The sequence below is a fragment of the Cyrtonyx montezumae genome, unplaced genomic scaffold (assembly GCF_038088225.1).
Source record: "Cyrtonyx montezumae isolate F1298 unplaced genomic scaffold, pur_monq_1.0 scaffold_23, whole genome shotgun sequence".
NCBI classification, from domain to species: domain Eukaryota; kingdom Metazoa; phylum Chordata; class Aves; order Galliformes; family Odontophoridae; genus Cyrtonyx; species Cyrtonyx montezumae.
The window spans coordinates 8363384-8507562 of record NW_027071970.1 but is presented as its reverse complement, the minus strand read 5'-3'; the positions used below and the strand labels follow the sequence as shown (position 1 = coordinate 8507562).

Sequence of the window (144179 nt, the reverse complement as noted above, 5' to 3'; positions counted from 1 at the left end):
TCGTACCTTGTGACTGTCAGATCTGACAGAATGGAAACCACTGAACAGCTCTGTCTTAGCTGAGGTAATGATTCTTGTTGACTGTTTTCCTTTTGCTGCAAAGATAGGAAGAGTCACACTGTGCCTGACATCTAAGGAGATTCCACAAGCAATTCGCCTGAGTCAGCAGGGCCTTTGCTGCTGCCTGCAGATAGATGGCACAAGCCAGAGCTCGGCTATCTGCAGCACACCTCTTGGGGGACGTGATGGAGGGAGCCTGGAAAAGGGACCAGATTTCATTACACAGTTTAAATACCTTATAAATATATATAATATATTGTAGTTGTTTCCAGTCCTGATCAGCTTTCAGAATCCCACTCTTTCCTAACTGCAGCCTGTCACTTCCCTGACTAATCCTCTCTCTAGCTGCCTTAAGTTAACACCTCTTTATTTCAGAAATTGGCTTTTTTAGATTTATACTCCACTAATTGGCTTTTTCACCCTCTGAACCTTTTCTGCTTCCTCCTGCATGCAATCCAGCTCCTTTCACCACCTAATCCCCTCTTTTCACACTTCGATTCCACCATTCTCTTTTTCCTTCTTTTTATTTCCTCCCGAAATGAGCCTGTACTCTTTTGCTACAACCCCTGAGGGTCTGGTGTTAAAAATCTCTGACTTATGTTGTGGTGTTAAAAATTTCTGACTTTCCCTGACTTTCATTATCTGACACTTGCAAAATAGACTCTGTTCCTACAACATGTGTGGACATGCCAAGCTTAAATTTGAGTGCAATCAGCCTTGTGCCTGTATTGCCAGCTTTTATAGTTTTCTCATGAGGCATGGGATCTGTTTCTGAAAGCTCAAATATAAGGAGACCATGTTAAAAAGGTTCTGCTTCACAGAGGAGAAAAAAAAAAAGGAAGAGAAGAAATAACTTCTAGCTCCCCTAGTTGTAGAAGCAGGTGGAAAATACAAATTATACAAACAGAGTCAGAGGGAACATAAAAGTAACTCGATTATTTCTCTCTCTATATATAAAAAATCTCTTCATTGCAATCTCTTAATCTTACTGAACGTGATAGAGTTTCTGAATATCTGCAACACAGAGTATATATAATGAAAGATATTTAGGATTACTTGCATTCACTTATTAAGTTATCACTGGCTTTTTCTAAGCAGAAACTGAGGAAGTCAGAAAGATGGATTGCCTATATGGTATCAGAACAATGCTCTGCCCAGTTTGTACAAAAGATTTAAAGAAAGGAAAACAGAGTACCAAAGCAGTGCTGCTCTAAAGGGATATTTTAGAACATCTGGTCTCTACTGGAAGAAGCATTTCTCCAAAAATGGAAGAAAAAAAATATCAAACAAAAAAGTAAAATCTTTACATTTATTCAAAAGCAAAACTTTAACGAACAGGCTTTGATCTGCAAATGTAATTAGCATTAGAATTAGAGATGGAATGGAGATTTGTCTAAAAGCATTAATTCAAATCCCACGCCTGATTTTTTCTTATCACTGCTGTAATTCTAACAGTGCCTGTGGCAGATTCAGAAATCAGAAGAAAGGGACAAGGGCAGTAGGTCTCCCACTAGCAAAAAAAAGAAAGGGGGGGGAGTGAGAGAGAGAAAAAAAAAGTGTGAGATGGAATTAATCTATAATATCCCCAACCCAGCCCTATTTTCAATGTATGAATTATTTATCTTCCAATCTCAAAACACCAATATATCTGTATGTGCCATTGCTTTGATCTCACGCCGCTCCTCAGCACTGCAATGTCTACAAGAAGATGGCTGTGGTAACCTACAGGCTTCAGGTCTATTTCCTTTTAATAACAGACCCAAACATCAACTACGGCTTGGTTTTGACAAGTCCAGAATAACCTTTTTTGTGTCCCAAAGTGGTTGCTCCTTCCATCCCACTGTGATGTGTGTGCACTGGGCATGGTGTGCCTGTGGTCACACCTGGCTGAGCCTCCTCCACTTACCTTGGCTCCAGTGCCAGTAACAGCGAACGGTTTGGCCTGTTTGTTTGGTAAAACACAAACGAGGTAGAAAGGTTAAAATGGACTCCTTTGTGATGTGTGGTCCTTTGTATTAAGACAGCTAATCAGTGTTTGAAGGGATGTTTGAGTTTAGGATTAACCTCTTTCCCTAGTCCCGTGAGCATCAGAGCATATATACGCGCAGACAAAGCGTTTTGTTTAGTCAACTGTAGTACCCCAATACCTCTTTCAATGGAGAAGTGAAGGCAGCTCTGTGCTTTGATTCCTAAATCACAGGGCCTCCCGATTTATTCACATATGGTTTTAAACACGCTCGATTCTCCGCACTCAACAAAAGCTGTAAACATCAGAAACCTGTGACGTTGTTAAACCTCACCCATTGCATTCGGAGCAAACGGTGCCCAGCTCAGTGCTCCCCAACAGAAGCCAAAGTTCATATTCAGACATCTCCAAATGCACTCCAGCTAATTGTTTTTCTAAATTGTGCTCTCTGTAAAACAGAAATAATCACATGATGATTGCCCACTTAATGGAAAGATTTGGCATTTATGGTTTTCAAGCCTACATTTTTATTGTTATTACTTTTATTAAAACTACAGTTTTGCTTGATCATTTTTACAGTTCTTACCTCTTTTTTTTCCCCCCCCTAAGAAAGAAAATAACTTTAGCAGGAACAAAGGCTGAGAGGCTGAGCAAAAGGCAGCCATAAGAGCCTTATCAAAGCCCCAACAGAGTGGGAATAATTATTCACACTCTGTTGGGGGTTCTAGAAAGACCATCTGAGGAAAGGATCACTCAGTCTTTTCAACATGTGAAATTAAAGGAAACGACTAGAAATTCAGTACGGGGTGGGGAGGGGGGAGCAAAGCAGGGGCAGCTGAGAGGAAGACGTGGTTTCTCCCTTTGCACTTTGCTCACCCATTAGCTGACCATGGCCCAGCTGAGTGCCTGCACAGTGCCTACCAGGGCTGCGAGCAGTTTCAGCCACAGGATAACAGCAGAGCTGAGAGCACGGCTGTGTTATCAGCCACGTTTAATGGAGCTGTTCTGTTCACTGCCTCCCACTGTTGTGCTCGTTGTTTATTCTGCACATGGAGACAAAAATCTAAGCTTTAGCTGATCAACCTAATTGTTCACTGTAAAACAAACACCTTTGTGCTATCTCCCAAGCTGTCCCTTGTTCTGGAGGAAAGCATCTCTTAAATATTCATGGGGCAGCCTCGCATTACCCAACTGAAACTTTCATTTTTAACCATTTGGCTGCTTGGTTTTTGAAGTTCACAACCTGTCACAATGATCAATACTGTTTAATTATTTCACAGGACGGTCCCATATGTCTTTACCCATTCGTTACTTCAAACTGAAGCTCTCTGAGACAAAGTCCTTCACATTCTTATTTTTAGTGTCAGGTGTCCACCACTGGAGCCCAGGTGACATGGCCTCAGCACTACAGAAACACAGAAGACAGTAAGCCCAAGAGATGGAGAAGTGTCAGACCATTGCTGTGCTGATGATTTCCCTAGGAGTTAGGCAAATAATTTACACAAATGGGAAACTGAGGCGGGCAGGTGTGTAGTGATTTACCCAGGGTCACACATGAGGTCTGGGCAGAGCAGGAGCTTGGATAAAGCTTTTGCAACTACAAGGCTTGTATAATGACTACTGTTTTTTTTTTTTTTTTTTTTTTTAACAAAATACAAGTTAAAACCTGTAATTAAAATTGAGTGAACTCTGTCCATTTGTAAAATAAGACCTACCTACGAGACTGGAGATAGCCTTTGGCATACTGGAGCCCTGCTCAGAGTTCGGGAGTGTTTCTCTTCATAAATTTTCCCTCTGACTTCATCTCAGTGTAAAGCAACAGTATGCTGCACTGGGCAAAGCCTGTGATTTTGGCAAGCATTGTGGCACTCTGATGGGCCCCCAGTGCCTGTAGCGAACGCTCACTTATCAGTGTTCCTGAAAGGAGCCATGTGTTTGCAGCAACATATCAAAAGGATTATTGAAATGATTAGTTTTATAATATTCTGAAAAATACTGCTTTTAACTAAGCAGGCTGAATGCTCTGCACTGGTCATTCAAACAGCTCACTGTTTGCTGGCTCAGCATGTTTGTTATGATTAGGTATTATTGATAAGCATTGTAAGTTTTGTTTTATTTTAACGTACATTGGAAGTCAACACCGGCAGGATTAAAATCTTCATTTGGAATGAAAACCTATTATTGCCTCTTGTTTGCTCAGGAGTAGGTTTTTGTAGTAACTTTGCAGTCAGCATTGTAGTTGGCTTTGTGTAAGGCTGGTGACTGGCCCAATGCCACCTCACCTGCAATTTCAACAACACAGAATGTTGGTTTTACTCAAATGCCTTTCCTTCCAACAAAATCAGCCTTTGAATAAGCATGTCTAAAACTAAAGGTGATCTCTCAGCTCATTGGGTCTTCTGCTTTTTGAATTTGTCAGATTCTACACAGTTCTCTGGTCTGGGGTTTTGCTGAGAAGTGAGATAATCTCTTTGGAGATGACCATGTTAATAAAGTGCAGCTTGACACAATAAAAAAAGTACTGACCAGGTGTCTGAGCCACAGTTTCATCTCTGATCATCTTCCAGATAAAGAATACTTCTGCCACTGAGTAACGAACAGCCCAAGCAGCCCGCTCTTCTTAGCTTGTGTCTTCTGTGATCAGGAAGCTATGGAGATGTTTTTAGGTAAGAATAAGGAATACTAAGCTCAAGAATTCTCTTATATGGGGGAAAAAAAAAGTTTCCAATCTGAATAAATAAAAAAGAGCTGTGCCAGTGCCAGCAAACTGCCTGACATTAGGCAAAAAATTAACTAGGTGATATAATCAAATTGTCTACATGTCTAAAATTTACATTCCTAAAGACAAACTGAATCTCAGCTGCTCACTGATTTGTGCCTCATGCTACGTAACATTGTACTATTTTATTTTGCGAATTATGCTATTAGCTACCAAGGTAGTGACAAATGCCCAGAAACAAAGCAAAGCCAGGGATGTGGGAAGTGATTGATAGAGGATGGAGGCAGAACCACAACTATAGCCCGGCATGCTCTGCTTCTAGATATCTACTGGCCTCTTCCACTGAGTGAGCTAAATCTTGTTGAGTTTGTGTTAGTGAATCTGCAGATCCCCAGCACAAAATTTTACCCAGAGGCCTAGCTGAGCTGTGTTATAAATGTGCTGTATACCAAGGGAAAAGTATTCTCTGGTGTCAAAAAATTGTTGGTGTTGCTTTGATTATTTTTTATAAAAAAAAAATACTTTCAAAGTGAAAAAGAGGATTTTTTTTTTAATCTTAAAAGGGAAAAAACAGCAGGGTGTTGCTTTCCTTAGTCTATATGCCCTTTAAAATCCGGCAGAGAATACCCTATTAATTTATTTTCTCTTTCCCAGCATCTTTCAAGTTTTGAAAAATGCCCATCAGATTGCAGATCTGTAGCTGACTTATTATTAGACCTGATGCAATGATGGAGGAATCATGAACATTTTTTCCCCATTCTCCCAGTAGCAGCAACTGGTGACCACATGGCAAAAGCCCTGCTGATTTTTCCTCCCAAGCAAACTAAAGCAGATAAGGTCTGTCTCTCTCCACTGATACACAATGTAGGGATGTGCCTCTGTTATAACCCCCGTGCCACAGTTATTGTTAGCAGGTCAAAGCACTGAATATCAATAGACTAATTCCTTCACCCCTCCAACCCGTTCTCTGACTGGAATGTAAACTTCTATTGCACAGCTTTCACCTTTGGCCCTCACCGTCTTCATGGCTCCATACTTCAAAGAATTCTGCTCATGTAGAAAATGCCTTATTGAAGGAATGGTCATAGCTGCACAATTATTTCAAAAAAACTCGACATTGTATTTCAGCTGAGGACAGGAGAACTGGCGAAAGTCTGAATCACTTTCAAGATTCAGATCTAAATCCCGAGGTTTAGAAATATGAAAGTCAAAACTACAATAGTCCAAACACACAGAGCCTATTCTTTGCACCTTGAAATGTGGGAAATTAAAGAGCTGCTCTCAGTTTGACTACTCACCTTTCCATTTTTTGAGGCACCCAACAAAGTTCCCTGTGCTAATGAATACAGGTTTTGATTGTTGGATTACACAGATTATTTTCTGTCATCTTCCAGTCCTTTAAACAATTGCTTCCTTTGAAATCCCTTATGCAAGAAGCATGTGACCTTACAACACTCTTATTTCTCTTTTGTATTTAACATCACAGTCCTCTCTGTGGCTATATACAATATGGGGAATGCTATAGGTCAGGTGAGGTGGTAGCTAAAAACGTAGGGTGCTCAACTATTGAAGCTAACACAAAATACACAGAAGAAAAGAGGGCTACAAGGAAAAATGGTTTAAAGGTAAACATTATTTTTCGTATCAAATTTTGTTCAAAAAACAAAGAACACATGACTGTATGCAAGTCAGGACATAAATATAGGGGAAACAGAAAATTAAGTAGGATGTGAACACAGCTGCTTAAACAGTCTGAAATTAAAACTGGTTTTATGTTCATGCTCATGAGTAGCCATACTGGTTGTAATTTATACTGTTCTCTTTTTTTTCCCTGTTTCCTCTGTTTGTCCCCAAGTTCTCCTGCTAGTGCCCCAATACCAACTTCTCTTGAATTTTCAGTACGGACCTTCCCTTATCCAGCTTTTTTTCCCCAGGATGTTTCTCTTATCCTCAAAGGTAGCCAGCTGTCCCTCCCAAATCCTACTGAACGGATACTGCATGACTGCTAAACCAACATGGTAAGTGCTGGTCAAGAGCTGATGAGTGTTTTTGATTTTATGTTAAGCTGCAAGCTTGATTTAAGCATGGGGTAATTTTCTTGTACCATACTTTCTAAAGGTGAGGTTTTCAGTGAATGATTTTTTGATATTTGTTGTGCAGTACAGTTCTTGATTTGGATTTAAATGAAGGAAAACACTTTGGGCACAACAGGCTTGAAACAATGAACTGAACGTAACCTTGTCTAACTCAGCATCCAGAATTTTTATTGGCAGAGATTTGTAGAAAGGAACCAGAAATCGTAATTCAGCAAATTCCTTCTATCACTGCTCAACTTTCTGTCCTCTTAGTAAATTATTAACCTCAGCAACGACTCTGTAAGCAAAAGATTAAAGGCTGGATTCTGGCACCCTTCCTGTTATTGGTTAGCATTGTGAAGAATCCTGTTGAATGCTACAGAAACATTATTCAAGGTACTACAACTCTATACGAAGAAAAGCATCAGCATTTGTGTTCACAGTTACAGCATAAAAAATTTTTTTTGAAGATTCATTTGAAAGGGAACTCTTTGCCCACTTCACAGAGCAGCCCTCAGCTGGATTCCAGGTATAGGAAAAGCAGACCTGGCCCTTCAGTTTCTCAACCCAGTACCTTAGGAAAGGTCCTACATACAACAATCTCAACTATCTCCTTCACTTTCTTACCCATTTCAGTTTCTGTTCAGGTAAGTATAAATATCTGACATTTTACAGCAATATTAATGTATTCCAAACCATTGCTTAGATCTTCTGAGGTGATTCAGGTTGTAATGACTTTTACAGTGCTTGTGCATCCTGTCATGACTGTAGGTTTTAGAAGAAGTTAGAAGTATTCCCAGAGCCCAGTGCAGAATACAGTACCCACATTGGGAGTATTTTCGGTTGTCCGTAGTCCTTAAGAAACACAATATTTCTGTTTCTTTACTGAATGCTGAAATGATAAATTTCCCACAGAACATTTTGAAATTCAGAACTGTTTGGCAACCCACATAAAACAAGCCTATGTAGGCACTGAGGCTTCATCTCTTGCTTCTCTCAGCTATCATGAACGGGGAGTTATCATTTCAGCTTTCTGGAAAGCACTTGATACAGTCAGCTCCTTTTAAAACATATTTTGTTGGAAACTGTTAGAAAATTCAATAAAGTGACTTTGATCATGATCCATTCATTGACTTTTTTGGACTAACTTTTATATGGGATTTAAAGTGGATTTGAAGCTTCTGTTTCAAAAGCAAAGCATCTTTTCCAAATTCCTGCAGTGCCTCATGGCAACAGCTTTGCTTTTGAAATAGAGAATGAGGATGCAAAGATATTAAAGCTAAGCTCAGAGAAACATGATTTTTCACCCCCTCTAGAAAAACAGAAACATCTTTGCTCTTTCTTTGAATACATAATTAGTGTTAATTGAAGAACCATGTCAAGAAATTTATACAGAGGGACAGGATAGGGAATGCCCCGGGATTTTCCTATCAGTGCCAGAACCAAGAAAATGAAGAACTGCAGTCATACACTTCATGGATACTCATGTCACATGCAAGACCTAAATCATTGGTTTGCTTCTCATATGCAGTCCTCACAAACAGCTTCCCAGTACAATTGTACCAGTTCAAAATCCTACAGAGTAAAAGCTGAATCCTACCATTATGCTGGCTGTGCTTTGTGGGGCAGCTCACCCTACAGGCAGATAACCATACTCCCCTAGTTAATCTGCATTAACTCTCTTGACTGAATGGAGAAGGGCTTTCTTTTTTTCCTGGTAGAGTCATTTGCTGCCAGTACTTTGCCAAAATGGCTGATCTCACAGTGGTCCTACTGACTACAAGAGATTAGTATCAAAAAAATCACCAAAGTAGCAGAGAAGAAATGATGTAAGTATTCATAAACTCTGTGCAGATTTTAATTTCCAAATCAAACATTTCACATAAACGGTTTTCAGATAGCTAGCACTCAGCAGAATTTCACTGAAATATCAGATTTCTATTCTGATTTCAAAAAAATGTATTTTTATAATAAAACCTGAAGTACTATGAAGTACTAGGAAAAAAAATTAAGCAAAAAACTATTTTTTTCTTAAATGCATTCTTATGAAAGACTGAAACTTCTCTCAGTGCTAACTCAAGTCACATGTCCAACTCCCTCATTCATCAAGATGAGAAAATTACATAACACAGAATTCCCATTCAGCTTTAAAAATTTTCCAGCTGTTAAGCAGTACCCTGGATCCAAATCAAAGTCTGTAGATCCTCTGGGGGTAAAATCTCTACTGAACTAATAGCACAGTCTGGATGGAATTGCATTATTAAGAACATTCACGGTGGCTCCATGAATCTGCCTGGATGTGGATCAGCTGCTCCTAATTGAATCATATGCTACATCATTATGTCCTTATGTCCTTGGTAATAGTGCTCTTTTTTTTTTTCTTTATGCCTTATATTCTTGCTTTCTTTCTCCAAAATCCTGTCTCTGTCAATTTGAAACTAAAAATAACTCTCTGAAGACATATTTCTGAAGTAATGGGGCATTGAAATTGAGCAAAATGCCATCCTCATCTTTGGTAATGTATATCTATCTGTTTAAATTGACAAGCAAAATAATTTTATTTTTCTTTTTAAATCACCAGTTCTCTGGTCTTCGTTTATAGATGTTTGCTGTAGATCCAATGCCCATGTCCTTCACTCTGAAACTAGAAGAAAAATGCAGTGAAAAATTGTTCTTTTCTACATGTCCTGTATTCTGGTTCAAGTAGACCCCCTGTTGATCCATGAAAAAAGTGTGGACTTTTTTAGTGCTCATTCTGTACATAGCAACATGCAAAACCAGTTTGTGCAACAAGACAAAACCTTGAAGCTGTGTTCAACCAAGTGCCAATTGCAGGAGCTCCTTTAGAGGAGGACTTCCTTGAACATGTGGGTCTTCCTGAGTGATTTCTTTGGAACCCTTTACTCAATTCACTAAGAAGACATTGCACATGGAAATAAACGATAGAAACATCCAGGGAATTTTTTTTAAAAAAGATGTTGCTCTGATACTGGAAGTGGCTTCAGCAGCACAGGACTCCCTGTGGAGTGCTTTGTCCAGTCGAATAGCAGCAAAATTCAGCCATTTGCTCTCACTTTTATTATTCTACTTTGCTAATTCACATCTGTTACTACCTTTAAAACGTATAACTGAAATGGAAACTTGTGAATCTTAGGATAATTGTGATGAACTTTATATAAAAGGTTTTGCTTCAGGTTTGTGTGCATGTAAATTCTGTAATGTTTAAGCAGATCTTCTACATCAGACTAACCATTTGAAATAGTTGGTCTGAGTTGGAATGAGTTTATTTTACTGTTCAAAATGCGTTCAGTATAAAGATTTGTGTTTCAGTGTCAGATAAAGAAAATCCAATAAACAAGCAAAGTAAAATCTTCAGTATCAAGTCATATGCTAAGGCAGACTTTAAGAGAAACTGTTTGGCTGTTCAAGAGTAATCAGTAATCCCATTACATAGTGACTGCAGTTTCCTGCAAACACTCCTGAAAAGTTGAAGAAATTGAATGTTTTGGACAGAGACTGTAAATGGAAGCAAGGTTGGCAGCTTCATTCTCCATCAGAATGTTCCTTTTTCAGAGATGTATCATTTCAAAGCATGAAAGTGGACATAAACAGAACAAGCTTACAAGCTTTTATTTATTTTTTTTTTGAGCATGAGGACTTAAATGCTATTTTTCGTTTCTTAAAGTATGCAAATTTGATTTATTTAGTGAGTGAAAGAAGGGAAGGAAAACACTTCACTGTATCACAGGAAGAATTATTCCTTATGATGGATCAAAAAGTTTGAGGGGATAATTAAGGGGAAATTTTGTATGTGAACAAAAAAAATCTTCAACATTCTGTTAAATAAATTGAAGTCAAAACCTTGAAAAAGGTTTTTCTTGATGATATGTGCAGGAAGTTGTGAATCTTCTATCAGCAGATGATACCAGTTCTGTTCAGCATGTGATTTCTTGTAGCTTGCTAGGAAACGTCTGACATTGGCCTCACCCAGAGGCAGGAGGCAGTGCAGATATTTGTCTGATGAGAGCCACCAAATTCAGCTTGTTCTACGAACAGTTCTGGAGCTTTATTGGAACCACTGCACACAACCTTCTGGGTCCTTCCAAAAGCCTCACAGGGGAGCATGGAATGTAAATTCAATCTGAAAATACGTTTTGCCCCAGATCTACCTTCATACTAACAGTGATTTATTTGTTCCCTCTTGCCATTTAAAAGACCTGCCATCAAAATAACTATCAGAAAATAAGCTAGGAATAAGCCACAGGTTAAAAAGAATCCCATTTGACATTGCTAGGGCAATTTAGGAATTACCTTAGAACCCTCAGGACCCACAGTGGTCATAGAGCTCTTGAAGCAGAACCTGGCTCTCTCAGAGTTCTTGCAATCCAGATGGGTGTGCAGTATTCATAATGATCGAAGTTACGTCCCATTTTGCAATACCCATGAGCCTTTCAGTTTTTCAACGTGTTTTATAACTGTTTGTGCTATTCAATTAAAAAAATAAACAAAACAAAACAAAACAAAAAGCTTGTAAAAGAGACAATTAAGTGTCTTAGGTTGAGATGCTACATAATTTATTGCAGATGTATGAGAGAACATTTGTAGAACGCGTTTAATTCATTTAATAGTAATGCAAACATTGATATAAATTAAAACTCCAGAATGCTCTCTCACATCTTTTCTCTCCCCATGAGAGGTGAATGAAAATGATTTATTACTCATAGATTATAATTGCTTAAAATAGGTTATGATGTAAGGAAAAAAAAACCTAATCCCTTCTACCAGGAAGGAGCAAAATTCTACAGACAGAGAAATTACATCTAACGCCAGTATGCTAAGGAAGAAACATCCTTCTTCTCCCTTTGGGGAAACTCTAAGAACATCTTTTTAGAACTGTCAAAATTCACAAGCTGTAATAAATTATTCTTTTTCATTACCCATTTATTAAGTAGGCTGTTTGGTATAATAGCAGAAAAATTCTGTTTAATTTTTACAGTATTACACTACTGTGATTTCTCATTTGAAACAGACTAGTTATCAAGAGCAGTGATGTGTTTTATTTTGTATGTTGGGACCATCCTTCCTCTGCATTCTGATGAAGACCACTTTTAGAGCACGTAATGCTCTGCCTGTCAGAATGAGTATGTGTCAGGGAGGTAGCCTGGCTCAGTGGAGTTGCCGCCCTTTGGTTTAGTTCGTGTATGCACTTGGACTGCAAGTGCAGTTAAGCTGTGCACATGATATCCACCACTGCTGTTCTACAATCTCTTCGTTAACATACATCACAGTGCTTAGTACTTTTTCCTCTTTGAAATTCTGGATCCCATCCTTCTTCTCTCTCAGATCTTGAGGAATAATTTATGATGAAAGGAGTTCAGTCACTGATTGCAGCATTTGTATTAACATATTTGATTCAGTTACTTGAAGAATTAAAGTGGACATTGGATGGAAAATTTAGTACGAAGTCAAACAGGAAATGTGAGGAAAAAAAATCAGAAAACAAAGACAAAAAAAATAGCACTGTTGTAAATAATGGCTGTAAGAGGTTATAGGGAACCCATTAACTGGTGTGAAATTGTGATTGAAATGTAATACTTTTTGGTAGATAAATGGCTAAAACTTGAGCTTAGGAGATGAGAAATCTGGTATCAGGACCTAGCTGCGCGACAGATCTTTGTATGAGTCATTTATTTACATGAGAATCCAAAGTTCTAATCAAGGCAAATCTGCCTTGCCCTTGGTGGTGTAAGTGAAATACTGAAGACACAGAATGAAAGCAAAAATACATCTTCAGGACTGCATTAGTTGGAGCAAATGCACATGCTCTACCCAGTGCTTATCATGCATAAAGAGCTTTGGAATACAAGATTCAATAACGAGCACACTGTAAGTAGGTTTATTGAGAGTGCTGTCAGGTCTCGCTCAGCTGTCATGGGCCACATCCTTCCCATGCCCAAACCCAAATGTCTGAGGTGCAGTAATAAAAATGCAACTATACTTCCATACACAGATTCTGTGCAACTCAGGAGGTGTCAGGTCATATCATTTGCTGGTAATATGATACTCCTGTGGCTCACCTGGCATTACACCATGCTTCTCCTGTGGTCTGCTATAGTTTTCAGACAGGGTTGCTCATGTGGTAACTCATAAACTACACAATGTAGCCCAAAACTTAACAATACAAAATCAGAGAGAATAGGTGACTGAAATATTTGGGGTGAAATTTACTACCCTCTTGCTCCCCAAAAAGAAAACAGTAAGACAAAATAAAAGCTACCTATTCCCTATGCCCTGAGAGGCAACAAGCCAGGAATGCTGGCTTGCTGGCTTTGGCTGAAAAGATATAAATAAGTGGTGGTTATAAAACCCACATTGTATCTTCACAGCCAGCGGCGACACAAAGCTGCTTTCTTCAGCTAGGAAGTGGATTACATTTTTATAACTAATCCACAGCTCTTTGGCTGAAAAGATTTGCTAAACCCCCCCTCACTACTTTTCCTTTTAGGTCTGTGCACTCTTAAAGCACGCTTCCACCTTCTTCCACCCACTTCCCAAAAGTATATGCATTGCTATTTTGAGGGATTTGCAGTACGTAACTTTCTTTGTGCATAGCATTGTTAAATGGGATTCACAGACGGGGCAAAAAAAACCCAAACCCACCAACAAACAATTCAGTGCTTCGCTGATCCATAAAATCATTATAGGCAGCATTTCAGCTTCAACAAGTGCCAAAAATTCTCCTTTTTTTTTTTTCTTTTTTTTTTCCCCCCCAAATATAAAAAATAAAGCAGAAACAAAAATAACAAGGCTATTAATCTTTCATTAAGTTAAAGGGATGAAAAGGAATCGCTTAAAGTATCATTCTTTACTTGCACCACAAGATTGGATGCCCCCTGCTAACTTCAAAGGCTCCAAAAGAAGCTGGTTAATATTGTTGGCACAGAACCAGACTGTGGTTTACTTTAGTTTTTGTGATTTTTTTATTATTTTTTTTTTTAAACAAAGCATTAAGGATTGGACACTGATTGCTGAGTAACAGCCATTGAGAGGAGGTGCCTTTTGTGCTGCTACCACCAATATGTCAATTTTCAGACGTGTAATAGCTGTTCAAAAAATGGTGTCAGTCACTGCATGAGAGCAGAAGTCTCTAGCGTTGCTCCTGTTTGCTCTGCGGTTTCAGATGAGATACAAACCATTACCGTTCGCTGTGTGCCAAAGTGTTTGCACTTGCAGTGGCTTTGGTCAGTCCCGAGAGCTGGACAGAGAGAGACAGACCCAACAGGAGCCACTGACACCCACCTGCTGCCCTGCACAATTGCCCTTACATTTTAATTCCTCCTCAGCCCCAGAGTTTGTGTCTGCTGAAAACAAAGCTAATTGCTACCGAGTGACATAACTTTGTGGTTACATTTCTTTGTGCAGGGGTTTCTTTTCAGTGTAGTGCAAGCTGTTAAGCTAGAGATTGTGGTTGCTGCTGCCTGGCAAAGGGTAAATAACAAGACGGAGGGAAAAGGAAGGCAGGAAGTGCTTGTGATGGTTTGATGATGTGCTGATAGCTTAATGTTTTTGGCTGAGTTGTGTGGTAGAGGCTCATGTAAATCCGTATTGCTTAGTGTGCGTGTGTGGCAGAGAGACAACATTTTCAGTATGTTTTACCTTCTTTTTAAAAGATTGAATAGTTCAGTCTCCCTGCACAGCCAGCCTTCAGCCTTTTTCCTTATGCTGATAGTGAGACTTGAACATGTACAGTGAAGCCTGCTGGGAACCAAGCACCTCAGTTCCCTGGGTGTCCATGCAACTCATCCTGGGGAAAGTAATTAGAAGGCACAGGGAACCTTCCTGCAAATACACAAAGCTGGCACTCCGGATGCTGTGTGTGTAAGGGGTGATGTGAGGTTGGTGAACTGCAAGCAGTGCACAAGACTGCAGAAGCTCAGCTCCATGCAGGAGCCAGGGATAGTAGCCATGCGTGCTCAGAAGACCAAAAATAAATAGAAATGTCCTTCTACACGGTCCAAACAGAAAGCCAATCCTAGACTTCAACATTTGCTCAGTCCTAAGGTAGCTGAACATGTCCTGTTCCTGAAAAGCAAAGCACTGTTAGTGTTGGGTCCTTCTAATAACAGCCATGATGCAAACTTCAAACACTAGTCCAGACTTCTGCTTACTTGCCATGACTGATTTGGGTATAACATGGGATGCAAAAGCACCAGCTGAGAATTTCAGCACAGTTTATGGGAATGTTCTGTAAAGAAAGACAGTAGGCATTTTTAAAATACAATCTATAGAAATGGGATAATGTAATTTGAAGAATCTACTGTATTTGATCTGTCGTTGTTCATCCCCCTAAAACTGGATCTGCACTTCTGAATCTATATTACAGAATAAATTGGATATACCCCATTCGTTCCTATGAAGTTCCTTTCTACTCATACAAAGCCAATTAGAATCCATTACAACTGCAAACAAATTTGGCTACTTTCCCCCAAGTGTCATTCACCCAACATTGCCCCATCATACTTGCATCCATGATCTCTTCTGTCTGTTCCCTCTTGGCCAGATTAAACACTCATCCAGCACTGTTTGTGTAAGGCATATATACATTCTTGCATACGCCAAATATGACAGACATCTTAAATTCTTTCTTTCAAACCCCTTTTCAAGGAAAGTTTGTAATAGTGCCGCTTTAACAAATAATGTCCCCCATCTTCTAATAAAGCATTTTATTTGTCTGAGTTAGCCCATAAATTCTTTGGGGCAGGGGAAAAGGGCATGACCATTAGCCCTTTTTTTATTTTTTATTTTTTTTGCAAGAGGAAGCATACATTTCCTGCACAAAATTGCAAATGGAGCCATTTTCACTGTTTGTGAAGCAGGTTGCCCAGGGCTTCCTATTATGAGACACCTCTCAGTTGCTCATAGCTCTGCCAAACTGCGTGTTTGTCCTGACATGTGTGATCTCAGCCAAGTGCCACAGTCATTTCTGAGATTACGATGAAGGGTAAGTTTGTTGTGTTTTGGTGCTGAAAAATTCTGGCAGACAAAGAGACAATAAAGCTGTCATTTGTCTTCACAGAGCCTGAAAGCACAAGTTACGTTTTTAATGCTGATACTGTAGTGATAAGGGCTACAGAAATCTCCATTAGGAAACTACAACTGTGTCTCAAGGCCAATTAGTGTGGTAGGTACCTGAGGTACATGAGGCAGGGAGATATACACTGAACACTGGAGGTAAAGGGAAGCATTGAACAGCACAGATCCATCTCTGTATGCTGAATGGGGCATGGGTTCTCTGCGAAAAAGAATGTAATTATGTAATTAAGGATTCTGCCATAATGTATAAACAGCAGGAGGCTAATGCTGCCTCACAAGCAACTCAACTGCTGGCATTTTCTTATTTTTAAATGCTTGTGTTTGACCTGAATAATTTTCTTTTAACTTTTTCTTACATCTGTGTAATAAATAATAGTCTAATGCAAACAACCCAAAATACAATGATTTCATTTGAGCATCTATGTGAGTGGCATCCGTTTGGGATAGAGTGGCTTCTGCATGACAAAAAAGGGATTTCTTATCTCAAAAATGAAATTTTTCCTTCTCTCAAATTTATCTAATGGGGCTTCCAGTTAGGCAGGACAAGGACTATGTTCTCCAGAACCATCTTAGTCAAACCTCAGGAAGGAATGCATAAACAAGTACATCACTTGGGTATCCTTCCCTGTTATGGGACTTACAGAGTCCCTTCAGCAGGGTTGCTACCCTGGTTTTCATCTGCATCCTTTCCTCTTGCAGAAGTGCAGTGGGTGCACTCAGATGTCTTCAGTGTGCTTTGGATCAGGCCTTGGGTGTAAGAAGTAAGTGTACGGAAAAATCGTACTCCAACATCCTATTCAGGCTGGTTGTGTGATGCATTGAGACTTTGCTGAATTCATATTTCACTTTGTGTAATGTTAATCGCCAAAAGGTTTCCTAAGATTAGCTAAGCAAAAAGAAGAGGAGAAATGGTTCGTTCACGCTTGAGATGGCTGCCTGTTACATGTTACATTAATGATAAGGTCCTAAAAGAGCTGGTCTGAGGACAGCAGTCTTTCCTTTTCCACGCTATCTTTGCTGAAGTTTTATTTTTCTCTTACAGTGGAGGGGAACGCTTTTTCTTCTTTTTTTTTTTTCTTCTTTTTTTTTTTTTTAATCACCAACTTAAACCACAGGGTCAGCTTTAATTTAGGTGAGTCAGAAATGTCCATCTTTGAAGTTCTCCCATGCCTGGGAATGAAGTGTTTCTCCTCATCTCAGAAGACAGACAGTAAAAAAAAAAAAAAAAAAAAAGGCAATAATAGCTATTTGTTTAACCTTCCTTACAGCAGGCCTGATTTATATGTTTGCTGGTACATGTAAGATTTTAAGAGACTTCTTTAGTTCCTCTATGACAATGTTTAAAGTTTGTTTATAGAAAGAGATCTGTGCTCCAGATTTTGTTCTAAACTCTGCTCAGCTCAGACAGTTGTTGCAGCAGATAGACTTGACCTAGTCCTCACCCTGTTTAAGATGTGTTTTATTTTTGCAGGCATTCCATAGTTGCAGGAAGCACTCAAGCCTTAATCTGGACCACTTGTCGGGTAGTGAAAGGGAAAAAGCAATACAGGGAGCAATCCTCTTGAAAAACCATACATGGGTTTAGAGAGAGCTCAGCAGGCCTGCAAATGCTGTAGGCAGCTTTGAAATCCCCAGTTTGAAATGGGCCAATGAGTCTTTGTTGTTGATGCCCCAAGGGAAAAGCTAAATGTAGTGCTCATCACAGTGTGAATGCATACCAAGAATAAACATAGATTTTGCATGGTTTGATCTGTACATCCTTTTCCTGCCTCCTTCTGCAGTTTTGGTGGAAACAAAACAGCTTAAAAGACAGAAAACCCTGGAAATATCTTGGTTCTCAGAATGTAAGCTATGCCCAAGTTCGTCAAGACTGAAATCTTTTGTCCTCTCATGGTTAGTGCCCGTGGGCAGGACAGCATGCCATCAGTGCAGCTGCCTAACTGTTCAGAGGGCCGTGCATACTGGAGGCAAGCATATGCTATTCTTGGCTTTATTTCTTTGAGAATATTAGACATCTTGACACAAGTCTTTGTAATATTCTTAGCTTCTGTGGTCTTCTGCTGCTGTACCCATAGTAGCTGGACTGCAAGTATGCCTGGTATTGCCCGTGCCTGGCTCTCCTCTCTCAGATCTTGCATGGTGAACATGATGGCCTACGGTAAGAAACGCACAACATTCTAAATCTCAGAGCAAGCAGTCTTTGCTTCCTCTTTCTTTAGTATTTGAACTACTCATTTCTTCTGAGACTAAAGGGTGACTAAACGAGAAATAACTAACCTCAAGTATACTTGAGAAACACTGCAGTGAACTTTAATTTAGCTATTTTAGTTCCTTTCCTGCTTCCACACCAAGTCTCACCTAACTAAACAATTAGTATTACTAATTCGATGGAAACTCCTTGCAAGATTTCCCACATGAACTAACCTCAGTTTCAAGACAAAAAAAAAAATGCAGTGGAGATCAGTGTGGGCTCAGAGAGTGTTACCTGGGCTGAAGTCAGCGTGACCACAGCAGCTGCTACTTGCAAAATTCCTAACTCTCCTTGAATGAGAAATTTGGGCAAAGAAACAGAAAATTCCCCAGAACTGATAAAATAATAAATTAATTTTAAAGTGCATGAGGTGTGCAACTATTGCTTCACCCTACAAGAACATTGCTTTTCACTGCCTCTGCTGAGAGTGGTTATGTCTCTTGACCTCTCAGGTGTTGAAAGGAATGCTGGCCCAATTGCTACTCTGGTCTCTTGTAAACTATGCAGCGATTTTGTATTTCTTGAAGCTTTGTGGGAGCCAGGCACCCACTATACAATATCAAGACTGTTTTCTCACAGATTCTGTAGCTCCATGACTGCAGATCTATTTCCTGACTCTGGGAGCACTGCTTTTCAAGCTGTATTCATGTCAGCAGATTACGGGAGGAAACAGGGTCCATTCAGTGGAAGGAGTAGCCCAACTAAATAACCTTTGTATCACATGAGTTCTTGTGATATTAATGTAGAGAAAAGTACTAATGGTTTGAAAATTATTTCTTCTATCCTTTTGTCTTGGGCTTTGGAGTGCTCTCAGATAAGATCTGGGCTATTTACCCGATGTCTCTTTTTTGTGTTCTTTCATTCTACCATACTGCGTGTTCAACCACATATCCCTGAACACAGAACATTTGGTTATAAAATAAGATTTCTTTATCAATGTCTTTGGATAACATTTGATGGATTATGGGGTTATGAAAAGGATGGGAGAAGTGGAAGTAGTCCATCCTTTCATATTTTGTTAAGAAACTCCTAACATATGTAAACATCCTAAACTTACCAACCCTGTAAAACAAATTAAAAGTTACTGAAGGAAACCTCTCAGTCTAATATGAAAACAACTAGCCACCTGAAAAAATGACACATTGATAAACAGGTTTCATACTCCTTCTTTGGACCTGAGAACAAACCCAGTGCACGAATCATTCATGCTGCCACTGAGCATTATGTAAGGCTAAATGTAGAATTGAATGGCAAACTTCTCAGACCATTTTCTTTCCTAAGTTGCAGCATACATACCATGATGCATTCCTCGACTGTTGTTAATTTAAAGGGTTTGAGGCCAAAAAGAGGAGATTCTGGAAATATCGTGCTGGTCCATGTGGGTTAACTTAAGCTGGGGTGTCTGTGTTTTCAGTTTGAGGATTCAAAGTGACTTGGTGGAAGACTCACTTACGTTTTTTCTATCTACTGTTTCTCGTTAATTTGGAAATCAAGATGACCAAGAATTAATATTTGTATTCTGTGCAGCATACTGTTAGTGGTATTATTTGTGAGGTTGGAAAACATGATCACTAGAGGCCCCTTCCAACCCCGTCAATTCTGTGATTATGAAAAATAATTCATATATTAGAAAATAAAAAAAAATACGGAGTTTTCAGTCTTGTGTAGATATAAAATGAAATACATCTGTATTCAGATAAGATTTTAGAAAGATTGATTTGGTATTTTCTATTGTAATGGAAACCTCAGATGTATTATTATCTATCCACTTATCTACCTAAGCTCATTGTCTTCAAGCTTTTAGCATATGTTCTTAACTATGTTTTCAGGAATCACAGTAAATATCTTCTTTTGCTTGTTGGTTCCTCTTATTCCTTTGTCCTTTGGGGAGCTGCACAATTCCAGCAAACATCACTGTACAGAAAGAATATCCCACTGCTCACTTTTTTTCTTGCTTTGCTGAGTTCTGTTTTCATTTAGACACAGTCAAAATTCCATACTTGATCAGACTAGTGCTATAGTATCCCATCTTTAAGAAAGCTAGTAACAGATGCTGCATAAGAAGGGGAAAGGAATGCTTTGCTGAGTAACCCAAGGGTAACCTGCCTATGGGGAATGATTTCCCCACAAGCCCTAGCAGTTGGAGACCCAGTTATGCCCTAAAGTATAAAGCTTTATATCCTCTCAAAAAACTGCAACTCTCTCTCTCTTTTTTTTTCTTTAGATAGCTATGATAATTTCTCAAATGTTTTTGTGAAGTATTGAATTCTTCATGGAGTCCCATTAAGTTTTTGCTTCCACGGTTCATAGGGTAACAATGAGTTTAGTAACCCAATTATGTTCAGTTATGAAATATATTTCTTTTTGGTCACTTTTCTTTTTGATCTATAAATTCCTCATTGTAGTTTCATCACAGCATAGAACCTACCTAGTTCTTTGTTTTTCACTTTGAATAATTCTAACTTTTTACACTGATGAGAGATTGTTTAAGCAACCATCTCTGCTGTAGAAACAATATTTTAAACATGCAATTTTCTGTGAAAGAAGCTAGTTCAACAAGTAATTCTCGTTTGTCTTTGATGGATCATTTGCTCAGACATAATGAATTCTGCAGCATCTGATAACTTTATTTCTCATACAGTAATCACAGTAAAATAATGAGTTACTCTATCATTACTTTTGCTTTGTTTCTCATTGCTTGCCTTATTCACTTGAAAACAGTCCTTGAGTTCTTGATTAGTCTTCCTGGCTTAAAGGACTTGTCTTTTGACAGGTTGAAAGAGAAAATTATTCTGATTTTTTACTTTTCACTTGCCATTGCTCTGAAATAATGAATCGTATCCTTTCCTATAATGACATAAAACATCAAGGGTGGCTTCCTACTAGCTATGAAAAGACATAGGTCCATCTTTATCACTGGGATAAAAAGCTTGTTAATATAATCAGCACAATGGTTCAGGTATGTTAGCCTGCTAGACCTCTGATGAGATAAGCCACAGATCTTAAGAAGTAAGGGATGGAGAAACAGAGATTCATGGGAGAAAAAAGAAAGGGGAGAGAAAAGTGTCTTTAGATGGTATCAAACAAATGAAAAGTAAAGTATTTTACTGTCAGTTCTCTCCCTCCAAATTTGCCTCTGCCCAGTTCAATCCTGGTACCACCACTTAGGTGAGAGATTTATTAAAATACAATGAAGAAACAAAATTTCTGGAAACCTGGAACCATCTTCAAGAATTCTTCCTAAAGCATTAGGTTAGCACCAGGTAACATTTCCTGATCCAAAACCACAGAAGTAAATGCTTCTGACTGATTGCAAGATGCTTTCGATTTTACCATTATCCTGCATCACTGAAATGGATGCTATACTGGTTGTTGCCAAGGTGTTCACGAAGTCACTACTGCTTTTAGTAAGATAATTAATCATTAATAGAAACAAAATACCACAGTGTATTTGCTGGAATAGCAACAAATAACTCTCAGTCTGATAACTGTGCACAATTAAAATCAGCACAAATTCAAGACTGAAAGGTTTGAAGAGTTAAGATTCATCAAAAATTTGAAAGCTGTAGTCTTAGCACTAACAGAAAGGGCATGCATTTACTTCTCAAACAATCTTTATTTTAAAAGTATGTGTGCTTTTTCAAATGTTATTTCATGTCCTGTTCCTAGCAATGACCTCTACTATATGTGCTGGACTTGGATATTATTTTTTTTACAGAAAAGAGATCTCTTTAATCAGCTTAGAAAACATTGTGAACTGAAACAGCTCTTATTTAAAAGTTTAACTTTACTTTCATCAATTTATAATCAGAGTTCCTCTGGTATGTTTGATTCCTGACAAACAAGGATAAAAGTCTTGTGCCCCCATTGCTAATGAGATGATAAAACAGCAGGGATCAAGTTTTTAATTACTACAGGCTATGCACTGGAGAGGTACCAATGATATTTTCTATTGCATGTCTAAGTTGTAACTTCAGGCTTATGACAGTCATGCTGTGTTCCTCTGCCTTTGATGATCACTCATCTTTGTCTCCTGAGAACATACAAAAATTTCTGAGCTTGGATCCTGGGGGGTTTGCAATTATTGCTGTAACCTGGCACAGGTTCCAGTGTAGTACCATTGCTGCTCAGTAAGGATCTGATGTTTGAATGGAGGATAGGACATGCAAAACATTATGAAGTTTTCTTCTCAAACAATCTGGATTCTCAATTTACTCATATGCAAGTCCCTTTAATAATTATGATTTTAATTAAGGTCAAGAATAATTTAATATTGTTTCACTTTTTACTATCAGAAGCACAATCTATTACCTTCTCATACATAAATTACAGCCACAGGCACACAGCAGTACACGTTTTTGGCACTAGGGTACTTGGGTCGTGGAACACACAAGCCTATTTTTGAAATGGTCATCATTTCTACCCACATTTACAAGCTTGCTGAGCAAGTTTTCTTTCTGTGTATAAAATTAATTGTGATGCAAGATATTTAAATGCATTTTCTAGTAATAGATAGTTCCATTATTATGAAGAGAGAGCTGAAGCAGGTAATTTTGCCAATCTACCCTTCCCTTCCCCAGCTTCACAAATCTCAGCTACACCAATCAAACTGCATTTGTCCAATATTTTATTTACTCAAATGTTTATTTTCCCTTTTCCTCCACAGTGCTGACTTAGATAAGAGTGAATATTTCATTTGGCTCCAGTGCAAGGCAAACACAAGGAGAGCCACCCATTCTGCTAACACAGACAAAGCAGAGATGAGAAAAGAATGAGGGCATCTTTAGGCTACAACGAAACCCATCCCTCTCAGTTGCTTCGGGATTGAATCTCTGCTTAGAACTCTGGGTATCTGAGCAGAGGAAAAAATCAGAGGAAAACACAGTGTCTTCTCACCCAGCTTCTAAGAGATTTTATCCCTTTAACACAAGGTTTGTTTTCTCATGAAGAATTTGTGAAGGCTGGCCATAAACACACCTCTTCAAATCAAGAAGAGGCTGTACCAGTGCAGGCCGTGTACCTATGAAAGTTTGCTCTGAGTCTGCTGCATCTTTTTCCTGCCACATTTGTAATGTTCTGCCTTGTTCCACAAAATACAACAGACATCTTTTCCACTAAATTCCCTTCTTAAATTCCCTTACAACAAGGACTCCGTGGGGTAAGTATTTCCTCTCAATTTTATGTTGCCTTTTCTGTTTCACTACCACTTGATGTGAGAGAGATGAATGTGCATTCAAACTGGAGCTTTAGTTTATACATCCTCTGTGCAGACAAATCTTAACCCAGGGAGGTTTCCTTCTGAGGAAGGAGTTAAGACCACAGAAATGTTCAAATGGTCACTCCAGCATGAAATTCAGTCAGTAAGGGGAAAAGAGGAGACTGGAATCAGGAGCAGGAGGTCCTTCATGAATGTTGATCTAGAAAAAATAAGGAAGTACTATTTCTTTTTCTAAACTTGAACATTTTATAGTAGCATCATTTGAGTATGGAAAAATTAGATCAGGAGATGCCTATATGCAGAGATGTTGCAGAATACTGCATGAAAGCAAACTAAGATTAATTTCAGCAAGAATTGTATATTCTGATCTGAATTGAATCCTCCAGAGATTGCATGTCAGACAAACACTACAAAAACCAAGAGACCTGATGACCCACTTCTCTCTGGCTTGAGGATATAACCCAACAGCTTCAGTAGCCATATCCAAATTGGCTGTGAATAATCATCCTTAAGAAAGAGTGGTAATTCTAACTTCAAAAAGTACCTCACAAATTTGAAAACTTCTGTTAAATAACCATCCACGATTAATGCACTTGGCTGTACAATTCAATTACATTTTAAAAGCAAATCATGAAGGAGACTTCATACTTGTTTTCTTTTACTACTGATAGGACAGATCAAAAATGTTCACGTTGAAGCTACTGCCTAGAAACCAAGCATAGCTTAAATGCACTGATTTATTTTACAAATGTAGGACATCCAAGGAATAGACTATAGTTCCGTAGGGGCTATCATCAATGACACTAAAAGAATTATACAGCCCATATCAACTCTAACCGATGCGTAAACAGAATCAAGAGACATTTAATATGCTATGTAGTAGAACATGAAATGATATTGACCATAAAATGTGTATAATATAAACTGCAGAAATTACTCAATTTTAATGATCTGTTCCTTGAAAAGAAAATGTAAAGTATTTAAAAGATTTAGCAAAACGTGTGCATAGATTGTATAAATCATCATGGGTATCAATTATATCTCGAAACTATGTACAGCTCTTATAACATCAATGACTGCTTTTAATTACAGAGGCAGTGTAATTTTCTTAATTTTTATGAGTCTTCTTCTATTATAGGATTAACTTGTACTGAAGCTGAAGAGGCCGAAAGAATTTTAAATTGAAAGTATTCCAAAGACATTTGAGAGGTACACAGAACAGCAGATTGTTTTGGAATACATTGATTTTGGCTCAAACGCACTTCAACATACTTTCTCATTCAGTAAGACATCTCATGGGAACATGTTTTTTTATCCAGAACTGTAGAAGGTAAATATTGCAATGAGCTACAAGTGCAAAGCTATTGCAAATTCCTGTCTCTATAAAAGAAATCTGCATAACTAAAATTAGGACATTACATCATTGTAAGCCCTAATGTAGAGGTACATCAATAACACTAACTCTTTTAAGTTCCTGTGTGTAGTTGTAAGTCCTGTTTGATTGCCATACTGTATCTATAATAAGTGCATACTACTGAAGTAGCAGCAATGTACCAGCCAAATTTCATCAGGTAGGCAAAGTAACAAGTGACACATTACATAAAGGTCAAGGAACCGCTTGGAATAATCCTGAATCAAAACCAAAAACAAAACCCAGAGGGTTTTCATTCATCGTCGCCATCACAAAGCACCCTAAAATACTGAAATTGTTTTATTAAAGAACGACAGAATGCAGTTCACTACAGGCCAGAGTGGAGAACCAGTGGTTTGAGAGGTTGTATCACTCTGTATTGTGGGCACTCTAGTTTTTGTCCCCTTCTTTACCTTGCTTACCCAAAGGTTGATCGTGGTCAACAACTTGCTATCTACATTCAGAATTTATTTTATCTTAGCACACTCTTAGGCTACAGGTCACCAATGAAGTCTAATGTGAGACATAAAGATGAATCACTTTACGATCGCAAACAATTTATGGGGAGCAGCTGCTTTTGTGCGAACATGTGAAGTGTCAGTGCAGACGTCTGAAGGCATTACTCAGTCTGGAACACAGAAAGAAAGGAGCATAAGAAACATTATACATCCATTATGATAAAACTGTGCCAACCCAAAGAGTTCTTGTTTACAAAGAAGGGAACACAGTCCTTGAGGCTACAGCTGCATCTCACGAGTGATTTCAGCATGCTGAGGACAGAAACATCAGCACTTGGAATCTCATTTTCTTCAACAGATTTCTTCCCTGTGACTTTTCCATGAACAGAACTATAGTGTATATCAATATCATTATTTTGCTTATACAAAAGGAAAACTAGCTAATAGGTGCTTTTTATGTCAAGAGGTTCATATTGCTTTTCTCCTACTGCTGGGTGGACATAATATTTAAGTCATAAAAGGGGAAATGTCAAAGCAGATCTCCTACTGTGCCTGACTCCCTCTAATAATTAGGTGCTGTTTTATTGTTCTGTGGCTTACTTGTGAGTACAGCTGTCAGCTGACATAACTGGTAATGGAAGGACCACATTCCTTATAGCTAGACAACTCCCTTCAAAATTCAGGACATATTTACAGCCATCAGATTTGCAGTATCAGGTTCCAGACTATACCTGTGCACAGCAAATTTACATCTGAATCTATGTTACTGCACTCTTAAAACATACATATTTAACCCCAGTTACCCCCCAGAAAAAGAAAAAGAAAAAAAAAGGAAAATAAAGAGGATCAGAGTTTCCATCCTACCACAAGCATGTTTTGTGCAGCTTTGGAAGAACCAAACACCTTAATGGCCCCACTGGGAACTCTCCCTTCCCTAGAATTGTACAGCATAACCCTGATCTACTGGTTTCAGCTCTCTTCCCTCTCACACAGGTCACGGAGAGTACAGGACAAGGACAAAGAAGCAGTGAGCACTGCCTGGGTCCCCAGACACTGCAGTGGACCTCTGAAGAAAGTAATAATTAATACAGTTTAGCAGCTTGCTAAAAAAGCAGATTAAAAAAAAAAAAAAAAGACAGCTGCAAAGGTTGTTGGGAGCATGTGTGTAGGCAGAGGGCTCACATTCATATTCGCCCAAGGGGAAGTACTACAGCAGTATGCTTTGCTTGTCTCGGTGCTGTCTGAAAGGTGTTTTACCATCCTACCATCCTTTTTCAGACACACTCCATAGACTCCTGTGATACTTGAAAGGGCAAGAAATTTCTGTTGGGTCTGATAGCTAATGAGGGATGATCTCCCCATCCTGACATACTAGTTCTTCAAAGGTTCCAGGTGGCAATGCCAGTTCAGTGTCTGCCAGAAAAGCTTGCTGTACTGGGTGAAGGGCCCAAGGGAAGCAAGGGTTTGTTGACACAGAGCAGTAGCATCACTGGGCTGTGCCAGCACCTGCCCTGCTCAAGGTGCTTCTGTACAAGCTGTGCTGCGAGGACACAGGTACATGTCCTCCACCACCACCCTTGAGCAGGCAGTGGAGACACACAGTGATGCTCATACTGGACATCCCTCCCACAGCCTGAGCCAGTATAGACAGCAACGAGAACAAAGCATGGATCTATGAGCTGCTGTTCCCTCCGACACAGGGTGATGTGCTCCAGGCTGTAGTGAGATGTGGTGAAGCAGCCTTCTTCAGGAAGTATTCCCGAAAAGGAAGGTGCTGCTTCTTGCTGCTGCTGTAGTCAGAAGGTGCCCACGGGTCTAACGTTGAAGGATTTTTAGCTCTTTGTGTACTTAACACAAACGCATCAGTGGTGTTCTGCACAAAACCTTTCCCGGGGCAGCTGTCAGGCTTGTTATAAGCTGCAGTGGAGCAACCAGTCAGGACTTGTGGCTTTCTTGGGGAAAAGATTGTTATGAGCATTGCTGTGCCTCTTTATTCCAGCAAAACAAATTAACTCCTCTCTATTCCATGTTGTAACAATAACTTCCAGCAGCAAATGGATCATCCTTCCTGCATGGAAAATAAGGCAAAGCCAACTCATTTAAAACCAGTTGCATTTGGGAAGAGCATTTAGAATATGTTGAATCTGTGATACCTCTGTCCCTAACCTTGCTTCAACAAAACCTTCTTTTGTACCAGTGGCACCTTTTCAATAGAGAATGTATCAGCCACAGCCTGTTACTGGAGGCAGAAATTATTGGAGAAAGTTAACAAAGAAAAACAAACAATAATCCACCAGTAAACATTAGAGGTTTATTAGCAGTCTCATACTGACCCCGATGAAGATGTTAATTCTCATTAATGGTTATTTGAATAAGAAAAAGTGGGGGGAAAAAAAGTGAAAATAAGGCAAATAAGATATTTTATCAGCTCTCAAAACGCTGCTAATCATTCACCCCACTTCTTGTCAGATAAGAAAGTTCCAGCAGTGGCTATTTGTGAGATACTTAATGCAGTGAGACTTTTGAAAAATTATTTTTGCCCAGGAGACAAATGTGTAACCATATGATTTTTTCCCCCTGCTATGTTAAAAATGCATTTATATTTTTTCAAGCACACCCCGATTAAAGAGGGCACATCTGTTTTAAGTCCTTCTTTATGAAAATTACTGAGCTTCCTCTGAAAGCTTATCTTTTAATTTCAAAATTCTTTGTAGCAATAACTTAGATAATAACCAACCATATTTCTGTCTTCTTTAGGAAAAAAAAAAAAAGAGAGAGAGAGAGAGGGAGAGAGAAAGAAAGAACCATTTTGAGCTTTGAACTCCCCCTCCCTCCCCTCTCTGGGTCTCCTTTGAAAAGGCCCCCCTCATTTGCGTTTAAAATGGATGTTTCATACTGGTTGATTAGTGTTAGTATGGGATACCAGCCGCTCTGAGCCCAAGGCTCAGCTTGAGATCTGCGGATTATTCATCAACTTCCCCGGCAGGGGGGACCGTTTCTCACTTTCACTGCACAGCAGCAAAGTGTTCAGCTTTGCTTTTTAAGATTTTTTTCCCTTTTCACAAACTTTTTTTTTTTTCCTCCCCCCATGAAGGGGTTACTTGAGTGTACATAACACCAGATCACTCTTAATACCGAACCTCCCCCGCCCCGACTGGCTTTCTTGCTCTGAATAGCAGATAATGGATCGGGATGTATTTACCATATGTCTGTCTCCTTACAACCATTGTTTAAGGCAAAGATCATTTAAATACGTAAACTGAGACTTGGAGAGGACTTGATCTTATCATCACATTAGGGCTCTATTGTAGCATCTCACTTTTTTCTTTTTTTTTCCTTACATCTCAATGATGCTTTTTTATCATATATATTAGGTTAGAAAAAGTGTAGAGGACGTTATGTTAGGATATGTTTGCAATAACAATACTTCAACAACGCTTATTATCATGGCATTCAGCATTTAGAGTGCCAAGTCTGAACAGAATTGTTATTTGGTGTTGGCTATCTGTTTGTTCACAATATCTTATTGTTGTTAATAACCGTACCTACAGAGATAATGCTTCAGAACCAATGTAAAGGGAGTTTTGCCTGTACAGAACAAAAGTAAATAGCACACCATTTTGTGTGCCTAAAATCTAGTCCACTTTTGTGTCATCTGATCTCACAAAAGACAAGATGCTTACAAATGTGAGGTCTCTAAGCTTTCTAAGACATTATGGATATGGGAATACAATGGCAACATGAAGTTTTTTTAGGTATTTACTTGTGTGCATACACATATTCCCTTGCTCCTTTGTCTCCAGCTGCCTTTAGGCATTCATTCTTACTTGCACACAGTGAATAGATATGGAGTTATAATGGCTATAAAGGACCCAATTACTTTCTTTTTGCTTTGGCTACCTAAAACAGGGATGAATCTTGATAATAATTTAGAACACTCTATTGCTGACTGAAATAAAGCAGCACCTGCAGAATATTACCATCCTAACTGTATTGTCTGGAATATTCTTGAGATATAGTGCTCACTACATGAACTGGTGGAGTCCAGACAAGATGACCAAATCAAAATCCCAACATTTAGATGAGATAGTCTGACATACTAAGACACAGGATGATTTGGTGCAATGCTTAATCCTTAATTCATCCTCAAATTAACAGCTATCATGAGCTAAGTTTTTTTCTTTTTGTCCCCTGCTCTCATCCCCCAGGAAAAAAAAACAACAAAGACATATTTCATTTGGTACTTTTAGTGAACTATGTTTCTCCTCCGGGACGTTTTCCATCTACCTACAAGGAGCTTAGTAGGAGTAAGAGATACAACACAGCAAAATGTTGACTTAGGAAATTAGAACCTCTTTGCACCCATCTGGGCACCCAGTAGTCCCCTCCTAGTGAATATGAAGTAATGATGCATTTACTCCTGGTTATCTTCTTTTTGGTTTTTAACATATGCCTCATAACCGAATTGTCTCTCCAAGAAACCATGGCATGTGAGAGTCAGTCGTGCTGAAATTAATATTATTTCTATATTAAGGACCAAAATAATGGAAAGCACTTCAGCATATTTATCAAACAGTATCTTTCTCATCATTTTACAGTTTTTATTTAACTGAATAAAGAAAATGTGCATGATGTATCATAAAAATAATTCTTCAACATTATCGATGATCTTCCTTCGCAGGGGTGTTCACTTGAACCTGATCAACAACTTATCCCTGTCAGAAATAGGTGAATGCAGCATTGAATGTGAAGGATACTGCACTCATAAAATACCCACTACAGTGATGCTTATATGATGTATTTTAGAATCCATGTGCAACTGATAGTGCTCAACTACCCAGTGCCTTCAGCCAGCTCATGAAAACCACAACAGTGCCTCAAATAGATGCTTTCTACTCTTAATTAATACAGTAGTTTAACACAAATGGGTTTCTATCTCCTCTGTTAGGTCAGCTTTACAAGCTCTTTTCTTTGTAGGAGCCCTGCAATAGGTAGCATCATGGATTAGATCCCAGTCCAGAACAGATTTTAAATACAAGGAAATTGCTACGTCTTCAAATTCATGTATCAGAGATCAGGATCCTTACTACTGAATTCATCACCATGCTTTCCCGCTGAAGTCTGTTGGGAATCCATGCAGCAGGAGCATTTATAATGTGGTCCATCCAGCTACAATCCAACATTTTAAAAGGTAGCCAAAATAAAATTTTATAAGATCATGGCCTGCAAATGTTCATAGGAAATGATCCAAGGAAAGTGAGTGAAACGGCGACAGATGTTTTGCATGTAGGTAAATACAAATTTTGTTTAGGACAAAATGTGTCAGTATAATTTTAATAGGATCATAAAATTAATTATTGGGATTTTTAAATCTTAAAGCGCCATTTGGTCCTTAATGTATCTTCAGAATAAAGAAAATAACTCTGGTATTTATTGTTTTGCTTCAATTTACATTGGTGCTAGAAGAAGCTGACAAGAAATGATGACAAATAAGCTATTGTAACCCTTTGGGAGTTTATTAGGTCATTTGTGCGACCATTGAATAGAGTCATTTGTTACCCTCAGGTGTTTGAGAGTCTCTTTACCCTTGGGAAAGGAATTTAACAAAGGAGTGTATTTCAAAGAAGGGACTCTGTGTTTTCCACCCTTTTTCTGAAGTGTTTTCAAACACACTCCAAGCTAAAAATTCTCAGAAGTGAGAAAAAGAGGTATATATCAGACGACCCCTGAAGCAGCTGACAATCCCAGGGAGCAGAAGATAGGGTCAGATTCTAGATGCTTGAATCCCAAATACATTTTCACCATAGGAAGCCCTGATTTATTTTTGCCCTACCCACTGGTTGCAAACTTTGAAATGCACAATACAAAAGCATTGGACTAATGCCCTACTTGCATTTTTCTATTTGGCTGAAATGTGACATGCCTTTTTTTTTTTTTTTTGTCTGGTTCCAAAAGACATTGGTCAGGTCTTTTGTTGCAAAAAGACACTGCATCTGCCTTAATCTATATATCTTCTTAATTAAATAAAGGCCTAGCATTTGTTTAGGCTCTAATAAAGCCAGTTGCCAGGCAGTATCAATATAGCCATTGTAAGGAATCTGCTCAACACAAAATTAATAAAAAATTAACTTCAGTTCTAATTATCACCTAGGTAGTTATCAGTCCTGAAAGCAATGGTCCAGACAATCTCTCCAGTCCAAAGAAGAGTGAGAAGGAAGACAAAGGAAAAGGAAAACTGGGAGTGAATCTGTGTATGTACTTTTTTTTTTTTACTTCTTTGAATAGCAGCAATGAAATTTAACTTGCGATTCCTACCTAAAATGTACAGAGTAAGCAGTTTTAGCATCTGCCAACTTGTACTTTGTTCAGATGGTGCTATCCAGTGAGTTCACTAGCTCATTATTTGTGCTTAATTAAGATGATTAACATTGTAAATTAACAGTGATCAGTCTTTTAGCACCACAGCCCTATCCTTCACTGTGCCACAAACAGTGCAGAGAGGCTACCAATGATTCCAAGAATTTTATGTATTGATACAATGACTGATTTGTATTTCTCTGCCTTGTATTTCAAGTCCTTGTCTCTGTAAAGCCATAAACCTGGGTTTAGTGGGAACCATTTTAAAAACTCTTTGAGAGTTCAGAATAATTTTGTATCCTTCTTAAAAAATCACTTTTAAATGTAGTTAAGACTTCAAAGGGTTGGAAGGTGGTGCTTTTGAGTCATGCTGGGAGGCTGGGAGGTGTCACTGTGGTTTTATAGTGCCCACCAGTCTCCTTTCCACAGCACAGTGTCAGACAGGAGTTAACTGCATGTTTGAGAATAACACAACAAAGCAGTGTGAAAAAGAACCTGTTCTCACATCTTTCAGAGTTCTGGATGGGGTTTTGTTTTCCTTGACAGAAGCCTGAAAGTAGCGGGGCATTTTTGGTCTATGTTTTTTGGGAGTTGATTATTGCCTGTCTGTGTGTACACAGCACATAAGAAATAGCATAACACTGTCTGTTCTCACTGGGTGCAGGCAGGAAGGGATTTGTGCATTCCCAACACCCTTCACAGTCAGTTATAGAGGTTCCCACACTATCTCAGGGATACTCTTGCAGATTCAATCACTCCAATTCCTCTGTCTCTGAAAAAACCTACCTCGAGCAGCTTATAGCTCCAATGGAAACTACAGAAGGATTTCAAACTTTGCACCTGAGTACAGCAAATAGAAACTCAGCGTAATACGAATGCCTAGCTATGGTCCAGAGTTCCCTTTCAAAGCAAACTGGACTCAGGAGACCTAAATAGCCAGTGTGATGAGCCAGCATGAAGTCTGCATACTGGACTTCAATCCACCTGTCCCTTTCTTTGCATTTATAAAGATGATGTAAAGGAAAGCTTTGCAGAGTAACAGTAATTCCCTCACAATGTTGCCTGCAGTGCATGCACTAGTACATGCCATGGAGAATGCTACAGTCATTTTTTGTACTGTTTTTTCATGGTCTTATTCAGGGCTTCAATGATGCCGTCATCCACTTAGGCTCCACCTTGAACTCACTCTCAAGCCAAGCATCCTCCAGCTCTTATCTGTCTTCAGACAGCACTGTCTATCTTCTTGACCATACAAGTCTAGTGGATCTCTGATGAGGAGAGCAGATGCTTATGGCTCCTCTTTTCTCTTGCTGTTGTTTCAGAGTTAATTCATGCAAATAAGCCACTGCGTGCTTGTGAGTAACTTCTGATGAAGAATGGTTGAGGTTAGGTTTCCCTAGGGGAATTCATGCAGCTCACATGTCTCTTTGCTTAGGCTGAATTTGAGAGCGCAGAGAAATACAGTTATTAGGAGGTAAATGTTCTAACAGTGGCAGCTGCTTATTCCTGCCTGCTGCTTATACTTGGCTTCTATCTTTCTCACTGGTCTTTCGGTGTCTTTTCCATGTCATCATGGATGTAATCCACAGAGAGAGTGCTTCTAACCTGGAGTCTTGTTTGCTCCTGAACTGCCACCAATGCAAAGAATCTGACGAGTTCTGTCAAGGCACTTTTGTGCTGGGAAAGTACAAAACAGTAACTCGGAGTGCCTGGGGTAATTTATAAACAAAAAATTCAATGCACATTCAAGAAAAGGCAGCATCTAAGCAAGGTATTCCAGTATGGCAGTTTTGCATTCGAGTTGTATGTCGTACACTGTAAGTACATACACAGAGACCACCTGCTCTCCCTTCATCCCAACAGAACACAAGATGACAAAAGTGACACCAGATCTTGACAATCAATTTAGGAGGAAAAGATACAAAACTCTTACTAAGGTTTTTTTTTATTTTATTATTATTTTTTGTGTGTGTGAAAACTTGTGATGCCTCAAAGAATGTCTGTAACTATTGGCCAGGATAACTAAAGCATTCATCTACGTGGAAGCCCACAGAATTGAAGGAAGGTCAAGTGGAGGCATAAATGTCCACCCATGTTTTGATAGCACTGCAGCACCTAATTAAAACCTATTGCCTTCTAGGCAGCCTATGACAGATTCACAGGAACTATGAAGGCAGACATACGTTTTTGCTCATGTAGAGAATAACAGATAATAACACTTTAATCTGTGATTCCCACTTGTGCATATGCTATATGAAATATGCCTTTCCGATTTACAAAATGTACACATGAAAGCCAAATTTTCAGAAGCTGCAATCAGTCATGCATTATATTTTCTCTGGATCACTTACAATAATGAAGCAATAGAATGTGATTAAATGTTTCCACTTGTGAAATATTTAAATGTACATGGACAAATGCAATATCCTTTGCAAAAGGTCATGGAATACTAAACGATCACATATTATTTTCTACATAAACACAATAAGGAGAGTTGCTTTCATGTAATAAAACATTCAGATTAAACTACTGTGGAAACAGAATACAGGGTAGGTGGCTTGGCTGATGCACCTACCCAAGTGTAGAAGCCATGAGAAACCAGTTTGGTACTCAGTTGTGCTCTTCCATCCTTTTCAGCCATGCAGATCAGACTCTGTTTGCAGGGAGTGAGGAGCAAGGTGATTTTCCTCATGTCGTAGTACTGTTGAGAGATTTGATCTGCACTTCTGAAACTAAGATATCACTTGTGGATTTGTGTTCCTTGTTCTGATGAGAACATATCTGCCAGATAACAAACAATTTAACCAATCTTCCAGAAAAGTTGTTGGAATGGTGTACTGAAATTGTTACCTCACTTGCTTGGATAGTCCTAAAGATTGTGGCTGTGGAACTGATAATTTCAGCAACAATGCTGTGCACAAAGGAGTAGCAAGGCAGTCCTCTGACACTGGATCAGTGACACCAGTACATAAATCCAGCCCTGTGATTCTGTGAAAACACTGCTGCAAGTCCACTCATTCTCATGCATGCATAGCATTGATAAATGTTTCAGTCAAAACATTTCAAAAATGATTTTGCGACTTAAGAAAACATACTTTAGCAATTACCATTTCCTTTACCATGAAACCAAATTCACTGTACATTACAGCTTTAAAGCCAAGATCTAAGGTTCAGATCAACTCTTTAATCCTAACTGTGGCTTCAGGTACTTCCTGATATTTATGAGAAATGCTCCAGGCCTGCAGCTGGGCTTTGAACAAAAAAATAATGAACTTCGTTGACTGTGAACAAAGTTCCACACTATTTTAAAGAAAGTTAAGCTATGATATTTTTTAATCTAATGCTAAATCACATAACCCAAATTCTCTGCATAATTCAGGGATGTTCAGAGCAATAAGAAGACAATTAGATCAAACCTGTCTGCTAAATGAGCTGAAATCAATCTATCTGAACTTGAGAACTTTCACTAGTCTTCCTCCTGAAATACACCTCATTATTCTTTGTATAAATACAATACTTCTGCTATGTAATGCCTTATTGAAAGGACTTGTTCAGTTCCATTCCAGTATACTCCATACACTAACACTCTCCACATATAACTTAAAAATGTAGATAAAAAAAGAGTAACATGACATCTTACAGAATTTCAAACTTACTCATGCAGCAAGTTTTACTAATGATTTATTATATGTCCTGTTTCTGTCTTTTTAATGTGACCTCTCCTTCTTGCTCACTTTGCTCTGGATTTGGATGCACATTAGATATCAGCTAGGACTGATGTGAATTTGTAATGGGCAGAAATTAACAGAAAATAACATTGAGTTGATACAGCATGGGAAATTTTGGCCGGGATATACAGTGGCTCATAAATAGTGAGAGCATTTTCTTTTCAGGAAAAGAGGGCTCAGGGCACTGTCTGACAAAACAGAGCAGCAATGATAACTATAGTGATCAGATACCCTGGTAAACAGAGAGCACACAGAAAAACAGTTTTCTTCTATGGAAGCCAAACAAGTTGTTCTCAAGAGGAGCAAGAGAGAGTCCTGTGCAATAGCAGAGAGGTGATGAAGTTTTAGGAGAAGAATTCCTGAGAGTAGAAGTTTAGACAAAAGAAGTAAGAATCTTACGGAAAAACAGAATCTGGGGATTAAAAATAGACTACAGAACAGCAGAGAAAATACAAAGTTGAAAAATTGTTTTCCCCACTCCTAAGAGAAAATGCATGCACTGAATTTGTTGAGTAGGGATGGATATTATTTCCTTAGTAGCAGTTTTTTTTCAGTAACATGCCCTTTGCTTTCTGTTTTGGTATGTAAATAATAGCTTCCCAGTCCCCCATGTCATTCAAGGCAGCCCAAGCACCAGGCTCCACTGTGCAGGCTGAGCAGATCCTCTACCATGAACATAATTACAGTAAATTAAATGTGACATTACGAATTTGCATTGGGATGAAGCAAGACTGTTAACTCATGAGAAATTTCAGATAGTAAGTCAGCTTTTAAAACCTTGCCTCTATCCTTTCATTAAAAAAAAAAAAAAGTAAAAATACTGTGATATACTGTGATTGAGATTTGTGAAGTCTTAATAGCTATCACAGGAACATGAATTTTGAAGTTTTTTTTTTTTTTTTTGAGCAATTCCTATTTGATTTCTTTTAGAAAATATTTAAAAGAATTCAGGCCCAACATGTTGGTCTTTGAGAATCTAGTTACAATAAGTCACTTATTGTGCTCTTCTGTGAGATGTTCCTTTTTTATTTCCTTTATCACAGCAGACAATACTTTTAAATCTGATATCTTGAAGTATTGCCTTCTCTGGGGATAGAGCCAAAAGTATTATGGATACCTTAAGCTGGTGTTACAAAAGGAGTATGAAGGTAAGACATTTAACTTATATGGCCTGGAATGTACGATATGGTTAAATATTATGCTAAGGGTACTGAAGTAAGCATATTCTTCACTGTACACATTCAAATCCTTTATTTATTTACCATTCAGGATCCTAAAGTGCTGCTAACTACACAAGTTAACAGCTGTCTGCTCATACAGTTCCTGGCTCCTACCTCCTCAGGCATCTTTTTCCTGTTTATACTTGTACATCAGATGGGCCTTTGGAAAAATCCCTGATTTTCTTTTGTTCTGTTTTCTTTGTTCTGTTTCCATGCCGTCTTTTCCCCTTTGGAGATGACATGTATGGGAAATGGCTTATTGTAGCAACAGGAGACAGAAGGCAAAAACAACTGCATCATGGGTAAAGCAAACATCAAAGCAAAGTGCAAGCCAAGTAGCTGTGAAAAAATTATTTCGTATGTGACATTGCAGTGTGTTGAAGTCCAGCATTAGTAGATTTTTTGGCAACACAGAAAAAAATAAAAAACAAGCAGCTACCACTTCCAAAATATCGTTTTTCTCTGCATTTTTATTAAAGCCAGACAAGACTATGAACGTGATGCACCTGTTGCAGTTGGTGCACTGCCATTTCTACCTTTTCTAAGATGTGAAAATACATTAAGCCTACCTGTAGAGATGGTCTTAACTGGGCTTGAATTGGATCAAAGCAAAAAAAAGCAAGTCTAAACGGCTATGAAAAGCAAATTGGAACCATCTTTCATTAAGCACTAACTGTCTGACAATCCATGCACAAAAATTAGAGTGCTTACTGTAGATGTATTGTTATTGTGGATGTATGTGTACTGCTCTAGGTAGCCAACACAATTAAATACTTTTAGCAATTCAGATCCAAGGATAATTAAGTTCTGTAGTGCAGTGGAAGGAATCTGGCATAAAAAAAATAAATATTAAGTATGGCAGATATTTTAAGTGAATAAACAAATATAACTATTTCCAACACACACATTCTGCTTTCTCACAATTTACATAATGTAAACGACTTTGACAACATCTTCATATTCTGTTTATCTTTACACAGAGCTGAGCTCAGAAAATCTGCATATTGTGTTTCTGGAGCTCCAACCTTCTGACCCGCTGGAGAGTTCTGCAGGCTACTGAGCATCGAAAGTTCCCTCTGTGGGTAAAGAGCCCACGGCAAGCAGTAATCAGTGCTCACAAAGGCAGCAAACATGCCTCGTCTAAGTAAGTGTATGTGTTGAGTTTGTTAAATATTTATCCAGATTTATATTTCAGTAATAAAAATTACATGTTGGAAGTACTTCAACTATCTTTAAGCAGCAATATCCACACTTCTGCAGTTTGAAAGCTTTTATTTTTAGTTTGTAAAAGAGAATCTGGTTTCCTAAGAGGGTTGCTATGCTGTAATTAATTAGAAGCACAACAGAAGTGGCTTTGGAAGCAAACTGACGATCCAAATCAAACAAAAGAAGGCATTTTTATTATTTATGTTAATACTGCCACTCCTTTTCCACCTGGAATAACAGAGAGCAGAGCAAAGCAACTTTGTCCTCTGTTCATCGCAGGTAGCCGAAAAATTCGAAGTGACCTCATGAGATCCAACCGGTCTTTAACAAAGGTATGGCTTTAATTAGACAACATTATGTCTTGTCCCTTGAAGTCAGTATCTCCAAATGCATCACAGCCACCAAAGCCTTAAGTAAAGGCACACTTAACACAACACGGCACTGCCTGGGTGGGCTGTGCTCCCACAGAAGTGGGGAAAACTTGCACAGCGCATTCCCCCTTAAGGCAGCTTACTTTCCAGCCATAAAATTTGCTGGTTCTGTTGCAGAGTATCTGAAATACAGGCAATGATTCTCTGCAAAAAATCACAGCAATCGAACCAGCCTTGGTAATGAGTTTTTTTAAGGCTTTTAAAAGGCTTTTTATTTTATTTTTTTTCAGTGCGATGTTTGCCTGCTACAGAAGGTCTCTCAGTGGAAGGACAACGGCTCCTTTGACAGCGACAGGCGCTGACAGGAGGATGGTTGGCCTAGACGACCTTGGAGGTCTCTTCCAACCCTGGCGATTCTGTGATTCTACGAACAGAAACAACTTCAGAGTTTTATTTCTTGTTTTATTGCTCCACCTTCTGGTTGAGTTCACATTCATTTTTCAAGCAAGATCTGGAGCGGGAATGGAATCGTATTTAGCAGGAAAACTCTCACAAAAGCAACAAAAGCTTTCAAAGCCCGCTCCTTCCCGAGGGCGCGCCACGAACCACAACACCCTGGCCAGGCCCGCGGCGCTCGGCTCGGCTCGGCTCGGCTCGGCTCGGCTCGGCTCGGCTCGGCTCGGCTCGGCTCGGCTCGGCTCGGCTCGGCTCGGCTCGGCTCGGCTCGGCTCGGCTCGGCTCGGCTCGGCTCGGCTCGGCTCGGCTCGGCTCGGCTCGGCTCGGCTCGGCTCGGCTCGGCTCGGCTCGGCTCCCTTCGACACTCTTCGGTTCCCTTCGACATTCTTCGGCTCCCTTCGGCATTCTTCGGCACTCGGGAGCCAATCAGAGGACGCCGTGCGTTCTCGCTTTAGCGCGTGCAGGCTGAGGAGAGCTCCGCGGGCTGGGCCTGAGGTAGGCCGCGACGACTGCGGCTTTTTGCGCTCTGCAGAGCCCGGCGGGGAGATAGGCGTGTGGCATTGCGGAGACGGCGGTATCCTGTGTGTCGCTGCAGTTGGAGCGGGGTCGCTTCGTGGCTGAGGTAATGCTGAGTGCCTGGGCGGGATGGTGGGGGAGGGGAAGCGGGTGCGTGAGGAGCTGGCGGGCTGTAGCACAAGTAACGTGCTACGGCTTGGAAATGGCCAGGTTGTGTTGTTAGGTTTCAGCTTGGCTAAAAGGCGCTGTTAATTACCCACACTGGGTGGATAAATGAGACGGTGTTGCTGGTAACACGCATTCCAGTAAAGGTGGGGAAGTGGAGGATCCGAGTGCTAATGTTGTGAATGCTTTGTCTTCAAAGGGAAAATGACAGGAAGAGCTAGAACCAGAGCGAGAGGGAGACCTCCAGGACAGGAGGCTGCTATTCCTCCTGTAGGAGCTGCATCTGTAAGTTGGTTTTCTTTAATTAGCGCAGCTGTACTTTGAAATGTTATTGCTAATTACTGCTGTATGTGCTTGATGAAACTCCTGTACAGGTTGGCACTCTTCTTCTGTGTAGACTGAGTGTGTCCTCCTCCGCAAAGCTACGTTTCACAAGCATTTTAAAAGTCATTTCATAGGAGACTGCTGAATGAAGAAGGGAGTTGAATTCTAGATGAATCATGTTGTCCCTTGATTGTGGTACTATAATCCCACAAAGTCGGTATTGCTCATGGTTCTTAGCCAAAAGAGTTAGTGAGGTTGAAGGAGGTCAGAGGTCTTAAGTAACTTTCTGACAAACCTGTGATTGTTTCCACTGCTGGAAAGAAGATGGGGGTTTAGTTCTTAGGAAGCCTTTCTGAATAGGGAAAGTATGGCCTTCAAGGAGATTGTTGAGAAGATGGAGCTAGGCTCTTTGTGTTGGTGCACAGTAGGAATATGGGGGACAGGGAGCACAAATTGAAATGAGTTGTTCTGTCTGGACTTAAGGACTAAGGTGAAGAGCTTAAGAAGCTGGAGGCCTGCCTAGTTACAGGTGATGTGGAGTGTTGTGTGCAGTGTTGGAACACACACGTGGATATCACAAGGTGTTGCACTGAGAATGGAAAGGTGGAGGAATTCCAGGAGAACATGCTGGTTGTGTGACAATGCAAGAGGTCCTGCTGTGTTGTAGGACAGAACCATTCAGATCTCTGGCTCAGGTTTTGCGTTCATCCTTGGTTGAACTGTTGCTTGCTTGTATTGAAAACAGTAAACCAGATTTTTCAACTTGGGGAAGAACTAACTGTGCTTGTGGGGTGGACTCCAATTACCTGAATGCATTCAGCTTTAAACTGTGAATTGTGGCATTGTTTGTGGCTGTGGTCATGTTTTGTAGTTGCTAAATTGAATAAATCTCTATTTCTTCCCTGAGCACTTGAGTTGTTCTGGGGGAAGAAGAACTTGAGCTAGTACAGCTTATTCTGAAGTATTTGTCCAGCCGTGATGCTTTTTAGTAATATTTGAACACTAAAGTTAGGAGAGCTGTTTTTATAAGGTAGTCATCTGCTTGGTGTATCACTGGTGGCACTGAAAATGAGAGTAGTCCAGAGATTTTGTATGGGGCCTGGAGAGACAAGGTTTACGTTTTCTGCTCTTAAATGAGCATCATCCCAAATTCAATTGTTTTAGTATTAAAAGTAGAGCAGTAACTCTTGGTACTTAATATAGGGGGTGGGGGGAAATTGTGTATATAACTGCTGCTTGGGTGTTCGGATGTTCTGGACTTGGTAAGTGGCTTTGCTTTGTTGTATACCCAAAGTGCTGTTTCTTCAGTTGCACTGGAAGAAGTTGTTCTCAACTATTGCAGGCTCAAAGGACATGGCAAAGTCGTCCACCCAGCCAGCAGCAGCCTCTGCAGCCATGTCATCCTCCACCGCTGGCAGAAGAACTGCATGGCCGTGGGCAACAGAGAGTCCCTCAGGGTGCTCCAAAGTCACTAGGTCAGAAGGAGGAGGAAAAGGTTATGGGGGGAATTGTGGGAAATTAACAAGTGTTTTGAAGCGAATGCAGTTAATATGTTCTTTATATAGCATTCTAATTCTTCTTTTCAGAATAACATCCATTACTGCGTTTTTGAGAAGCTTAGTGTGATGGTAGTGTTGTTATTCTAATGTACAGCATAACTGAACCAGGGCTTTTGAGAGCTAACTTTATAGAGCACAAACATAATACAATCTTCCTTATCAAAACAGTGAATAAATAAGATCAGAAACTTGTTGGTACTGTCAACTGCATGTAAACCAATAGTAAACTTTTTTTTTTTTCTGGTAAACCATTCTTCAGCATTAATAATGAAATGAAGCTCTTACATCATGGCGTGCTCTGTCACATTCCAGCCTCACTTAGACCTGAAATGAGACCTTTGTCCTCTGTATTTGCAGAAGACTCCCTACTTCTGTGGTTTGTTATTAGCCAGATGAAAAAAGATGGATTGAGTTGTTCTGTTTGTTTTCTAGCTAACTGTAAATCTTAGGATAACATGTATTACTTGAGTACTATTTTAAGATGAATACATTTTATTAGGAAAATGTGATAGCATTTTGTAATTCCTTTAAATTTATATATAGATCTTTCTTTCTGGATTCTTCAAAAAACCCTGACTTATTTATCAGACTCAGCTGTAACTTTTTCCCTGTCTCAAAACAGCAGTGTTACAGATTTCGGCTGGTTTTCAGGAGCTTTCATTAGCAGACAGGGGTGGACGTCGTCGTGATTTCCACGACCTCGGGGTCAATACTCGACAAGCCATAGAACATGTTCGAGAATCAAAAACTGGTATGTTCAGGTCATGGAACAGGTTGAATGAATAACAGTGATGGTCACTGAAGTAATGCTGTGCATATGCAATACCTTCTGTAAATCTGACTGTTGTGATGAACCACAGCTATATGTATAACTTATTCAGAATCTGAGATTTAAATTATTACTGTAGAATGGTAAAGCTCCTGTGTCTACTGATGTGTTTGCTTCTTGTTTTAGGCTCTTCAGGTGCTATGATAAAATTATTTGCAAATTTTTTTCGTCTTACATCTCGGCCTCAATGGGCTTTGTATCAGTACCACATAGACTATAATCCTGAGATGGAAGCACGCCGCCTTCGATCAGCTTTGCTCTTTCAACACGAAGACCTAATTGGAAAAACACGTGCATTTGATGGATCAATATTATTCTTGCCAAAAAAACTGGCTAATAAGGTATGAGAATGCTGCAGTGCTTTTGTTGTGACTTGTGTTTCACAATGCTTCTTGTTTATTAGTCTGGTTGAGCTTAAAGAGTAGATGTCTCATGAACAACATTTAGTGGAATTAAACATGGTAGTAGAAGATAATTTGTTTCAATAGAGGAATTTGATAATAAACTTTTGATTCTAATGCTCAGACGCTGCAGGCCAGCATGCTCGTATGCACAGAAGCAGGTAGCACAGACTGCATTTTTCCATCCATTGTCTTTTCTGTTTGGGTCTCTTTATAGTTTGCGTGTTCTAACATTCACTATAATGGGAAGGGTGGGTGAACTGGATATGCGTAGTAAAATTTTAGTAGCTGGAGGTACTCTGGAGTTGCCCCGTGGGAAGATTTCAAGTCTGCCCTGTATGTACAGATGTTTCCAGCCACTGCAGACTGATGTTCAGCCTGTCAGTGGACTGGTGACACCACAGTGAAAACACAGGAAAGAAAGGGCGAAAAAATGCCCAAGCAGCAAAGTGTGAGAAGAAAGGAGCAACAGAGGGAAACTGCTGACTGTAACAGCTGTCTCTGCCTCTGCCCTTACTGAAGGGGCAGAGTGTGACCAGCGGCATTAATAAAGGCAGGGGAAAAGAGTCTGGAGTGAAGGAAGGAAGTTGTTAGCTCCTGTGTGCTATAGTGTTTGTCTCTTCACCCCCAGTGTCTTGGTCGAGGTGCCTTGGGATTAGCCTGCATTCTGTATTTCACCCAAGCAGAGCAAGCATTTTATGCTGCAGTTTGCAGTCATAGTGGGAAATTCAGTTCCTGATTCAGTAAGGTCCTGAGATTATTACTTATAATTTTAATATGCTAGTACAATCTGATAATAATGAAGCAAAGTCCAGGTATAGCCTGTTTGCCTTTAGTTTTATTAATTTAAATCCACTTTTTTCAGATTACTGAAGTATTCAGTAAGACCCGAAATGGAGAAGATGTGAGGATCACAATCACACTGACTAACGAATTGCCACCTACTTCACCTACATGTCTACAGTTTTACAACATCATTTTCAGAAGGTTTGCTTGCCCAGTTATGTCTTTGTAAGAAGTGATTTGAAAAACATCTGGCCTGATGTTTCATTTCCGAAGAATGGAATACATATCAATATGATAAATGTAAACTTTCAAGTCTTGGTAGCTAGTGTTGCTGTGTGGCCAACCACACCCTGTAGTGTTTTACTGTGTGGTTGCATGCACGCTGTGCTGTGTGTTGGTGCTGAGGCTCTGAAACAGGATGCTTGGAGAAGCTGTGGGTGTCCCATCCCTGGAGGTGCTCCAGGTTGGGCTGGGTGGGGTCCTGGACAGCCTGAGCAGGTGGTTGGCAGCCCTGCCTACGCAGAGGGTTTGAACTGGATGATCTTCAAGGTGTCTTCCAACCCAAGCCATTTCTTGATTCTGGTGTTTCTGGTACATGTCAATGTAAAATTTATGCCTTTTCCATGTGCAAGTAGATTCACATTGCTGTGCTCACTCATCTAGGCAGTTAGTTAACCCCTTCCCTGCGCTTTTCTTTTGTTCTTGATTTTCCTGTTAAAACAAAAAGTAATTCTGGACCATGAAGTGAGGCATTTGTACAAGAGGTGGGACTATTGGTAGTTTGTTGAACTGAATATTAATGGTGAATGACACCTTTATTTTAACTTCCAGGCTTCTGAAGATGATGAGTTTTCAGCAAATTGGACGTAACTATTACAACCCTAAGGACCCAATCAGTGTCCCCAACCACAGGTTTGGCAAAACGAGCACCCAAGGGATACAGAGAGAGAATGATTTTTTTTCAATGTTGCTTCAGTTACTTATTTTATTATAAGGACATAAATTTAAAAAAAATGTTATTCCTGAGGAGCATGGCACCTTGCAGAACAATCTTCTGTGTGTAATATCTCATCGCTCTTTACCAGTGTGTTGTGTAACTATGTTTAACTCACATGGCAGAAACCCTGCATAAATGGCTGTAATAGTTCAACTGCAGCTCTTTTAATGCATCCCTTGAGTGCTCATACTTCATATTTAAGGTCTTTAAGTTGAATTTTGAAACTCTTTTGGTAGGGCTCAGCTATATCACCAATTGCTTAAATCTTAAATACAAGTATCTTCAGACACCTTAAAGTACTTTTTAAAATTAATTTTGATATTATTTGTATTTGGATAATGATTTCTTTGTGTCTCTATGGGTTCAATTGTCTGAGAAAGTGGCAGAAATAGTCTGAATAGGAATACTTTAAATCACTGTGAGCATTTTAAGTTCCTGTTTGTTCCCTTTTAATAGGCTGATTGTTTGGCCAGGCTTCACAAGTTCTATTCTCCAGTATGAGGAAAGCATTATGTTATGTGCAGATGTGAGCCATAAGATTCTTCGTAGTGAAACAGCTTTGGATTTTATGTACAGTCTGTATCAACAGGTTGAAGAGAGAAGATTTAGAGATGCCTGTGGAAAAGAGCTGATAGGTTTAATTGTTCTTACAAAGTAAGTCTCTTTGGAATCTTCTAAGAGATTTGTTTAGGGTTTTTTGTTGTTGTTGTTGTATGGTCTGTGTCCTGCAGGATACAATGAGGTATTAGAAAGCCAAAAATATTTTATCTTTGTCCAATTAACAAGTTAACTGAGGTGAGAGCATTTCCAAAAGAGGAAATGCATACTGGATTAGTTCTGTTTCCATTTAGCATAAGCACAGTGTGGCTTCTAGTAGAATTGATTCCTATTATAAAAGGGAAGTTGAAGTTACTGCTGCTCATGTGAGCAAAACCTCCAACTTATGTGAGTATTGCTATTAACTTCATAGTTCTGTTTCATTTGTAGCTGAGTTAATGATATAAAAAATAACAAACTGATGAAATGGTTTATTCAGGTACAATAACAGAACATACAGAGTTGATGACATTGACTGGGATGCCAATCCACAGTGTACTTTCAGACGAGCAGATGGCTCTGAAATCAGCTATATAGACTACTACAAAAGGGTATGGAAACTTACTGTCAGTTTGTGTGGTGTGCTTGAGCTTGGAATTTTAGACACGCTTCACACATGCGAAGTGTGTTTTGCTGTCAGCTTTTCTTTTCTGTCTAAATTAAATTAGTGACTGCTAAACAGACCAACTGTTACCACGTGCAAAGAAAAGTTGCAGGAGGGTTGAATTTCAGACTTGTGAGGAATCTTGTTTGATTCCTGTGATGTGTTGAATTAAATTGCTCTATAGGAACTGTCTATCAGTGAACTGAAATGAGCATCCTCATCTTGAATTGGGTACTTTGGGTGGTATTGCCTCAAGCTAGGCAGGACTGTTTCTGTTCTCTCTTGCAAGTCAGTATCTTAGAAATTAATAACTTGATCTCAATAATAGGACAATGTTTCCTGTTTGACTTTTTATGGTGAAAACAGTTTCCCTGAGTTAATGTGTAAGTTGGAGGAAAAAGAAAAGTTGATGTTTGCTTTTTCCTTCTTAAAATAAATCTTTTGAAATATGCTAGTTTTCTGTTTTCTTAATGCTTACAATATTCATTTCTAATACAGCAATATAATCAGGAAATCACTGACTTGAACCAGCCTGTCTTGATCAGTCAGTCTCGAAGGAAGAGGGGAAATACAATGGTAGGACCTGTGGTTCTAATCCCGGAGCTGTGCTATCTAACAGGTACTGTAACAATGGTTTCTTCGTATCAAAGTACCTGCCAAGCCCTGCCTCTCACTGAACTGGTATTTTAACAGCATCCATTACAGATATGTTGCTGTGATGGTGGTGGTTCTTTCTTTTGCGGAGACTTTTTGGACCCCAATAAAGTCCTCACTGCAGAGACAGTGAGAGCTCTACTAAACCCACATCACATGGGAGGAAACACTAGAAATGTATTGTTAGTAAAGAGCAAAATTTCTGTACCGTATGATCATCTACTAAGGCGTTAGTAGGTACATTGGTATGGGATGTATGGTTACAACTTGATGTTAAAATGTGCTCTGTAGCATTAACTGCTGCATCCACATAATCCTCTGTCTCACAGCTGCGTACTGGGTTACTCTCCCTCAGCCAGTGCAGCTTGTAAGTGAACTGACAAGGGAAAACTCTGGTTGTTGGTATATACAGATTCAGTTTACTTTTCTTAGTCATTAGTCTGATCTGTACTCAGGAAAAGATTTTGGCCATTGACAGGATTAACTGAGAAGATGAGGAATGATTTTAACATGATGAAAGACTTGGCTGTTCATACGCGGCTGCCACCTGAGCAAAGGCAACACGAAATTGGAAAGCTCGTTGACTACATGCAGAAGTACGTTACCTGGCAATCTCCTGCACCTACTGTCATACACGTTTTGCATGACAAACTTACTTCTCACAAAACTTGTACATCTTACTTTAAAAAAATAAGTCTCAGCAAGAACAAACTTGTTTTAATTGAAATGTTGTTTTTGAGCAGAGATGAATGTGTTCAGAAGGAACTCCGGGACTGGGGCTTAAGCTTTGATTCTAGTTTGCTGTCCTTTACAGGAAGAGTTGTTCAAGCAGAAAAGATCCTTCAAGGAGGAAATGTGGTAAATAAATCAACTTGTAAAATTTTCTGGATCTGTCACCAGTGAAGCAGGTTCTTAAAGGATGTAGGAGAGAACATTACACGCAAGTTGCTGTCCACTCAGAATGCTTTAAGGCTTATCAGCTTGTCCACAAGTTCTGTATAAAAAGTTTGGCTTGCATTACAGTTATCTTCCTTCCAGAACACCCCCTTCTGTCTGTACAGAGTGCTTTCAGATACAGACGTAGGAGAATACAGCTGTTTGTCATTAGTTTCCATTCATTAAAATCCCAAGGCTTTCCAAGTGAAAAGCCACTAAGTTGTTCTGAGGACAGAATGTGCACAGAATCTGTTCACTCAAAGCTGGGTGAGTCTTTAATGGGAATAAAAGAGACTGCAATAAATTGTGATTTACCATAAAACATAATATGTTTGCTTTGTAATAGGCTGTGCCCTAATGGATTTGATGGTTTTCAATGGATGCTAGATAGAAAATATCTTTTAACAGTACTTACATATTTAACTAAGCATGATTTTCATCTTGAAAATATCTTATACCTTCTTTATAATAATACTTTTTCTCAAGCAGTTACCTTAATTAAAAAAAAACAATAGGATTGGGGGAAAATACACTTTAACACATAACTAGCTTTGTAGCTGTATCCAGCCAAAGCCTGCGCAGCAAGTAGTGACTTACACAGGCTAAATGAGGGGAACATTCAGAGAGCGTAGGATGCCTTGAAAGAGTTGTGTTAAGCTTTGCTAATGTCTGAGTGACTTCAGTAAGGAAAAAAAATCACAACAAAACAACTCAGTATGTTCTAGGCAAACACGTTGCAGTCTGTCCTTGAAGTGTTTGATAGTGGTGTTTCTCTCCCACTTGTTATTTACAGTTTGATTACAATCCTAACCTTGCTGACTGGTCAAGGGAAACCAGGGCAGCTCCCTTAATGCTCGCAAAGCCTTTGGACAACTGGTTACTAATATACACACGGCGCAACTGTGATGTTGCCAAGACCTTACTTCAGAGTCTGTATAAAGTCACACCATCCATGGGAATCAAAATGAGCAGGGCAACCATGTAAGTACATTAGAAATCTTATGGAAAATCATTGTTTTTAGTGAGGTTTAATTGTGAGCGTGATTAGTCTGGTAAATAAGATGGCCATGATTCTCAGGTTACCTACTTCTGCTGTAAGATTTTAATTTAAAAAAGAAGTTCTTTCAATTTGCAAGTTCTGCAGATTACTTGGGTAACTGATGTTTCTTACTCCTGTTTATGGAAGCTTTCTCTGTGAGGCTGAAGCATGCCAAAATCAAACAGCATTAGTCGTCCGATCGTTGGGCAAAGCGTTCTTTGATGGGCTTGTGTAATACAAGAAGGAATAATGTTCTCATGCCAGCCCTGACCAGATTTTGATTATTGTCTTTACAGATAGCATTGAATGTTTGTCCTTGTTTTCAGCTTTGCCTTTAATCGCTGTTGGAAGCCCAAGGGAGGGATTCCTTAGCGATCAGAAAGTAGAAATACGATGTGTTTATTAACAGTTGTAATTATGACATATAATACTGTGCTAATGGGTATTTGTTTTTGCTCGAGGTTTCTGTGCCTGTTAAAACTATTAATACTTGCAGGAATTAAAACAAAACCTTCCCCTTCCTTTACAGGATTGAAGTGGATGATAGAACAGAAGCTTATTTAAAGGTTTTGCAACAAAGTATTACTCCTGACACAAACATAGTACGTATAACTTCAAAGCATGTTAATCTAATTAGCATTTTTAGGCTAGTGAATTAATTCTTAGCAATAAAACCCTTGGCTTGTGGTTCTCTACCATCTCCTGTGTGCCTGCTCGTACTCCTATTCAAACTCCAGTGCATACACTGGCTGCCTTCTGTGTGAAAAGCCTTTGTACTTGAATTCCAAGTATTGCCTCTGAAACTTTCACTGTCAATATTTGACTGTTTCTCAAGTGTGAGAAGCTTTTTCGAAACTACAGCTGCTCTGTGAATCTGAGGATTCAGATTCATAATAACTTCTTTTCTGTTTCAAAGGTAGTTTGCATTTTGTCTAGTACCCGAAAGGATAAGTATGATGCTATCAAGAAATACCTCTGTACAGAATGTCCAGTTCCAAGTCAGTGTGTGATTGCTCGTACTTTAAGCAAGCCTCAGACTACTCTGGCCATAGTGACAAAAATTGCCTTGCAAATGAACTGTAAAATGGGAGGAGAGCTTTGGAGTGTTGAGATCCCAGTAAGTGTTTTTTATTAATTGCTATTTATTTCATTCAGTCCTATCAAAAACCATCCTTTTTGCAAAAGTAAATGAGGTGCTGTTGGTCTGGTTTGTTCTGTGTGTGTGGCATTAGGCATGAAGCTTAATTTTATGTAAGAGAAATGTAATTCTAAGAACCGACGTGAACTGAAACCATAAAGAGAAACCATAAAGATTGTCTTGATCTTGATAATGTTAGGATGGAGGTGATACATGCTCTGGAATGTCTGCATGTACTAACATGTTTTGTTTTGATTCCTTTTAAGCTGAAACAGTTAATGATCGTGGGCATTGATTGTTACCATGATTCTTTATCTGGGAAGCAGTCAATTGCTGGATTTGTCGCCAGCCTGAATGAAGTGATGACACGGTAAGATTTGAATGCTGAAGGAAAGGAATTCTTTATCTTTCCTTAACTGAAAAGAGGCTGGAATGTGGTAGGCCATTGTGAAAGTGCATGAGTTGATTTAACTGTATTTCTAACAGCTTCCTACAAATAGCAATAGTTGTTTCACTAGAGTTCTTCCTTCTGCATCTGCTAAAGAATAGCCTTGTCCTTTTCCCAGATTGCTTGGCAGTGAGAGCTGATGGTGGGATGCGTGGGGGGTGTCAGGGTGACAGGCTCTTCTCCTTTTGAGTTCACTTGAGTGACAGTTTGTTTGGACTGAAAGGAATTCGATGTGGTGCTGAGGTACTTGACTACCACAAGAGTTTTGCAGGGAGAATATTCTTTGAGTGCACTGATTCCTTCTTGACTGCCTTGACCCACATTGACCATGAAGACCAACTAGTCACAGCCGTTGTGTTTTTACTGAAGACAGCCCCACAAATGCTTCAGAGCAGTTTGTCTTTCTGTTGTTCACAGGTGGTTCTCACGCTGTGTTTTTCAAAGTCGTGGGCAGGAACTTGTGGATGGACTCAAAACCTGCTTGCAAGGTAAGGGAAAGCTTTCTGCTCTTGCAGAGGAGTTAAGGAATGACAAATTCCTTTCCTCAAAAGGCGCCACTTTATGTGCCTTGAAAGGAAGCATTGCCAACTTGTACTTAGATAACATTGTTTTCTTTTTTTTATAAAAATTGCTGAAGTTCAGTATTATTTTTTGTATGTTCCCTTGTTGATTCCTGTATCTTCTAACAGTAGTTAATAGCATCTATCTTCTACCAGTGTGCATCAGAGATTTAGAGGAGAAGGATTTAAAGAAGATCAGAATCAATTCTACTCTAAATAAACAAGACTTTTTTTTTTTCTTCTTGGTATCTCTACTAAGGAAGCTAACAAGTGGGAGCAACAGTTCTAAAATAGATGCGACTTCTCTTCTTTCTTCTGGGGTGGGGATTTGCCTTGAATTGGCAGTCCTGAAACCTTAGTGGGTGAATGAATGGTTCTTCTAGTGGGGTAATGGTTTGCTGTTGTTGTATGCTCACATTGGGTCACCATGAGGTGGCTGCATATATTTTTTTTTTTCAGTGGTTATTAGCAACATGATTTCTTAACAACGCAGATTCAGAAATGCCTTTTTTTTTTTTTTAAAGCTTCTCTCCGAGAATGGTTCAAGTGGAATAATTATTTGCCCTCTCGTATTATTGTGTATCGTGATGGTGTCGGAGATGGGCAGCTCAATACTTTGGTGAATTATGAAGTGCCTCAGTTTTTGGATTGCCTCAGGTCTGTTGGTAAAGACTACAAGTAAGTTCACTTCTACTTACACCATTTCTCATATCACAGCAAAAGCAGTTTAGGATACAGAAAATGGTTCCTGATCATGAAGAGAGGAACAAATCTTCTTTGTTTTTACCTGAGCTGAGGTAGCTGCTCATGGCTGATCACATGATTTGTGATACCCAACTTGTAACGGGAAATCTTCAAAGTCCATGTACCTTGAGTATTCAGTGCACAACAAATGCATGTGTGTACATCTTCTTTTAGTCATTCTTGATGCTTGTGGTAATCAACAACCTTTTCTTAGTGGTGCTTAAAGTGACTGTGCAGTAAGACAGTCCTTCAGCTCTGCAGTTCTGAACATTCTGCTTTAAAACTGTTAGTGACTGCAGTGTTTCTTTCACTTGATTGATCCTTGTCTTGATCTGCCCTGAATGATGAAATTATTTCTTGAAACAGCAGGCAAGCAGAACACAGAACAGTTACAAACAGGCAAAGCTGAAGGGCTTTCTTCCTTTGTTCAGTTTCTGTAACTGTATTTTAATAGTATTTTTTATAAAGAACAGTGTCCTATCTTTAAAAGATGAGAGAGAGTAGAATCAGATTTGTATTTAGGAGAATGTTTTTGGTCTATTTTGTCTCCCTGTGAGATTAAATGTGATACTGTTTCCCACCAAATTTAAAGTTGCCCTGGAAGCTGAAGAGCTAAAGTTACGAACAAGATCCAGCTTAAATTAGTGAAGACTTATCTGTGAAGTCGATGTCTTGCAGAGCTCTAGTTATTTTTAATTGGAAGCTCTAGAGAATCTGCTCCTGAAATGTTCTCAGTGGTTTGTGGTTTTTTTCCAGGACTGAGTGAGTTATTTTCTTCTTAATTCTACCTGTTTGTTTTAGTCCGAGACTCTCTGTGATTGTTGTGAAGAAACGAGTGAACACCAGATTCTTTGCACAGACTGCAGGAGGACTGAAAAACCCACCCCCTGGTACTGTTGTTGATGTTCAGGTGACCAGACCAGAATGGTGAGTTCTGGTATTGTTGTCCTTGCTAGCAACCTGGTAATGAAATAAATATATTTGATATTAAATGGAGTGTAGGATCAGGAAGAATACCTTCCATGTGTGCCCTTTTGAAATTATGCTCTGGTGTGAAATGGGTACATTTAGGCTTTATTAATTCATTATGTAGTATTTTATTATGTACTTGTCACATATAATAGTATTATACATGCTCTAAGTGTGTATGGTTTTTATTTTGGCACTTTTCTTCTTGATGATTGTTACTATTTTGAAGGTGAAGTACTGAGTGACTGTTGGTAGGATTGTTTAACTGCTGTAGGTTTTGACATTATTGTGGATGTTGTCATCAGTTTTTTCCTGGAGATCTCGTAGCCTTTCAGAAGTAGAGGAAATGAACTGTTTTGTGGCCAAAGTAAACGTACAGTTCAGGGCTTAATGAATGTTTGTGAACTGATTCTAGAGAAATAAGCAGGAGAAATCTGTGGGTGTTTCCATTCTTTTTAATAAAACCAGATTTCTGGGTTCTGTTTCTCCTGTTACAGGTATGATTTCTTTATTGTGAGTCAGGCAGTGAGAAGTGGTTGTGTTGCACCCACTCATTATAATGTAATATACGACACCAGCAAGCTGAAACCAGATCATATACAACGTCTGACCTACAAACTTTGCCACATCTACTATAACTGGTCGGTAAGTATTTCCTTGCAGAAAGGATAATATTTCTTACACTGAGCATCTGTATCTCATAACAGAGCGCAGGAAAATCAGAAGGCATCTGTAAAACACCAGTGCAAACCCAAAGGTTTGCAGTTGTGTACCTTGGCCTAGGGTGGCTATCAGGGAACTGGTCTCTTGCAGTTGCCAGATCTCCCTGAAGTTCCAACATTAAGGAGATCTTTATTATCACTAGAAAATACTTGTTGTTTTGAGTGTTGTGCCAGGTATCAAAAGCAAAATTTGAGTGATTGTTACCTGCAGAAGTAGTTTGTGTAAAGGTGGAAGCGTGTTCATCCGTTTCCCTTTGAGCCTCTCCTGTTGCATGTAAGGTCAGCACAGAGTTGGCTCATGCTTGAAATGTGTGATTTGGATTTGTCATCTTGGCTGTGATAAACAGTTAATGTCATTCACACCTTTGGTGAGGTAAAGCATAGAATGCAAACAGATATGAGAAGGGAGGAGGGGAGTGGAGGTGAGAATCTGTTTGTACAAAGTCCTCTTTAATGCATTCAGGGTAAGTAATGTTCCACAGATCTGCATGAGTGGCAGGGAATGCATGCATCACCCACCTTGTAGTTCCAGAACTCTTTTTGTTTAATTGAAAGTAATTTAATTTCTCCTGTTTCTTTCCCCCTTTCTGCAGGGTGTTATCAGAGTACCTGCTCCTTGCCAGTATGCCCATAAACTGGCTTTCCTTGTAGGTCAGAGCATTCACAGAGAACCAGACCTGTTGCTTTCAGACAGACTTTACTATCTCTGAAGTTAGCAGTTTAGAAAAAACTTCCTCTCCAGGGAAGGTACAGCTTGTGGTTCGGGTGGGCAGGTTGGTTTTCCTGAGGCACAGTGCATGAGTACGTGCGGTTGTAGAAGTTTATTTTCACTGCAGTAAGAAGTTTGAAGATAGCAGATCTGTGTTGTGGATAAGACTTTCTCTGCATAGGGGAAAGCATTGTTAGAGACAGCTACAGATTCACAGGTGGGGTGAACTCAGTTTTGTGGTTGGCATTGTTCCTTACTTTCCTCATGTAACAGGCGTTCCCTGGCTTCCTGTGGGAGCATCTCTGACTTGTGAAAAAGGGAAAAAAAAGAAAAAAAAAAGTTCTGCTATTTACAGGCTTTTGGTTTTTCAGTTCCAAATAATTGAAAGGTACAGCTGTCAGTTCAGATTGCAGTTCTGAGGTTCTTACTGGTAACTGTTGAGCAGGATTGGCTTAATGTGTAAGGCAAAACACCGAGTACTTCAGCTGCTGTGCTACAGCTGTCCCATTAAACTAAACTGCATTGGACAGAAGTGTTTGCATTAGTGCTGTTTTTTGAAACTCACTTGTGAACTTTGTTAATTTTCTTCGCAAGATTTAAATAAAGTTGTAATCCTGCTTCCTGATCATGTTAAATGTATTTGTTCTGCATGCTAGTGTAACTTCTCTGAGCAGTTTTTAGCTTTGTTCATTTATGGCAGTCTTGCATCTAGATTTATTTTTCAGTAAACCTGAGCAGCTTCCTCCAGCTCTGAAAACAAGGAGGTGGTGCAGCCTGTACTCAGGATTTTTCTTTCAGCTGAAAGAACACTATCAGCCTCTTTCTTGCCCTTGTAATTTCTAAGGGAGAGGCATGTGTTCTTATTGGTAAGATACTGATGCTGTACAGTGCTGCTGTAGTACTTAGTAGCTCTTACTTTTTCATAGTAATTTCTTCCTTGTGCCTGTCCAGGCTGTTCCTTTTCACGTGGCTTCTTTTGGTTGAGGTCTGTAAATACAGTGCTTTGCAGGCAGCTGGTGTCAGGGCAGAGGTTGCTGCTGCGTGCTGCTTCTCCTCCACATGGGTGCAGTATTTGAATGCACGGTGTAAGCGTAACGAACTGCTGCCTGGGCACGTATGCATCTTACCTTCCTCCTTTTGTGAGAGAGGGAGAGCTAGTGCAGAATCCAAATGCAGGTACAGAAGAGGTATAAAAATACTGCACTCTACAAAATATCAAATGATTTATTTATATAAAATATATTACACAACAGTTGTACACATGCACACACCCACACAGTACTTTACCACAAATTGAGGCCATTTATTTTCTTTAATTGTTATAATCTAGCACACAGTATCTTACAGTAATTTACAGTATTATCTGAAGACACAATGGGGAAGCTTTGATCATTCATTTACAAACCTTCCATAAATTACAAAAAGAAAGGCAGTCTGAAAAGTATGTATAAACAGTAAAAACAATTTACAAATGGACAAGAGTTACAAAATAGTAACAGCCAATGACTGCCATCAGTGTAAGATTCTTTTTACTGAGATGCCAATATTGCAGTTAACATTTTATCACCTGTTGCAGCCTTTTGGTGGCTGTGGCTTGTGTGTGCAGCACGCCTTTGACTTCTGATGCAAGACATGCATTTTTACCTTGAATCTGACATCAACATGAAAAATGCCGTTTGATTTAGGACTGTACCTCCACCAGTGAAACTGGGGAGTGAAGGTATTGTTTGTGGGTTTTTTGGTGGCTGTTCAGAGCACTGAACCAGGAACTCCAGAACTGGAGTTGGTAGCATTTGTATGCTTGAAACTGAAGATGGCTCTGAATAACTTAGATTGTATCAGATTTCAGTTTAACGATTATCTTGACAAAATAAATCCGTAGAAGAGTTTTGGTTTGGAAGAAGGGGGGGAAAAAATATGAAAAAGAAAAAAGCATTTTGCGTGACACTTTCAAACTCCCAGGAGTTACATCAGACACTGAATGGAGTCAGCAACGTCGTATTTGATCTTGAATTACCATGATTTAGGGAAGATGAAGACAGTTGCATACACAGTACGTACAAAGTATATGTTGTATATTTATTAGACAGTACAAATCATTGTGCATTAATAAGGCAAAACATCAAGGCTGATTAAACTAGGAGTTTCAAGACCATTTTTTTTTTAATGAGTAAGATTAGACACAGTGGGGATGATCTCTGAACTGGGAATCAGTGAATTAATGGTTTGGGTTTTTTTTATTCCCTGATGTCTGCTTAAAGGAGACTAAAGGCTGAGATTCATCCAATAGTTGCAGGTGTCGAAAAGACTTCAAACAAAACCATGTTCTTCTGGTCTTAATTCCACAGTCTTTTTTTTTTTTTCTTTGTAATTTAAAGAAAAACTTTTTTTTTCTTTTGCTGTTCTAAGCAATTCAGATGGTTCTGTTGATGGCAGAGTTAAAAATGCAAAGGTTTGGTAAAGTTGTACTGCATAGTCATGAAAGCCCTAGTTTTGATATTAAAAAAAAAATAAAATACACAGACTGGAAGCTTTACAAGTTGTCCAGGAGCACATGAATCATTTCACTGCACCAAGCTTTTTCAGCAGTTTCTTGCCTTTGGAAAGGAGCCCCTTTTTCTTTTTCGAGGACATATCCCTGCCTCTCCCGGGACTACCAGAACCCATAGGTGACGTAGGTGACCCAGAATGGAGATGAACTGTGGGGGATGGTGCTCTCCTTGATGTACCTGTATTCTCAGGAGGAACCTATTAGGTACATTGTTATAATTTATTGAATGTTTGAAAGCTTAAAAGCTGTTAGCATCAAGAAAGTTGGCAACATCACTTGTCCCATTACCCACTTAAACAAAAGGGGTGGTTTGTTTCTCGTTTGTGGCTTAAAATATGATATGGGCTTATGGAAAATAGGTAAATTTTGAGAAAAGTATGTATACAACAGAAGACATGCCAATAGAGCCCTGTTTTAGTTAGACTTCAAAGAGGGTTGGCTGTGCTTCCTCGGCCTTAGTTCTGGCCACAGAAGCTGCAAAACTGGCTCTGTGTTTCACTATGCTGCTAGTACAAAAATGAAGGGGGACACATTCAAATACAGGTCTAAAAAAAATAAATATCAGTTACTGGAGATTAACACTCTGTGGAAACCAAACTGTTTCCAGGAGAAATTACTTAAACAGTAAATGATCACATGTTTCTTAATGTCCTTAAATGCCTTTTCTTTAAAATGAACTAGCATACTTTATTATATACATATTAGAGAGGATGGCACACTGGCTTAAAAAAAAAAAAGAAGAAAAAGAAAAGAAAAACAAAAAAGCTAAAATGAACCTTAATTGCAATCAAAGAAAGCTTAAAGACCCTGACTGCTTGATGTGTATGCTGCAGCTATGAGGTTGCTGAATGAAGGTGAATACTTGTACGATATTTAATGACGGCATTCCTAAATATTTTAAACGGAGCTATTTGTTTTAATCATCAAAAGCACTTGAATGGAAATGCTAAAACTACTTATACTCATCCTATCCTAACTACAGTGCCCTGCTGACAAATGTGGCAGTGTCTATTAAGATGATGTCATAGTAGAGTCCATGCTTTAGGAACCTCTCCTAGCTTGCAGATCAAGGTAAAATATTAGCAGCTTACTGGCGTGTGCAACAGTGAGTTAAGCAACGGGACTTCAAGCCTACTTTGATTTTAAATCAAGGTCAAATTCTAATGACAAAAGAAAACAAAACCAACTTGGTAAAGCACCCCAAAGTACACCTGAAGATACCATTTATTTAGTCTAATGCATTCGTTGAGTGAGCTGCATGTTTCATACCGAGACTTGTATTGCATTGGTAAACCAAACAAACAGTTACTAGTAGTTTAAACGTGCACTTCGTAGAGACATCTGAGCAAACTGGACTGTATGGAGGGATTTTTTTTTTCTTCTAGAATTTTGAAATCAGTCTTAGGCAAACTGGGGTACGATTGGTATAATGTTTTCCATTAAGGCAGGCAATATCGGCGTGTAAGGAGTTTCAGAGCCAACTACAGCAGTGTACACTGCAGCACGCACCAGCTCAGATTTCACTGGTACACTCATTTAAGGGTTGGGGTGTTTGTTGTGCTTTCCTGGTGATATAGGGACTTGGAATTCTTACCTCTCAGGTTGGCTAACAATGCAATATGCAGCTGTTGTTTGCAGGGTAATTAGACATCAAACTCTCCTTTCTATGTAAACATAAACATTTCGCTCATGAAGAAATATGTTCCAAATGCTGACCTCCATAAAGTGAGGCCTGATTGATGCATTTCTCCTTTTTAAAGGGTTTGTCTCCTAAAAAACCTGAATGGGCTTCACTAGATGCAGCAAAAGCACACAGCCTTTTCTTCTGTGGCCAGTCATTTTGGAGACATATTTCTTTTCTCTTTTCCCCACAATTAAGTTTCAAGACTTGCATTAGATAGCCAGGTAGCTTTAACTGAAATCTCTATTGGTATCTTCAGTTGCTCACTTACGTGAAGGCTACATTGCCTTATTAAGGTGTGAAATGAACACTCTTCTTCTGTTTCCAAGCAGATGAGCAAAGAAATAAAAATATATATAAAATATATAATATATAAAAATATTGCAGTGATGAAACAAAACAAAAAGACACTAAACATGATTAGTTTTTCATAAAAGTCTCTGGGCAATTAATGCCCATTGGAATAGAAAATCATAAGGAGTAAAAGCTGACCACTGTCACTGGGCTGCATTTACAGTTGTACTTAAGGAATGGTTCTACTGCTCCACTCTTTACAAAACCTGTTCCCTTTGTCTAAATAGTGCATGTAGAAAAGATTTGTTCAGAAGCGTTTGGCAGTAGCTACTTCCACCAGGGACAAGCTGTTTAAGCTTAACTTATAGCTGAGATTCTCTGATGACTGCAATCAAATGCTAAATATGGATTCTTCAGTTTGAAATGTAACAAGCTAGGGAAAAGCTAAGTAATTTTTATTTTATAGATTTGAAAATTAATTTAAAATGAGCAAGTGGATTTAAAATGTTAAAACTCAGGTCTAAATTATATATGAGACAGAATGGAATGAAAAATAAAGGTTTAAGTTGTCAGTACGTGGTTGCTTACCCTTTTTGCTTTTGTACGTGTCGGTGTATCGTGAAGGTACCGTGAGGGTGCATCAGACAGATAGACTTCAACATCATCAGGCACTTCTTCAAGAAAGTTGGAAGGAACCAGCCCCTTCTGTCCGTTCAGCTCACCCTATAACACCATGGAGGTTTCAGTGAGTGCTTGAATTCACTCAAACTCAGGTTACCAAGGTGGTTTAAGAAAGCTCTACAATCCAAAAGCAGTTCTGTGGCAATCAAATTATTTTTTTGGTTGTTAGCAGCAGTCTCCTGTAAAAGGGAATGAGATGGCAGGGCTGTTTGCTGCAGCTAACGTGTGTGGACAGGGAGAAAGACAAGCTCAGGCTGCAGACTGACTGCTACTGCCCGAGCAGTGTTTCTCAGGAGTAAATCCTTTAAGGGAATGGCAGAGCAGTGTGGATCAGTTCCCTGGTGCTGAAAACGCTACTCAATTAAATAGCCATCAATCATCAGACCAGAGCGTAGCTGGGTTTTAATGGCTAAGACATCATCAAGGAAGAAAAGTCATTTATATGATCACACATAGGTGCCTGAGTGATCAAAATACACATTTTCCTGCAAACTGTAGAAGGTAAAATGTTACCTACACAACGCCAGCGGTACTCCAAGGTGCATCGACCCTATAAAGCTGTTACGAATGGGGAAGAGTGAGCATGTTCAGTAGTGACAGTGAAGGCTTTGGGGTTCTGACACAGCTGTGTGCCCAGCTCTGAGCAAGCTTACAGCAGTGGGAAGGGACCAAGCAGAACCCAACGTACTTACATAGTAAAACCCATCTTCATCAATTTCACCGAAGACAGTAATGATGTCCCCTGTACAGAATGTAAGTTCAGCCTGCAAAAAAAAAAAAGGAACAGAACAGTTTGTATTTTGTTAGACAAATCTCTAAAAACAAAACAGAACCAACTAACAAAAAACTTCGATAACTGGGGCCACCCCTCAGCATGCAGTACGTTATTCGGAGCTTTCAGCGTACCCTGACGATCAGTGCATACAGAAATGAAAGCTGCACCAAATCTTGATGGAGGCACTTGCCACGTAACGTCAAAGACAATGTAAAAATGGATTGTGTTGCTGCTGATGACGTGGGGAGATGGGACACTGCACGTAAGACAATGGAAGGTGAGCTCATAACAAAGATGCAGCTACTGCTCAACTGTTTAAATGAAGAGTAGCTAATGTTAAGATATTTTTACTTTGTTATTAAACTATTAAAGACACAATGTGGTCACAAAAGATATGTTAATTAAGAGAAAGCATATACTATGAATGCTGTTCCACTGTGCTGTACAGGTTGGGTTTGAGATGCAAAAGAGGGCTGAGTTTTGAAGGCATGCTGAGGTGGGTTGCAGACATTTGAAAGCATGCTTGTCAGAGTGAGGTACAACAGTTCTCTAAAGTAATCATCTTAAATGGAAACACAAAGGAAATGTGAAGACAATACATGGAAAATAAGCATTGTCTATCATTAGTAACACCTTTTTTCTTTGTCCTTAGACAAATTTATTTTAGATATGTATACACACATTGTACACAGTGCACAGTCACATAGCCACAACTGACTGTCTGTGCTGAGCCATATTAAATCCATCCTACAAAATACATTGAACAACAAATAGAATTTTACCTGTGCAGAATTTGAAAGGCTTTGCTCTAAGTACACATGGATCCGAAAATATTTGCCCTATGTAATTCTGATATTTTTTTTCTGCACATCAACTGCAATGCGAAACAGTGCTTACTAATACCAACTATATTTCAATTAAATTATGGCTCCATAAATGGTAAACACAGTAAACAATTCTGTAAATACCTCTACATCAACGTTAGGAGAACTTTCTCTTGGGTCATAATCGTACAGTGCTACCATCCTCCTTGTAGGCACTGAATGCTGCCTGCCACTCCGCCTGTTTCTTTCTGTTCCAGTCACAAGGAGAGGAAGGGAAGGAAAGCTATCAAAGTTAATTTGAACACAAGCCGCAAGATGCATTTTTTCCCCCACATCATTCACAACAGTGCAGTATCAATGTTGGTATTTCTCTAGCACAGTGATAAGATGCCACGGATTCCCACAAACCTAGTAACACAGATCAAGGTTTCAGAGCAGCATATGCACGTGATAAAGAACAGTTTGCTTGCCCCCTTCACTCTAAGCCACTGAAATGTCTGAGCAGTATTTGTGTGCAAAACAAGCCTTCTGAAATCTGCCATTCTTGGTTAGAAGAATCAGGAGTTTATGAGGTTGTACAAAGCTAAACATTTCTGAATACCATCTGTCCCCTGCCTCTCCTTGTCATGGCATTGTCAGTCAGATCTCTGCTGGGAGACTGCAGTGAGAACTGGGCACTCAGCTGTCCCAAAACAAAAGAGGTTGCAATCTTTTTCAAGGCTCCCTGACAACAAAAACTCACTCTCAAGTCCTGTGTAATTTTACAAGTTTCATTTACAGGGAGCAGAAGGAACAGAGCACCACAGCAGCTTAAAGGAATCACATGCTAAGATTACTGATTGCTATTAACATTTACCAGGAAGTCCAAAATGGGCCACGTTTTAAATCTGAATGATATTAGCATGATTCTTGCAAATGATTGCTGCAGCAAGAGAAACATGCTCGTTAGTGCTACTTCCAGGCAGACATTGAGGGCAGGCCTGATGAGCATTATGGGGTGTGGCAAAGGAAACCGGGGTTGGGAGGCACCCTATACCTCCTGTCAAAGGTAATGCAGAAGCAGATACTGAGTGTAGCATGCACTCACAGATTTCACATCACCCACCAGCTGACACTGAAGCATTCAGTCAGAGGAGTGCACTTATTTCTGCACTGGGTGGATTTGAGTGATTTTCCCAGCTACCAATGCAAGGCATTCATACAGAACACAAGGAGAGATCCGAAATGGAGGCATGGACTGTAACAGATGCAGGACCTGGCTCCCTGGTTTCCCCAAGCTTTGGGTCAACCCCCACTTAAATGACTGCCTCAAGAGTAGCACTTCTCAGTGTGAAATACTTCCCTGAGGCAAGATGCTGCCTATGGTCCGGGCTCAAGGACTATGAGCAAGAAAAGAATCCAAAAATGATCATCTATGTATTTGCTATGTGACAGTATTTTCCAGCTTCTGGTTTTCAAGAGATCAAAGGCACAAAGAATATAAATCTAGACAGCTCAAATCATTTCAGCTAATTCACAGCTTGAATCAAGTTATTGTTTCTTAGCACAGACCTCTTTTAGACTTTCTGGATCTGCGGTGTACAGAGCGTGTGCTCTCTTTGAAACGGTCACAGTTGACTTCAGGAAAGGAGTGCATACAAATAAAAGAAGAGAAGATATGAAGCTGTTCAAAGATCTGTTTTTAAGGGTTTAATGTGGGCAAAGGATTAAGAAAAATAAAGCCATATGAACACAGCATGTCAAGTGTCTGATTCGACATGAAAAATACGAACAGGATGAAGCAGACGAACTGCTTCCACTAAGTGATCCACGTGGGCAGCTTCTGTGACACCAAGGATCTGAGCACATGGATCTCTCTGCTATTCAGAATTTATAGTTAGTTTTAAATTAGCCAAACGTAACTGCTCACTCCAATCCATTAATAAGAGCATTTCTAGTTCGTTTTGGCTTGTGTTTTTGTTTGTTTTAGTGTGGCTAATGACATAAATCCACGTTAAAGTGAAAATAACCTGATGCTTTCGCATTGCTAAAATATTTAAAGGTGAACTGCTGGGGGTAGGTTGCTAACAGCTCTCAGAAACATCTCAGAATAAACCTCAGTACTTAAAAAATGTAAAGCACCACAAAATTTCCATCTCAAATTTGCCTTCATCCAAGATCATTTCCCAGCTATTTCAGAAGACACTGCTGTTTGAGTGCAATGAAAAAAGGCAGTGATATTTGTAGAATACGACCCTTAAACAGCCAAAATATTAAAACTATAGGGTGTTAAATATATTAGTGGCTTCATTTTCACTGGTGTTCTGTATCAACAGTGTACTGACTTTGTTAAGAACTGAGAGCACTGAGCAGGACTTAAAGCAGTAAGTTTCAAACACAGCTGCTTAGGATTATATTTTCTGTATTTAAGCATGTCCTCATCAGAGAAGCAGAAGCACAATTAGACACTTCTTAATCCCAACAGACCTTCCGTTGTGTTTACAGATGTAACCACTGCAGGTTAGCTGCCCAGTTCCAACAGACTTCAAACGATGTAGGCTCATGTTAACAACTACATTTGCAAAATAATGCTGTGGACAGCCAACCAATTCAGGCACATCTTAAGACCCACTGTCTGCCAGTCCCAAGCTTCTGAAACCGATGTGCAGGTGGTATGTGCTGTGCCTAAGGAGCAGATGGGCACCGGGGGTTGCAAGTGCACGAATGGGAATATTGGTTGTATGTCTGCGGCTTAAATCAATAAATAAAAGGTTTTAAAATGACAGCAATTAAGAACTTAAGTCATCCTTCCCTTTCTTGGACAACAAGAGACTTTAAAAATATCTCAATCTCTTGAAAAGCAACAAAAATAATTTGTCTCATATTCACTAATGTTTTGGGATCCAGTCAGGTTTTATTTAATCTAAGAAAACGATTGTGAAGGACTTGTTTTTAGCAACCACTTTTACAGTTCACTTTTAAACAGGACTGAACCAGTTCCAGCCCTTTATACTTTTTTGAATTATGGTGAAAGTTTTGCAACATATTGAGGTTCTGGTGTAAAATTTAGAGTTAGAAGAAAATCTCAGTTAAGGTACTTGCATTCTGTACCTCTATACAACACTATTATGATGTAATGCAAGTGGTTCATGACACAGAATCATTTGGCTGAACTCTGCTTTTTAAGGGGTTTCTTACTGCAAAATCCATAATATGTAGTGCCATCCCACATTATGCAATACATAACCCTTTGCCACCATCCCTTTAAATTATTGGTAAAGTAGGAAAACGTAGAAGAGTAAGAATAACAACAAATAAGTGATTCACTTTATGCTTTGCAGCAGAGAGCATATCACAAGGCACCTCAGCACAGCACACTCCAAAGCATGGGGATCTTGTTCTGTGTCTTTCAGGTAAGAAGAGAACAGTTAAAAAAAATAGTAGAGTAGTGAAGATATAAAACCTTCTTTGCAGCCAAAGGTGTGGCCAAGATTAAATATTTGTCGAATAAAGTCATCCAGTTACTGACACAGAATTTATCCCATACTGTAGTAAATTGCTGTAAAGTTCAGATGCAACTGCATATAATAACAACAAAAGGCAAAGCGGATTCAGCCAAGTTAATAAGCACCCAAAAAGGAGGTGAATTGGTGCACGTACGTTGTCCCTTACCTATTTTCTCAACTGGTGTGTTCAAAGGAAGAAAGCCTTGTTTTAGAAGCTGATCCATCATCTCCTCATCGTCCGCTTGGATCTCAGAGACCATGTTACATGGGATAAGGCCGATCCTTGTGCACGTTTCCCCACGATAGAATCCATCAGCATCTTTGTCCCCGTAAACCTGTTATTTAAACCACAATAATGTTGGTCAATAAAAGTTGTAGCATTTAGGTTTTTTCATGAAGGCGAAAAGTTTTCCAAGGCACAGATGATTGCAGTTCAGATGTGAAATTAAACTAGTTTTTACTAATGTGATTTAAATTAGAAACCTGAACTCATTGGGTTAATTTGAATTTTGATTTTGGTTTCTTAACAAGAAATTGAACTTCTTTGTTAGCATAAAAATCAACAAAAATAAGTGACAATACTGAAAGTCAGCAGTTTTCCTAGAAAACAAATTAAGCTGAAAAAATAGAATGAGCCTTCATCAGTGAGAACAAATATATCCAAAGTCTCTGTCTTCTAAAAATCCATAATGTTTGCCAGTGACATGCAGGCCTAGATCTAAGGTTGTACTACACAAAAATGATGGCCTTAAGCAAAACTGATGATTAATTTTAGATTATTTTTTGTTTTGGCAAAATCAGTTTCCTTATTTCTTTTTATTAAAAACAAAGAAATACCAACCTAATCACTTCAGTTCAAATCAGAGTTTGAAAACGTGACCTTCCACCAGCAGTAACATCCCAGAGCAGGAATGTTTTTCAGCTTTAACCACTTACCTGGCACGATTACTACTTCACACAGTACAGCATCTGTTACTGTAATGCCTGTACAGGACAGACTTCACACAGCTCATGGTGGAACTGACCCACCAATACCCCAGTGCTCAGGTAATCTATGAGAAGCAATTTGGAAATGCAAACTAATCCACATTCACATCAATGAGATGAGAAATAAAAAGCAGATCACAAAATAATTACCACAGACCCAAACAGAAACTAAACATCAGTCAGCAAAAATAACTTCCATAGGATCTCTCCAGACATTTCATTGGCAAACATGCAGACATTAGTGAAGAAATAATTCAAATAAAAATGTTGATAATTAAAATTATCAAAGAAATATCTCAGCATAGAAAATTAAGTTCTTAATTTCTGTATCTTAGGCATAAATTTACATCAGTAAAGAGGTAAGCAAAATATCTACTGAAGTATTTAACATTAAACGTTTGTTATTTTGTACACAGGATGCAATCCAACACAGCAGAAAGCAGCAAATACTTTAATAGTTTAAGTTATAATTAATTATATTTTTAAAGCAGGTACTGTAACAACTGAGCCTATATTTTTTCGGGTTCAATTTCAGGTAATACTTAAATCCCAGTTAAACCTCAGAGTACCAGGAGCCCTGCCTTTTCCCTCCTTTATTTCCACTCATTTTGCACCAGATTAGATATAAGGCTGTAGGAGGAAATGCTTACATCTGCTGATTCAACTGAAAAATCAGCTAGCTTTTTAAAGTCAGAACAGCAAACTGAGCAAATTTGCCTTGCAGCTGCACAATCAGAATGAGGCACGCTGTGATAGAGGGCATGAGGAAAGACAGGATGGAGCATAACACAATCTCTGCCACCCGAAACAGAGCTGATCCTTCTTCTGCTCCCTCTTCAAGGGGTCAGCTTGTGCACCTTACACTGATTAGTCAAGAAAAAGTGTGGAACAGAAATACCTAATTTTGAAGGTTAATTAATTTTAAGCACATACTAGGTAGCGTTCAGTGTTAAAAATAAATACAGCAGCTGTGGGCACTCATGGAGGTAAAACACTAAGCACTTCTGAAGTACCTCTGCAGTGAAGAGGACATCATTTCTGAAGCAGTTTCCTCCATAGGGTTTGAAGCAATGGACATACGGGGCTTTGGTCACAGTTTTGATTTAGCATGCAACTCTGTCCACCACTACCAAGGCAACTTTGAGATTTTTCCCATTACCTAATCATTCTGAAGCCCCTAGCAGGAGGTATTAGGTTCCAAATCCAACAAGGTTTACAGCCTGAACCTCTGGGGAAAAAAGAATAGTCTCGGACTCGAGTCACACAAGTTGCTCTCTCCCACAGGAACGAAGGTCATCCTGTTTGTAACACTGGGCTCTTTGTCTTTAGATCTCACCTTAATGATCTGCCCTTCTTTAAATGGCAGCTCTTCCTCTGCAGCATCAGGATTTGGGGACATTGTCAGCGGATCGTAGTCAAAGAGTGCAACAAATATCCGAGTAGAAATGTCTTCTGTTCCAGGATCTGTTTCTGATTCTTCATAAATATCTGGAGAAAGATGGTCATGGCCACCATAGCCATCTATGAAAGTAAATCCAGAAAACAACAGTTCAGTGATACAAGTTGGCCTCGTTCTTCAACTATTCCAGTTAATATCTGAAAAGCATTGGGCATTTCAGTGAAAACTCAATGTGTGTTTTACTGTGTTCAACTTTTTTTTTTTTAATTAGCAACATGCAATTTTGTTTTAAAGTATATTTAATATATGCACTGAATGGGGTGCTGATCTGCTGCACCATGTTAACTTTTACACAAGTGAATACAGCTCAAGTTTCTTACTGATAGCTTCTTACAATATAGTAAGAAGAAAAATAGTTTTGGGTTTTTTTTTGTTTACTATAGTTTGCTGAAAACTAGTGAAGAATGTTAAGAGTGACATAATGATAGGTTTCACCACTGCTGCATAAATAACCATGCTTTTGATCCACCTGTTTCCCAGCACAGCTGCTTCTGTTCTTCAAAACATAAGAAAGCACATCCTAGCTGTGTTGACATACCATGTTTTAGGTACAAGGCTTAAAACATGGTTATAACCTCTTCTCTCCAGACTGGTAAGAAGATGCATACTGCAGTACTGTTAAGTTATGCCAAGGTTGGAACTACACTACTATTCAGTAGTTAACATGGCCAGCAGTGCCTCAAACCAACTCAAACACTATAAAATATTAATAAAATCCAGGAAGATTGGTTAGCTACAACTGCATTTCATTATAGACTTGGTAGGAAAGATCATCCATGAGTATCACAGTACTTGGCACTGTACTGCAGTCAGTCCACTGCAAGGTATCCAATCAATTAGGATATAGAAGGTGAAAACTAGCTTCTTGTTTCTCATAGCTTTCACACTTTTCAGGTTACCTGGAGAATTCATTTAGTCCATGATTCAACAGCACACTTGAGGAAGGACTTGAGTAAAACTGAACTAGAAAACTAGGCCAAAATAGCTAACAAGGAGTGCTTTGACTGACAGGTTTCAAACATCTTTAATTTTGCTTTGAAAGAGCACGTGGCAGCACTTTCACAAAAACAAAAACAACAGAAACAAACATGCTCTTTCAAGAAACATGAAGCCAAAGACCCAAAAATAAAACACTTAAAATCACAGGCCACTTCTGCAAAACTATCGTGCAAGTCCCACTAACGAAACTGAGAGCCAGGTACTTTTACTCTCCACTAAACCAATACTTATCATCTTGTTTACAAAATCTTTCATGAGAAAAGAGAATGCAATATTATGAACAACTGTGAAAATGTAGTAGCGATATCAATGCTTTCCCAAATATTTTTCATATTAATACAATTTTTACTGTACTCATCTCTTGCAAAGGATATTTTTAAGTTTGAATATTCAATATATAATATTGCAAATAAAAATTCTCTTTTTGCCACAACTCCAGATTTCATTCAATATTTGAGATGTTTTAAGCTACTGCAAAATATTGTCAGAGGGTCACAGCTTTAAGGGAGCAGCTACTGACTCTTGGGTCCAGATTGCAAGAAATAATGTGAGCAAGGAAAAATGCAAAACAACAAAAGGGCAGGGAAAAATTCCAGCCAAGCAGCTTTAGGCAGACACAAAGCACAGAAAGGAAGTCAGGGAGGAATGCACATGTGGGAGATAAAGCAATGGGACGCCAAGGGTGGATCCCTCTGCTCTACTCTTCTCTAATATTCAGGTTGCAGTCTTTATGTGGTTTGTACTCAGGCTCTCACAAAATTGGTGGGTTAAGGACTTTTTGTTTGTCCATTTTAAATCAAAAATGCAGACCGTTGCATCTTACTCTCACTGCAATTAATGGGAATTAGGTGCAAACACAAATTATAGTCAAGTGTATCTCAGTTAAAAGCACTGACCTGTAATAATCTGAATCAAAATAGACAAGTTTGCTTCAGTGAATGAGAATGCATTAGCTCATTAGCTACAAATCTTATTTTTCTGAAGAGATATGTACTACACATACACACATATAATTGTGTATGTAAAATCTGTCTTTGGATGCAGCCAGCCAGATTCCCAGCTTGAGCAATTTATCACAGTTGCACTGAGTTCATTAGCTGTACACTGATATACACAAGTTGGTGACTGCAAGTCAGACATGTTTCCTTTGAAACTCAACGTTACATTACTATTTGCTTAAATTTTCAGGGCCCATTTTCTTCATTCCAGAAATAATAAAGGAAAGAAAAAAGTGTTTCCTACCTCCACATATGACCTAGGCTACTTTTATAGGTTAAATGCTAATTCACTGTGTTATGAACTATGAAAATTGAGTTGTTGATCATGTAATGATTTCTATGTTGATGAAGCAACAAATACTATCAGTACACCTACGGCTGAACATGTTTGACATAACAGCTGTTTGACCCTCTCCAGTCTATATGGCAATGTGCTCACTCTGATGGACAGTTGTTCAGGTATATTCTGACTGGCATTAGCAGCAGCGTAGCTTCACAAAGGTTCATGCAACGCAGTGTGCTTGGACTCAGTCAAGTATGGAGAGATGGCTGCACAGCAGTTTCAGGATAGAGAACTAAGGGTTGTTTGTCCCTTACATCTGAGCTGGAGAAACTTACCTGACAGCAGACAGGATTTAAGAGCTAGTTCCCCTGGCATTCTGCATTGCATGCAATGTTGTCATACAGAAACCGCACTTGTTAACACGCAGCTCTAAAATGTGTCTGTCACAAAGGATGAATAATGTTCGGCATACCGTATCTATATTCAGAGGCCATGGTACGCTGCTGAGGCCATTTCTTGTGTCCACCAATGCTGCGATAATAAGCTTCTTCTTTTACAGGTGAAATATTTCCCTCACTACCTGACCGAGACCGACCGCCTTCACTGTTACTGTCCATTGTAATTTCTATGGAGAAAAAGGGAATGATCTATTAAACATATTGTATCGTTGCCTTTGTGGAGGCTCCTGTGGGCAGGCTTTGCCTTCCTTCTTTTCTGACTTGCATATAGTAGGAAGGCTAAAGACTGTGGAAGCTTTGCCAGATGTCTCAGCCTCTGGAAATCCTCCCTCAGCAGGGGAATCACAGAAAAGTGTACTTCCTTTTAAAAAGCATCTAAATTTTGTGCTTCTTAAAATTCAAGCAGGGTAAATATTATCGGTACGATCTTTGGATAGGAATCATCTTTTATTATGAGGTTTAAATAATCCTACCTGACAGATCTGCAAGGTCAAGAGCACTGTAAACTGTGTTTCACCTTCTAAAGTATCAACCTAAAAACAAAAATTAATTAATTTACTTAAATCCTACCTTCAACAATAACTAATCCCAAGTATTTATAGCTCAATGGAGAAAATACCTCAATTTATATTTTGGTAGTAGTTGATACTTTGGCATTTCGTATTCACAGAATTATAATAGTTTTACTCTTCCAAGTTCCTTTTTGCAGCCCTTATTCAGGGGAAATTTCTCTGTCAGTGGAAGTTCTGAATAATTGGTTCAAGTTTATGCAATGCTCTACTGTATGATTTTGGACACCATAATTTTAGCTCACTTTATTGATAAATGAGTTAAATACATTTAATAGGTAAATTTTTTATCTTCTAGAATTTCATCCAGCAAGTTTCTAGGAAGCAAGCTTTGTGCAGAGTTTTATCTAGTATTTATATTTCCTTTGTAAATTCTGAAGTACGATGCTAGAAGTGAGAAATACCTTCCAGCTATTTTAGTTACTATTTTTTTAGTCAGAAAAGAGAACTATTGATATCTAAGCCAAATCAGGCCTTTCATTCAATAAGTTGCACTGAAGGAGAAGAAAAACTAGCACTTCAGTTTCTTTTTAATAATGGTTGATTGGTTATAAGGAATTAATTTCTTTATCTGACTCCTGTGGGCTACTGTGAACCACTAAAGAGCAGTCATTACTTGCTGCAATTTGTGCCCTCACTTTGTTCATAGAAAGTGAACTCTGACAAGTTACTTCCCTGTCTTTTAATTAAAATCAAAATTAAAAGGAAACCAGAAGTACTAATTCATACAAACCTTCCTATTCTCTTGCTATTCATATAAAAAAATATATGTTTTAGAAGATAATATAAAATAATTAATTTAGAAACAAAACTTGGCTTAAGTAGTCCAAATGTAAACAGAATCTTAATTCTTGAGATAAAAAAAGAAGGCTGCTTTCAGAAAAGAAAGAAAAAACGACATGAAAATCTAACAGCTTTAACACCACCATCTGAATGCTGTTTGGTTCAGCTAACAACAGCCTGTCAATAGAAGCACAGGAGCCTCCCTGGAGATGATTCTTGCCCATACCATTTTTATATCAGTGTAAATCCATTAATATCTGTATTATCCTGGTTTACAGCATGATGTGGGAAGAGAATTTGGCCTCTGAAAAACCATGCTACATTGGAGATATTAAGACAGTTTCATGCATTACAGCTCTCTGTGTTGTGATCTACAGCTTTGTTAACAATAATTCCTGCTTATCAAGTATAAAATAATTGTGCCCACTAAAGGGAATTTGCCTTTTTTTCATTTTTTATTTCTGACAGTACTGGCATTTTAGTGTAAGCTCATAAAAAGGGAAAACTATTTAATATCATTTTACAAAAGCACACCCTTATGATCAGTCTCTTTCCTTCCGATAATCCCCATTTGTGATATCTCTCATCCACACAAATGTCAGATGAGAATTGCCTATCACTGCCTTCTGCTCCTGCTGCTGCTGTGAACAGTATTCAAATATCAGAGCACAGGTTAGGGACAAGGACGAGACTGATTTTACATCTTCATGGAGTCATGTTCTGCTCAAAGCCCACAGAACACTTGCTGCATTTGTTCTGCACGTGTTTCCTAATTCTTCAGTCTGAATGTTCCTTATTTGTCGGCATAGAGTGCAAGTTTTACAAATATGAATTGGTCCATAATATCTTGATTCCATTATCTTTTCTGCACTACTTTTTGGATTTCCTGGTATACACCAGAATAAATTTTAAGTCATAAATAAGCCAGAATAGAGATAAAATATAGTGAACATATGCAAGCCCTACTAACTTATTACATTTAAGAGCTTCAATTTTATCCTACTGAATTCCAAAAAGTAGTCAAGAAAATGGAAAGTAAATGCAAAATGATGGTTGATGAATGGGAAGATGGATGGCTGAATGGATCACCGAATGAGTACGTTTATTTTATTGATGGTATTCCTGCCTGCATTATCGTTTCTTTTTAGGTAAGATTTAACAGTATCTAAGCCAAGCAACACCCATCAAATTCAATGAAAATTAATCCCAGTGATGTCAATGCCTAGCCATTCAGCCCCTGTATATTTGTATTTAGCTCATACGTAGATGGAAGAGCTTTTAGTTCCATCTCACCCCATAGCTCAAGACAAGTGTCCTTTGTAAGGATCGCCTCCCCAACTCTGAGGCTGCAAAGAACAGAAATGCACCAATCTGTCCAACTAACCAATGGAAGGGACCAACATTGGTCGAGACCTTTGTGGCACTGCACTGCCATGAGAGGACCTTCGCCCTGCATGCTCCACCCTTTCAGGTCGTCCTGCAGATGATGGATTACCTAAAAGCTAAAAAAAAAAACAACAACAAAAGAAAAAACAGGTTTGTAAATTACATGCATGACAACATTATGGTTATATGGTTGGACATTAATCAGGTCAATCACATTTGGAAGCAAAAGCTCTAAAGGCAACTAAACTTAGTTTTTAACTGAAAGGTTAGCTGAAAAGTAAATACTGTTGCCTGGCAAACCTGCAAAAGGAAAAATGGTTCCCTGATTTATGGCAGAGTTTTGCAACCAGCAGTCACACATCAGAACCAAAAGAAAAGAAAATAATAATTTTGGAGACATTCTTTTGCCTTTGTTGTTGCTGCTAAAATGACATTATGATCTCCTGAGGAGTCGTGCAACCAGTCACAAGAGCTCATGATATTGGACTGCACTGAAAAGGCAAGCCATTTTTTGTTCTGAACTATACAGCTTTGTCCAGTTTGCAGCATGTGAGCATGTGTATATCCCTCTGTGTCTGAGCACGCTGCTTTTCTACAATGGCTTTTGATTGTTAAAGCCTTTTAGATGTTACTGAAGCATATAGAAGGGAACGTAGACACACTTCATCTCACATCACAGCTGTCTCTCTCCGTTCATTACCCTTGCAGAAAACTGTGCTACTTTAATAATCAAATGATACTATTTTAATGCTCTCCAGAGTTCATCATGCAGCCACTGAGATTAATACAGCTTGAGGATCAGTTTTAATGGGAGAAATTTGTAAGGATCATTTCAGAATAAACTGCTGGGCTAGAAGAGCAGGCAGCTGATTTCTACTGTTATATGAAACACACTCGATCCGAGATTCCCACTCTGGACTGCTGTAGACAGGGAGGGCAAAGAACATGTTTGAACTTTTGGGAGCTGGGAAGCCTACAGATACATCTATAAAAGCATGGAGACTCTGCTAGGCTAACGGATAGAAATGCAATTAGGCAGGATCACACAGAGGCATCCTTGAAAGATGTGGAACAGCCCTGTCCTCTCTCTTTCGAAGAAGCTGTTTGCCTGCATTCTCATGCAGAGATGCAGGCTGCAACTTCAAAGGCAAGAAGAGATGATCTAAAAAGGAACTCGAAGTAGTGACAGCGCAGAGAGAAGGTAGGAAATGGAAATATGATGAAAGCTGTGACTCAACAAATGTGGGTCACTGTTACACCAGGGAGAGTCTTGACTGTCCACAGATGATTCATGATAAAGAGCATATCCTAAAAATTTCAGTGAGTGAGATGTACAAAAAGAATATGATGAAATGGATTCACTGAGATACTTAAAATAATAATTACCGATGAAATATTTTTCCAGTTAAAATAAAGTGAGGTTTTTTTTTTTTCTTTTTAAAGCAACATTTAGATGTGCAAAATAAAGTAAAACAGTCTTTGGGAAAAAGTGTAGTTCAGCTAACCCTTAATTAAAATTTAGATTCAGTTGTCCTTTAATAAAAGCAGCCATTATTGTAATTTGTTCTGTGGAAAATCATTGTAAAGCAAATTAAATTGATTTTAGCATGACATAAAAGATGACTGTAAAGCAAAATGCAGAATAATAAACAAAAATGAATGGGGAGGAAAAAAAAAATGGGAAAAATGCAGCAGATAGGTCCAAAGGATGGACTCTAAAAATTACTTCAGGAAAAAAATAAATAAATAAAAGAACAACAAGAGAAAGAAAACTGATTTGGCAAGCAGATGTTAGAAGGAAGATTTATTTCACACACCAGAGAGTCTTCTGCATCTCTGTGGGATGACTTTGCAAGTGGACCAGCTGCCCTAGAGTCAGCCATTTTTAAGTTGGTCTTCCAGCCTCCCTGAACATCTTCATTTGAGAAATTATCTGTTCTATTACATTTCTGAGTGTCATACTTTTTCTCATAACTGGACTTGACCTGTTCACTCCTGGGCTCTACATAGGAAGGTCCCAAGTCACCAAAATCTTCTTCGATGCTGGTTTGCCTTGTTAAAGTTTTCCTGCGAGCAAGCAATGGCCTCGTGCTTTTCCTGCAGGAACAATCAGCAGTGTCTGCACAACAGCTAGATGCAACGTTGGCAGAAACTGAATCACAAGTATATCTGAAAGTAAAGCGAGATTCTTCTTCTTCGCTTCCACAGTCTAGTCCACTGTCTGGGCTTCTTGATAAGGACCGGCTATATTTGCATCCTTTGTCATCTGCAGCAAAATCCTCCATGCCTGAAATTCTGTGCTTGGATGGGTACCAGAAGTTGTGCTGCTGATCTTGATTGTAGGGCCTAGGTGGTCTAGAGTCTCTAGCTATTGTTGATTTCTTTTTATAGGGCATACCTAAACCCTGCTTGTACAGCAGTTCAGAGTATTCACCATCCTCTTCAGCTACTTCTGGAATACTGAAAAGCTTTTTACTGTGATGTATCTGCTGTGAAAACTCAGGCTGTTCCAAAAAAGTGGCGTCAGTGGTCTTATTCTTATTGCACTCCTTAAGATTATGTAATGTTAAAAACCAAAGAGGGAACAAATAGTGTGTGACAAAAATAAAATGGGAGGGAAAAGGGAGAAGAAAAGAAAAATAAAGACAGAATTAGTTTTAGAGCAATGGCAAACATAAGACATGCAGCTTATTAAGTGAAAAGGATGTCATGCTTTGAATGAGAATCTGTGAAAAATAAAGACATGATTAAGAAATTTCTGTGTGTCAGATACAACATGAGAGATCCGTACAAACAACTGAGTGATGCTCTAACAAGAACAAACCCATGCATTTAAAACAAAGCAATAGAAGCTGCATACAGATTCCAGCATGGTGAATGAGAATGGCACTAAATCATGGTGCTAGTGCTATGATCCTTACCCCATGACAAATTGGAATTTAATTTTTCTTTGTAACCAGAACCCACATCTGAGAATGAAAATTCTGTTCTAACAAGCTAAGAAAGCTTTGCATCTATTATAATATCTTATGTGAGTATAAAACATCTCTAAATCTCCTGCCAGAGGAGAGAAATTCTCCAAACATAACTAAAGATCTAGATTCCTTTGGAAAACTGTACAAAAATGCATAATTCTAAAAGCTTGGCTTCCAGAGAAAGAAGCCAGAGAAGCTGGCTGCTCTCTGATGCCCCCTGGTCTGGCACTGTTCTCACATCTCCTATCATAAACTTGTACCTGCTTGATAATGCCAATGTTTGAAAATCAATCTATTAGTAGAAGTAAGTAAAAGTCTCTGTTTATACCAGAAGTGGGTAGAACCTATCTCATCTTGAATAAAATAAGCATTCTGAACACAATCATGCTTTTAACATTTTTGTGTTGTAATTACACAAAACACACGTTGTTGGGTCAGAAGAAACCCATGCAATATCTTTAACAAAGTCCAAGAAAAGACCATATATGTTTGACCTATCTTAATTTATAAATGCACATCACATGAAACTTCTATGACAAACTACCATAAAAGTGGGAAAAAATAATAAATATGAGCAGAAATATTTTTATCTGTGTTCAAGTATTCCTCATTTAGAATACTCAGATCTGGTAAGTTAACTCGGTCTTCCCTTTATCACTGATGCCTTTCTTTGTTTTAAGGAATTATTGGAGGAAATAATCTCCCAATAATGCAAGTAAATATCTGCATGCAAAACATTTTCTTACTTGAGGGTATCTATTATCTTAGGAGAAAATAATTACAGCCAGAAGTGCATGGTTGGCATATTTTCAGATGCGAGAGGAACACAAAACTGTTTACACTATGGAAAATCTGGTAAATACACTTTTTGTTGTTAACTATTGCTGATGACAAGCAAATTAGATTTAGAGAAAGAGGGAGAAATTAATGAGCACTTTGGGATCAGAATCTTACCTAAAGTATGTATCCAAAAACCTAACAATATGGTGGGCAAGCTTCTCCACATGAGGCTCCAACATCTGAGTCCTTCCCCAGGAAGTACTCGCACACTAAATTCCATTTCTGCAGAATTAGTACCATACCTTCTACATACACTACTACATAAACAGAGGTACTCCAGCAGAATTCAACATGTCTAAAATGATTTATACCACACCAATTAAGGGTATGAACCTTTATACGTAGATATCAAAATTGGCACTACTACTGCAAAACTAAGGAACAGGTATAATTTCTGATGCATAAATAACAAGAACAGTCTAAGGATAATGTACTTTTTCCCTAGGGGGAAGAGTCAGAAGCAGCATGCAAAAGGATTTCAGCTTCAACATTTACGATAGCAGAAAAATTGAAACACTGATCAGTTTTGCTTTCAAAAAAGTACCCCTCTCATTCCAGATAGTCTCAGAATAAAAGGGCTGAATTTACAGTACACAAAAGCAGTTACGATGGTCAGAATTCTCTTACACATGAGAAAATAGCATCATTTTTTAGTTAAATAACATAATACTGTAAGAAAAATCCACCTGTGGTTTTCTTAATCAATCAGGTCATCCAGCTTACTAAGAAAACAATTTAGTGTAATTGATAATCACACAAAAAGCAAATACAGTTTACACATACAAACATACTATGGGAAATATATATTCTGTACTCAGTAAGTTCAACATTCTGCATATACTTTAATTGTTGCCTTTTGTGATGAATATTCTTATGTTGCGTTAAAGCAGAATTTCTGATAGTTATTTCTTGTTGTCTGGTGATTCCTTAATTACCCCAAATCTCCTTCTTACAAGTGTGCTTTAAAGTCAGAGGAAGAGATGGCACTGGCACTGAAAATAGGAAAAAATTCATCACACATGAAAAGCCTAAATTGTTCTGGGTGGATTTTTCCCCCTATATCCATATTTATACAATCAACTTATTGTCCGAATAGTACTTGCAATATAATGTCATATAAACATGGGAAAAGTCCCTAGATACAGAGCAAAAACTACAACTTCCACAATCACATGGAGGGAAACAGTCAACTAGATAAAAAACTAGATATCCAATAATGGAGAGGGTAAAAAAAGAAAATTCTAGCGATACACAGCACTGTTAATTTTAATTATCTGCAAAATCCATAACTGACTGAAGAAATACTTTGAAGGAAGAATGAAAATATGGAGGTAGTCCTAAGCTTTCTCTGCAGTTGCACGTACCTTAAGTGCATTGTGTGAAGTCAAACTGACTCGCCGTCTTCCTCCATCTTCCAGCTGCATTTCAGAATACAGCTCTTCCTCATCTTCCTCCATAATATCAGACAAATCAGAACCTCTGCTGCTCTCTGTATGGTAGTCTTCACCGTGGCAATAGTGAGGCTAATCAGCAGGGTGAGAAAGAAACATCTTTAATGCCTGAAGTTAAAATTCCTTGTACACCACTTAAGTGCTTTAGAGAATAAAAATTTTTGTCCTCTTATGCTCCCATTCAATTCAAGAAATCCAGTCTCAAACCCATAGGTGATCCAAAAAGATGCATTCAGAGCATCAAATCTAGCTTTACTCTTAATTGAATTCCCATAAAGAGGTCCTTCATGCATCACTAGACTTGCTGACCAAATTGTAAAAGCCCTAGGATAATTCACATATCATCTGTTCTTCGCAGCTGTTCGTTACATCACATAAGATTTTAAAAGTGATCAGCACTTAATTATTGCAGAATGTTACCATTACTGTATATATATAGCTAGCTTATGGAATTTGAAGCTTTCATTCTATTAAACACTGTAGGAATAGACTGGCTACATTCTTAATGGCCTTTTAAAACTAGTTCAAATATTTCAAGTTCCCATTACATGTTAGATAAGGAGGAAGAAATGTGTCTTACTAACAAAGAACACTAAGAAATGTGGCCTTGTTTTATTTCCTGCTTAGCCAGAACATTACATGCAACAAAGCAGATCATAAACTAAATATATTCATTGTATTTCCAGGATACATTTGAAAATGAAGCTAAATGTCTGCAGTAAAATATCTCAAGAATCTAATAAATGATGAGTACTAGGATACCAGAAACTAATGACTTCCTTCCCATAGCAATGATCAGTTTCCATAGCTATATAACATGCTATACAAATACTGTATAGATTCATAGATACATTAGGTTGGAAAGGACCTACAAGATCATCTAGTCCAACCATCCTCCTATCACCATCCCTACCCACTGAACTACTAAATCAAATCTCTTAGCACCTCATCTAAATGCTTCTTGTATATGTATATATATAGCTATATAACATCAATAAAACCCACCAATGAGGAAAAAAAACACTTAAATACAAGAGAAAATTTCTCTTAACCCTTTGAAGATAATGCTAGACCTACAACATTTGCAGGGTGTGGCCTTCAGTAGTACTTCTAGATGCCAAGTCCATCAGTGTTTTTGGGTGTTAGTATCATGGAAAAGTAAGTTGCTGCAGTTCACAATATTTTTAGATTCTTTCTGAAATTTGAAGATCAGACTACATTCTGCTCCACTGGCACAGTACTTGCCACGTGCACAGTATCCTGAAGATTATCAAATGACAGTACTACTGCAATAAATCCATGACTGGTTGGACCATCAGAGGAGCAAGCTGCCTCCACAGCTTATCTACGGTGGTTCTAACAACAGTAGTCTTGCTAAACAGCCATCCAATTACTTAAAGAAATCTTAATAGAAGCACTAGATTAATTAAACTATGAAATGTAACTAGGACATATTATATAAGCAAAAACTGTGCAATTCTGCCTAAGATCAGTCTGGATGGAAAAGGGCACACAAACTTCACATTCAGTAACTGAACTGTTATCACTAACTGGTGATCCGTGCTACCCTTCCTCCTGGGACATTTTAAACTGGGGAGTCTAAAACCTGTATTTCCTCCACCAAAACGTAATACACAAAACATGAAGGATCTCCATTAGTGGCCACACCTAATGCTCATCAAACATTTGAAGAAAAACCCTAACATTACTTGCATCTATCTGCAGGTGTGTTTTTTCACTCATCTAGAGGAATGGCAGGTATACTGATACAAAGCCTGAGACCTTTGACTGAAGATCAGAATACAGAATAGCACTTCTTGAAGAATGCAATAAAATTATCAAACTAATACTTCCTTATGGAGAAAACCACCACAGATTAAGTCTCTCCAATTTTCTGCAATTATTTCTTTACCAACAAACCATGTGGTAATAGTGATCTTCAATAAACAATGTAAACTTCAAATAGGTGTATCTCACTAAGCTATAAACGTTTAATAATCCTTTGCACTTAACACACTGCATCTGTTTTGCAAGATAAAATCTAACTGCTGTTCCTCAGAGTACATTTTTAGTGCATTAAAGCAATGAGGAATTCCTTCAGCCCCACAAAAAAATAAAAAATAAAAATCTAATTGTATCAGAGAAGGCTTGACACCAGATAGAACTCAAATCCAGTCTTGAGGATATACCTAGTAGAAAGAAAAGCCTCATCCTTCTAGGCTTCAAAGAATATTGCTAAAGGATTTAATTTAGTAGTTGGGTAGAGATAGTGATAGGAGGATGGTTGGACTAGATGATCTTATAGGTCCTTTCCAACCTTATGAACTTATGAACTTATGAATATAAATCTAAGGGATCCCAAACATTAAATATTCATATTAAAACTTTCTGTTTTGTAGAGCTCAGTAAAGCAGACGCATTTCAGAACAATGTTTGGATGGCCTAAAGTACTAAGTCCACTTGTAGCAGCTTTGTGTGCTCACAGTGGATGTACCCAAATTTGTTTAACAGTGTCAACTACGAAGAAATATCTATTTGTTAACAGAAAAGTTTCATCTTAGCCCCTTTAGAAACAGTATAAACAGTTTACACTGGGCCTTCTTAGTGTAGAAACAGAAAGTGTAATGCACCTGTAACAGGACATTAATCTGTTGCCACACAATTATACCAGCATGGTTACAATGATCAAGTTGCCCTGAAGATCTTGCTGAGCTTCACAAATTAGCTTGTTTCATATTAGATAACTGACACAATAAAAAGACCAAGCTACTTACTTGCTTTCCAAGTTCTGACCCTTTCAAGAAATCATCAACTGAAGCCCCCCTCCTTTTGACATTAGGAGAATCGTAGCCATCTTCCTCATCATCTGAGTTAGCATACTGTGCTGCATTGCTCCTTTCACTAAAAACACTCCTCCTCTCCATCTATCAAACCAACAAAAAATGGAAAATTGTAGAGATGACTTGATCTTGCAACCAATGCAGAAACAGCTAAAAGACATAACTCAAGAGCACAATATTTGAATATATAATATATCCATGGTTTAAAGCAATGTCAGTTTTCCTGACTGTAACCTTTTAGGAGAAGCTTCCTCCCCATTCTCCCCCAAGCCCTCCCAGAAGTAAGGCTCTGCATTTTCTGGAAACATTTCCAGTCTAGTTATGGAGCTTCTACTATTGGTCAACAGTTGATCAGTGCTTTGTACAGTTAAAAGCATATCTGTCAAAGACACAACAGAATTTTAGTATACAGATTCTTCTTGAAACACTGATCTTTAGGTCTGGGAATTTATTAGATGCTCAGTAAGGCAAAGAAAGTATCTTGGATGGCAAGTGCTAAAATGAATAAAGCAAGCCCTAAGAGCTTCAAGAAAACGTTTGTATTTACCCTATTGCTCTCAGCAACTCGTTGTGCAGCTTCTCTTGCCATGGCTTTTGCAACAGTATTTGGGACAGGTGTGCCTTGAGGTTGAGGGAGTATTCGGTTAGGCGATGGAGATCTTCTCCCCTGAAGTGAGCTGTGAAAGTTAGGGACAGGGGGCTCAAGTGTGTGCCCATGAACAGGGGATGCTGAACGAGTCTGCTCCCATGACTCATCTATTTTTAAATGTGGACCTAAATGTTCTTCTTTGGTTTCTGGGACTCCGGCACTTGCTAATGGCTTAGATTTGGGAGCAGTTCTGGGGTGAGGGGATGGAGGCACCAGTAGGTCAGGTGGAATGGCAGCAACAGAAGAGTCCACTGATTCTCCTTGTGCAGAGAGTGTACGAACGGTAATTTCTTTTGCTTCGAGATTTCTTAGTCTCATTACATCCACCAATGTGTTCTCTGCTGTTGGAAAGATCACCTCTGCCACCTGCATACACAAACAAGCAACTTACTAGCATGAAGATACATTACCCTCCCCTCAACCACGATGAAAAAGAGCCTTCAAAGTTTTAACATAGAGTGAAAGTCAGGGCTCCACAACAATTAGCACCAGTTGTCTTCATTCTTTTCAACTCATTCGTCCAAAATCTGGAATGTGTATAGAAAGGGAGCTTACCATCAAGTAGTGCAGACAAAAGAACAAATACTGCTAAAAAGCAAGAAAGCCTAGCATACATCGCACATTTATTGCTGCCTTTGCCTGTCAGCAGAAATTCACCTAACTCAAGACAGTACCTGCAACACTGGAACTCACCCGTTGACCTTTTGCATAAACACCATAGCCTGTGACATTGGCACCATGGGAGGTCCCTGTTGCTGTCAGGGCTGGTGGCTTCCAGGACACCTGTACGGTTGCTTGGGTGGACCCGGCCCGGACAGTAACATCTTGAGGTGGAGCTGGAGGACCTAAGACATGCAAGACTGGTCATCATTGAGCTTTAGATTGGAGTTTGTAGATCAACTGAGAATACCTGTGAGCTGGAAACTACAGATCTCAAAGCACTGATTTTTTCAAGACAAAGTATCCTTATTGCAGTTATAATAAAAACAGAAGCATACACTCAGCATGAACTGATCTTGGGCCTTATAGCCATTAACTAAGCTATATTTCTAAGATAGTTTGTAATTGCATCTTGCTCAGGACCAATTTTTATCCCTCCAGGCTGCAAAACTGCTACTTTGAACACAAATTTTAATAGACAAATGGGGGAATAAAGAACGCAGAATGACACTGTTAATGAAAAATGGCTACAACTGACAGCAAGTGACTTTTTAGAATGTATTTTTGCACTGAATGCTTGTAGCATTCACAGAAATGACTTCGAAACTTTTCTTCATGACCACCACCAGATCTGCAGGTTAGAAGCACACTGACAATAAGGTGAGCTGGATGTAAGGCAGAACTGGAATCTTTTCAATCAGCAGCATGTGGTGTAAAAACAACTGGACGCAATGTCTTTTATCAGCACTGAAGAAAAATAAACACCCACTAACCTTTCAAGGTATTTACCATACATCAGAGAAACAGTATGCCAAGTACATCCTTAATTAAAAGACATTATCAACCTACTATAGATAGCTCTACTTTGGACAGGAACCAAAGTAAAGCATTGTAGAGCTTATTAGTTCATGAATATTTCACGCATCCTGTTCTGTTAATTTAACAGTCAAACACTGGAAAGCATTTCATGATAAAACATTTCAGAAGCAGGTTTCAGCTGCAGCCATCTCTGGGTAAAAGCTGGAAGAACACAAACCTTAGTAGCTGAGAGTTTGCTTTTGCCAGTGAACAAAGCACCTCTAATTTCTGTTCATCTACTGAGACAGTAAGCTACAAACACTCCATGTGTATTCACTGCTACCAAACAGATCATTATTCAAGTGTAAATATCAAACAAGCCTCATCATCCAGATATGCTGGCAAACCAGTACACTTCAGTGGTTTGTTATCACAGCATTTCATCCTTCAGTACAGATGAAAATCCTTCAACAAAGATAGAAATAAAACTCTGGTTCAGGACATCACAGGCAGAACATGACATTTTTAACTTTAACATCCATTGAACCTACAGTGTTACTTTCAACTAGCAAGACCAAAGCACATAAAACTAACTTAACCCTCTTTTCTCCCGAAACAAGATTTTGATTCAGGAGTCAGTTTCATCTGCCCTATTTTGCTGGCAGTCTGCACTATTTATTCAGCAGAATTACAGAAGGCATCTGATCTAGTCCAGTATCTTGCCTCTGTCTGTGACATTCATCTGCTTTTGCAGAAGACACCTTTCTTCCATTCTCTCAAACAAACAAACAATCCCCAGAGAGTTTATTTCTACCTTTGAAGCCTGTAACAGAGATTGTTTTAATAAAATGCAACGCATCTCAAGAGAGAACTTCACTACTGCTTTAGCATGCTTCAGCAACTAGAGGGAGTTAAAGACTCTTAAAGTATTTGGCCTGAAATAATCTCACTCAAAAGGCCTTTCCCAAGTAACAAAGAAGTCTAACAAATTTAATTCACCACATAGGCAGTATCTCCTGCACAATATGTACAAAGTTTAAAATGCTCTCCTCTTAGCAGATCCTACAATAGTACTTCCTCTTATCCCACTGAAATGATTGAAAACAAAAGAGTAAATGCCTGAACTGAGTACATTTTTACTAAACCTATAAATCAACAAGAACAAAAGCAGCAGATATACAAGCTGAATTCCCCTTCTCAATTCAACCAACTGTCCTGCATGTGTTCTTACATGTAAGTCACGCAACCCAAGGAAGAGACCAGAAATAATTCCTGTGCCCTTGCTGGAATTGAATCCCAGCAGGGAGTCAGTCAACACACTGCACAGTAGATGTCATTGGAATTTCACTTGCCAGGAGTCACTTGCAGAGACATTCAGTGCTCTGAAAGTATGAAAATAAAGGAAATCTAATTGCCTTTGATTAGATAAATCTATAACAAGAGATGGTCATATTTTTTAGGTATTACCATGCACACCAAAATTATGACATTACCCTTTCAGTGTACTACGGAGTTTCAACTCCAAGATTATGTCACAGTTGTTAAATAGTGGGAGAAGACTCGTAATTTATCTACATCAGTAATGTAAAAGCAAGGTGGGGAAAAAAATCCCTGACTTTCCAAAACATGATCCATTTATTACCTTCACAAATTCATATTGTACCTGTGATCACAAGCACACAACAAAAACTCATTTGTAACACCCCTAAATCACTGTGATCCTCTGTGCTGTCTATACTGCTTTCTATTACAGGAAAGGACTGGGTCACCTCTGTAGAAAGTGCATTCAGTCACATAAATACCATGCTAGAAGTAGTAATTGTTTCTTTCTAGTGCTATCCACATGAATGAAAATAAATTACTACCAGAACTACTATAACCAGACCAATTAAAAACAATTTTAGACTATTCCGATAGAGCACATTCTAGCACATGGTTTGTAATGATGTTCTGCATGTCTTTCCCTAGCTTATCTCCCCAAAACGTACCCAGGAACAAGGAAGAGGGTGAAGCAGGAGAGGAATGAGTCATAGATACCGTTAAGCTCGTGAAAGTGACACTGATTACAGCATAAAGCTAAGGTTAGGTTAATTTATCTGGAATTTTCACAGAAACATAACTGGAGAGTTTGGGATAGGGAGAAAGATGCCAAACCTGCTGGCAACGTAGAAAATTCCACAAAGGCTTCTTTTTTTTCTCGTTGTTCTAGGGGAAGCTGCCAGGGCATCTGATGGGGCTTTGCCATGACCTTCACCTTGTAGGCCATATTGGGTTTCAAATTAAAAAAATGGTACTTGTAGCTAGCAGCTTTGACAATGTCAAATTCTTCTTCATTAAGAAAAATGACATGACTGTAATTACTGTTTGTAGGGAGCCAGGACAGCTCAGCAGAAATCTGGGTTATGTTGTCCACCTTCAGATTAGAGGGGGCTACGACGACGTCCTTCCCAACTAACAAAGTGCACTGCAGTTCATCTGAGTTACCCTTGTTTGTAATGCTCTGAATCGATATTCGGTATGTACAAGTAGAAATGTTAAGCTTTTCTATAAGAGCTTTTGTTCTGCTTCCCAAGGCTATGTTCATCCGTACTTCTTTGTCAACCAGAACATTATAGCTGTTAATGGTTCCCCATCCAGGTGGCACTACTGGTGGCTCCCAGCCCACAATGACACTTTTGGCTAGTTGTTTAATAAGGGTGATTTTTCTAGGATAAGGCACAATGTCTTCTCCAATTTCATCAATATTCACATCCAGAGTCCCTGCGCCGTTGCTGACTATGCTAGAATCTATGTGACTTGGTGGATTTATCTCCAGGATATCTCCTTCCAAAGTAGAACCCGAATGGTTGATGAAATTCTGATCTTGTTCACTGCTTAATGTGCTTGATAAACGGGTCTCATTGTCTTGAACAAAATCCACAAAATTTGAAGGGACGAGTCCTCTCTGTCCATCTAGAAGCTCCCCTGATGAGAAAGAAAAACGTCATTGAAGTCCCTGAGGAGCATACCTCTTGCATGTTATTTCCCTGCAATAAGTAGGTAAGAGAGGTGAAAACTGCATGTGAGCAGCATTTAGAGTTTGAGAAACTAAAGATTCAGTGTAGCAAAAACCCAGAACTTCCAGTAAGCTTTCTTGTCACTTTAAATCTACCAAGCAGGAAAAGATGGCAATATAAAATGTCTTATAATTAGCTATGCCTGCAAGGAGCTGCTTTGTTGGTACAGAAACTCTGTTAATTAACATAATGATGATAGGGCTAATTTTAGCAATTGATTTGATGAAGGAGAGCACAGGGAGTGTGTTTGACAGTTGAACTGATTTAAATCTGCATCAATTAGCATGAATATACAGATCCAAAAAACTACCTTCATAAAAGCCATCTTCATCCATATCTCCGTACACATAAAGGTACTTTCCTGCCGTAAGAGGGAGCTCTGCTTCTGGATTTTCATTTGGTCCATCAAAAGGGTTGTAGCTGCAAAGAAGTACAGGTGAAAAACACGCATGCATACTTACAACCTCCCACACAACTGAGTACTAATGTGCAAAAGGTGTATAGTTCTAAGGCTATATTAGATGGTAATTCAGTCTTTTTTGTGATCCTGGCCTAAATCTCCATTCTGAAAAGTGAATTAAGGGAAGTCTCTTCCAGCCCTCATCTTCTCTTTGTTCTATATGACAGTCTTTTACACAAGTTACTGAATTTCAAGAGAGAAATTCAGTACATACAAAAGTAGTAAACTCCAGCTAAAGGAAGATATTTGTAGACAAAACTTGTCATAAAGTGTTTAAATACATAATCATCCCTGAGTGGGAATAGCTGCAGCCTGTTAGTTCTCAACACTCAAAGAAAGCAGGGACATAGCTTGTTGATCCACCTTCCAAAACTTCACTGCTGAATAATGTTTTGGTTCCAGCTGATAATGCTTGTTACCTATAGCGGGCAATACAAAGATGGACTTTCCCAGAATATCTCTGCTTCGAGGTATTGGAATTCTGATCATTATCCATCTGTAGAGGAAAAAGAAAAAAAGACAAAAGGATTTCTAAAAATTTAATGCACTGTTCTATTGATAGATGCAAAAATTCTAAGTACTTGCAATTAAAAAAAAGAACTAATTAAAAAAATCTAATATGAATCAAAAGTGGTCTATTTTACAGAGAAAGGTTTAGAATATGAAACAATTGTAAGTCAAATTCCAGCACAATAAAGAAATTGAACGATTTCTTGGTATATTCTAAAGATTCAGATTATCTGAGACATTAATTTTCCTCAAAAGCTTGCAAAACTGACCCAAATGTAGACTGGCTCTGTCTTTACTTATTTTATGCTCTACTTCAAACGCTTCTAGAAAAAATGAACTTTTCCCATAACCTTGGGAGAACTTAAGGTAGAGATACTAGGATTAGCAGTGGAATAAAATAGTTGAATTGCCCAAAACTGGATTATAATTTTACAGTCTGGACAGAGTAAATATTGAAATACTTTCTGGCCTAAATGGGTCCCAGTATGGACCAGATGTGCAATAGAAAAATACTGAATCAAATCACTTTTCCTTCCTCCTAAGAGATGGGTTAGCTTGCTAGGAAAGTATGGTACACACCATCCTGCCAAGTGGACAACAATAGCTACGTCTGCTTTGGGGAAGTAGGCAACTTCTGAAGGGATTAAGCTCATAAATAATCCAATGCTTATTCCAGAAGATTGTTACTAAGAGCAGAGAAGTTGCAGAGTTTTGCAGAATATTGTTTTCTATGGTATTATATAAGACTTCACAGCATTTTGTCCTATTATTGGATTTTATTTTCTTAAAAGACTATTTCCTAGTGATTTTATTCATACACATCCTTCCATGCTTGATACCTTTAAAAAAGTGAAACAATTTCTGTTCGCTTGCATAACATAAGTATGCATCACATAATTACACTCAAGAATGCACACAATGAACAACCCTGCAAGAGGTCTTGACATTCTTGGTGAGAGATAACTCAAAAATAATAGAAAAATGGAATTAATTCAGACATGCACTTCTGTTTTTCGCTGTTATTTCTGCTTCTCTAAACTTCATTGCTAAGTTACCCTTTCTGATTTGCAGCATACATTTCATCTTGTTAAGGACACATACGTATTTACTTGTGGATATGCCTTAGATACATCCATGGAATTCCAAGACTGAAAATCTCAGTGAAATTCCCACTGGTCACATGCTCAATTTGTCCCAGAAAATAAGAATTTCCATGTCTTTTCTTTTCAAAAGTTGGTGGATGATCCTGTGTCTGTCTCTGCAGAAGAGAGATCCTGGCCCCATACCACATATTTCCAGCAACAAATTTAAGAAGACTCACGTCTGAATCAAATCTGCATCTTGGGGTACCAGATCTTGACTTTGACAGGAATGTAGGTTTGACAGACAATTGTTCTGGTTTGTCTCCAGATATCTGAAGGGGACGTATAAACTCCGAAATCACACAGCGACTTCCAGAAGGACTTTCATGACCTGGCAGTGAACAAAACACAGAAAGGAATAAATGAGCACTTTCAAAAGAAACAGTGGTAACGAATAACAGGAAGAGAGTTATTTTTCCCATATTTTGGAAATTATCATCCAAAAAAAACCTAAGGTGGATAGACTGAAGTCAATGAAAAGTAGCTAAGCCAACTGCTGCCTGCCTTTAGATAGATCATATTATTCAGCAATAAGTAGATAATACAGATATTAGGGTATTTTAATTTGAAAAAGTGAAGTTTTTCATAAAGAGAAGAATTCTACCTTTGCTCTGAGCATCTTGAGATCTTTAGAGAAATTATTGGATATGTTGTTGAACATGTCCAGGACAAAATAGCTATTTTTGTAACCCTTCTATTTTGATGATTCTGCTATACACTGGTAAGTAAAACTGAGTTGTGCACTTATTTTCTAACAGAGTGACTGAAAGACTAATCATCGAGTTGTCAGGGTATTCATTTTGAAATAAAGGGAAGGGGCTTGGCTTGTTGCAGGGCAGTAAATTCCAAGAATAGTGGCTTCGTATTTCTTAAGATCCAACTAACACCAATACTATAACAACAAAAAAATTATCACAGCAGCACCCCTCCAGTTTCTTTAAAAAATAATAATAATAATGTGCTTTTAAATAACGTAAAACTAACGACAGTATATACCACTCATTTAAAGGACATAAGTGCCTTACAAGATGCTGATTACTAATCTCCTGCTGAATCAAGAGAAATCCAGGTCTAATGGTGAGGAGGCACTAGTGAAAAGAACAACTTCATTAAGGCTGTCAGAGAGTCTAATAAAGCCTTTTTTCTATCAGGTTAGTCTCCAAACCTCGTGAATACAAGCAGGAAATTGTAAACTGACCCTAATTATACCTGTAACATCAGCACAAGTTACAGGAAGGCACTCAGTTTGGGGCAGTGCTGACACAATCAGATATCCAGGGTATCTTTCCTATTCATCAATTTCTCTCATTAACATAAGAAATCTGTGCTCTAATTTTTCACACCCTGGGTATAGGTGTGTAGGCTTGGCAGTTGCATTTTCTCTCCAGTTCTGCCAAAAGTCTGAACAGTAATATTTTGCTACAGCATTGCATGCTTCCCAGACACGTCACTAGGAACTATCAGTGGGACCTCTTTATTACACTGAAGAAAATAACCTCCAGAACATAAAAACAGAAAGCTTTTTTTGTGTATTCCTTAGTTCAATATGATTAATTATCTCTGCAGTGCTGTAATTTACAGCAGGATAGCTTAAGCACATTGATAACAGGGAAACATATAAGCCATCACACAGAAGATTAATTACAACCAGCCCTACTTGGGGCAATCTGCCAGCTGGGGGATATATTTTTTACTCTTGGAATCTTTCTCTCATATATAACAGAAGAGTCATCTCCATTATAAAACCTTTAGCCAATTCAGCTCCTTCTGCTTGCTGTTAATGTGCATGCCATACCAGCCTGTCAGCTCCAAGCCTATAAATAATTGGTCCAACTGTGCTTATTCACTCAAAGAAAACTAGTGTTTGGTCTCATACCTCATGGATTTTTCAGGCTTTGTTACTAAATTAGTTGCAATACGGAGTGCACAAAAAGTTTCTTTGCACACATATAAGATGATGTGCAGGATAGGAACACAGACTACCAAGAGGAACTCCAGGAAAGGCAAGGTGATTGAAAATACTCAGTTTTCTTATTTTTTTTTCCACCTGTACAGCAAGGCATATAGAATTTGCCTCTACAGGACAGATAACTGCAGTATTTATTATTCCATAATGTGACTAGACACATCTACAGCTTTGACAAATGCTAAAATGTAGATACCACCTACTTGAATATACTGCACTTCCCCACAGAGTAATCCCATATGCACATCTATCTATGTATGGAGAAATGCAACTTCTATCCCAAAGCCAGCTGAGCAGAACAGATATGTTTTCCTAACTGAACTTACCACCTCCTCCATTGTCTTTTCTCTCTATTCGTCTACTTGTGCAATGTAATATCAAGTTCTGTCTTTCTGAAAAAGCATTTGAAATGACACTGATGCTCTAAGAATCTGTGGGGCTGCTTTTCTCTAGGACAACAAAGTAACCTACTTCTTGAAGCAGCTTAAAAACTACTGCATGATTTGCAATAAATTGGAAAGAACAGACTTGCAGGCAAAATACATAATAAAACATTTGCAGTTTGTTTCTGTGGATTCTGTATAGGAGATCTTTTTAATAAGGTCATGCGATGCTTAAATTATATATGCAAATTCATGTTTGCTATATGTATGCAGAACTACAGTTGGATTAAAAAACAGAACAATAAACACGTGCCGATTACCACGCATGGCTCTTGTGACAAACAGTATATATGAATCACATTCCTCCTCACATCTCCCCCAAGTCTCAGTGATCAGCTCATCATTTCTATAGAGAATGCCTACTTTTATGGATTGCAAATGGAAGAATACAGTCAAAAATGGCTTTTACTTTACCCACAAAATAAGAAATAACTTCAAACTAAGTTTTCTTCTTCTTCCAAGGCAGTTCACTGATGTTCCTGTGGTTGGGTAACATTTAAAATATGTTGGAATAGAACCAATCAAGACTTAAAATTTGTTAACTTGCTGGAAACTAAGAGTAAATGCATCATTCTTTGTTTTTGCACTCAGGTTAAAACAACAGTTAGAAAGGAAAAATGAAAGGAATTGGCTCATAAGAAAATGCAGCTGTTTCTGGAAATGTACCTTCTTCCTTGAAATACCAAAGAATGTAAAAAAAGCTACATTTCTTGTGCATAAAGTCTTGTAAAATACACAGACCATAAAAACAGCTGTTATTTTGCCATGACTGGCAGATATCTGTCAAGGAAATCAAACATCCTTTCAAGGAAAGAGGCAAAGAGCTCCAGACTTAATCTAAATTACTTAGAGAGAACTGAAGCTGACCATACTTGAAGTACAATTAGACACGCCATTTTATTTATGGGACTGCTGATTCATTATGGACTACCTAAATTATCTAGAAAGGCCATTTAAATGCACCTTTTATCTGATGAATAACAAATCTTGAAGGTTTCTCTATTGGATTGTGACAATATTATATGTTTGGAGTGAATCTTTAATGTTCTAATCTATTCTGCCTAGGTTTATTCAATTTCCTGATGCATTAAGGAAAAAAATCACCAATTAAGGCAAAGCAGCTGGTCATAAACTGATCTCATTTCCATCAGTCACTTTGCTTTGAAAGCTGTCCTCGTGTTTCTCCATGTGTTCTGTTTTTAACTCACACCTAGCAAAAAGAATTATTCTTCTTGTTTGAAGAACTTGCTGTAACACTAAGAAAAATAGTTTATTTCAAGAATTAGACATCCTACCCGTCTTTTTAAACATCATTTGATTATTACCATGGAATTTAGACTGAGAATGAACATTGTCCAAAGATTTCTGATATTTACATTCCGTGCTGCAAGCCCTGAATCCCAAGTAGAATAAAAATCAGTAGGTTAAAAGCATACAGAGACACTTTGACATTTCTTCAGTACAGATCTACTTGTATTTGTTGCTTCCAGTCAAGGACTTTTTGCAGGATTTTTGTTTGGTTCGTTTTGAAGATTTTATTAAAAAACTGTTTCTATTAGTATTTAGAGAACAAATACTAAGTAGTATCAAAAGTCTGACTCAGGAACTCAGAAACTTCTGTTTATTTTTATGTGAGGTCTAGGGCCACACTTAGACGAATTCTGGAGATACGGACTAGACTTTCACGAGTTGTCAAAAGTACATTTCCACATCTGATTACCTTACCTTTAAACTATTTATTGCTTTGAAAATCCTTTCCATAGAGGCATCAATAGCAAACCCTGTCATTATTAAGGAAATTTCTACTAAATTCTTATGGCCATCAGATACCGTCTTTTGAATTCTCTATTTAATGCAGGTTAATATCCATATGGGGAAGATAACACAGCTCCAGAAAATCATACAGGGTCATGTGTAGCACAGCACTGAGAGTACTAACAGCTAAAATTCCATGTTTTAAAATCTAAGCTATACAAAGTACGAAGTCATTGAAGTGAAATGAAAGAAGGATGTCACCTTGGTTCCTTTTGACTTGGTTTCACACCGAGCATAGCACCCTTCACCAAAAATAACCACTCATCTATAGTGATACAGAAATTACTTGTGATTTCAAGGCCCTAAGCCTCAGAATTTTTCTAGAAGCTTAGGAAGAACAAATAATACTAATAAAAAAAGGCTATTTTGTCTGTTCAGTTCCTCTTTGTATTTGTTCTTAAACAATTCTGAGGGAATTCGTAAGCTATGGTAATTACTTAACAATAGGAAAGTGTTTCTTTGCAGAACAAATAATAAAAACTATCTATCATGGGTGATACTGAGCCAAGTTTCAATTAGTTTTAAGTAGATTTCTCAGCACTGATAACAACATTAGATTGTAATAGAGTCCACCACATAATTTACATGTCAGTTTCATTCAGGTGTCTTCAGGTGCCCTCTTGTCTTGAAGTTTCTTAAGAATAATGACTAATTAACAAAGATGTATAATAAGGAGGAGTAGTTGCCTCTGGCAACAGGTGATGATGGCCTAGCAAGAGCTCGAAACAGATTTGGGCAAAACACACTCCATTGAGTATTCAATACAATATATGCAAAAGAACACCAATACAGATTTTTTTTTTGTAATTCTACATTTTCTAATTCTTTTAAAGTTCATGCCAGCAATATTTTTGTGTAACTTCTTGATTTCTGAAACATCTAGCAGTTAAGTGTTCAGCCAATTTAAACATGGTTAAAAATTTCAACATATTTGTATGGTTTATTAAGTAACTACAGATATTACCCCTCTTGAAATGTGTTTAAATACATCTCATGGAACTCCTTTTCAACAAAAAATCACTTTGTTACAGAATTTGCTTACATGGACAACATTTACTGCCATCAACATTTTATTTTATGTTCTAATTTCAAATTTTTATGGAGAAGTTTTCCCACTTTCTGCCCCCCCCCCCCCCCCCCCATCTACAAATTTCTTTTTATACAATGGCTAACACAGCATAGGTGTCTTCTTTCTTTCTCAATGAATAATTCAACAAGATAGCAGACCGACTCCTGCCCCCAAACTGAAAAGCTGTTCCAACAAAGCATTTATATGGCGTTCCACCTTCAAAACAGGTAGTACATAAGAAATAGATCACTTCAATACCAAACAGGTTTTTCACCTCTACATCTAAGAATGATTAGAGATATTTCTGCTCTAAGCAATACTTGAATAAAACTAGAACAATCTCAGTAAAGGTGTAAGAAATACTCTGAAATAGAAACGAGTCACAGAGTTTGGTCCTAATCCTGTTCTATCTTCCACTTGTGCTTACCTTTGCCTAAAGAAGTGGCTATTCCATTCATTAACTGGGATAGAGATTTACTGGGAGAACCAGAGATATCTGAGGATGTCAATGAGTTACTGCTCAGGAGATCAATCTTCCCTGCTTGCTGCCGGAACTTCTCTAGCTCCCTGGACAAGAGGTTGAATTGTTCACTTTGTGTCCGGCATTTTTCCTCTAGCTCTCGGACCTTGGCCTGCACAAGCAAGACAAAACAGACATTTAACTGAGACCAGAGTAAGCTGTAACAGGGACCAATTTTCATTAAGTATCAGGAATCCAGGATAGGCAAACTATATGAGATAAATGCACACACTGATTTTGTTTAGTTTTGTTGTCTCTTTTTTTTTTTTTATCCCCCAAGTTCTCACATTTTGAAGAAAATCTTTTAGTAGCACTGCAATATCGAGGTAAATGTTTAAATCCCAATTTACACAGTGGAAATTTCTCATCATATTTTTTTTGGCAGCGCCAAGAACATCACTGCCAAGAATGTCTTCAAACAGAACCTATAGCTCTGTGGCTTTCATATCCTTTTCCAATATTTTTAAAATCTTTGATATTTTTCTAAGGTTTGCCCATCCTCAGCTACAAAGTTGAAGCACCCTGTATTACTAACAAAACATTTATATATTAAAAACCAACAGGAATAGCAAAAAAAAACCCACACAGTTTTTCATGCAGAATGTAGGACTAGCTACTGGCTGAATTCCCTTTCAAAAATAACGTTCCTTATGGTACGTGCCAAACCACACAGAAGTAATCCAGACACCAATCAAGAGGAGATTGTTTGCAAGCTTGTGAGAAGTACAAAAATATCATTGTGGGCAAACACTTCTGTTTTAATTTTGAGGCATCAGGCAGTAACAAAGAATAATTAAGGGTAAGTTTCTATGCTGACGTGAAATTTGCCTACATACTGTCTAAGAAACCTTGACATGGAAACAATGGATGGGTTAAATGGAAGGAACAGTTCCTTGGCTGAGAGGAACAACAAAAGACATGGGAATTCAGGATTTCTTCTATAGATTTAATCCTAAGAAAACATGAGTAGCAAAGAGAGTAAAATACAAAAATACCTTATATTTCATCCAAAGCTGTATGTTTACTGCACCAACTGAATTAAGAATATATTAAAGTTTTAAATATAGTGCATTTAAATTGATATGTTTCTATAAGCAGCCTGCATATCTGCCTGCATACACTATCAATCTTTACTGAAGAATTAAAACTCTCAATGAGATTGCCCAGACAAGAAATAGGATATTAATTAACACCTGCTGAGAAAACTGAAAAATGAGCAAAATTCTTGAAAATGTCATGTGAGGTCTCATTTTCTCATGGGGGAAAACATTTGGCCTGTACTCTGGGAACATGCCAGAGGAAGACTGCTGTTTGAGACACAGGGAGCACTCGTGTCTGATGTGCTATGACCCAAACACTGCAAGCAGACACAGTTCAAATGAGGCAGTAATAGGCTCCTTAAGTGGAAAGTTGCATTATATCCTGATCTTCTGCTTCATGATGAACAAATATCACTTTCCTTCATTAAAATCCCCTTTACAGAATATGCCTAGTTAAAAAGTGCTGCTAACAAAGGAAGGCTGGATACTATAAGATTCATTCAACTGTACTGAAAGTTTCTTATTCTTGAAATGCACATACTACATAGGAATAAAACTACGTATATTACATAGCACCAATACAAGGATCTTAAAACAACTAAACAAAATGTTCATTATAGTCCATGAAAGAACACAAAAGCCCAAATTTCCCACTGAAGATTGTGCTATGGCTTGTCCCTTTTTTGTAACAAAAGGATTTTTACAGCTACAATGAATTGTGAGGATGCCATTTCATAACAGCACAAATTAATTTATTTCTGCTAAAGAAGTCTCGGTGTATCTGACTGATTATGAAATGGAATACAACATAAAGAGACATTGTGGAAGTCTGACACAAATATTAAATGCTTTGTTTGGTTTTATCTTCTCACTGTGGTTTTCAGCAACTGAAACATGAGCATTTGCTACTTGTTGCTTTGCCACATGAGTAAGACATTTATGCTGTTTTATGAGAACATAAAAAGGACAAAGCAGTAAAATGCTTTGGGTTTTTAGATCCTCCGCTTCCTGATTAAAAGTTTTTTGTCTCAGTTCCCTAAGACACATACTGACCTTTCTGCATACAATTGCAGAAACACAAGCATAAAATTAAAAAAAAAAGAAAAAAACCAACAACATTGTGATCCAGACCCCAACAAGTTCCTAAGGCTGACATAAAAACATATTTTTTGGGAAAAAAGAAAGAAAGAAAAGAAAGAAAAGAAAGAGAGAGAGAGAGAGAGAGAGAGAGAGAGAGAGAGAGAGAGAGAGAGAGAGAGAGAGAGAGAGAGAAAGAAGAAAGAAAGAAAGAAAGAAAGAAAGAAAGAAAGAAAGAAAGAAAGAAAGAAAGAAAGAAAGAAAGAAAGAAAGAAAGAAAGAAAGAAAGAAAGAAAGAAAGAAAGAAAGAAAGAAAGAAAGAAAGAAAGAAAGAAAGAGAAAGAAAGAAAGAAAGAAAGAAAGAAAGAAAGAAAGAAAGAAAGAAAGAAAGAAAGAAAGAAAGAAAGAAAGAAAGAAAGAAAGAAAGAAAGAAAGAAAGAAAGAAAGAAAGAAAGAAGAAAGAAAGAAAGAAAGAAAGAAAGAAAGAAAGAAAGAAAGAAAGAAAGAAAGAAAGAAAGAAAGAAAGAAAGAAAGAAAGAAAGAAAGAAAGAAAGAAAGAAAGAAAGAAAGAAAGAAAGAAAGAAAGAAAGAAAGAAGAAAGAAAGAAAGAAAGAAAGAAAGAAAGAAAATAGTAATATATATTATTTCAGAGATTATTTGCATCTCAGTATTTGCCTTCTTTGGCTTCTCTTTTTAATCAAAGTTGAGAGAAAGCGAGCACAGGGCTGGTACTGTATTAAGTAAAGTTGTCATAAGATCCACAACAGTACCAACAGGAGACAGCCCTGTACCCGTTTTTCTTTCTCGACTCCAGTGATGTGTTTGGTTCATTGCTAATTAGCCTGACTCACTCTCCTGTAGAAAAGCCATGTGCTCATATTTCACTGCAGAACGAAGCATGTGCTCACACTCAGAACAATTTCACTTTTACTCTTTATCACGCCACTGCCTGTAAAGTCTGAAAGTGTAGTGTACCCAACATAGTTAACACTGAACCTACCTATAGCAGTCTCTGTATGAAAAGATACACTTGACTGCTGACCATATTGAATGTGCTTCTCTTAGGACTTGGAAAGTTTCTCATAAAATACACAGTGAGAAATAGCATCATATAAAACAAAGTAGACTTCATCTATTACAAGACAGATATTGTTTGCATGAGACAGTTATGATGACTAGCTTTCTAGAGGACAGTTTGAATTCAGACTAGTAATTCATTTCATAGATTAACGGTGTACATAGGAGCATTAGCTTTCAGTAAGGGGCTCTATAAATTAACCCAAGATGAAAACATAACATAAAACTACCTTTGTTACAAATAATGAAACAATCTGAATTCAAACAAAATCCACAGTCTGAAAGCTACTGACTAGAATAAACTATCAAACCATTCTTAGTGGGCATGCTCGTAAGAAGTTTACATTCAGAAACAGTACCTTATTTCTCATTAAAACATATATTTGAAGAAAAAAAGATCGATCTGATTTTGATGATTTGGAATCAGGCTAATCAATGCCAAGCATGCTTGCATAACAATGGTTTTAGCACACATCCCATGCAAGGTTAGACAGGACTAATAATTGTATTCGTTTTAAGGGGAAAGGTTCAGGATTCAGCACAGGGACTGGAGAATATATGCCCTAAAATACCTGCATGCTGTCCAGGGTGTTCTGGATGAAGGGCAAAGCAATAAATTCCAAACAAGACACGGTAAACAAAGATATACGAAATAAAGAAATAAATACAGTTTTGAACACTTTTGTTTTAGCATTTCAAAGTAAAATACATTGAAACAGTTAACAGGTATAAAAACAAAACATGCATTAACACAAATCACTATAGAAGGTTTCAGAAATCAGTATCACTGCTGATCTTGAATTGCAAAAGGCAGATTAAATAAACAAAATCAATGAGTCTAAGGCAACAAAAAGCAAAAGCTAAAGAAACCTTGATGGAGTTACAAAAATCAGAGTTTGCAAACAAATCAGCTAAACAGGAATTTTGTTTAGCTTGAGGGAAATAAATAATCACTTGCTTCCTTTGTTTCTACTTGTATTTTCCTGCATCATATACTTTCCACCAGGCATTAAATTATTATCTTTTATTCTTAAAAGCAAAAGTTTAATATATGTGATAAGAATGAAAGCATATGAATAAAACCATCCTGTGGACATACAACTTTAAGTAACTAAACCTTTTTGTAAGAGATCATCAGTGTATCAGAAAAAGCACCTCCAATCAGCGTATGACCAGTAAATACAGAGACAGAGTAACTACCATGAGAACAAAAAAAAACTACTGTGTGTGAAAAAAGTGAAGAAAGAATAAAAGGCAATCCGGATGTAAAGCATGTTATTTACTTCTGTATCAGTATTTCCTGATGCTTCACCTTATCCAAGTTCATCAGATGATATAACTGGCTCTTAAAAAATCTGTTGAGTCTAGCTGGGAAAATCTAGGACCTTTTTTGCAGGAGTTCTGATTTCTATAGTATGTTTTTGTCACTTGTACTCTCTTATGCAACATCATGGGACATCTTAACAGCTGCCTGGGAAGGCAAGGGCTGCTACGGTTTGCATACACCATTTCACCACACCTGTATGTATCCACTATAAAAGTGCCATTACTTTAAAAGTCCCAGTTTAAAAACTGTAAAAATTTCACTCTGGTTGAAATAAGTTTTGCAAACCTTGCCCTGTTGTAACTAAAACTGACAACAAAGTTCATAGTTTTTGAATGGGAGTAAAAAGTTGCTCCTATTCTTCATGTTGTTTCTGTACAAGAAACAACTAGTTCTGTACCCTGAGGCACAGTAGAATAGGTTACTAGATATTTCCTTAGTGAAGGCTTTCATAAAGTGCTCCACACCAAGATAGCAATTTATATGAGCAATTGCTAGTGAAAGTACTAAGGTTTTAATGCATCCTTCCACATAATGTTGCTTTACTATATGCAGACATTTAGTGCTTTAAAAATCACTAAAGCCTATCACCTAAATAATCTCTCAAAACTTAATTTATTTAACAGTGTTTGCTTAATAAGCGCAAATTCCAAAAACACATTTCAGCATAGTTGGGAAATGTTAAGAAAGGCCACTGCAGGTGACACACAGCAACAGGATTAGAGGCAGGATTAAAGAATTTAATCTTTCAAAAGTGATGATGCTGTTATCACCTTCAGAATAAAACCTCCATAACCACAAGTAATACAGAAAGTATCTTCTTACCTCTAGCAACTGAACTGCTCCTTCATGTTCCTTCTTAGCTTCAACCTGAGCCTTATTTATATAAATAAATAAAAACAAAGGAGAAATGAACAGAAAATCAATTAGTCATGCTGTATACAGTATGTTCTAACTACATAAAGTAGCATACCATACACTCAAATCCAAAGCTATTTAGTCTTGAATGGTTCAGGCAATCCACTACAGCACTTTGGTTCTAAGCCATCAAAATATCTGCCTTATTTTTGGAGACAGAATCTCAGTGAAAATGATCAGTATTTATTTAGCCCAAGACAAGCATGCTCAACATGCTGCACAAACACATCACAATTATCTCTGAAACCCTCTTAAGTAAAAATGAAAAATAACTGTTTCAGTAAATTCAGTTTTTGAGGAAATTCAAGTAGCATTTTTTTATTTGACACAAGAAGGTGACATGAAAATTAAACTTATTCTTTGCATTCAGCAACATCTCAAAAAACATTTTAAGACAACCAGAAGAAAGGTTGTCCATAAATGGGAGTACAACATTTAGATTTCAGTCAACTGGCCCAAAGAAGAAATATAGCAGGGAGGTGTTGTTTTAAGAAGCTCAGAAATAAAAACAAAATTTGATCATGAAAAGTTTAAGCCTAAAAAATACAAAAAGGCAGCACTCAATAACTTTTTATTGCCCTTGCTTTATTTCCATTTAAATATTCACTATCTTTTTTATTGAAACTTGACCAAGATAAGCAAAATTCTTTATTAACCCCTGTAAAGGATGATGGTAGTGCAATGCACAGAGTTTGCCTGTTAGCTTCTCACTGTTGTATCTCAAAGACCACATTCAGAACATTTCTTGTCAGAAAAATGTCTTCATTTTAGCAGAGGGCAATGCCTCACAAACTTTCTAGATTAATCATCCAGAACAGTGAAGGACACTGTTACAACTATAACAACTTAATCATCCTCATGCACAAGGGCCATCATGCTCACTTGCTGGCTGGAATAGAAGCTGGTCAGGTCATAGAGTCACAAGAAAAACACATATTCAAACTATACTTCACTGTCATGCATTGCAATAAAATCCGTTTTGGCTCTGCAAGCACATTCATACTTCTGTACTACAGAGATGAGTCTTATTGCTAGCACCTGATGAAATAATGGCTCAAGGAGCATTAGTGAGCCTATGATAGCAGGTAATAGAAGGCCTGGTGTTATCCATCATTACAAGTTTAATAAAATCTGCCCAGAATATGAGTTCTTGATTCATGGTTAGGAAAGCGGTGTCGATAGCTATCTCTCTTGTTCATCAAACTGTCTTTCTTGGAGAAGAAGAACATCTGATTCCCCATCAAGACAATGCTTGGATCAACAATATTATGTTCTCCCTTTTAGGCTGATAATCTGAAGGAGTTTGTTCACACATTAAAAAGAGAATGAATTTTTATTTATAATATAATAAAAATGTCATTGCATACGCATCAGGCTCTACTAGTAACCTGCATTTATTTGAAATCTAAAATTCTGTGATTCAACCCATCATGGCACTGACACGGTGGAAAAGAATTTGAACATGGAAAGACTGAAAGCAACACAAACATGCACAATACACACAAAAAACACCCACAAAAAAAAAAATCAAAAACACCACCACCACCACCAAAAAAAAAAACCTATTCCCAAAAACCCCCGCAACCCTTTCTTCATTTTGAGAAAAATATCTAGCATGAGAATCACAAACAGATTTTTGATAGGTAGGATGTTTGATACAGTTGCCACAGATTGTTATCATGAAAAGCAGTAATAATTTAAAAAGACATAATAGCAACCTAATCACACGAAGAATTCAGATGTTTCAGTCTCAAAACGAGTGTGCAGAGATCTAGCACGAATGTTCCAGGCTAGTGAAATCAGCAAGAAGGATGAATCATTTCTTAAACTTCTCTACGTAGTGCATATATGAACTTCTACAATGTATTTTAGTAAGAAATTCTAAACTATAAGTCTAAGGACACTTAGAGGTAAATGATTATTAGAGAATTATTTAACCTATATTATCTTGCATTCCATACTAATGAAGACCCACTGAAGAAGAATTTAACCACTGGTTACAGATGCTGATCTAGTTGCATTCAGCAAAATGACAAATAAAATGCAGCCCTGTTTGTGATTTAAAAAATCGACTGCGTTAAAGCTTAGCAAATATAACTGGAGAAACAGTATGAGGGAGATTTAACCTTTGGGGCCAATCTGTAACGTAACAAAAAGACCCGTGTAAGACAGATTTATTACTAGAATGTTGGAAGATAATAGCAAGAGGAAAAAGTTGAACATTTCTTTGATTTCTTTGCTTTAACAAGAAATAAGTTCAAAATTTATGTTGAGGTTCAAATAATGGCAGTTGAATGTGACTAAACCTGACGTGTTGAAATATGGTTAATAGATAAATTACAAAAGACCAAAAGAAAATTAACTGGAAGATTTTGGACAAATGAAACATTCTATTGGAAGCAAAACCGTAGCTACATTTTTTTATTCCGCTGACAACATCTGTCCATGTCAACCCTTAATCCAATTACCATTAGCATTATTGTTTCTGTGTTTTGATCTACTCCAGCAATTGGAAACATCAACATTAGGATTGAGACAAACACAACTTCAAGTGACTTTGGCAAAAGTGGAACTCCATACCATGTTTTTATATATTATAGTGAATACTGAGAAGACACACTGTGATAAAATGTCTATTTGCAAATTAAAGAACAAGCATAAAAATGAGGTACTTAAACATCCATTTAGTTCAAGATAAAAGATCAATTGTAACACACAAGGACCCTGACTTAAATCTAATATAGTGGAGAAAAGCAGTGTGACTCACCAGTGACTAGAAGAGGAAGCCTAAGAAATCTTAAGTGTCAGTGAGAATGTTTAACTGCTCCAGTTAATCAAACTGACAAGGGAATGGTTGATTCTCTGCATTTCAACTACCACAAAATTAAGGCTGGCTTCTTTCCTGGCATTTAAGGAATAGAAAAACATTCCCAAGCCTGAAGAAAAGGCAAGCAAGACGGGCTGGGATTTTGGGGTGAAAATACGAACTAGTTACGTTTCTGTGATTTTATTATCTTTAAACTGAGATTGTTGTGACAAGTCTTGGTCACTGTAATTTGCTGTTACATCGTACTTCCATTTTCTTCACTTACCTTCTGCAGGAGTTCAATTTCCTGCTGTTTGGCGTTAAGAACAGCCAAGGCTTGCTCATGCTCCAACTCCAGCTGTTGCCGCCGTTCAGCAGCCTCTCGCATATGCTGTTTCAAAGAAAGGAAGACAAAACTATCAGGAGATTCAACATATCTTAGTCAAGCACACTGCCATCCCCAGGACTGCAGATGGTCATCTCATCACTTTCAGACAAAAGGGAGTCTGAACAAGACTTTAATTTGGTCAGTATCTAGATGAATATCGTCCGTGCAAGTTCACATATTCTGACAGTAATCTCTTTTAGGAGATATGACTGCCAGCAATGTGGCCTCTGTGATGTCTAAGTGAACAGAAGCCTTTTTATCCATCAATTACATTTTTATATGTCACATTCTAACCTAAGTTAAGCTTGTAAAAATATCAGTATGACAATTCCCTAAATGCCTCATTATCTATAGTTTGTTTTTCTCTTCCAAATGATGACTACCCCAAAAACAGCTTACTTTTGCTAAACTCTGCACATTGATCATAATAAATTACACAGAGCAAAACAAAATCAGTTAGATGTAGCTGGTGTTTAAAAATAGTTTTAAGAACAGTTACTACTAATAGTTCAAAGCAGTATGAGACAGTTCCTGGGAAGCTGAACAATGTCAAGATACCTTTTGTAGATAGAAATCTTTTTCATTACAGGTTAATATCATTCTCTCCATAGCACTGTAACTTTCAAACACCCTGTTTAATAAATGGGAGTTCAGAAAGATTGCTAGATTCTGATATCTTTTCTGTCAAAATGGGTATTACAGATTTTTATTTTCTAAATTACATATGCTAACACTCTGTTCTGAGACACAATGCCTTATCTGCAGGACCATGAGTTATTACACAGAACCTATTAGGAAGATGCACTTAGAAACAGAAATATATGGTGGCAATTGTCAATATGAGGCCAAAATACTTCTTTTTGTGTACCAGAGATAACTGTATCCAGCATATTTCTAACCTTTTAGGAGCTGTTAATTCTCTGCTACACTTAACTAAAACACAAAGGACAGCACAGTGAGGCTGTAAACATTTCTGAACAGCACTTATTATTTAGTTTATTTAATAATAACCAAAAACAATGGTTCAATTCTTTTCTCAACTAAATGAACGTAGTCTGTTTTGCTAACTAGCACTACTTATTACTTAAATTACCATGAAGCTACATTTACTGAGATCAGCAGCTTCCACTAAATCTCATGTAAAACTTGACACTGATGTGAGTCATTCAAGAAATGATGAGGCAATCAAGAAATTTTTCCACTGCTAATCTATGAAAGCTTTAAATATCAAATTGGTCTCAATTCAAGACTTAGTAGTGGGATTTGGTACAGTATGTTTCAATATTTTTAAATTCTTACTGTTTTTACAAAAGCTACTAAAGAACATTTCTAAACCATTGGAAAGATCGGATAAACAATTAATGCAGTGACCACACAGCAAATGTACAAAATGTAAGAAACAGATTGTGATACACAATCTATGATTCCCTCTCACTTTTAATTTCTCAGTTTCCTAGTGTAAGTGTGCAATGATCACAGACTTTAAGGCCATTTGGTCAACTACAGTAACCCCAAAGTCTCTCACAGTGCTTTAGTACTGCTGTTGTCTAGTTAGTACTTAAATCAGCAAAGATCTCTTCACCCCCAGCACCTGTCCCTTCCTTGGCACAGCAACTAAATCTCCCCCAAACCAGAAGATATTTCCTTTTCTCCCACTCTGATCAGAAATTGGTTCTGTCTGCAATCTATTTTGCACTTCCTATCTGCACATCAGTGGGTGTCATTCCCAATTCCAAGCCTACAGGGAATAGGTTAGGGAGGTGGAAGAGGACTGCAATGACCACTGGAATATCAGCAAGGAGGAAGTTCTGAGCTGCTGAATTCTTTCTCCTTTTTCCTTAAGGACTGGTTTGCATGATTACATTGCCATCAGCTTGTGTAGGTGGTGGCAATCCATCTGCCCTTGTAATTGATAACGTGTGGAACTTTCTAAATATGTAAATTTGCTCTTCCCTTTTTGCACCCTTTCTAGGAGTCGTGACAATGTTATTCTAACATCAGGAAACAAATCCATATACAGAGGAACACAGAAAAATACAGTGAGGTCTTCATATTTCAAACCAACTGGCAAATAATCCTCTTTCCTACAAAAACATGGAGAAGAAGGAACCTTTTCAGTGAATGTTTCAGATCAGACAGGAATCCTGCTATGGTGCAGAGAATGAATTGATGATATCACAGATATTTCAGTTTTCATCAAAACTGTTGTGCTAGACATTTGTCTAGTACAAAACATTTCTGAAATGGCTATTAAGGACCTCACTAAAACAGTTCATGTTTTTCCAGTTTCTTTATGGGATGTGACAATGAATAGCCCCTGCTAGCTCCAGCCCACTCACTTCTTACACTGTACTACCTACAGCTGCAACCAAAACAAAACACCTAATTATACCTTACAGCAGAGATTTTTACACTTTCAAAATGTGCAACTAACCAAAGTTAAAACAAGCTCAAATGGCTTTAAAGTACCAGAGTTTTGTTCTGAAGCAGAACTCATACATGATGCTGAATGGGGAGCAAATTTAATTTTCAGCCAAGTACTATTCTGCTCAAAGGACTTATCATCTGTGCTTGCAGATGGGTGGGTACAATTACAGTGACACGAAAGGGAAAAGCTGGCTGAACACATCAGAAAATCAGAACTCTTCTGTGTGAGAGGCACAGAAGATTCCCATAAGTTAGCTAATTCAACAGTTTTTCATCTTTCCTTTTCAGCCTTGTTGATATACCCTGAAATAATAGAAAGTATAACTATATTTTATTTATGGCAGGGAAACTAGGCTAAGTATTTCTCAAAGATTTCCAGTGGTTGGAAAGCTGCAAAGCATTTTTTAAACCACAAATTTCCAGAGCATATGAGGACACACATGAAATACACAATTAACTGCACCTGTCTAGGCACGCTTTAAGGAGAAGATTTAGGATTTCAAGTCTGTTTAAGGTACTCTGCCAGCTCAGAAAGGCTGTGCCCAGTGGCAAGAACTCCACATCACTGACACGGAGATAAAATAAAACCACCAAAGTTCTCTCTCGCCCCAACAGCTCGCAACTAAAATACAGAAGAAATATCTTGTGGATAAGGACAAACAAGTAGGATGCAGAAAAAGAAAAAATAAAACAGCCACAACAATGTGGAATACAACAACAGAAGTAAATCAGAGTTCAAAACCGGTACTATTTAACATGAAAAGCATGAGTCTCTAAACGCACTGGACAGTGTTCTGTTTCTGTGAAGAAAAATATCTGAACGAGTTTTTAAGCACAACAATGAGACTTACAAGATGCTTCTCCTGCATGTATTATAAGTTTTATTTCAGCATAAGTGAAAAACATTTAATCAAATAACCAGGTTTGGCTGTTCAACAGAAGAAATCCGTGGGAATCATTAAGCCAAGTGTTAGTAGGTATCCTAATTAAAAAGTGCACAAATGAATATCTTCCATTGCAGCTGTAAAATAAAGTATGTTCTTTGACTTGTTTTAAGTAAAACACAGCTTGCCATTAGTCTAAATGAGTTTCAAGTGTTTAAAAACACACCAACTTAGCAAAATCAGTATCTGAATAAGACATCGACAAAAAATGGGCTTTTGTCCTCTTGAGAATTTTTTTTACAGCTCAGACAATGGTAATCTGTATTTTGATTTGATAAAATTAATGCTAATTTATTAGAGAAAACTTTATGCTGTTTTGTGAGCCTTGAATTCACAGCTCATTTCTGTTTAATTGTTTTTCCTCTTCTCTTTTTACTACGTACTCCCTGAAGAAGTGTTTCTGCAGCTACCAAACTGGAGCCCTACTATTATTATACAGATATTCCAACCAAGGTGTATCTATCCAATGTGCTTGGAGGCCCTAGCCTATGTAGGTACAGCACACGGCTCACGTTAAAACAGGACTGTCAATTTTGCATTCCCCAGAAAAAAAAAGGATGGTAACAGCAGGAAAGGTAAATTATTTTCCAGTGCTAGAGAAAACTTCCTGCTTGTTCCTGGGGAAAGTCACGTTAGTCTAAAGAGGCAAAGCAGTGTATTTTTTTCCCTCTCAAGTATGAAGTCTAATTTTTCCCAGTACATCTATTTTTTACTAGCACTCTACCCCAGCATTTCACATAGTTCTCTATAAGAACCAGGCAAAGAGAATCAGGACAGGATCTTCAAATACACACAGACCTCTACTGAAGAATGCATTTGTGAATCAAAACACATTTTTGAACTTCACTGCGTTGAAAAGGAAGGAGCAAATTGATGACGTGCCAACAACTGAGTATCTAAGAAAACAATTGTGGCTAGACACCAACATGCTAGGCTTCTCTAAAAGCATGTTAAAGAAAAAAAAAGCTGGAATGTACCAGGAACTTTAATTCTTTCCAATTAATACCTCTCTCATAAGACTACTAGGTTTTCCAACCCTCTTCCAACAATGGGATGAATTCTGCACAGGTAATACACTAGGTATCAACAGGTCGCTTCACAGGATCACAATAATGTTTTGCATCAAGATAAATGGGCTGGAAAAGCCCTCTTTAAAGTAAAATATCCTGGATGTTGTTCATATTTCCTTCACAGTCTCCTCCCATCCTTTTCTTCTCATCTTGATTTACATACAGTAATCATACAGTGAAAATCTACATCTCTTTTCTTAAAAAGCATCAGATGAAGATGTCTCTTCTCCTATAAGTTTGAAGCCCCTTGTTCTATTGTATTTCATAGTTTTTGCTACAATTAATTCAGGCACCTGATTTGCAAAGCACTTGTGCGTATATGACTCATTAAATTAATATGAGGAATATTAAACTACCTATAGAAATACTGCAATGCTGGTCTTTGCAGTGTTATACATACCTTTAGGACCTGCTCTAAGTTCTCCAGCTTGGCTTGGAGCTGGTGTTTTCCCTTTATGGCCAAATCTCGTTCTTTGGTTACTCTGGTAAGGGTTTCTCTAAGATGGTCATAGTCTGACTTCACCTAGAACAATAAATACGTGATTAATTCTTGTATACTTTTGAATATCTGACAAAACATTTCTGTATATTAAAATGAAAAAGAAGTTCAAAGAAAAAATATAAAAGGTAGATGGAAGGGAATGTTCTCTGGGCAAATTGTGAGCAGCCCTAATAGGTTTATGTAGGCAACATGCAGATCTAAAATCTGGCAACCAAATTGTGGCTATGCATATAGATATCAAGTTAAATAAATATATGTATTACAAGATAAAAACTATAGATGACAATCAAAACAATTCCTACACAAAAAGGGACAGAGCATTCGGTGCATACTGAAATATAACTCACACATTTTAATTCTCCTGGACTGTTCTTTAGTTTAAACTGACACCAAGATAAAATCAAACACAGGGTAGTGCATGAGAAGCCTGTTATAATATTTTAAAGCAGTCTCCACAGTACTGCAGATTTTTAAAGGATCAGATACTCACCAAATAGTACTCGTTTTCCTATTTAATTAATTTGGTGCTATCTTAACTATTTCAAAATTACTAACTCCTTGTTTACAGGACTTTACAAATCACCAGCAATATCAACTATTTCATAAAAACATATAGAGTAAGAAAATATAACATTTAACTACTTTATCCCACCATGGAAAAGGCTTTTCTTGAATTCACAACAGATGAGAGTCTAATTTATAGAAAATAACATCAGCATTTGATGAGTTTACATGACATACTGATGTTTAACACTAGGATTCTTACATAGCTCATATCATATCAACAAGAGCAATTTTATGTTAAAAGTGAAAAGTCATCCATAATAAGTATCTTCATAAAGTGTTCACATTCTATTTCATAAATGCTGCTCTTCCCTTCTCTGAAATGATAAAAGGGGTTAAATGCTAAAAGGGGGGTAAGAAAGGAAAAGAAAGAGACAAAATATTTGCTTGGAACTATGTTCCAAGAAGCACCTCTTTTGCTTTGTTAACTGCAACACAAAGTGAAGAAGCATGAACAATGCCTGCAGGATTACTGAATAAGGACAGGCAAAGCAGTATGAAGAATTGGGATAATGCTTAGGCTTGCTTTAATCTAGGTGCAGCTCAACATTATTTCTAGCTTCAGTTAGGAGAAGTGACAAGTTCTTTTTACAATTTAATTACTGTAATTTCATTTTCTTAAAGAACCAAAGGCATTATGTAATCTCTGACATGGATCTCTCTCAGATGTTTTCTGAAGCAATGTTTTGGAAACTGATTCAGCCTATTTGCCTCCTGGCTACAGTTTGTTAATTTGCAAATTTCACCATGGACCAAACAATCTAAATAGTTGCAGCCAGACCTCATATTTGTCTTTGTAAGAGGGCTCTTTAGAGTGCAGTGGACTAGAAAAAAAGAAAGAAGAAAATGAAACAAATCATGTTTTCCACAAGAATTGGTGCAATTATCGTTAAACTTGGGATTTTTTTTTCCCCCATGCACAGATTTTTCTTTTCCTCTTCCCTCATTTCTTTATAACTAAGGAAACTATTAAACAACAAATTTTCATACTCCATTACTTCCTGCATCCTTCATATTGTATTTCATTGCTCAGATCACTCAGTGTAGATTGTTGAAGAATAATGGAGTGGAAAAAATGCAATGAAGAGTCACCACAGATGCAAGTTTGTTGCTATCTGATTCTCAGTTAATTTACTGAGAATGAACGAAGTACGTTTTTTGTGGGTTTTTTTTTGGAAAAGCTTCCAGAAAATTTTACTCAGGCTTTAATTTTCTTTGCCTCTGAAATACCTGATCCTGGCTACCTTTGTAAAGAGTGTTCTAAAATTTAACAGTCACTGCAGTCTTAATAATTTTGGGGAGCAGGTAAGCATGGCAGCTTTCTGACGTACATTTTCCCCTTTGGCAGTGAAGGGTCTATAGGAACAAACAGTACCCGCCAGGCTGCTAATGTAATTTGGGAAGGAAATGAATCAGGGAGAGGTAGAACTGCAGATATTGTACACATCTCAGGATTTTTGTTCAGGATCAAATAGCACATACTCAGATTAATTAAAATTTAAGGTCACTGAAGTGATAATCCCATTCTCTACTTTCAACAGTCTTTGAACAATGTTCCATATAAATTTTAATTTCCTAGCTCAGAAATAACAACTAATTCTACCAGTTGCCTTCAGAGAATTTATTTGTTACTTCTAGCAACACTAATAATTCTAATATTTCTGCAGGGCCTTATAGCCAGGACTTCTTCCTTCTGAATATCGTATGTCAAAGAGCAGCATGATAAATGTATATAAATAGTATAAAACAGCATAAAACTTAATCAGTTTTTTTGTTTGTTTACTTTTGTTTGGATAAAACTCGTTAAGTGCAACTGCAATGCTCTCTACAAGCAGGCTGTGTGAGAATATGCATGAACAGTATATGCATGAACTTGAATTACACAGAGCACATCGAAACATCAGTGTTCCCAGTTGATCTAAATTGAGTGCCATTATAAACAGTTCTAAATTCATGACAGAAATGTAGGGAACATTTTGATCTGTGATGTTTCTCTGTTCAGTGCATCAACAAATTTATTTTTCATCTCACCACTTCTCACTCAGAAGTGTCTTCATTTGAGTCAGTTATGAAGGCCAGAATACTGCTGAAGTACATTTCACTTTCTGAACTCTTAAATGCAGGAACTTCGTACAGAGACCAGCAAAATAAACTGCTGGTTTATTTTGTTATATCAGTGAAACTCAGACAGTCAATTGGAAGAATTTCTTCCTGTGAGAAATGGTAGTTCTCTTTTACTGACATGCTCAGGCTGAAAAATGTTTTCTGCCACTCACAGTTTACTGTGTTGTACATAAATCACAACTGCTGAGCTCTAACTACTGTGCCTGAATACAGAAATGCACCATTTGCCCTAACTCCAGACTTTTTAATATGTTGATGTTTCACACCACTGATATTGTTTTGAAAAACTGATTCAGAGTCTCCCAATAAAATTGTATGGTATCAGGTATCACAGAAATACATTCCAAACAGGTAACGTCTTGTCTCTTTTTATATAACCCATAAATATTCAGTTGAACAGAGAAACAAGTCAAAGCCTAGTGTCACAGCACTTCTAGGGTTACAAAACCTTTTCACAAGTACTCTGCTCCAGAAACACGACTTTATTCCTCTTATGCAGAGTAACAACACAGAACTGCATAAATTAAGTAAAATTTTGTTCTTATTTGGTGCATTAAAAAGTAGCACAGCTCATACTTGCTCCTTTCTACAGCTGAATATCAACAATTACATTATGCATTAATGAGCAGTTGTTTTACCTATACTGCACAGCAGAATGCATAAACATTCTCCCAGCTCCAATTGCTAGGATAAAGTTGGCCCGTTTTTCAGGTCAGCTCTCATGGGGGAAAAGAACAAACCAGGTTTTTCCCTTCAGGGCTGAGCCCTAACTCAGATTCAGAATTCTGCACTAGTCTCAACATTCATGTGCATTTATTTTCACGCTTTCTTAAAAGTAAAAAGTAATCTGAACTGTACAATCAATCCTCATTTTCATTTTATGTATGGGGGAAGGGGAAGAAAAAAAAAAGAAGAAAAAACAGCAATTCCCTAGAAAACTTGTTAGACAAGCAGGTTTATTAACACCTGAGGTATGCTGCAAAATTCCTCATACCTTGCATATTTTTAAAACTGTTGAAAGTGAGAGGGTATACTTAAAGGAAGTCTTTGATCCTGCAGAAGATGAGATATAAAAACCAGCAGCACAGACACACTGAATTTTTGTAATGTGCCCTCCACAGCATTTTACAAACATCCATAGTATTATAAATCCCAACACTGTAATGGTGAAAGGTGCTTTTAGTAAGTTAGTGGTTAATGTGACTGAGGTTAATACTGCACCTTTATACTAAGTATATACTTAATACTGCACTTCAAACTAAGTTTTCTAGCATGTCTCAAACTCCTCACTTTAGTAAGATACAAATGTTACCCATAATAAAGTATTATTAACCACGTAAGTCATCACTTTCTGATAGTAAGAGAGCTAATCTTCTTAGTGTCACCAGTGTACTAAGCCTTCACTGCATTAATGCTGCATGGTATTTCTACGTCAGCTAGAATATAAAACTGCCTATGTAAGTCTTTATGTGACTTGTGAACCAAACAGTGAGGGTGATATGTAAACAACAATAAAAAGAAGAGAAAAACATTAAAGGCATGACAAAATTCCAGACAGACAGATGGACTAATAAAATTGAGTAACACCATGATCCATATCTTCCTTCCAATATAATACACTGTTGTGCTGCTTTGGTATATCAAAATAATTTATATCCTCACCTACGTAAAATTTCTGGTCTGCTCTGACACCGGGTGCTACACAGAAAACTTAAGAGTACATGCATAGCTACCTCTGAATCTATTTTTCTTAGGACTAAGTCAGACCTCCTTCGGTTTGGAAATACAGCACTGGGCTGCTCTGTGACACATACACGTCAGAGATATCAAAGCATGCAGCTACCACTGTTTTGCAAGGTTTGGGATGGGCTTTCATCAGAGCCTGTATGAGTTACAGCTCTTCTGATGTGAATGAGGTTGCTGAGCAACTCACTTAAGCCCTGTAGAAATCCCAGATTGGAGTTTTATTTTTAGCTAAATGTAGCCTTGTAAAGTGGCTGGTTCATGATGTTTCTTCCTCTGAATACATATGTGATGAGGTAAGGCACATCAGCCCATGCTACTTAAGCCATGCAGAATTTGCCACAGATAAAATCACTGTAGTCAGGAAGACATCTTCTGTGCTGAAACAGGCAACAAAACAAAACAAAAAAGCTTAATATCAAAACAGGACCTAGAATAGCTGAGACGTGGACTTATGCCATATGTCATGCTACAGGGGAAATAACAGCTGATAAACAGAATTTGCAAAATTTACTGCTGGACAATGACATTTCAACATTTTATTCAGAAACAAAAAAGAAGTACAAAGGAAAAATGCAGAAGGGAAGGAAAATACACTGCTAGTGAGTAATCCTTCCTGTCATCATCATTTGGAAAAATTAATGATGTGTTTTCAATCAAGTCTCATGAAAATTACTGAAAAAAACCCATCTTTTTTCCAAAGCCTAATACCAATTTACGATGTTAAGAAAAGATGCATCAGGAATAATGCATCTCTGTACCAACTACCAGTGTTCCTTTTTCACTTAAAATAGCCTTTGTTTGTAAAATACATATGTAACTTATTTTTAATTAAGATATTTTGTGTTTTCTAAGAGGACATAAAAATCAGAGGTGACTACACAATCCATTTTTATCGATTTTTCAGACTGATTACTGTAACAAATTGATGTATGAGTACTGTGCTTATTATTGGTACCTGGTCATATTGCAGGGCTTTGTGTGACACATTTGCATACTGAAGACTCAGGCGATTCTTTTCTTGCACAGCATCCTTCAGTTCATTTTTCTGAAACACAAGAAAAGAGTGTGTGTTATAACCATTTATCTCCATTACAGTACATCCTATTAAGTTCTTAAGGAAGCAATGTTTTTGCACTGTTTGGTATTAACATACCATTAAGAGTAGTACCAGGCATAAAGCCAAAGGCACTGAAGGTGCAGAAGCAGAAGATTAGCTGGCAATTACAGTTGGCTCTGTCATAAAACCACATGTTTTCAGTAGATGATCTGATTAAAGATCTGCAGACAAATAGATGTGATATCACAGGCCTGGTACATTCATACATTTTATTAAAAAATAAAAAATAAAAATCTCCCTGCAGGTGCAACAAGGAGCTCAGACCTATCTACCTTACTGAGAGTGGGGAAGAAACTTAGCTCCTAGAATAAAGCAATATTCTCAAACTTAGATCTTCAGAAGATGGTCTGAGGGCAAAAGCCAATAACTGGAATGTGTAATCAGGTACATGCCTATATTCATGTATGTCACTAGGAGTATGATAGCTATTCCTATTTGTAGTAAGTCTACTTATAATAAATGCATATATACATGCTTAAATTCAATCACTTTTAGAGTCTGCGTAGAACACTTACATGCTACAGTGGCAGGCAAACCCAAAATGCAGACAGAAGACAACACAGTCCAAACATCAAGATATTAAATCAGCCTCGAGAATTTTTATTTATTTACACAGTGCTATAAAAAGAATGGAAAAATGGAAAGCAGATAAGCCTCACATATGCAGTCAAATGTCAAATTTGGAGAGGGAGGGTCACTCAAATCAAAACACACAGAGCTCAGGAAAAGTAGCAGGATTCTCTGGTATTTCTGATAATTTTGTACAAGTTAAGAAAGAAAGCTATCTGAGATAAAGCTGTCACGTGAAAGGTGAAAATAAGTGCATAAGACTTGACTGAAAAGTTGCCAGGAGGTATGGGTTACAGATTTGCCTGATGAAGAGCTTCTAGCTAGCTAGATTTTGTACTAAGTTGTAATCATATCTTTCCAAAACCAATTTTAGGACTTTCTCCTTACAACACCTGTGTTTTGATACTGTTTACACAGTACAAAAGTTGTTTAACTTCTCACCTAAACTGTTTCCTAAGCTTTAAGTATGAGAACTGAGGAAGCTTAAAGATTTCTGCCTAATGACTACTTGGCTCTTGATATCCAATAAAGCATGACCTTGAAATGATGTTATGAGGTATATAGCACATACAATTTTTTTCCTGCAATTAATTACCATTAAGACCAAATATGATTAAAACTATTCACTGGGTTGAAAACTTACAGAGTAAGGTACACATAATGACATTAGGAATCAGTTTTCTCCTGAAAATGAAATTAAAATATCAATTTCATAAAACACTGAATTCTTGTGAATGACAATGATTTTAACATATCAACTAATTCTGACAAATAAGACATCTCTGACCATACCCAGAATGCCACTGATAGTCAAGTTTGAACATAAACAGAGGACAGTGGAAAACAGTTCAGCCTAAGTAATGACACATTAGAGCATAACTATTACACAGTGTCAAAACATCTAATCACTGGTGGGGACCTATTCTCTTGACTAAACACTACTGTGCTAAACCAAGACATCAAATCACAGAATATTCAGTCTCCTAGTTGCAGTTATACCCATAATCTCACACTTACAGATGTCAGCAATTAAAATTTCTCAAGTTCTGTTAAATCTGTTGTTTAGGATGCAATTAAAAGTGACAGTCAGATTCTGAGATGCTAGACACTTCTGAGGGACAAAACGACAACAATTGCTTAGCTCACATTACATTTTCCAAGGTGTGAATTAAATAAGCAAATATTTTTACAATACAAGCAAACTGCACTGAACAGTTCCTTGGATAAATGAATAAATCATCAAACCCTATTAATTACTGAAAGTTATTTGTAAGGCATCGTGTAACTATTCTGCATTTTAGTAGGCAAAGATAAGCCACACCGGATGCCCTGAGAGACACTTACAACCACAGGCTTCTGTCAAGCGAGATTCAACATTGACTTTAATGGATCAATTTACATTTGTTACGAATCAATACTGCTCAGCTGACTTTAATGGGGAACAAGTGACAGTGCCTTACCAGTTTTTAATAATGTTATTAAAAGGAATTCAAGCAGAAATGGAGGGGAGGAAGAGTGAAGAGCTTAGGACTAATTGTTGGGGATCTAGACCAGCATCCTTCACACCCTATTTAAATTCTCCAGAATAGAAAATGCTTTTCTGAGAAAAGGCAAAGCAAATGTGCTGGCTGTCATCCTATCCAAAGAAAACACATTTATTTGCAAGAATGAACTTAAGTAGTGCAGCAACTATGTCAGTTTCACTGGTCCTTAGAAGTTTAGCAATTTGTTTTTGCTTCCATTTCTGTTCACAGGGGCAACTTCTTTCAGTCATCTTTTGGATTTGCCAGGATAAAGGACCACACATGTTCCTCATCCCAACCAAATTAATAAAAGTAAACTATCCCTTGATCAGTAGCAGGAATTGGTGGCATGTTTCCAGCTTAGAAAATGCACATAATGAAGACCAAGAAGAAAGGAACTCGGATGCAAAGGTTCACTTGAGCTGAAAGACATCTGCACACATTATCAGTGTGCTTTGAAATAACACACACACATACACTGACAACACTCAAATTGCTGGCTTTCAGAAAAAGCACTGAGAAACAAAGATTAACCAACTCAAAGGTCTCAGAGCAATAACATGGTAAAAGCTATGCTGAACGGAAGCCTCCTAAGTCAAGCTCCTTTATTGAGCCATGTCTGCCAGAGGTATCATCATTGTTTCTATTACTTGTTGACTTAAAGCATTTGTCAACAATGGACCGCTACAAGAGGGCTCTGACAGAAGATTTCTGGCAAATTCAAAAGCAAGTGTTTAGTCCTAACACCTCATAATCATAGGTCACAGAAATTAAATAGTGGAGGACTGGGCTGCTAAAGCTTTTGCTCTCTCTCTGCAAGGATGGCAAGTTTATGCAAATCTTTCTAAAAAGCTTCTACAACTTCTGAGATGTGCTTGGGATTTCTGGAATTATATCCAAGACTTCATTAGGTTGGATCATGGAAAATATTATTAACAATAAGCTGCCTACCCAGAATTTCCCCTAATACTTACATGAAAATAGATCTAGAAAGAAAAAAAAAATGTATAATTCTTTTTGGTAACATTGGCAGATGCATGTTCTGCTCACAGGAGAGCTACTGCAGAAGATAATAAAGAAGCATACAGATGAAGTATCCATCACGTTTCTGAAATTCCCCTGGGTAATTTATACAGCAGCCACATGAGTCCACTACATTTGGAGAATATATTTGCTCGGTATACAAGAATACACATATGAACATATATTAGTGGTATGCAGGGAAAGCTAATGTTCACACGACTACTGTACAGTAAGAGATTCCATGCACAGAAAGCCATTTTAATTTTCTGCTATTTACCTTGCCCATACTTTTACTTATCTGTATGAAAAAGCTCTTAAGCAGAGCTGTTTTACAACTGGTGTTGAATACTAGAAAGCAACTACATACAACAGAAACCAACCAAGATACAGAAATTCCTTTGCTCATAGAATGAAAACCAACAGATAAAAACCTTGCCCTTCTCAGAGCTTTCTTTGAATAACAATTTTCTACTAGACCTATAGAAAGAGGAAGCAAGTTTATTTATCATCTGACAGAAGCCTTAGCTGAAACTCAGGTCTGTGCATTGCAAAAAAAAAAAATTGAAATTGAAAAGTGAAATTATCAGTAGACCAAAAAAGTACATATTTTAATTTAATATGATAAAAAGTAGAAAGAGGAAACAAAGAGAGAGATCAAGCCACTTGCCAAAGGTCATGCCCTTAACCAGGTGGCTTAGGGACAGACTTACTCCAAATCTGCCTTCCCACACACTGCTCCAGTCATCTGCCATGTCCTGAAAGTAACCTGTAATGGGATTAACTGAAGCAGACATACTTAATGCCCACATGGAACACAAGGCAGCTTCTGAATAGCAAACACAAATAGTACTCAACAGCTCTGTCTTCTCTTTAACATTTCTTTAATGTTTCTTAAAGATTAAAATCTCTTCTTAAAATTTCTCGTGGCAATTTCTCCAGTATTCCCAGCCACTAACTGTACATGAAGATGCACATTTAACAGTACTTCTTTCGCATTTCTTTACACTGCAAAAGGAATTTCTTCTCTTGTGACAATGCAATACCATGTGTATTTCTGCAAATGATAGTCACGCATTGTTTAATATTCGTGGCAGTTTGTGATTCTTTTTCTAATCCACTGGCTTCAATATTTTCCAGATTAGTTAAACATAAGCCTTCAACAAAGACCACCAAAGTTAATTCAACCATCTCACAACTAAATTTAACCCAACAGAAAATTCATATATTAAAAGTGAATTCAAGTCACATAGATGACTTCAGCAAGGCCTTTGACATGGTCTCCCACAGTATTCTCCTGAGGAAACTGGCAGCCCGTGGTGTGGACAGGTTCACTCTTCTCTGGGTGGAGAACTGGCTGGAGGGCCGTGCCCAGAGGGTAGTGGTTAATGGAGTTAAGTCCAGCTGGCGTCCTGTTACGAGTGGTGTCCTCCAAGGGTCGGTATTGGGGCCCACCTTGTTTAATATCTTTATTGATGACCTAGACGAGGGAATTGAGTGTACCCTCAGTAAGTTTGCAAATGACACAAGTTGGGAGGATGTGTCAAACTGCCTGAGGGTAGGGAGGCCCTTCAGAGGGATTTGGATAGGCTGAACAGCTGGGCTGAGCTCAATGGGATGAGGTTCAATAAGACCAAGTGCCGGGTCCTGCACTTTGGCCACAATAACCCCATGCAATGCTATAGGCTTGGGGCAGAATGGCTTGAAGAATGTAGAGAGGAAAAGGACCTGGGGGTGTTGGTTGATGCTCGGCTCAACATGAGCCAGCAGTGTGCCCAGGTGGCCAAGAAGGCCAACAGCATCCTGGCCTGTATTAGAAATAGTGTAGCCAGCAGGAGCAGGGAGGTGATCATCCCCCTGTACTCAGCTCTGGTACGGCCGCACCTCGAGTACTGTGTTCAGTTTTGGGCCCCTCACTACAAGAAGGACATTGAGGCCCTGGAGCGTGTTCAGAGAAGGGCAACAAAACTGGTGAGGGGTCTGGAGCACAAGTCTTATGAGGACCGGCTGAGAGAGCTGGGATTGTTTAGTCTGGAGAAGAGGAGGCTCAGAGGAGACCTTATTGCACTCTACCACTTCCTGAAGGGGGGTTGTGGTGAGGAGGGGGTGGGCCTCTTCTCCCTGATAAATAACGACAGGACGAGAAGGAATGGCCACAAGTTGCGCCGGGGAAGATTTAGATTAGACCTGAGGAAACATTTTTTCTCTGAAAGAGTGGTCAGGCACTGGAATGGCCTGCCTAGGGAGGTGGTTGAGGCACCATCCCTAGTGCTGTTCAAGAAGCGTTTAGATGAGGTGCTAAGGGATTTGATTTAGTAGTTGGGTAGGGATAGTGATTGGAGGATGGTTGGACTAGATGATCTTGTAGGTCCTTTCCAACCTTATGAACCTATGAACTTATAAGATGAAAAAGTTGTTTTACATTTTTCTTCCACGGATAAAACAGAAGATTCAGATATGTAGCATGAAATCTTAGTAGCCCACAGAAAGATGAGCCTCAGAAGAAAGAAGTGAGCCTCAGAAAGATGACAGTTCACTGCTGCCCTGCATACAGCACAGTGCTGTGTATGCCCCATGTGACAGGGGCCAGAGGGGCACAAAAAAGATTTGTTTTCCACCCGGGGGAAATCCAACACATTTGATTAATACCTTATTATGTGGTAAGTTGTCTCCATAGGGATTTTATGGCTGTATCCCGAAAGAGCTTTGAGGCTTCAAATACATTTTAAAGGAGACAGATGTCTTCTGGAAACGCTATACAGAAATAAATAGAAACCTTTTCCATTTGCTTACATTTACTTGACAGCTAGCACTGAATGCATTAACAACAGGGCAACACTTCTCACTTCAGTTCTTGCAGCTGCCAATTTCAAGCAGAACCTCCAAGTCAACAAAACAAAGAGGTCAGGAAATACATAGGGCAGCCATCACAAATGACAGACTTCCTGGCAATGGGTTGGATACGTGCTTCCTGCCTCCAGGTAGTCAATGAATGCTAGTGCTTCTCCCCTACAGCCTTCCCTACTCTCAGTTGAATAGTTCTACCAGAAGTCTAAAGGGAGCACGCAAAAGGGTTTCCCTCTCGTACTGCTTGGATCTAAGAGATTTTGTGGAACCTTGCAGCTCATCACTGAACTTGACAAGATTCCGATTTTTTCAACTCATGACAATGAACCACTACCAGGCCAAAATCCAATCCTGTGGAAAACACTGCAGTGCAATCTTCCCTCATCTTTTCTCTATTTTCATACAAATAACTTTTGTCTCTTTTTGCAAATTTAATGAGGGTTTTGTCCTTTTTCCCCTTGCTGCTCTCTTAATTGTTTTCAATTTATTCACTCTATGTAGCAATTCTAGCAATTTAATCGTGTTTAAGAAAGAACATTTTACTAAGGAGTCACATTAGGTCTACGACTTAACCTATGCAAATCAAACCATCACAGCTGTTAATTGCAACCACTGGAGACTAACAGCTCATCGGGCCAGTTACTCCATGGCACTGTGCAAAACTTACGCCAAGAGAAATGCTGACTGAATGTTAGCAGACCAATGAGCAAGTGAAAAGGAAGTAGGACCTCATAGTCACAAAAAAAATCTTCTTAGCAGTCCACAGAGTCTCGACATTGAGTTTTAAGTGTCGAACTGCCTGCTATCCTTTTCTAAAGACACTACCATTCAACACATTTTTTTAACAGCATCAAAAAAAGGCAAAGTAACACAGGTTTGAAGAAGTTTAATTAATTGTTCGACAAAAGACAGCATGCATCCAAAAATTTTAGAGAGAAATGAACACGGGAAATGAATTACATAGATGTAAAAAATAGAAACTACGTAGAAACATTCAACTTTCCTCCTCCAAAAATATGAAAGCTCTGTCACAGATACAAATCAGCTAGTAACAGAACAAGCCAAAACACAAACTTCTTTATAATATTTTTAGGGAGAAGTTGCACAAAACTTAGATTGCTTCTATTCAAGCTTTTTCAATGAGTAAACATGGGAAGCATATACCATATCTACATATATAACATATATGGTGAGGTGTCAATCAAGCACGTATTCATGTCAGGACTCTACAGAGTAATTTACAAAAAGAATCTGAAACCTTGTCTTTACCATGCCAGACAAAATCCCAAACAGCAAGGATATTTACTGATGTATGTAAGAAATGCCTCAGGGTATTTTCAGCTCAGGCATTTCAACTTAAGAAAACAACACTAAAGATGATATTTTCAAAATCTTTGAAGTAAACTTAAACAGAAAATTGACAGCCCTCCCAAATGTATAAAAATACAATCAGTCCTACAGTATGCCATTTTTTAAAGGATGCCCAGAGCATTACAGACACACCAGTACACCCTCCACACAAAAAATGGGACAAATAATAAAAATGTCATTTAAAACTTAGAAATAAAAAACATTAAAAATAGATGTATTACCTTATATATGAGTTGCATCTTTTTAAGTGCAGAAATGAGAGCAAAAATGTGTGTTTCTAGTAGAGCAAAAGTAGAAATCCTCCTGCAGATATGGGGACTGGCTATAAAAATTGATGGTAGGAGGATGACTTCTGTAGATTTAATACAATCTGACACCACTGTCTGGGTAACAAGGTTCTACATTGCCTGGAGAAAGGCATCTGTTGCCCTGTGTGCTAGTTTGCTCATCCATCAATTATATTTGTGGCTTTTTTTGTTTTGCTTTTTAAAAAGTTATATACTATTCATTTATTGGTAGCTTTTTTCTTCAAGATTTCCTTTGCCAGTAACCTGGACTGACTGCATTAGAACACACTGACTGTAATCCTACATGATGTTTCTCTATTTTGACGATGCACGCACAGAATCGCATTATTCCAAGAGAAAACTGAAAACCACTATTCTAGAGGTACTTAAAGGAAAAGGGAAAACGAATAACCTTCTGACATTTTCTCACATATTTCTGCCCTATAAAGGACTCATTACTAAGGTCAGGTTTAACACCACCAATTTATTTTTATTTTTATTTTAAAGGCAAAGACTATTCATCCTCATTCTATCATATCCAACATAACAGTAGTAAAAATGTAGGATCAAAGAAAGCCCTAAAAGATGCCAAATACCTCCCTTCTCCCCATGCCATGAAGGGTACAGTTCAGTTCTATCCAGTATTGTACTCCACCATTACCAACTCAATTCTTAGAAACATGCAATTGTAATAATATGTGTACTGTAAATTAGTGGAAGGCTGTTAAATGCAAGGAAAAATAATCAAACTAAAGGCTTTTCTCTGTTTTTTGGTTTTTGTTTTTTTTTTTTTTACTATTTATCTGTGATTCTAACTCTGAATTGTCACAATCAAGTACACATTATCAAGCAGTCCAGGAAAGATGTTAGCAATTAAAGACTAAAGAACCCAATTTTACATAGAATGTTAACAGATGTGCTTTTTTTTTATTATTTTTTCTGCTGCTACACTTTGGAAAAAGAACGTCCATACAGAAATGCTTCAACTTTAAATAAAACCCATGCTCAATTAGATTTTCTTCATTTTTAAAGAAGACTGATTTTCAAGCAAATTGTACTTCATTCTAATAAAAGAAAACAAATGCAGCTTTGCCCTCTAATCAGTAGGCTGAATGTAGTGTTATAAACACTATTTAAAAACAGCACTTCTTAAAAAGCACTACCAAATAAGGAACACAGGAACTGTAGCAGTATATCGTATTTGGAAACCACCAGTGCCTTGGCACTGCAGTGACCAGGACCAGATGCTAAGAAACATAAATAATTAAAGTGCTGTATTATTTTTCACTTCAGTAAGACTCTTAAGGTAATAGGCTTTGCACTACCACCTCATTTCATTCATGTTCCTTTTAGAGTATTAGCTCTTTACGCACTGTTTCTCATAACTTTTTTGTACAATCTTTTCTTACCACCTCAGCTCTGCCACCCTCAACAGAAGCACTGCTTTATACATTAAGGCAGCTTGGGCCATGCTTTGCCCAGAGGGGAAAAGGAGGGTTCAACATCAGATGTACCTGAAGCCTTGAAAGATGCCCCAGTTTTAGAGTCCTGTGTATCTGTATTTGATTTGCTGTCATCAGACCACAGCCATTGATTTTTTTGTTGTTTTGACACGTTCTCAATTTTCTTCAGCTATCACATATGAAAATGACAAAACTCTCTCATCAACAATGAAAATAAGTGATAATTCTTGATATATGAAGTATGACGGTTTTATTATCATGTCCACCTTCACAAATAGATAACATATCCCAGACTAACTGCAGATGTCAAATATCAAGTTTATACAAGTTCTCTTCAAACCATTAATTTTGGACTTTCATCTATTCTGGCTGAAGGAAACATGAACATAACAAAGAGAAAGATCTCCCAGGAGAGCAGTTCAGTATTTGCAATTACACTTGTATTTCGTGATGCTTTGTTTCCCCCACGAGGCACATGGAATATATCACCTACACACAAAAGCCCAACTGTCTTTGCACACTTCAGATTCACAACACAGACGGAACAAAGTCTCTGACAGGCAGTAGGTGGCACTACATTTTTTGGTTAGCTCCTACAGAAAGTACTGTGTAACACAAACCCAAGTTTTCAGTACCATGATTATAAACCTTCCCAGTATCTGCTATGGAATGTTATTATTGGACAGCTGATTAATTACTTAATGACAAAATCATATCTAAACTTGATGTGGAAAACAAATGCAAATATGTGTAGCTGGTAATTGAAGAATCTACTCAAAGCAAATTAAGTTTTATTATTTTTAAAAATTAATATATTAAAAAATTACTGATTTCAAAGAAAAAAAAAAGGAATTCAATACCCCAAAATAATAGGATGTTTATTCACCTTAACACAGGAATACTTATAGATGAGCTGTTCCAATAACTAGAATTATACAATACTATTAATGCTTTCAACAATGAAAAACAATGAAAAAGGACAATAGGCATAAATATTGATAGAAGTTTCACACCAAAGTAATGCTACCACTGAAAATGCAACTGTTCCCAAACCAGCCACACAGAGCACCTATACAAAGCGCTTTAGGTTCTGTCAGGTTACTCTCTTGGAGATGCCACTTCACTCTGAGTTAGTCAAAACTACTATTAAGTATTTCTATAAAAAAAACAACAACACAAGAACATTCACGTTCCACCACGCTGTCAGACAACAGCCAGCTGCTGGCAACACAAACACAACCAAGGGTACCATAAAAATACATTTCTGCAGCCATAAGTAGAGAATCAATCTTAAACTTAGTATTCTCCCTTGGAGAGAAGCAGAAAGTTAATCAGTTTGATTTGTGGGTTGAAGTAAAATCAATATTTATTCATTGTTTTTCCTTTCAATTATTTTTACACTCACTTCTCAACGCACTAAATGAACCAGCATGTCTGAGAGGCCAAGTCTAAATTCTCATTTCCCACAGCACAATTCGAGGTTATACAGGGGTAACTTAGAAGAAAGCAAAAGAAAGAAATAATCTGAAATGATCCACTTTTAAGGGAGAAATATGTTAACATGGGGTTCCTTGAAGAAAGGCATACATGAAATGCAGCACAGGATAAACAACCCCATTCCAATGCTGGTGGTGAGCTGTCTGAAGGGGACTTTCCCTGTGGTTCCCTTAAGAAATATTTTCTTACTGATGTTACCATCATAAAGCATATTTTGTTTCACATCTGCAACTGGTATTGATTTTTTTTCTACTGCCTTGACTTCAATGGATGTGGTAAAGACCTACCTTTGTTTTTTAAGTCCAACAAAATGCAACTAATTATTTTAAAATAATTAAAATGTATATTTTTTTTCTTGCTTTCAGCAAATGCATGGATTTCCACTTAAACTTTGTGATAATCCAGAAGGAAATTGCTATTCATATTTTCCATTTGCTACGATTTCACTAGTGGAAGAACAAACAAAACACGTCAGCTAGAAACACACGAACAAAGTAATTCTGATCATCACTGGAGCTCATTAGGGATAAGGCTGCAGCACAGAGCATCTCTTTAATTACCTACTATGGCATTAAGGTTTCTATTTGCTGATTAACAGAAGGCATACAGAAGACTGGTGAATTGCAGTGTGGGCATGGAGATCTCTCAGTGGAATAACTTACAGGATCTTCTACAGACCATTTATGTTAATATTCTGCTAACACAACAGTTGCAGGCACTGTTATATAGGAATAGCTCATGGAGAAATCTTGTCAGCTCTGATTAAAGAGTCTGTCTCACTGCACTATTTCTTATGATAGAAATTTCTGATTTTTCTAGAAATAGAACAAGTCGTCTTGTTCTATTTCACTGATAATTAAAATGCAAATAGTTAGATCAGCTTTCACAAACATTTCTCAAAAAGCTTTTCTTTCCATCATGCACAAAGAGAAGACCAAACAAGATCAGCCGTTGTCATGGCAACATCATGCCCCAGCAGGTGGAAAATGCAGTCCTGTGGCACTAAAAAAGGATGAAATGTACTGAACCTAAGCATAACACCAGCTCCAGCTCAACAAGCTAACGATGTTTTCAGAATCTGCCATCTTTTTAAGCAGCAAATATAAAGAGAAAAATGTTAAAAAGGAAGTGTGAGCTCTAGTGACATTAGTAATGACACAACTGTATTAGGTAGAAGGTTATACTGACGTGGTGCGCAGTTCTGAAAGCCTACAAAAAGTTCAGCACAATTTAAAAAATAAGTGACTCAAAAGCAGAAAATAATTTTTCATTTCAATACAAATATAAGAAAAATATGCTGAATAATTTTAGGATCTACATGTCAGAATCGTTATTCATAAACAGCTCTTCATTCTCCAAAGGTTCTGCTTTCAGAACAGGTAATATTACAGCCTTCAGGTAAGACTTCCACTAAATGAAGTATAAACCAAACACAATAAAAAAATATATACATTAACCTAAGCAAAGTGGCATGGACCACTGCTTTCCCTGCAAGAATTTTTAAGAACAGCTGTACAAAATGGTATGATGATCATTCTGTGGTACAACAAAATCTTCCTTAATTAACGCTAGCTAAAACTAAGTGCCATCTTTGAAAGCTTCCAACCTCATCCTGTTCCAAGAAAAAAAAAAGAACTGTACAAGCTGGGAAAGCTATAAGTCACAAAAAATGTTTTTGTTTTTCAAATAACGTCTCAGTATGAATCTTCGTGAAGGACCAAATCTCCTTTTGGGCACTACCTGATTAGAAGTACGTTCCTAAATATTTTTGTCTTTCAAAGCATAAGACAAAACCACTAAAATAAAGTCTAATTAACACACATAATTTTGGAGAAAATAATCCCTTGCTTACAAAAAAAGGACAATAGCTTTACAGTATTTTAATAGTAGTAGGTGCTTGAAGACTCCTTGCAGCTTTGAACAATAAAGATATTAAGAAAGGTTATTTGACAGAGCACAGGGATGATGACAGCATATGATCACCATAAAAAAAGTCTTGAATATATCTATACCTATAAATACATGCTGAGAATGTCAGTAGTTAAGACAGTATTCCTTGCAGGAATATGTGAGGCTTGTTTTTCACACAGATGCACTTACTAAGACCAAAAAATGTTCACTGTTTTTGGATTCTTCCAGTGGTTAGACACTCCTGGAAAACAGAGGCAGCCACCAGCAACAAGCACTTCTGGAAACGTTTCACAGATGATTTGACTGGCACTGAGCAGCAACGTGAAAGCAGAGTCAGTGCCAGATACTAACACAGAAATCTTCCTGCATGGTATTGGATGCAAACGTGCAAGTCTTTAAGCCTCTAAAAACTACCACAGCTGTTCTGGATTCTTACTTTATTTTGCTGCCATAAATTTGCTCTGCATTTCTATAGTCTATAAGGAGAATTTTCCAGGCATCTTTGTGTAGAACAGAGCGCAGACAAGAGTCACACGTATCGTAAAATGCAACACAATATCTAAGCAGCATAACTAGCATGCTACTTTTCATTATTTTCTCTTTACTAAGTCTAATTAATGCAGCCAGGAGATACTTACCATCCTGCTTTCCTTAGGCTGAACTCTAACAGAAACAGATCAACAAGGCCTCAACTCAGGCAAGGAACTAACTAGTTAAGAGCTGTGGAATACTGAAGCATTTTATCAGAACTCCATAGTATTTTCCTCTTCGTTTAACTCTGACAGAGATAAATAAATGTATTGCTCGAAATGTGCATTGAAGTTGCAATGACTTATCTCTGCTATTTCCCAATTCTTCACAAACGCGTTATTTGGCATCAGTTAAATTTGCTTCAACTTGATTAATTAGGTGTATATCACCCTCAGTCTTAAGCCACTAATTATTTCATTACTTAGAGTTACATGTGGTAGCAACGAAATGTATTTCACCCCCACTTACTCAGAAAGCAGTCCTGCGCACACACGATTGCATCCATCTTCCCTCCTTAAAAAGGCAGGCAAAGAAAAAGAGTCAGAGTCTTTTTCTGCTCATTCATGCTCTTCTGCATCACACTGCAAAACTAAAATGAGTCCTCCTTACTAGCTGAGGCTGACCTTTTAGCCACTGGCTGGAAAGGGAACATCTCCCTCCTGGGGGCTGTACGAGGGGAGGGTGTTAGGCACGCCTGACACCTCTCAGCCACCGGATGAGATGAGGCAAAAGCACACTGAAACTGGTAATTTCGTAAGGTATGATTAGTTTTATTTACACAAGGCAGGCTGGCAAGCCATGCTCAGCTTCACGCTACCCTGAGTACCTGCAGCAGAGAAGCCTTCTGTGACCTGTAACGTCAGCAAACATTTACATTTTGCTTTATTCTTTAAAAGTCAATAATTAACTGCTTGAGGCTGAACGGAAAGATTCTGTGAGCTTTCGCTGCCTCTGTACTCCAGCTTTCTGTTACTAATCCCTGAACTAGACCAGACTATTCTAGGACTTAAAGCATTTATATCCACATAAATAATCGAAGTTTATTCACAGTTGTTTCCAGGATAAAATCTTGGCATGTCAGCAAAGCACAGAATTTACAATTTTGCTGCTCATTCTTTCATTAAAAAAGATGTGTAAAATAGTTACAGAGACAGAAAGAGGCTTTTGCCTCCTATCACTCAAAACAATCTAAGTGATAGGAAATTTAATTTCTCTTTGTGCATAAAACCTTCTTAATGCAAGTATGCATGATGCATATCCTGAATATAACTTTTAAAATCTCTCGCTCTCACTTCACATAATATTACATAAACCTTGAAAAGATGCATGATCTTTGTTGTTGCAATGTGCACATTTGCTGATACATAAACAAAGTCTTACATTAAATATAAATGACCTGAAAGCAGCTTGTAATTGTGGAGACCTTTATGCTAACCAACCAGGTTGTGCTCTAATCAGAGCACAGAATTAATCTTTTGTAAAAAATACCACCAAATTAGCAAATCATCTTTCTGAAGGAGAAAAATCTAAGGAGAAGAAAAATGATGCAGAATATTTTTGATTTGTGAACTAAAAGAAAATAAATCTTGACTCATGTGATAGGGATAGGGGAAATAACAACAAAATTAAACTCTGCACAATGAGAACAATCCCACGGAAGGCACTCTTGGAACACAGTGAGCTGATGCGAAGGACTGATAGCACTACTGCTGCTGCTACAGGAATATAGTATTCCACTTAATAAAACTGAGTGCTAAAAATTTCCCTTGCTGAATTGAAGATCAAAAGAAAATAATTCCAATGATATTATTTAGCTTCAGGGGTTGTCATGTTTAATTTTTTCAGTTCATAAAAATCAATTGTTGCGGCAGCCACAAGTTGAAAGCCTCATGGATGCTCCCAGGAAAGGCTTAGAGGACAGAAAGAAGTGAAATACCAATGAACACTGGTGTATCAATAACGTTGTGTTTGCACTGTTTCAAACTGCTGCACAACAAAACAATGTTAACTGAAGAAAAATACTGATCCTACACTTTGTAGGATTTTAAAGCTTACTTCAAAATGAACTGTGATTTTTAATCTCCCCAGTAATATAACTGAAAAGCACTGCCAGGTTTATCCTGATGAATACAGTTCAGCTGCTGGCTTCTGGGATGCCATTTGTGACAGAGTGTAGGGTGATTTTAATGGCAGCATTCTCCATCCCCACATTTGTATAGCTCTTCATCTGAGCAACACTTTTGTTCAGGTATCATTCAATATTGATCTAGAAACCTCAAGATCTTTCAAGACACTGTAGTAACATCCACTGAATGATCAAAGCGTAACTGGTTTTTTTTTAATATAACATTTTAAATAACTGACAGAGTGATTTGCTTTGATCCCCTGAAGAGCTTTTAAAATAACTGAAGGGCTGTACAGCCCAAACACCAAATGGCCAGTATCCAAATTTTAAGAAAGCAAAGGACAATGAAGGGAAAAGTAATAAATAAAAGATTAAAGAATAATTATTTTATTAATGAAGGATATTATACATTCAACATATTAGGCTTGCAAACAGAAACATAAGTAGTAAGCTAAATTTACTGTACTATCTGTTTCACCAATTTTATTCTCTTTCCATTCATAGATATATGAAAGGGACAAGTCCCCATTTATAAAACACTATCCCAAAATCTGAAGAAAAATAAATTCGATTTAAAATCTGGGAAGATGAAAATTAGTTCTGTTATATTTCATCTGAGCTTATTTCACTTCACAATTTCTGAATCTTGCACATTCAGCACCAGTGCAGCAAAGAAAAACAATGCACACAAGTAATTTAATCTCTACTGATTAAAAGGAAAAGTTATTTTTGTTTCACATTTCCAGTAAGTATCAAAACTATGTTTCCACATAAATCATCAACTGAAAAATGAAATAAAGAAAAAAGAAACAAGATATTTAATTTAAAAAGCCTCATAGTTCACCACTGTATAGCAGTCATATATAGGGGATATTAGCATAAATTCTGAGCTCATCAATTAAAAATGATCCTACAGCTGAAATCCATTCATGGAGTATGAAACAGATCTCTCACAAGTTAATTAGAATTCTCTATGTAAAACAAATCCTTGGAGAATATTTAAAAACTACACAATTTTTAGCATTTTAGACACTTGAGACCAGATACTGTCAACTGTATTCCTACCTGTCTACTACACGTCATTAATATATAATTTTATTCATATTTAAGTATTTTTAAATCATAATTTTCCCCCTTCCTAATGTAATTACTTGGACCAAGGAATTCTGAAAAAATCTTTATTCCTCAAGCAAACTATTTAGCTCTGATAAAGCCAAAAGAAATTTGTTTGGATTAAATACAAACAGAAAACAAATTTAAGTGATGCTTCTGAATTTCACTGGACTGAACTTCAAAACAGAATGCTAATCAAGGAAAGAGTTTTAACTTCTCCCTCATTATGAATAAAGCCTTTTAAACGAGGAAGCCCTTCCAGAGACATGAAGAACTCTACAAAGGTGATGAAAATGTAAGTAGGAAGACTAGCTATCAGGATGTCTTTCAGAAAAAAAACAAACAAGAAAAACAGAAGTAGACCCCAGGACAGCAGCAATAACTTAGTCAACTATCCTCTCTATTTTAAAAATAGACTGTACTGTACAATGTAATGTAGTTCACAAATACCAGGTGCAGGTGTAAATGTTGCTTAGCTTCTCTACATGACATTTAGGCAGAAACTCATCATACTGACACTAAGTTAAAATAAGTTGATCATGACTGAATCCTCTCTGATATGGATATAAATAAAGTGAAGAATGAAACTGAATTTCATTCAGCTGCACATTCATGAAGTTTCCTAAAAAACAAGTGGTTTTTTTTTCTATCTACTGAATAATAACACATGGTCCAAAAAAGAGATTACCTGAGATTAGTGAGGTTCCAGAGATCAGATGTCTTGACAGATTCCCCTGTACCAGGGACAGTAAAAATGTCAGCCATTCTAAGAGACATAGTAGCATATGAAATATTGGTATTTCTCCTAAATTTCCTTGTTCAAAATACATAGCTCTGAAGTTGCTGTTTACACTGCCTGTAGTACCCAACTAACTTTTATTTTCATACAAATATTTTGACTAGAATATGCATCTATGAGAACCATTTCATTGCACCTCATTGCAAATGATATCCAAGAGGTTGCCTCTTAGTGAACCATCATTTCAGTGTTAGAGTGCACCTCATTAAAGGATAACTCTGGACCCTGCAGCCTGATTTATTCACATTTTCCTCCACTTCACACTACATTCAAAGTCTGAAAATAATTTTATATTATAGTTATTATTACTTATTATAGATCAGTGGATTATTCTTCCTGTCAGTATTTGTCCAATTCTCAAACAAACAAACAAAAAAATTTGTCTCTGGAATAACTTGTGAAGACCAAAATTGCTACATATTTTTTCTTCATCTTCCCTTTACGGCACTACCACCCAGTGTGCAGAAGGCACAAATTCCTCCCATGTTTCTTTCTTTCATAGATATTACTAGCAAATGTTGGAGAATGGACAGAATTAGAAATAAATTAGTATCACTCATGAGCCATCATTCATCTGAAGTAGATGTAGCCTAAATTCTTCTCACTGTGGGTAAATGATCTACTTATGGTCACATCTAAATGTTAAAACATTCCCTTGAAGTTATTCTAAGGAAAGATTATTATTATTTATTGGCAACATATCGTGAACAAAACTTTTTCTTTTCTTTGAAACTTCTCCAAATAAGATCACTAATTTCAAACCTATGCTTCACAAAACTTGAAATATGATACAAGATTATCTGCTTAATGTATATCTTTCAGGCAATTTAGGTTTTATGGCAGCTACACGAAGTTTAGTTCTGCTTAACAGACCTGTGAAGTTCTTCACAAAATAGAAAATAAGTCAGGAGAAATAAGCACACAGCCTTCAGGTGGTTAAAAACAAACAAACAAACAAAAAACAAGGCATAGTAAAATTGAGCTAGAAGTAATAAATTCTTAGCTCTCTCTCTTATTGGTACAGTAACTCACTTAGAGAATCAATGTTACCATTCTCCTTTTATTTTCTGCTGAAAAGCAGGCAGATGAGCAGAGCTTGTTAAGTCCATTTGTTCAAACTTACAATTCTGTTTCAGCCTCTGTCAAAATGGAAACTGCCACTTGATTAGGAACTCAACCAAATGCCAACTACTGCAGCCTTCAAACACTCAGACAATGCTTTATTTACCCAGAGGAAATGAAACTCACTGCCAGTATGTTTTGTATTCAGTTTTTATTTTCTTTTTTTATTCAGAGGATCAGAATTTTGGCCTTTCCTGCTTTCAGCATAATTCAGCATGATTCAGTCTTGCTGCTGCCAAGACCATATCACCTTAAATGGGTTTTAGCTACATAATTAACCAAATGATTTATCGTAATTTTGTTCTGTCATTGAGAAAGAAGTGGATTGACATTAATGTTGTCTCCTCAACTCAATCTGCTAACCACTGTTAGCTGAACCACGTGTAGGAAGAGAGTGAGCATTTTCCCTGAGAGTCCCAAACAACTCACAGTGAAGGGAAAAACTCCTGCAGAGGAGATGGCCATCTGAACATTATGGCAGTCTACAGTTCTGCCATAGCAAACCCAAACACTCCTAGCTTGTTAACTGGGTAAAAAAAAAATCAGAATATTTTGCTTTCCTCTGCCAGATAGTCAAATAACAGCATTTCTTCTTACATGCAAAATGTACACTATAAAAATTAATCTCCTCAAGGCAATACCCCATTTTAAACTCCAATTCAGATTTCAGTGAAGACAGGCACAAAATCATTGTTTAAAAAAAAAAAAAAAAAAAAAGCTGTACAAGACCACCGTTGTAGCTGACTTGCTCTATGTCACAAGAAAATTGAACTAACAATATTTAGTGCCTTGCTGTCATACAAAGTATTTTCCAAATGAATTATACAGTTCCCATAGATATTCATTTTCATGAAGAATCCTGACTTTCCATTTGTACTTTTATTACAAATTTGAACAAAACTTGACACTTCTAACTTAGAGCAAATACCAGGAAGGAAAGGTTCTTGTTTTAAACAGTCTACCTGATGTTGCTGCCCCAGGACCATCCAAAAGTCTTTCATTTCAAGACTTTCAGAGAACTGACTTCCAAGCTTCTGATTCCAGAAGAATCCAGAGAACAACCTGTCAAACAAGTTGGCAGCAGAACAGCTTGCCACTTTCCTATTTAAACTCTTTCAGTAGCCCTATAGTATGGGTCTTCAACACACTTCTAGCTCCCCAACAAGCTAATCAGTACCATTCATGCTTTCAAGCGAGTATCAGCAGTGATTTGCATGCATTTATCACAAATAGGCTTCAGTTTCACATTTGATATTCTGAAATTAATATTATACAGCGTATACAATACAAAGATGAACACATTCCACATTTAAATGATGATTGTACAAATCACCAATCCAGCTGGGGGAAAAAAAAAAACAACACAGTAAAAGCTAGAAACCAAATTTGCAGTGAGTTTTCACAAGTATTCAGAATTAAGGTGAAAACTGAATGGAACTGCACAAACCAGTCTGTGAACTGAAATTATAGACAAAAATTAAGGGTGAAAACAGGTCTCCCACCAAGTGATAAGCAAAAGCTTCTGTGATAACAATCTCCCAAAGTATTTGTTGCCTCTGGTTATTTCCTAGATGTGGAGAGAAGAGGAAATTTAAGAGCATAATAGCTCCCACCTCCTACAATAAGCCCCCTCAGAAGATTCAATCACTCTGCTGGCTGCTGGCAAGACACAGCCCTAGGAGAAAGGTTTTCAGACAGGTGAATAGTTTTCAACAGCAAAAAGGTAAAGGTAAAATGCTTTGTATTGTGTTTGAAGCATTGATGCTTAAAACATATGGAAGAAAACACAGTTAGGCAGAGTCCTGCAGATCCCAAATTTAACTGTTAACAACGATGACGCCTACTGCAGAAGGAATTGTCACCACAGATTAGAGTAGCAGTGCTTACACTTATTATTGAGAACTCTTACTGTATTGGACCAGTAGTTTACCATAGCAGCATATCACTTGTAGGCCACGATGCATACGATCTAGGCTTGTAAATCCAGAAAATGCACTCCCTTAAATAATCATCAAGGCTATGACTATCGAATCATCTTCGGTCCTTCCTGTTTATCATGAAGCTGCATTTATTTGAATAAAGTTACTACAGAATTATGATAAACCACAGGCAGAAATGTTCAAGCCTTTGCTGAGCTCTACATTTCTTTTTTTTTCATTTTGAAATAAATCCATTTCAGTTCATGCCTGATGTAAAAATGAGTATTACCAAAACTACCCAAAATACAGACCAGAACAAACCCCAATATATATAACTGGCTTGTGCTAGGGAGTTCTAGAGACATAATTAAACCTGTGAAAGAAGGTTAGGTCACTGCAACCTAAAATGCACTATTCTTTAATCAGTGATTCTTCGAAAGAGAAGAAAGCATAACAGTTATAGAGGGATTTTCCTATTCTTTTGTAAAAACCTTTATTACTTGTACTCAGTGAGTCTACAGTATGCAAGGACAGGCAGATAGGTAGGCAGGGAATGGCTCCTCTTTTCAAAGAGGTGAACTAACAGAATAAAGCTTCTAAAAATAATTCATTTTGTTCAGCGATAGCTTTTGTCATTGTTCTTTCTGCTGTTCTTATGGTCTGTGAGGAAAACTAATTTTTCTTTACAGATCTCTGCATGTGCTGTAACAGCTCAATCCAGGCTCTGGGTTTTCAGCCTGCTTAGGAACCATTAAATGCATTTGCAGAGTGGGAAACATTTGAGTCAGTTCAATCAAATCTGCTTGAAAATATTTGTGATTTTCGACGGAAAAGATTCAAAATAGGAATCCTGGGGGAAGAAAATTGGAAAGAAAAGTTTAAAGCTTTTCTTCACCAGCAGAATTATCCATCTCGCTTTTATTCATTAACTTGCTGTTAGCAAGTAGGGAAAAAAATAAAAGGAAGAAAAATGCACTATTTCTTCCAAGTCACCAGTTAAATCTGCTTATATATAGTATTCATTCCTACAGAATGCCTGTATCTTTCACTTCAATAACAGAGAACATAGGCAAGCAACAGCTTTTCACAGAGCAAACTACAATTCTCTTGCAGAAACCTACTCATTTACTTGCAGTAACATAGAAACACACCACCACCCTAACCCTTTGTGACCACCCCATTATTCACAGTTGTGTCACATCACTGTAACTGCTGACCAGGATATAAGTTCCTCTCTTCCTCACTGACAGATGCTCTTAAAACTATGAAGTTTGGAGAAGGACACGACTGATGGAAACCAGATGGAGAAATCAGCAACATGCCCAGAGGATCTCTAATGATTCACAGATCACAGTTGGCAACTTGGCTTCGGAAAATTACAATAAACACATTATTCCAGGCTCCTGTAGCTTCTTATTTCATCAGTATTTTAGAACAGTGAAACATTTTTCCTATTTCTGGATTTATTTTTGTACCAAGCATTTATTAATAAAGGGTTTCCCAAAAATTTCATGTACAATCTGTGGTATATAAATGAAATTAAGCCCTTACAACACATTATACTCGGGAGACATTCCTTTTGAAACAGCTATTTTGAATCTCCCAAAATGACAATTTGAAAAATCTTCTGCTTCTTTAAATTCTTTGATTGTGCTTTCCTTCACTAAAGACCATTGTAGATTTATTACCTTCCCTAAATCACAAGTATGTCTACAAATGAAATTTGGCACAAAGATCATCAAATTTTATTAAACTCTCTCAACTTCAGCTTTAATGATTTTTTTTCTTAGAATTCTCTTTTGGCTAGCTCTACCAAGACTCTTCCTGACAAAAATACATAGAAATTTTGACATTACCAAAGCTGTGATTTAAGTGAGAGGAATTGCATTCTCATAACGTCCAGTGTGCTAAAGCACAGATGACTTTGTTACGTACTACCCAAGAAAGCAGGATTAAAACCTTGAGTGACTTCAAATGGTTATAAGAAACTCAGCCAAAAAGGTCCTCAGTCGCACTCTGCTCTTTTTAATACAAAACACTGAACCCAGCTAACACTCCATGGTGTTCAGTCACCTAAGCACAGCTCAACAAAATCTTTACAGTGCCTTCCCAGCTGCTTTTTTTACTTTACTAAATACAGTGCTACTTGTTCCTAGAGTTAGAGATTTCCCAATCGTACTTGAGGGCTTGTCTTGCTTTTAAATTTAATGACACGGTAATGCACTAAAAATGCTGCTACATAGGAGGACTGCAGTCTTATTCATTTTATAGATAAGGATGCAGTCCTATTTCAGGAAAACTATTTCCAGAATCTGGATAATCGAGATCTTGAAAAGGGTGACTGTACGTATGTCCCAGCTCATCTGTCAGTCTTATTTTATTCATGTGACAAGAAGCTGCACTCACAAGGCTTGAATCCAAGAAACTGCACTGAAATAGAATTCTTAAACTGAAATTTAAAAAGCCCACAAAACTTAAAGATACCGTTACAGCAACAAAGCTGGGAGGGGATGCAATGCAAGGAGTGGGAGAGCTCCAGGAAATTTTCTGTACTGGCATTTTAACACAATTACATAACTAAGCCTCACATAAGGCCTGTGTGTAAAGTACTTGCAGAAAGGCTTAGCTCTACCAAACAATGGTGCAGTCATGAAATACTGACTTTAAGCTTGCATTACACCTGTCATGTAAAGCTCTCTTGACCCAATCATGCAGCTGTGACTTACTTATTTGTTGACTCATTTACTTTCAGGAAAAGAGAAGAAAGTGGGCATTTTGTTTTCTTAGCTTTTTCATCATTCTCTAAGAAGGAAATAAAGAGATCTAAATTTTCTCTTTGCTAGAAAAACAGTATTCACTTCTCAGCACTGTAGAACGTTGACTGTAGGGTTTATGATCACTGCAGCATATTTAAGTCTTAACATTTTTAAGATGCTTTTTCAGTGCATTCCTTGTATCTGAACTGCCTCTTGGAATCTAACACATTCAGATCTGTTGAAAGAAAAGAGATCCTTCAGGGCAGACATGGTATACCATTATGGCACTACCAGAGATAATAATTTCCCTCCAAAAAAATCACCTCAATTTTCATGTACACAAACTAGGTTAAAACAGGGCACCTAGAATGGCAAAACAGTTTGTTAATAACCCTTTCGCACTCTAGAAAATCTAGGAGGAATGCATTATTTAGTCAGCCAGTCTATAAAAATTACATGACTTTTAACACACTTTTTAACTGCTTTTAATTATTAACATTTACATTGCTGTCAGAATGACAAGGTGTCTCAGCTGGAGATACAGTTAAATCTTTAATAATGCTGGAAAGCAAAGCAACAAATCTTGGACAGTAAAATCTAAACATATACAGCTTTATATGTATGCATTTATACATACATATAATAATCTATTTATTTCATAGCATAATTTTATATAGCATAACATCATATATATATATATATATATATGTATATATATATATATAAAATGTAAAAAGCTATAATAATATGGGTATATCTATAATTAGTGGAATTTTGCCAGTCAGGAAAACAATGAGGCTACTACAGATCAGCAGTATCACAGGCTCACTCACTATCATTTCATAGATCTAATGGAAAACACTTTAAAAAAAGAAAATCTCGCATGAATTAAACACATTTTATCCACGTGCAAAGCCAACTATCAATTACTTCGTCCTTACCTTAAAAGCTTTTCTCTCCAAGCAATTAATTTGTTTTATTATTACTACTCCCTCAAATGTCAAATACTTTGCAATTCTACCATCTTTAATTGAGACTGTAAATCATTAAATACAACATACTGCCCAGGAGAGATAAGCTGTATCTATGTGCTCTCCTGGTCTCTCTGTGACACTTAGACCTTTTGCCCAACTAGAACTTGAATAACTTACCCAATTTTCTGTTAGATCTTCAAATTAATTCTGCACTTGTCCTAGGTTTATTAACTATATTAACCTTAGAAAGGAAAGATAAATTAAATACAGCATTATTACTTTTATGGAACTAGGTTCTTTTTCATGATGATTTTTGCTAGAAAACTGATAATTTCCTTGTGGTGCCACTATCAGATCTACCTTCAATATTATATGACCTGCTTATTTCAGTTAACTCTTAAAGACACGCTTGCTTCCAAAACTTTGAAACACCTGTTTTAAAAAAACCTCAACTCTGTCCGCAGTGTTGAGCAAAAAAGAGTTAATGACCCACAGCTCTGCCCAAGGAAGTGCTATTAGGTTGCCAAGAGACACCTCTAAAGCAATTCATATTGACTTAGGGCTAAAGACAGCCAGACAGTAATGCTGTTATAAAATCCCCAAAGGCTTCTTGTTTCTTCACTCCTAGCAAACTGTGAACACAATTAAAACACATTTTAAGGAGTACTAGAAAGCAATGAAGACCACTATCACCACCCACCACTACCTCCCCTACACATCTGACGAGACATGGACATACTCCGTTGCTCAAACTCCATCCTCTCTAGACATCTTTTCTCCTTGGTCTCTTGCACCATCTTTTCAAAAGGTCGTGTCACAATTTTGGCTTCCTCCTTGCTGTTATTTCTTTCTGTTTAAGACCTGGATGTGCCTCAGTCCTGTGATAGGATCCTTTGGAGTATATAAGAGAAAGTCAAACTCTCAATGAAAAATTTTAACCAGTGTTAAAAGAGAGCTGGAAGTACATCCAGGCCATTAAGACATAATAAACTGAATTTACCATGGGAAAATAATGTAGTGAAGCTTGCTTCAACCTCTAATAAGAATTTAGGGGGTATCTTTCTTTATCTGAAGAATGACTGTCATAACTGTCCAACTTTCAGGACTCCCCTTTAGCTTTAAGGAAATGAAAAAACAACACCGGGAAAGTTGGAAAAATGAGGGTTTTTCTCAGAGGAATGGAAAGTGAATAGTGATGATAATTAATGAACAAACAAGTTTCTATAATCCTTCTTACTATCAGATAAAACCTGCAAACAATGGCTTCTTGGTTCAAATACAAACAATAAAAATGGTGTGTGATATCCAATGAAAATAGATATGTGGACCAGAGATGAGATGATCAACATGCTGTTATTCCCTCTTAAAGCAGTAAAGTAGGATCATATGGGATTAATTACATTACTGCACAAATGCCCAGAATACACACCACCACTATTATTAATTCTCCTATATTTAGGTGTCTTTTATCTATAACATGTCCACATTAAATTCAGATCAATATATTGTTAAATTTGCAAAGTAACCCATATATTTATATATATTTACAGAAATACAAAAGCAATATCTCTCATGAATACATTTTTGACAACTTTGTTTATATGCTACTTACTCCCCACTTGGTTTACATTTCAGATTCTGAGAGAAGCTGATCTTAAACCATTAAACCATGTTATAGGTATTAATTAATGGTTTTCACTCATTTGCCAGATCCTGAAAGAAGAAAGATTGATTAAAATATATATATATATATATATATTTGCAGCAGAATTTAATTATCCATTTTCAAACCACTGGCCTCCTGGCAGAAGTCTCTCAATGCAGTGCAGAACAGGACTTGGATTAAGAATTAATTTACTGTCAGCAATGATCTACAATTTAATAGCTTAATCAAGTTTGCTATAAAATTGGTAGGGAGCTCTGGAGCCTAATATTGCTGCAGAGCCTGCTGCATCTAAAGACAGGTTTCAGAGAGCCATAATATAATCATCATCCAGCAAATCCAAGATCTCCTTCAACGTATAGTCAGGAACTGCCTCTAGGAAGCTTACTACTGACATGAGGAAGTTATGGTTCATATATTTGAAGTTCAATGTGTACATTTGACTATTCCCTCTTCTGGCTTAAACTCCTGAAGAAACCGTACTTGCATGAATACCAAGATTAGCATATAAACACAGACCAGTGTGTGACTGGCACATTTTGTTTTGTTCTTCCAGACCACAGTGTAAATATAGAAATTAATGAATTAAAAGAGATGAAACGTTTTAATACACAGATACATCTAACTCCATTCAGAATTCTCCCCACAGTGGGTAACAGACTATGGAGTTTTTTCTATTGGAGCACAGCTGAAGGTGAAAACCAAAGATTAAGAAAATCACAGTAAAGTAAAACATGCTATGATCTGAGCCTTCATTAGAATTCTGAGATTTAAAAGATCTTGATTACTTTAAAAATAAAATCAGTCTACATTTTCCGCTAGGAGCCAACTGGTACAACGCTACAATTCAATACAAACAATACAAAAGTGCTGAAATAGAAATTATTATACCAGAAATTTTGGAATAAAAACTGTTACCTTGAGCTTTCAAGGCCAGATTTTAATGAACCCAGATGCTCTAAGCTTTCAAAAAAAAAATTAACAAGTTTCTTATATAGTGTCTGTAGCTAGGCAGAAATATTCCAAACTCTGCAAACAACCACCAGTTGTCAAAATACCCTGGGAAAAACCATCAGAGCAGCTTACCTATTTTACTACTCTCATTGTTTTATCCTAAGATTATGAATCATCCTTATGTCTCTTTTTCTGACATCCATCTGTATTTACATCACACCTGACACACTGCCACTTGTCCATCCAATGATTCTTTTTGCAGCATTGTCAGCTTGTTGTCTTTTTTTTTTTTTTTAAATAACCTGAGAGCAGACTGCCATCTTCTGCCATCTGCCACATGGCAACAAAATTTAAAGGAATACCTGTGGAAAAGTTCAGTGTTTACAGCCATATCACCAATGTCTCCCTCTGCCATCACAGGCCAACATGACAAGAGGCATTACTTTCAGATCAGGCACTGTATAAAGCTGTTGTATAAAACTGTAGGAAAGTACAGACAGAATCATTACAAAGATGCACTCCTTCCTGATACATGCACTTATTCTGGAGGACCACACTCCATCTTCACTGTTAAAGGAAATTCACGGTTAAAAATGATGAAGCTACTGTGTAAGTGAGACCTAGTGCAACTCTAAAAGATACTGTACTTAAGTTCACTGAGGTGCTTGTGTCATTCAAAATAAAAATCTTAGCCAGGAGCCAATAGCAAATTCTTGTAGTATTTATGTTAATTAATATGATGATGGCAAAACTCGAGCGTGCACCAAATATGAAAAAAGAAGAATTATTTTCTCATTTTCAAAAAACACCCATCCATAACACAGAAGAAATAAAAAAAATGCATAGACGTGGTAAACTACTTGTGAAATAGAATAACGTGGATCACTTGTTATTGTTTGAATACAAGAAGTAAGCTGAAGAGATGAAGAATGCATAGAGAATCTCCATACAGAAAAGCTGAATTTTTAACCATAGCTTGTTTCTCCTAGTAAGTCTCTCCTGTAATAAGTATTTCTCAACTGAGTTTACATGTAATATATAAACCAACAGTAAGTCCTTTCTTTAATGCGTTTGACAATACTCATGGGCTCCAGCAGTTCCAGTTGTTTTAATAACAATCTCTCTTCCTATCATTATACCACCAGCAGTGCATTGAAAACAGCAGTTTTGAGTTTCTGAACTTCCCTTTCTTACCTCAGGCTGTACTTAAAGTAACTAGCAGTCCCCAAAAAATCCTTCCACAGTGCTTTAGCAAGTCTTGAGTTCTTCACTTACCTGGTTGGTTTCACTTGGGCTCATATGCACACCTACCCTATATGGCACTGGTGATTTTTTTTCCCCCTCAGCACAACAGAAAACTGAGAGTTTCCAACTTTCACTCCCCCCACCCCCCAATTTTATTAATAAAAGTAAGTTTAAAATATTTATCATGCCAAATTAAACTGTCAACTATTTAATTCTAATTCATGGTCTCTCAAAGTGGCACCATGATAGATTTCTTTACAATGCAAGAGAGTAATAGACAGTGCTTTGCTTTGTAAATTCAGAAGTAAATTTGCTTTCTCTACAGTCACCTTCACATGCATGCCATGAACTCCTCTAAACAGTTGCAGAGGGCTAGCTGCTAGGAGCATGCAACAGCAAAGCCCACCCCCAGCTCAAATGGGAAGCTAGGCTCCTCACCATCAAAATGCCAAAGGCACAAAATAGCTTACTTGTCCCAATTTCTACATGTTATTTTGGTATACTTATAAAAACAACACAACTCATTAATTATAACCTTTCAAGGGTGTTTTTTTTTTTTTCCCTATACCGTTATAATTTAGGAGAACTGCAACCACAGTACTGATAGAACTATTTTTAGCCTTCGACACAGAGAGAATGTTAGGAAGTGTCTCATCTTTCTATTAATGCAAATTTATTTAAGCAGTCAGTGCAGGAAACTTTAAAATATGCTAATCGCTGCTTCTTTGGACTTCTATCTCAAATGTCTTTGGTGATGTGTACCTACCACAGAGAGGCTAAGTAAAGGGAACACTGTCAAAACTCAGTGTCAATAGGTATTTACATCCAATAAAGTTCCTGGAATCTGAGCTGAATTGCCATAGTGTGTTTTAAATGGAAATACTTTTGATAATCACATGCACTGTTTTTCTTTTTAAAGTGATTCAGTGCTGATGAAAACAGGCCAGACTGACAGCCTAGCAGACTGGAGTTCCCTGTTAATCCACAATGAAAACAAGGCACTGTCAGGGCAGTAGTTGGACCAGCTTCCCTCCAGTCTATCTTCGTTTAAACCCACAATAAAGGAAGAAAAAACAACATACATATCATATCTCTAAACCATAATCTGACTTGGCCAGCTATGTCCTTCCTTCACTTCTTACTTGCAGAGGGAGTAACCTAAAAAAAATGATGCATTTCTGGGACTGGTCGGCACTCCATGAACTGCTTCACAGTGCCCTAAAAAAATCCATGCACATTTAAATCCAGCAGCACACAGTATTCTAAGGACAGCATGTGCATCTGAAGCATGCAGTTAAATGACTAGGTTGTTTTTATCTAATAAAGAACTGAGGTAATGTCACTAGACTTCCCTTGGCTTGAGCAGCTCTTATGAATGCAAATGCCTTTCATTTATTGGGCATCCCATCACAAATAATACATACTTCCTCCGGAGATTTGCTTTGATCAGAATAAACTTACCCAAGATGGATGTATAACTGTCATCTTTCAATATAATTACCTATATATATATATATATATATATATAATTTATTAGCAGTGTGGCCAAATATTGGAAATTCTAGAATGAACTTAAGTGGAACAAGCTACAGCAAACAAGCGTCACATCACAAAGACCAGGCACAGACACTTGTTCAAACCACCAATCCAAATCTATAAAATGTAGCTATGAATAGTAGATATTATATAGTTGCTTTCTAACATAAAAAAAATGGAGGAGACAATTTCCCAGTGAAATTAATCCCCTGCTCTCCTCTGGAAGCCTAGTCTGTGTCCAGCATTGCATTCCATCTTCTGTCAACTGATGTAATACAGATGGTAGAGTACATTTCACATTTGTGTTATTTTTCATACTCTATGTTTTTGTGCTTTTTTCCCCCCCGGTCTTTCATTTTAGAAGTGATCTGCAAATTTTTGTGGCAACTATATGAAACATGCCATCCATTGCTACAGAAGGTAACAGTAAATTAAAGAAAAGTACATTTCAAAGTACGTTCACTGGTGGTCTTAATGTAGTGTGCTTTGCTATGAATCATCTTCTGTTCCTTTCAGACATCATTTAACATTTTGTCAATTCTAAAAAACCACACAGAGAAAGAGTTAAATCATTTCTCATGCTGAAATGGGTAATCTCAACTACATCATTGAGAACATGCTCTCAGGCCAATGCTTTTGACTCTGTAGGAGCATATTTTTAAAATGTACTGCTAATTACTCATATAGCTCATTATCTCCTCACTATGTTGGACACTCATTTCCTTTGTTCACCTGCTGCCTTTCAGGTAACAATGAACTAATAGGTTGAATGTGTCAGAAACTATTGCTTTTTCAAGAAGGTAAAAACTTAACCAGCGCAGAAACTTCACAGGAACATTCAGTGAAATCCCAAAATGATATCTCACTGTCAGTAGATTTAAGAAATGAGGCACTTAGATCGCAACCTTCCCCCTACATACAGACGATCACCTGCCAAGCTTTCTTCAAGAGCAATGCAGGTATTTCACAAACAGCTGTGTGCAAGCGGAAAGAGCATGAGAGAGCATCCCAAGTGATGGTATACTCATGATTTGTGGGGGCTTGTTTTAACCAACAGAGCTAATTTCTGCCCCCCCCCCCCCCCAAATAAGCTACACCAAGATTATAGGTTGTGTAGATTGTGTACCACTTTCAATAAATATTCCCCATGGAGATAAAACGTGGCCATTAATATAGTGGATGCTGTGTATACCTTTCACACACTTCACTAGCCAGACAGACAGGTAGAACTCAAGCACTGTATCAGAATCACTCATGTTTCTGATTGTCACATTAATATTCAGCCTCACTGCTCTGCCATCATTAAGAAATTGCAAACTACCTCTGAATAGCAAGGAATGCTCATAATATTCATGAATTTAATTTGTACTTTTCCCTTCAGCTCAGGTTTTGCCTAACATGATGAACATATAGCGCACTCACTCATTAAACAGTGAGTCCAAGAAAATACTTCAGAAGAATCACAACAGATTCCTGCTTTGCACAGAGGCAAAAGGCTCACATGGAGTACAGCTACTTCAGAGAAAACCACATTGCTAAAGAATACAATAATTACAATTTTTTCCATCATGAACATGTGCTAAAGGGTTCTATCTCAGCAAACTAATGCTGTTAGAGAAACTCTGCTGACATATTGCTACCGTGATGAAAAAGGCATTGTATTTGCACTAACGTCCTTTTTATCAACCTTAGTTCAATGTTCAGAACCCTTAAATTCACAATCAGGGACCTGCACGTCTTTCACTGCAGCTGCAGGTAGTGTCAAATGCTGCTGTTGCCTGGTAACTAACAGGTGTGAGTCTGCTATATTTATGTATGCAGAAAGCTAATGACAAAAGAAACATTTGTATGTAGATTAAAAAATCTATATATTTGGTCTTCATTTACTAAAATACAGGATTTTTCTCTAGCAGTGAAGCCATTGCTTAATCATACAGTAGATGAATTGCACTTCTAAAAATATAATTGATATAAATCAATTTATTTATATCAGAAGCAAGTAGTTGCAATTAATTAAATAGTGAAGAGGAATGAATGTAACTTAAAATGAGCCCCAAAGTACTGTAAATAAATGCACTGAACACAATGAAAAGAATATTGTTCAGTATTTTGTTAGGAAACTGTAATCCTGCCATCAACATAACTACTGCTCTCACTACCTACACCACTTTGCAGCAGAGGGCAAAGGGCTTTTAAAGAGGCTGGTTTGAACATCCAAGGATTATTCCAGAAAAATCTGCTGACATTCAGAATCGAGTGCCCGTATGCATCCACCAGAGAAGACTGGGTTGTTCTGAACACAACCCTCAAGCATTGGATATTGTAATTTTATGTGCACATAAATAGAACAGACCACTCCAATTCCTATTTCTATCACGTTTTAATTTGTTAATTTTTAATTTGTTTAATTTGTTAAAATTTAAAATTATATCCTAAGTACACATCTATATTACTTATCTACATATCTACCATATTCCACAAAATCAATACATCTAATGCTATAAAGATGGTGGAGCTAAACCCTCCTTCCCTCAAATATCTACCTCAAACAAATGTCCAACCCTCTGTTGTTAGAACACATGCAAGAAAGAGAAAGAGAACTTACTAAAAACTGCCAGTGATGGTACTCTTGATTTAATGTAGTGACATGAGACTTAGAAATCTGGGTCTCTCCTATAAACTGGAGCTGATCAGATGCGTACGGTGATGTTGCAGACTGCAGGCATGATGGATCATTTCCAAACTGTACAAAGAAACAAAGCAAATAAGTGACCAGTTTGTATAAACTGTTTGTACTAGTTGACTAGCACTTAAACTTCCTGTAACACAGTGCATTTCATTAACATGTACACCACACGTTCCCCAGAAAGCTCCTTGAAAATGATAATATAAATAATGCATTAAAGACAATGTCAGGGCAAGCAAAAAGACTTAAATCAAACATCAGCCATGACTCCGTGTCCTCATTTTTGGATAAGGTCTTTACAATTCTTAACCACACATTCTATCTTTACATGCTTTTTTTTTTACTTCTTTTTTTTGCAGTATTCAAGCCAAGATAGCTGTGCAGTGTTTTCTTTCACACAAGCATTTCAGTGCTTCCTTCTTATGCCTAGTACATTTTCCACGAGCATCT

General features: G+C 37.7%; 2 protein-coding genes across 8 annotated transcripts; one reads left to right on the top strand and one right to left on the bottom strand.

Annotated features, from left to right (window-relative positions):
- Positions 1-39474: 39474 nt before the first annotated feature.
- PIWIL1 (piwi like RNA-mediated gene silencing 1) lies at positions 39475-53290 on the top strand. Of its 2 annotated transcripts, none has more exons than XM_065738678.1 (20): positions 39475-39555; positions 40937-41069; positions 41779-41904; positions 42109-42323; positions 43249-43370; positions 44001-44081; positions 44623-44820; positions 45203-45314; positions 45866-45986; positions 46500-46617; positions 46765-46879; positions 47751-47938; positions 48526-48598; positions 48913-49113; positions 49401-49504; positions 50000-50070; positions 50667-50820; positions 51688-51813; positions 52353-52500; positions 53171-53290. In XM_065738678.1, exons 1-20 carry the CDS (start codon positions 39475-39477, stop codon positions 53285-53287), a joined length of 2604 nt encoding a protein of 867 aa, XP_065594750.1. In that variant the 3' UTR covers positions 53288-53290. The 2 variants fall into 2 exon arrangements, with proteins under 2 accessions (XP_065594750.1, XP_065594749.1); XM_065738677.1 differs by having other exon boundaries at positions 41776-41904.
- A 1803-nt stretch (positions 53291-55093) lies between these two features.
- On the bottom strand, positions 55094-143786 carry RIMBP2 (RIMS binding protein 2). 6 transcript variants are annotated; one of them, XM_065739108.1, is made up of 24 exons: positions 143649-143786; positions 111656-111745; positions 106165-106287; positions 101222-101326; positions 98037-98087; positions 92601-92805; positions 87060-87211; positions 85648-85724; positions 85079-85188; positions 83867-84676; positions 80948-81099; positions 80153-80620; positions 79540-79689; positions 76679-76837; positions 73317-74048; positions 71498-71615; positions 68776-68928; positions 65901-66085; positions 63744-63912; positions 61644-61709; positions 60237-60340; positions 59186-59257; positions 58401-58535; positions 55094-56034 (listed from the first exon to the last, which is right to left on the bottom strand). In XM_065739108.1, the coding sequence occupies exons 4-24, from the start codon at positions 101321-101323 to the stop codon at positions 55846-55848; spliced, it is 4359 nt and encodes a 1452-aa protein (XP_065595180.1). In that variant the 5' UTR covers positions 101324-101326; positions 106165-106287; positions 111656-111745; positions 143649-143786; the 3' UTR covers positions 55094-55845. The 6 variants fall into 6 exon arrangements, with proteins under 6 accessions (XP_065595180.1, XP_065595182.1, XP_065595177.1 ...); XM_065739110.1 differs by lacking the exon at positions 61644-61709; XM_065739105.1 differs by lacking the exons at positions 61644-61709; positions 73317-74048 and having other exon boundaries at positions 143649-143779.
- Between the last annotated feature and the right edge of the window lie 393 nt (positions 143787-144179).

Excerpts from the sequence above, each read along its gene's own strand:
- PIWIL1 (XM_065738677.1), top strand. The coding sequence starts at position 39,475 with ATGACAGGAAGAGCTAGAACCAGAGCGAGAGGGAGACCTCCAGGACAG. Across the intron at positions 43,371-44,000 it reads TACAACATCATTTTCAGAAG|GCTTCTGAAGATGATGAGTT; the intron begins GTTTGCTTGCCC and ends TTTAACTTCCAG. Across the intron at positions 45,987-46,499 it reads GGAGCTGTGCTATCTAACAG|GATTAACTGAGAAGATGAGG; the intron begins GTACTGTAACAA and ends GGCCATTGACAG.
- RIMBP2 (XM_065739108.1), bottom strand. The coding sequence starts at position 101,323 with ATGCGAGAGGCTGCTGAACGGCGGCAACAGCTGGAGTTGGAGCATGAG. Across the intron at positions 92,806-98,036 it reads GAGCAGTTCAGTTGCTAGAG|GCCAAGGTCCGAGAGCTAGA; the intron begins GTAAGAAGATAC and ends TTGCTTGTGCAG. Across the intron at positions 87,212-92,600 it reads AGCCACTTCTTTAGGCAAAG|GTCATGAAAGTCCTTCTGGA; the intron begins GTAAGCACAAGT and ends GTTCACTGCCAG.